The following is a 107,968-nucleotide window of genomic DNA, read 5'->3' as shown; positions in this document are numbered from 1 at the left end:
CCCCATGGAGGAAGGTCAGGGCTGCGGTGTGAAAGTGCACGCAAGGTCAGTGCCATGTTCATTTTTAGGACCCATAGTCTGTCGCCTTTCAAGGTGTCCCTAAGTCAGGAACTTGGAGATAAGAATCCCCCGAGTACAATCCAGGAACTCTACGAACTCAGAGGGAAAACATGACTTTTCCTTTTGCTGCTCTCTAACTGAACTTCAGCATCTCTACTATGAAGGTAGACAAAGACTGCTGTAGGTTTCACCACCTTCTGACTGCAGCACTCATATCTATTGGCACTGCACAACACGGCACTATAAACATCTCAAGATGCCCTCACCATGAGTATCAAAGCAATTATTAACTCCCCACTGGATCTTGGCATATAAAATGTTAATAAAAAAGCAAGCCAGGCATTTCAACAACTCCTTGGGCTCTCCGGTGTGAGCCACTGTGTATTCCATGACTGAGACTTCCTCTTGTGGATGCATCAACGGAGATGTGAGACCAGGCAAGATCATGCTGGTGGTGGCATTGTAGACCTCAACCCAGAGAGCTCCGCCCTCAGCCTGGCCCCTGGTGGCTCTGAATTTCTACATTTCGGAAAATGGCTGTAGTTTTTTTTTTCCTCTTCATTGGCAGTTTTCACTGAATGTGGAATCGTAGATTAATAATCAACTCAAAATGATTATATTGGTTGATTTTATCGTCTTGAGATTACAGGTAGTGGTGGAAGTTGAAAGAGAAGATGCTTTGTGGATTTTAATGAATTTCAGTGAAATTTAGTTACAGATTGAGGTGAAAAAGATAAATGGGTTACTGAATACATTCTACAGTCTCATCATTCTGTGTTCATTAATTAAATTGCTCATTATCAACTTTTTAATTAATTTTAGGTTAATTAAAAGTGCATCTTTTCATCATCATGGGACAAAGCTAGAGTTCTTACTGCTATTCATACATGATGGAAATGAATATCAATTCCTTGTTCAATGACTATCATTTATAATGCAAATTAAGGGTATAGTAGCTAAGTGTGTCTCTGTTAGAGGTTGGGGGGCGTTGCTTCTGTTTTTGTTTTGTTTTCTTTGACTCAACTTGATGGCTTTCTTTGTTAGAGGAGTAAGGCAAAGAGCCAAGTGAAAGTCAAGTGAATGGTTTGTCTTCAACTTCATTTCCTGAAAGGCCTTTTGGGGAGGAGCATTTTTTGTTTTTAAAAAAATTATTTATTTTCTTCTCAACAAAATGGTCAGTTCTATCTTTTTGTGTGTACACTGCCATGAATTTTGGCACCTGAGCAGATCCATGTAGCCAGCTCTGTGATCAGGACCGAAGGATCCAAGGGTGGTCCCCTGGGGCCAGGTCTGGGGTGCAGAGCCAAGTACCACTTGCATCCCACAGCAAAGGGCCAGTTGGAATCCCAGCTGCTCTGCTTCCAATCCAACATCCTCATAATGAACTTGGGGGAGTAGTGGAACACAGCTCAAACGCTTGGCTCCTTCCACTCATACGGGAACCCCAAACGGAGTTCCTGGTTTATGGTTTGGTCTGGTCTAGTCCTGGCTATTACAGGTGCCTGAGGAATGAACCAGTAGTTGATAATAGGACTTGAATCATCCGATGCTGTTTTCCCAGTCCAGAAACAGGGAGCTGGATGGGAAGTGAGGCAGCCAGGATACGAACCAGTGCCCACATGGCACACAGGTGCCACAGGAAGAGGCTTAACATGCTATACCATGGCGCCTCCCCCGCTCAGCCTTCCCCTTCACTGTGCCTTTTCAAAGTCTTAATCAAAGACAAGTGTGAGGGTCTGTGATTCTCATCCTACAGGACTGAGTCAGGGAAATAACATTTCAGGCTTGAGAGGCGGTAACTTCAGCGGCATCAGTGCAGACATCCCTTGGTGAGCACGGTGTGGTTGCGCGAATGTCTTATATGACAAGCATAGTGTTTGCCTGTAACCTAAACCGCCTTCCCATGTACTTCAAAGCATGTCCGAGTCACTCAGCACGCCTGAGAACAATGGCAGTGCCATGTAGCTGAAGGGCATTGTTAGGGAGTGATGACAAGAGGGAAAAGTCCGCCCACGTTCAGGAAAGTCCCAAAATTGTGTTTGTTTGTTTGTTTTTCTCTCTCTCTCCTGAACACCTTCCATCCAGGGTAGGCTCTACACCCAGATGTGGAACCTGCAGAGAAATCAAGGGCCGACAGCATATCCAAACTTCCGTGAGAAGTTGCGCACTAGCTGGGGGCTGGCCTGCCATCTGTTGTTACTGGCGGTCTTTGCAGAAATGCTCCTGGGCAGTTCAAACTCACGATTCTAAAGGTAAAAGATACGCTTCAGCATTTCTTGCGACTCAACAGGGCAGCAAATCTGGATTTCTTAGTCCAGTCCAACGATCAGCTCCTTCATGCTGAACATTCTATCCGGCTAATCTTCACCGAGTACCGAACCAGAATGTGGACTTGCACTGATCCACACAGAAACTATGGAGAGGTGGGTTGTGACAGCGTGCTTCACTCAGGAGAGCTTCCCAGTGTGACTCTCAGGTCAGGTCCTCGGCTGTGCAGGGAGAAAATTCCCTCTCCTAGATTTAAAGTCTGTATGAGAATTCAGAAAGGAAGGTAGAAAAGGGGTAGATTAAGCCTTTGCAATTTCACTTCTCCCTTCCCAGAAACTTCTGCCCATCGCCCCAGAATTCTCCTCTGATCAGCACGCATGTCACAACACAAATGTGGTCTCCACCACCTGGTAAACCAGCCGTTCTGCCTTCTCCACTCCATCCACTTTCATGACCTTGTTCATTTCCTCGCTTTATTTGAGAGCTTCCTTCTTCCAGTTCACTCCCTCAAAGGCTCACCAGGACGACAGAGAACATTATCCACATCTCCCATATGAGTGGCCGTGAGCCCAGTGACCAGGTCTCCCATATGAGTGGCCGTGAGCCCAGTGACCAGATCTCCCATATGCGTGGCCGTGAGCCCAGTGACCAGGTCTCCCATATGGGTGGCCGTGAGCCCAGTGACCAGGTCTCCCATATGGGTGGCCGTGAGCCCAGTGACCAGGTCTCCCATATGGGTGGCCGTGAGCCCAGTGACCAGGTCTCCCATATGGGTGGCCGTGAGCCCAGTGACCAGATCTCCCATATGGGTGGCCGTGAGCCCAGTGACCAGGTCTCCCATATGGGTGGCCGTGAGCCCAGTGACCAGGTCTCCCATATGGGTGGCCGTGAGCCCAGTGACCAGGTCTCCCATATGGGTGGCCGTGAGCCCAGTGAGATAAGCCACGTACGGTCTGGATAGCAGGAAGTTAGAGCCGGGAGCTGGAGTCCGATGCAACTCTCTGACTGCCCTGAGGAAGCTGCAGATGACCCAAGTGCCTGGGACTCTGCACCTACCTGCCAGACCCGGATGAAACTCGTGACTCCTGCCTTTGGCTCATATGACCATTCGGAGAGTGAACCAGCAGATGGGAAGATCTCTTTCTCTCTCTCTCTCTCTTTTCCTGTGTTTGTGTGTCTCCCTCTCTCCTCCATAACTCTGCCTTTCAAATAAATAAATGATTTTAAAAATAATAAGTAAAGCTGTCAGAACGGATTAACAAGTATGACCCGACTCTGTATCACTTGTGAGAAATAAAATTTTATGTCTATGTGGATTAAAAGAGTGCTAAAAATACACAAATTTTCAACAGAACAGTCTCCTACATTAAGTAAACATTATATGATTTATCTGTGTATTTGTTCATCCAATATTTATTGGAAGTGTAGTAGGCTCAAGGCATGACTTTGCACATTCTCTAATCACTCATAATCCCAGGAAGCCATGTGACGGAATTTGAATAAGCGCAGGCAGGTGGGGACAGTCACCAACAAATGAGGCGCAACAAGCCTCCAAAAAGGAACCACAAGCACAAAAACCTACACCTCCCTTTGAGATGGTTCTCAAGTATCAAAGCAAAGTTGCTACATGTTAATCAGGATGACCAGGCAAAGTAGTGCAGGGAAATGCAATGATCAGAGCAGAACCAGTTACATGGAGGATGCATTACATCTTTTATGGGCTCATGCACACTGTCTCTTAAGTAAGCATGTTTTGCAAAACTGAAGGAGGGTTTAATCCGTCCACCATCCTCCTAGGAAGAGCAGTGATACAATCACTAGCAAAGTTAAGAGAATGTTAAGAACCCTCACCGGCTGGGATATTATGTGTTTTCCTACTGCATTCTTTAATGTTTCTATTTCTTCCATATAGCCCTGATTCAGGCACAGTCTTCTGGTTCCCTGAGGAATTCATGTTTTAAAATACAAGCCAAAAATGTGAAGATCATGATAATACTCCTGAAACAATGACTTTCTTTTTAAAAAATATTTATGTATTTCTATTGGAATGACAGATTTATAGACAGAAGAAGAGACAAAGATCTTCCTTCTTTTGGTTCACACTCCAAGTGGTCGCAACAGCTGGAGCTGAGCAGGCCAAAGCCGGAGCCAGGCATTTTTTACGGGTCTCCCAAGTAGGTGCAACATCCCAAGGTATTGATCCATCTTCTGCTGTGTTCCCAGGCCATAAGCAGGGAGCTGGATGGGAAGTGGAGCAGCCAGGACATGAACCAGTGCCCACATGGGGAGCTGGCACTCAAAGATGGAAGATTAGCCAGCTGAGCCATCACACCAGCTCCCAAACATAGACTTTCAACAAACATTTGACAGATAAATGAATGAGGTGCTACTTATTTGACCTGAAATACAGGCTTGCTCTCCTAAGATTTGTAAATTCTGAAAAACATTAAGTGGGAACTGTTCAAATGTTTTGGAGCATAAATGATAGGAAAACTTGCAGAGCGCTCACTCTATGACAAATCCTGGGCTAAGTGCTTGACAAACGATCTTGAGAAACGTGTAGAAATAATCGAGTCCATGTCTCAGATGAGGAGAAATCATGGAAATGCGGTTCAAATCTTTGCAGTAGGTTCCAGACTTTCCACTTAAGGACTGCTACTGTGTTGCGCTCCAGCTCCTCTCAAGCCAAGGCCATGAGCGTGGCCGGCAAGCACCTGCGAGCCCCTGGCTGGGTCCCAGCCACAGACTCCAGCCTGCAGTGAGTGTGGCCTGAGGTGTGGGCATACGTTTGAAAGGAAACCCTTTGCATCTGGGGATATCTCTTTCTCTCTAATGCTCGCTCCTCATTGTGACAGGTCGCTGTGCAAATTTCTGCCACCAACCAAGATGTGAGAGCCTGGTGCATTGGAGGGGAGGTAAATGAATCAGAATTCTGCGTTCCCTCCCCGCGAGGCTTTGATCCTACTGTCTGCTATGGGCTGATAACAGAGTCAGGCTTACAGCCCTCACCCCCCACAGAAATGACACTGTCAGCTGACCATTCTTGTGAGTTTTCATTCACTACTTCCTGATGACTCACCTTCCAAGTCCACCTGACCAGACAGGAAGTGACAACAGTCCGACGTTCTGAACGTTATTTCATGCTGCTTGATTTGATCCATGATCAAAACATTAGAAAATACAGAGAAGCGTCATGAAATCAAGAACTATTTCTTGTGATACCACCACCAGCTGCTAACTGTGGTAAGGATTTTAAGTACTTCCTTCTAGCCATTGTTCCATTCATGACTTGGATTAGTCATACCAGAAGTGCCCAGAAAACAGTGTTTAAGATGACTCTGCAGAGCAGGGTTAGCTGGCCTGAAACTGCTTGTGCTGGACTGAAATTCCTTTACGGATTTCCTCCTGCAGGATACGCATGTATTTCCAGAAGATACTGACGGACCTTGTCTGAAAAAAGCAAAGCTGCCTCAACGTGACTTTATGAGCTTGCTGCTTGACAACAAGGTAAGAATGATGGCGATGACACTGACCAAAGCCTTCGCTACAAAGAATTCCTCCCATCCTCTGTGCTTGGATTCCGTGATTAAACTAATGAAAAAAGTAAAGCGAGGAATTTAACAGGGCCGTAAGGCTCCCGCTGAGATGTGTCTGATACTTGGGTGATTGTATTAATATACGCATGCAGACCCGGGCCTTTGATTCAGCTGTCTAGCAATTAACTTAGTCACCAACATGCAATCATGTGCAGTGACAGTAGGAAGGAAGAATTCTTCTGACTCGCTGCCCGAGGACTCCATGCTTGAAGCTTTCTCCCCGTTCTTGGTATAGTTAATAAACAGTACTCACTAGCTGTTAAAACCCGGACGGTCTCTCTAATCCCAGTTTTGTCAACTGTGCAGTGAGGACAAGAGTATTTTCACACTGAATTTCTTGAAAAGTGAATGAGTTAACATGAAAGATACCTGTCACAGTGCTTCCGCATGGTTAATATTAAAAGGTTGCGTCTCATATTCTTTATTAACAATAGGAGTTACACAATGTAATTCCAAAATAGTCTATGGTTCTACAATAAGATAGGCAATGTGAGGTGTTTTCAAAAGGTATATGGAAATGAATATCTTGGAGAAACTGGCTTGTTTACACAGAAACAAATTTATCTTTGAATTCCATCTTTTCATGAACTTTTTTTTGAAAGAGAGATGTCACCCATCAGCTGATTCACTTCTCCCCTGCTTGCACTAACAGGGGTGAAGGCAGGGGTGAAGGCAGGGGGCGTCTCCCTCATGGGTGGCTGGGACACAGCTTTTTGGGCTGTGGCTGCTGCCTCCTTGGGGACACCTTAGCAGGAAGCTGGAGTGCGAGCAGAATGGGGACTCAAACCAAAACACTGTGACATGGGATGCAGGCTTCCCAAGTCGCATCTTTACCATGGTGCCAAATGCCTGTCCCTCCAGGAACTGTTTTAAGTAATACCATTTACCTAATGGATAGCAAGAGAAGTCTCTTTTCCCTTTGGATTTCATGAATTTTAGGAAACGACTTCCCCCTTTCAAAAATAGCACCAGAGGTTCCTAACCAAGGGCCAGGAGACAATAAAGATGATGAGTAACTGAAGACACAGGAAAAAAAAAAAGGCAAAACGCACAGTAACTCCCACTCGCGGGCAATCAGAACAGTCTCCCAGCCAAGCCGCCTTACAGCGCTCTCCTTTAAATTCAGCCAAAGTCGGTTGACAAGAAGCAAAGTTGTAAAATTATAAAACATGGTATGCAGGGATCTTGTGACTTTTGGGGGGAAAATGACCTAAACCTTCGGCCCCCAAGAGAGCCAGTGCACAGGTCTTTACTCTCTGGAGCCAATCTCCTGCCTGTGGCTGTGCCCAAAGCACCAGGAGACCTTCGAGTCTTTCCTCTTAGAGCCCAGACCCCAAGGAAACATGGGTCTGCAGGACTTGGTTTAGCACTGAACTTTAGCAAAGCTTTAGCAAGAAAAGGGCGGACTAAGTTGTGAATGGGCCAGGTGCTGTGCTCCGGGAGCCTGGGCGTCAGCGGCATCAGCTCCGCCCTGCAAAGCGCAGCCTTGCTGTGGCCACAGAGGTCACAGAGCCCTCAGTCTCTCTCCTCCCCACGTGGGCTGGTAGCCAAGGGCATGGTCTCAGCAAGGTGGGGCACAGCGGGAAGGAGCCTGCAGCTCAGGGTAGCAACTGAGGGGCTGGAGTGGTACCCACCAGCTAGGGGATTTTTTTGGACTTTGGTGTTCAACTTTTACTGTCAGATAGGAACCAGTCCTCGGTCTGGCTGCTCAAGACTCTGATGCCAGAAACATGTTGGAAAGCAGAGAAAAACGTCTTCTCTGATGTCGAAATAACAATGTCAGCAAAATGTACTGGGTGTGCGTGTGTGTGCATGTGTGTGTGTGTGAGTGGACCGCTGCTGCGTGCTGGCCTAACAAAAGTCCAGTCAAGCCCTTCACTGAACAGTCTTTTCTCCTGCCAAACGCTGACTCGGCAGCCCAGCTTCTGCAACAGCTGCTGCAAAGACGCTGGGTGGCTTCCCTTCGGCTGTGCTGGCTCATGACCAGCGAGGAGAACAGAGACGACAGGAAGGAACAGAAGCGGAGTCCGAGTGTGGAAGGCTCTCGGGCTGATCTTGAGTCAGTTCAGGGCAGCAGAACTGGAATCCTGGAGCAGCTTCTTATGTGCTTTTCTCTTATGGTTAAAAATAATCATCATAATAATGCCCCATGAAATCCCTATCATTCCCATTCCAGAGTGCGTTCAGCTATTCTCCGCGAAACCTGTGATCTCCCTAATGTTCTTCTTTCTTTTTAAATGTATTTGTTCTACTTGAGAATCAGAATTAGAGAGACAGAAAGAGATTCTGTAGCAGCTGGATTACTCCCCAGATGGCCGCCACAGCTGGAGCTGGGCCAGTCTGACGCTAGAATCCAGAAGCTTTTTCTGTGTCGGCCTCATGGATTCAAGGGCCCAAGGACTTGAGCCATCCTCTGCTGCTTTCCCAAGCCATTAGCAGAGAGTTGGATTAGAATTGGAGCAGTTGGAGCTTGGGGTGATGATTTAGCAGGCTAAAGTCCTTGCCTTGCACGTGCCAGATCCCATATAGGTGCTGGTTCTAATCCCGGCTGCCCTGCCTCCCACCCAGCTCCCTGCTTGTGCCTCGTCCCCAGCTGCTGCCTCTCGCCATGCACAGGGGTAAATCAGGAGATCTGATTTGAACAGATTCTGCTCTTTCTACAGAAATGACACTAAAAAATGGAAATACTCCTTCTATAGTCTTGGATTCCTTATCTGTAAAATGCCAAGTAATAGCAGTGTCTTCCTGTCTTATGGAAATTAAATTAGATGCTGCATTAAATCCCTTAGTATGGCGCCTGGCACAAAGTAACTGCTGATCTATAGCAGGGTAGTGTGTAACACATACATTTCTTAGAAAGTCTGTCCAGAATTAATCAGACATTTGAATTAGACTGTCTTTTCCTGAGCGATGGTATGGAACTGCTTACTAACAAATTCCGCATTTCTTTTCTTGGAAGGGAATAAATAGTTAGTACTTGCCACATTTCATGTCTGTCAGAGCTGTGGCATCATGGAATTACCATGTCTGAGTTCCGCTCTGTATTATTCATCCACATTCTAGGCTTACCCATACTTTCGAGCCACTTCGGTCATTGGAAGATATTCAAATTCAGGAATCAACATTATTTTAGTCTAAGATTTGCAATATTACTGTCTCTACCTAACATGTAAATACAGAAGTATCACACTGTAGTTTTCTCATCATTAGGTTTTGCTCTGGTTTAAATGTGTCTCCCTAAATCTGATGTTGAAACCCTAACACAAGTGATGGTATTAGAACATGGGAACCTTTGGAGGTTTAGTGACTTAGCTGAGTTCTGGGCTGGCACTGTGATGCAGCCAAGCTGTGCAGCGGCTTGCTAATGCTGGCATGAATATTAGTACTGGAATTTGAACATTTACAAGGTAGTACAAAGATTACAGGAAAAAAATATGTCTCCAAGTAAATGCAAACATTTTCATAAGATTATAAATTAGGAAAAAAGTTATCTTATTTGCTACAGGTGGATTTTTGTTTATAGTACACTCTTTCCAACTCTGAAATGTTATGTGGCACAAGTATCTGTAATAGAGCTAAAGTGATTTCAATAGTTCTTGAAATTGAGTAGCATGATGATTAGTGTTTGTTTCTTATATTTTAGTAGAATTTTGGACACCTTCATTTTGGGTTGTATAGACTTTTAAAAGATTTACTTATTTTTATTTGAAAGACAGATTTGCAGAGAGCTAGAGAAGGTCTTCCCTCTGTTGGCTCACTCCCCAGATGGCTGCAGCGCTGGAGCTGAGCTGAAGCTGGAAGACTGGGCTGCTGCAAGGTTGCAAGGCCTCGGGCTCTCTTCCTCTGCTTCCCCAGGCCACAAGCAGGGAGCTGGGTGGGAAGTGCACCCACTGGGGATGCCGGTGCTTTCGGGTGGAGGATTAGCCTGTTGGGCCACACTGCCAGCTCCACGCAGACTTGAAAAAAGAAAAAACCCAAATGCATAGTCTCCTTTGAGAACCAGTAACCATGTACTGAGCTTGAAATACCGCTTCATTTAGTAGTCCTTCAGTTGCCACCTCATTTACTGATGCTCAAAAGAAAGGTACATTTGTCTTTGTACAATTTTTACATCCTCACTACATGCACAAGTCAGTAAGAATTTGCACAATCAAGTTTAATTCTCAGATGAGCATAATAATCTCGATGCTATCATCCAAGATCAGTAAATTGACATCCTTTCCTTCTGTTTAAAAATGTTTAGGTTGGGTCGGCGGCGTGGCCTAGCGGCTAAAGTCCTCGCCTTGAAAGCCCCGGGATCCCATATGGGCGCTGGTTCTAATCCCGGCAGCTCCACTTCCCATCCAGCTCCCTGCTTGTGGCCTGGGAAAGCAGTTGAGGACGGCCCAAAGCCTTGGGACCCTGCACCCGTGTGGGAGACCTGGAAGAGGTTCCTGGTCCCAGCTTCAGATCGGCGCGTACCAGCCCGTTGTGGCTCACTTGGGGAGTGAAACATCGGATGGAAGATCTTCCTGTCTCTCCTCCTCTCTCTGTATATCTGACTTTGTAATAAAAAAAAAAAATCTTAAAAAAAAAATGTTTAGGTTCAACATAATAGAGATTTCTGCTGTAGTTAACTCACTTTGATATAGACATGAATGGGCCATTGGCATACTAGGAACTGCAAGTTTATGTTCATGGTTCCAAACATCATATTGTGACAGAGTGACATGTTTGCCTTGTATTAATAATTTAATGTTCGTATACAAATTTAGCAGTTGAACTTTCTATGTTCTCTGTCAGAAACAGAAAATCATATTTTTTGAATTTTCAAGAGTATTTAGATATGGCTGTGAAGAATGAAGATTTGAATGCCTCCCTTTTGTTAACAATATACACAACAAGGGAAATGCAACTAAAAAGGATGGAGACTGTTACTATCCAGAGTGAGGGGGCTACTCAACAGGTGCTTGGTAACCACGTGTTCCACGCAAGCCCTGAGGTCCTTTTGGTGCCTCTGAAGGGATCAATAGCCCAGGTCTTACGGAAAAGGGAACACTCCATGACCCTTTTAGCATATTATATGACAAGGCTTCAACAAAACTGTGGGAAATAAGATTCTAAAATAATGTCTACTTTTCACTTTTTCCTGGAGAACTCTCATATTTCCTTCAAGTGCTGATGACTAAAAAAATCTGAATTTCATAGTAGACTGGAAATCTTGCTCATTTCAACATCCTGCATGGAGAAAACCAAGGATCTATTTCATCTCAAATCTGGTGATTACTGCAAGTGTCTGAACTAACTAGCATGATCTGAAAAATTCTCAATAACGAATACTGCAAAAGGGCAGGAGCTTCTTCCGGTCTCCCACAGACGTGCAGGGTCCCAAGGCTTTGGGTCATTCTCAATTACTTCCCCAGGCCACAGGCAGGGAGCTGTAAGCGAAGTGGAACAGCCAGGACATGAACTGGGATGCCTACATGGGATCCCAGCACATGCAAGGCAAGGATTTAGCCATTAGGCCATTGCACCAGGATTTGGAGTTAATCCTAGTAAAGGAATTACAGATCTTTCCCTTAATTAATTAACATTTTAAAAAAGATTTATTTATGTTTATTGGAAAGGCAGATGTGCGAAGAGCAGAGAGACAGAAAGATCTTCCATCCACTGTTATACTCCTCAAATGGCCGTGATAGCTGGAGCTGAGCTGATGTGCGTCCAGGAGCCAGGAGCTTCTTTCAGGTTTCCCACGTGGGTGCACTGGCACCCACATGGGATGCCGGAACTTGCAAGTGGAGAATTAGCTTGCTACATCACACCAGCCTCTTCAGTAGTGTTTAAAATAGCCAAAGCATAAAACAGGTATTTTTCCATTTTATCCAGCTCTGAAAATGCGATCAGAACTAGACAGATTCCTACAACTACATATGAATATCATCCTACTAACGGAAAAGATACTTTAATTCACATTTACAATAAAATTATAGTTCCTACAGTAGGGTTGGTGGGGGTAATCAGGCCATGATTAAAAATGAAAAAAAGTAGAAAGTTACGCATATGCAGATATGTTGAGCTATGTCACAAAATCTCTATGTCATAAGCGCAATGGTTCAAAAAGGAAGACAGAGAGAAAGACAGACTTGAATGTGCACGCTGTGAGCAGCAGTGGAAAACATTGTGGAGGTGGTTCAGGGGCGCTGATGCTCCCCGCTGTGTGACACCACTGTGGCTGAACCCTCCAGTCCCCCGTTCTCTTGGGGCCCACCGTCCACACGGCCTCACCTCTTCCTCTGGCATGGCTGCATGGCTTTGCCACATAACCCCACGCGTGTTTCCATGGGCTGCACCCAGCAGGTCCCCTCACCCAGCTCTCCCATTTTATTCTGCCTTCCCACCGTATTGCAGGTCTGCCCACACCCAATCATATCGCTGCAGTACAAAAGTCTAGTCTAAATGTGGTAAAGGTCAAGGCAAATAGCCCTTTTCTCTCTGCCCTGAAGTAGGACAGTCACTGCGGCCTTTTGTCTTTTTCTTCCTGCTGAAGAGGCACCCTCCTCCCAGTCTCCAACTCACAATTTCAGGATCACAAGCAGCTGAGAATTAAACCCCTTTAACGTTCACTTGGCTCCACATGGACTGCGGTTGTTTGTAGCTTGCAGCTGAAACCCTAATTTTTAAACACTCGCTTTTAAAAGTTATCCCTACCGTGCAGGTCTGGGAGTGGACACTGGCCTTCGTTCAATATAAATAACTGCCCACATGTCCACCTGAGCCGGCGGAATCCTGGAGTCCCAATATGCACCGCCCTTTTTTTTTTTGCACCACGTCACCCCTGCAGGACTCGGAGCCCGACAGGATTAGGGAGATGGCATCCCTGAGGGCATAGGTGCTGGACTCGAACTGCATGGGTTGTGGGGTGGGCCTCGCAGCAGGTGCAGGGCGAGGGCTCCTGCCCGTGTCCGAGCATCCCGAAGCTCTCGGCGGCATCTTCCAAGCACGTACACCAGCCAGGCTGGAGGCGCCACCTCCCAGACCACCTGCTCGGCAAGCACAGCCACCGGCGTCCAAACCAGCCAGGCCGGCTCCGAACAGACACGCGCCCCACAGCGGGGATTCCGGACCGGGAAGCAGACCGCACATCCGGGCCCCACGCCCGGGCCAGGCCGCGCGCCGAGGGGCGTGTCCTCCGCACCGCGCGCAGGAGGGGGCGTGTCCTCCTCAGCCCGGCCGCGCGGCGTGGACCACGAAGCCCACGGCCGCCTCTTCCTCCTTCTGCGCATGTGCTCCCGCCGGGGGCTCCCAGTGGGCGTGGGGAACGCTGCCATTCCGGGACAGGGAGCCAATGGGATGGGGAGGCTGGGGCGGGGTCACGGGCTACGGGGCGGGGCGGAAGGCGGAAGAGTGGACCAGCTGAGCGCTCCTCGTGACGGCCCGGGCCGCGGCGGCGCAAGCGCGTTGAGCGAGGTCGTGCCAAGCCCGGCCAAGATGGCTGCCTCCAGTGTGAGCCTCTGAGAGGCGGAGGGAGGAGGCGGAGGGGCGGGGAGGCCGCACCCGGCGGTGGCGAGAACCCGCGGCCGCGGAGCCCCTGGGCCCCCGGCGGGGAAGGGGAAGTGGTGAGAGGAGCAGGTCACAGGGCCGCCTCATCGCACTGCACGCAGAGCCGGCGGCGGGAGGAGCTCGGGCCGGAGCCTCTCCAGCCTCCCGCGAAGGTAAAGCCGACCCCGGTGCAGGACTCTGTGGGACTCTGGGCTCCACGGGTTGGTAGCTGCAGCTCCTGAGGGAGGCAGGTCCACCCCATCCCAGCCCCGGCTGCCGTTCTGGTCCGTTCCGCCAGACTCCCCAACCCCCGCTCCCCACCCTAAGTGACATTGGCTTGGGGGAGCAGGGCCCCGTCCAGTCCACCCGGCTTGCTAAGTTCTGTGGTTCGATTCCGCTCTCCCTAGCACATCCTGAGCCTGCCTTCCCCAGCGCTCTTCCCTGCGGGCTCCGCCCTGGCTGGCCCTCTCGGCCTCAGCGTCCAGCGCCGCGGAACGCTGGGCTTCGGCCACTCGGCATCCCGTGCTGTCCAAGTGTCCCGCTTGGACTTTGCTTAGTTTCGTTTTCTTGTGTTCAGGATTGAGGAGCAGCCCCGGCGTCTTACAGTGCCTCCCTTTTCCAAACACTGGAGGTTTTTTTTTTCCCCCCTCAACAAAGGTTTTGTCTTTCCACCCCCTGCCAGGGAGTTTTTTTTTTTTTTTTTTTCACTTTTTTTCTTTAGCTGTATTGATGAGTAAGTGGTGCTTAGACGCTGGGAGAAGTGCTATTTAGCACAGGTTTGAGACGTTAAGCTTAGAGTACCTGCCTTGAAAAGTGTCTCGAGATTGGTTTCTTTTATGGTTCCTAAGGGGTGGGGAGAAGCGGTTATCTCCCCTCTGGCACAGCCGGGGTCTCGCCTCCCCCCAAGGAGCAGGGCCTCTACCTGATCCTGTGGGGTCCTCTGTGCAGGGCCTTGTGCTGTAGAGCTCCCTTAAGCCTCTTGGAGCTTTTGTGTCTTGGAAGAATGGGCATATTTTGGGATGATTCTTCAGGGCCTGCCTCTGTTAAAGGCACTGACTGCAGTGTGGGGAAATGACAGGGTGGCCAGATTGTGTTCTGTGTGACTTTAGGATTAGTCAAGAGGACTTGCTTTTTAAAGACCATTTAAAAAAAGCCAGACACATGAACTGCTTGTGAGAAAGAACGGGGTATCTGTATCCTGCAAAGACTCAATTTCATAGTTCTTTGATTTCTAAAAAGCTCTTTGATTTAACTTGGTCTGTAACACAACTTTGGTGACATTAACATGTGAAATGAAGCATGCACTGCCTACATGGTTACATCTCCGTCTGGCCTGTGCTCTGACAGGATGGTGTAGTCCGGCACACGGGCCTTGTTCAGGAAGTACCACGTGATGTTCTTTATAACAGGAGGTAGGACGGAAGAAGGGAGGAAAAGAGGAGTCAGCTGACTCAAAGCTGTGGTCCTCTTGGTGGAAAATACGGGCACCTGATTTCTTCTGGTCACAGCATCTTCCAGTGTTAAGTTTTGTAGCAAACAAGGGAAAAGTTTAATGAACTTAGGGATGCCAGGGTTGGGGAAAAGTTATGGAATCAGAGAAAGCATGAGTTCTAAGAATGTAGGTTTACCCACAAGTGAAAGCAGGGTGTCCGGATGGACGAACAATAATGGCATTATTTATAAAAAGGTTGGTTAGTAAAGCCTGGTTCTCCATAGATATCCTCAGTTTCAATACCGGTATCTTCTGACTGTTTCGGTTCCGTTCATGGATCATTTTCATTTACACAGGTGAATTTGAGGTTTCTGTTCTTCTATTCTCTGTTTAAGGATACTCTCTGGCATTTCAGTTAGTCAGATGGAAGGCAAGGCTACGCAGTGAAACTGGAGTGCACGCTGGATTGCTGGTCGTAGATTTTGTACTAAATGTTCTCTGACGTTTAACAGTGGTGAAACCTGAGTTGTTTTGAGAGATCTTTGAATCTGTGGTTCTCAGCTTTGTCAGACCTAATGAAGAGTTCCTTTTTATACCAAATAAATTGTAGTGCCTCTCTTACCATCTTGAAACAGTTTAAAAGTAAGGTACCAACCTCTGGCTTTGCCCTGGCATACTGGCATAAAAAGTACCTTTGCCCTCCCCTTCACAAGAAAAGAGAACTGACTTCAGATTTCTGACTTTTTGGAAGCCTGTCGAAGAGCTGAGCTTGCAGAGTCAGCTCCTGGCCCAGGATTTGAGGGAAGACGAGGCTCACGGACAGGGAGCATTCCCAGATTGTTGGACGGCTGGCCCCTGGGAAGACGTGTCCAGCCAGAACTGCCGAGCTGATGCAAGGCGCCTGCCCTGTGTGGGTGCCCTTCATCCTGTAGCCACACTGGGAGTTTTCCTAAAGGATTGGAAGGAGCTTTGTGGAGGGTCTGTTCTGTAGACCTGGAGGAGAGGAAGGGCAGCGTGACTTGGAGGAGAGTGAAGAAGCTCTTTTTCTGCTTTTAGAACGTAAGTGTTAGTCTCGTCAGAAGGGCACCTCCGCTGGCGTGGTCGATGGACGTTCATTGACCTGGGGAAGACAAGAATAGTTTCGGCCGTCAGGGAGGGACCCCAAGTCTAATCCTGCAGCCAGAGGAGCCTGGGGACCAAGGTGTTCATACTCCTGAGAGCAGTGAGTTAGCCTGAACCCAGGTAGGAACAATAGAGTGCAAGCCCCACCCCTTGCAAGCAAGCTAAGAAACTTTGAATAACATACAATGTCAGAATACTAACAAAGGCATGCTATTATGCAAGAAGGTACTGCTCAAATAATTAAGTAGTTATCTGGTAAATCATCCCCTGCCATGGAAAAAGCTTTTTTTTTTTTTTTTAAGATTTATTTTTATTGCAAAGTCATAAAGAGAGAGGAGGAGAGACAGAGAGGAAGATCTTCCGTTGATGGTTCACTCCCCAAGTGGCCATAACAGGCGGAGCTAGACTGATCCGAAGCCAGAAGCGGGAGCCTCCTCCGGGTCTCCCACGCAGGTGCAGGGTCCCAAGGCTTTGGGCCATGATCGACTGCTTTCCCAGGCCACAGGCAGGGAGCTGGATGGGAAGCAGGGCCACCTGTATTAGAACCAGCACCCATATGGCATCCCAGCGTGTTCAAGGCAAGGACTTTTAGCCACTAGGCTACCACACTGGGCTAGTATTAAGATCTGGCAAGACTGGTACACTGACAGTAACAATAGCAACATCATAATGCCTGCCCAATCCCTCGCTAGACTTGCACAATCCCTGCACCAAAACCCTCACAAAGATGTATGTCCATGTGCAGTCATAAGAATTATTCATGTTGCCATTGTCCTGTTGAGCGTGTCCAGGCTCAGTGATGGAATGTCCGTGGAAGGACCAGACGGAAACTCCCTCGGGAAGGGCAGCTTCAGAAGGAAAGGACCATAGCATGGAGTTGCTTGGAGCAGGAGGATGGCAGTAGGAAGACCCGGTGAATAATTTCAACAAAAAAGAAAATGTTAGAAATGAAAAACAGATGCAGAGTGCATCAGTAGATTTGACACAACTGAGAAAAACTATCAGTAAACTTGTGGGTATGTCAGAAATTACCCAGCTGCAACACGGAAAGCCTGATGACCGTATCAGCTGTGTTAATACATGCATAACTAGAATCCCAGAAAGAACAGAGCAGAAGAAGTGTGGAAATATTAGAGTCTTCTAGAGAATTACTTGTCAATTTTAAAAGAACATCAGGGGCCCGGCGGCGTGGCCTAGCGGCTAAAGTCCTCGCCTTGAAAGCCCCAGGATCCCATATGGGCGCCGGTTCTAGTCCCGGCAGCTCCACTTCCCATCCAGCTCTCTGCTTGTGGCCTGGGAAAGCAGTCGAGGATGGCCCAATGCATTGGGACCCTGCACCCATGTGGGAGACCCGGAAGAGGTTCCAGGTTCCCGGCTTCGGATCGGTGCGGCCCGTTGCGGCTCACTTGGGGAGTGAATCATCGGATGGAAGATCTTCCTCTCTGTCTCTCCTCCTCTCTGTATATCTGGCTGTAATAATAAAAAAAAATGAATAAATCTTTAAAAAGATTAAAAAAAAAAGAACATCAGGCAGGATAAATGCATGACAGCACCCCTCGTGGACTGATGTGAACGGTGAGCGGAGCGAGCACTTTGAAGGTAGCTGGAGAGCAGTGTCTCAGAGGGAAGCAGTGTCGGAGAACCCAGGTGACAGCTTTCAGATCGTTGAGGGAGAAACTGACAAACCAGAAATGTATACACAGTAAAAGTCTTGCAAAGAATGAAAGTGAAAGATGCACTAAAACAAAAGCTAAGCTTGTTGCCAGATCTGCTTTGCAAAGAAATGAAGAACGCTGGAAATGAAAACAAAACTCATTCCAAAAGAATGGGGGGGGTGGCGGTAGATTGTGTATCATGTAAAGTAAGGCATTAAGTGTGAGGCGAGTATTGAGAATATACTGTTTAAGTCTTTACACACAGCAGTGATTTTTAAATAGGGTGTAGTCACTAGGGTAAAAATAAATAAAGAATATAGCTATAAAATTATTATTAGGAAATCTGACCTCTGGTTCTTAGATACGACATAAAAGGGCATAAGAAAAGAAAAATTGTTATCAATGTATGGTCATTTTATACACTAGGTTTTTCAAAAACCGTATTCAGCTTTCATATAGAATTTAAAGGAACTTATGACAAAAGACAGCTGAGGCTGCCGTAATATGCATGCACATTTCTAGAAACTGCTGTGCTATGCACAACGGAAAAGCTAAAAACTAGGACTTTCAGGAGAAATTCAGAGAATTCAAAAGATATGTCTGACAGATTTAGAAAAGTGGGAACCAAAAACGGCAGCACTGCTTTGTTCATGTTAAATGTTTAAATACTTTAATCCTGGAAGAGTTTGCTTGTGGGACACTGGAAGGAGTGACAGCATGTCAGTTCTCGTGGAGAGACAGGAGGACTAGGTGAGCTCTGATGGAAGTTGTGGCAGTGCGTGCGTGCCCAACTTCCTGAAGTGCGTGCATGTGGCTGTTTTATGGGATGCCACATTCCTGCGTAGCCCAGTACGTCGGCGTGCTGTTCGCTGGAGATGAAATCATGCATAAACAAATATGAAATTTCCTTCATGCTCCAATTGTTCAGTATTGTATCAATCCTGATGGGATGAATTCACCTAAGAACAAAGCATTACAGCAGAACTGATTGTTTCACAAAACGTGTAACTTGAGTATAATGCCAGAGTACACAGGGAAGTTGTCAGGCCTGCGCATACCACGAGTGGCACTATCATTTGCGTTGTTTTCTGACATGAATAAGATAAATCGAGGATACTCTTTCAAGTTGCATGTTAGTTGCACTTCTGGAAAATCTATACATTGAGCCCCGCAAAATGTACTTTATACTTTGTGTTTCATATTTGAAATAGAATTAAACTCTGAGATTATGGGAAGTAAAGTGTTGTTTTTGCATTAATTTATTTGAAAGTTAGAGCGGGAGAGAGCTTCAATTCACTGATTCACTCTTCAAATAGCCACAGTAGTCAGGGCTGGTCCGGGTTGAGTCCAGGAGCTTCTTCCAAGTCTCCATGTGGGTGACAGGGGCCCAAGGACTTAAGCTATCTTCTAGTGCTTTTCCTAGATCATTTGCAGGGATTTGGATTGAAGGTGGAGCAGCCAGGACATGAACCAGTGCCCGTATAGGGTGTGGGCATTGCAGGCAAGGCCTTTGTCTGCTGTGCCCCCAGTGCTGGCCCCGTGACGAGGCTTCTAGCTATGTGAATGACTGCTGGACTCTTCAGCCCAAGAAGAATGGTCTTGTACGTTTAGGGCTGTCTAGCACCATTCCCTTGTTGCTGGCGGTCCTCCCAGAGCACCTCAGCTGGGATGCTGACCTCTGGCCATCTGCTTTGTTCAAAAGTTTAATCAGTGTTTTTTAATGCGTTTCTCTGCTTCGGTAATGTTCAGTGTGTTCAGCACTTTCCAGTTACCACCTCTTATTATTTGGAATGCTTCTTTGAAAACTTGATTCGAGAGACAGAACTAGAGACAGGAATCTCTCATCGAATAATTCAGTCCTCAAATGCCCCCACATCCTGTGCGGAGAGCCCAGAGCTGAAAGGTGAGAATTAGTCCAGGTGTCTCATGAGGGCAGCAGCGGTCAGCTGGTGGAAGCATTGTGCGCCTCTCTCAGGGTGTGCCTTATTCTGAGCATTGACCTGCAGGATCTGAGCCCCACCCCCTACCCGCTTCTGCAGCACGGGGCCAAACGGCTGCACCCGGTGTGACTCCTAATGAGAACACCTGAGACAGGGAGTGTCCGCGTAGCTAGTAGCTTAAGCAGGCATGGTTCGAATCTTTGCTAACTTAAGATATAGTTACCTGTGCAAAGGTGCATTTTCAGTCAATAAAGATAAAACGTGTATAGTAATTCTTTCCAGATGTTCTTGACTGTGCTCAGCAGCCTGCATGGTTGACTTTTCTAAAACAATGAGGTTGAAACAGTGGTGGGATCTCACAGTTGTGGCCTTGGTAAACAATAGCTGTTTAATCATTGCTCCCTTAGTGGTGTGCACCTGCTGGTCCGCTTTGCTGTTGCAGTAAGAGTTGAATTTTGGATGAGCAGAAAGCAAACCGCCAAAGCAGCCTAATTGTTTTAATGCTTAGGTTGTATCACCTGTGGTTGCCAGAGGGCAGTGGCAGGATTGATGAGGTTATGAATGAGTGGGCTTTGTGTGCTAGTTAAATTGTATGTTAACTGCTGAAATTTAAACTCTTGTACATTGTATCTTGTACATCCAGATTGTATTCCTCACTCATCTGGTGCTGTGGTGTTTCTTTCCCTCTGACTTCTAGTCAAGATACTGAGTATAATTTATTTATCTGAAAGGCAGAGTTAGAGGGCGCGGAAGAGAGTGGCCTGTTAGTTCACCCTTTAAATGTCTGCAGTTGCCAAAGCTACGAGTCTGGAGCTGTCTGGAGCTGCAGGTGGAGACAGGACCCCAGCGGAGGGTCCACTTCCACTGCCTTCCCAGGCATGTGAGCAGGAACTGCGTGGGAGACGGAGCAGTGGGGCCTCAAACCCACTCCCTTAAGGGTGCTCCTCCGCTCTGGTGTTGGAATTTTCCGTTTTTTAAGGTTGGACAGTGTTGCATGAATTGTATAGCACTGTGGGACAGTTAAAAATAACAGGGATGGTTCACAGAAGTAAACTTGAAACCTGTGCTGCTGCTATTTTGTGTTTGTGCTATATAAAAGGGAAACTGTAGCTTTTGAACTTTCTGTCCTTTGTTAGTGGAGAGAGAACTGTTAGGATACTTCAACTGTAAAACTTGCTTCAAGTTGTGTTAGAGCTATAGGAGGTTAAGCCCTCATTATAGGAGTTAAGTCCCATTTCCTGTAATAGTAGTGGAAGCAACACCAAGCTGCAACAAGGCTGCTCAAAATGTGTTTTGCAGTCCTGGTAGCATGGCTCAGTGGCTACGTCCTTGCCTTGCACACACTGGGATCCCATATGGGTGCCGGTTTGTGTCCCAGCTGCTCCACTTCCCATCCAGCTCCCTGCTTGTGGCCTGGGAAAGCAGAGGATGGCACAGAGCCTTGGGACCCTGCTCCCCTGGGGGAGAACCGGAAGAGGCTCCAGGCTCCTGGCTTTGGATTGGCGCAGCTCTGACCATTGCGGCTACTTGGGGAGTGAAACAGTAGATGGAAGATCTTTCATCCTGTAAATCTGCCTTTCCAATAAAAATCTTTTTTTAAAAATCTGTTTGCCTGTTTAGGCCTTTTTACGATTGTAGAGATGGATTGTTAATTGCCTGTTTAACTTGGAAGAGTTAATGGAACTAGTACACTTTGTTCTTCTTAGGTCAAGTTAGGCTTGAAAGATAAAATGAAATATAAATTAGATTTAGAAAGTTTTAAGGATGTACGAACTGAATATGTAAATAGCCAGTGATTTTTTAAAATTTGCCTAAATGAGCACATTCTTGAATAACTGTTGACTGTTTCAAGACAGTTTGAAGATTTAGTAAAGGAAGAGTCACAAGACATCTTTTGTGGAAAAAATGCCTCTTTTTAAATTTGTTTTTAAACAAGCGTGTATCTGTTTTGTCAGAAGTAAGAACTGGCTCCTCAGATGGAATGTGTATAAATAGATAGGCCTCCATTGCTGTTTACACTGTTGAATGGAGGAGGTCACTGCTGACCACCTGCCACCCATTGGCACTCGGGGGCAGAAGGACCTGGCCTTGGACCCACCCAAGATCACAGGGTGTCCTCTAGCTGGGCCCAGAGGGGAAAGTGTGTTCCCAGAGAAGAGGTGTCCTGGATTAAGGGCGTGCATGCGTATCTTCCCCAGTGAGGAGTGGTGCTCCGGCCCTTTTTGTAGAAACTTCTCTCACACTCCAAACAGCATATGTGCCCACCACTTTTTAATTTTTAAAGATGTAATGGCAGATACTAGCAATGCACCCAGAAGGGCCTATTTCAGTAAAGGGGTGGGAGTAGGGAAGGCCACATAAAACATTAGATAGGATTTTGTTCAAGGGCACTTGTGTTTTTCTATTATATATTTGTAAACGACACCTCAACCTGTGGGTTTGTGTTTCCTAGAAGCAGAGTATCACCCTGTGTTGTTTCCTACAGGAGGCTGTGTGCCACCTGCTACAGGTTCTTCCTTTGCCTGCCGACTGGTGTTTCTTGTCTGAACCCTGAGTTTCGGCCTTCTGGTTTGATTAAATATCATGTCAAGTGCAAACCTGAGTCCTCCCCGTTTAGCTTTGTTTATTAAAGTTCTCTTAGGAAGACAGGAAGAGCCAATGAAAATAGCAACATTGGTGTGTGTGTGTTTTTTTTTCTCACCACCTTCTAGTAAGACAAAGTATTTCTTTAAACTGAAGCATTGCTTCCAACATTTCTGTTGCATGTTTATTTCATGAGTGTGCCTCTGGACAGATTTTAACTGGAAAGGAATCAGAAGATTTTAAGGATGCGAGCACCCTCGGTTGTTTCACCTACCTTAGGATAGTGGGGCGTTTAAAGTTAAGGCATCATCAGGATGCCCACATCTCCTGTTGAAATGTGGGTTCAAGTTCTGGCTGTTCGCTTCCAGGTCCAGCTCCCTCTAATGTGGATGGGAGGCGGGAGGTGGTGGCTGAGTACCCGAGTTCCTGTTGCCCGTATGAGGGACCCGCATGGAGCTCCTGGTGTTGGCCTGGTCCAGCTGGCTGTCGTGGCCGTCTGCTGGAGTGGATCAGCGGATGGAAGAGTTCCTGTTTTCCCACCACCGCCTTGGGGCCGTTACCCTGGCTTTCAAATGAGTGAATCTTCAGTGGTAACTAGAGAGGTGACAGTACAGTGTTAGAACTTACAGGCAATTGCTTGGAGATACAATTGCCAGTGGAACTTTAATAATACTGCCGACTTTCTTGTTGGGTAACAACATTTCTTTCTGTAGGAATTGGCTTCTTTGACAAGTTGAGGAGCCCAGGATGGCATGCGTTCTGTAGCTATGATCTCTTTCTGAGTGTTTCAAGATTGCTGTAGGTGTGGTTCGCAGTTCACACACTGACTTGTTCATTTGTATGTGGGACGTGCTTTTACCAAGGCTTGAGTCATGTTTTAAACCTAAAATAATAATTTAAAAAACCCTCCAGGTTAAAGTCCATTTGATAGTTTCCTTCATACACAACACATTCTAAGACTGTCTAGTAATGGGTTTTTCATCTTGGTAAAAATTAATGTTCTGTTAACCATTTATAATTTGTACCTTTATTTGAAACTGACCTAAAGATGTAATTTGCTCAGTTTGAATGCCATCATGAGCACAATGAAATGTTTTTTTTAAAAGATTTATTTATTTATTTGGAAAGTCAAATATACAGAGAGGAGGAGAGACAGAGAGGAAGATCTTCCGTCCGATGATTCACTCCCCAAGTGACTGTAATAGCTGGTGCTGAGCCGATCTGAAGCCAGGAGCCAGGAACCTCCTCCAGGTCTCCTACGCAGGTGCAGGGTCCCAAGGCTTTGCACCGTCCTCGACTGCTTTGCCAGGAAAAAAATAGAAATGGGCAAAGGACATGAGTTAATATTTTTCAGAAGATGAAATTCAAATGGTTAATAGATACATGCAAGTTTGGTTTTGTAATGTACCAGGTAAAACCTCAGTTTCACTGTAGAGTATTTTGGTCAGAAAAGAAAGGGAAACTAAAATGTTTCCACCATTATTATATAAAAACTTCCACAGCCAGATTGGAAGAATTTTGCTACCCACATACTCACTCCGTTATTTTCACATCCACATTTTATTGCACTGTTTTTTTCACATGTCTGTGCAGCTTGTCCAACCATTGAACCATCTTGTTTATTAATTCATTTCAAGATAAACTCCATGATTTCAGTGCTGGAGAAAAGCAGTGTACCTTGAATATGACCTGCTGTCTGCAAGTTGTTGTATTGGTGTGGGAATTCCTTCCAGGTGGTCACACACAGTAGACATTTTAAATAGGCAGATAGGCTTGTTTAACCACGCACCCTTCACCCTCTATTGTATTGTTTTTTTGAGTGTGCTCATTCATCCCTGGTTAAATGAGTGTGTTGTTTGGGTTTTTGCTTCACACAGGGCATGCATATGGACTTCATTTTGCATTGAGTATCAGGTCCTTAGCTTGCAGCCTGGCTGGCATCGTGGGCGCTGTGACAGCCTGTTGACCCTGCCTTGTTCTGATGGAGGCTTCTGCTCAGCAGACCGCAAATCTGATGAATTTGTGTCAAAACTGTGTATATTTCAAAAAGTCATTCTTTCATTGTCTGTAAATGATCTTAATGCATCGCCAGCATTTCCCCTGGCAATAAATTAGAGAATGCAGGAACGTTGGGTTACTCGAAAGCATGCCTCGGGGAATTCATTGAAAAAAGTGGATCTAGCCAAAATGCCTGCACTGTCCTGAATTTGACTTTATTCGTTGCTGCTGTTCTATACCAAAGAACAAGTGAATCGGCAGGAAAGCCGTGGCGGTAACGCAGGTCCAGGATGCAGAATGGAAGCACAGGAAGACCAGAAAAACCTGGAGGTACTTTCACTACAGTCTAGCTACAGAGAACATGTCAGCTTGGTTTCCATCGTCATGAATAGTGAAATTGGTTTGAAACTGAAATGGGACAGTGCAGGAATGCAGCAGATGAAATAGAAATGGTGACTGAGGCTAGTTCTTGGCGACCTGAGTAACCTTGGAACACCCGGCAGAGTGACTGGTGCTGATGATGCCTTTGAAGGATGCCCTTGTTTTTTTCAGTTGGATAAATCATTCTTGCAACATGTAAATGTGAATGATTGCTCTAATGTGCTCAGTGTTTGTGCATGTGTTCCCATGCACTGGGTAGCTTCTCAGATGGCCGTGATAGCCAAGGGCACTCAGTGCAGGCCTCCCCGGGTGTGATGGGAACCGAGGGCTTGAGATGTCCCCTACTGCCTCCTGGGGTCTGCAGGAGTGGGAAGCCGACCAAGAACTCGAATGCAGGCACTCCAGTGTGGGACACAGCAATCCTAACACATGCCTGGATTGGTGTTTTTAAGATTTATTTATTTTTATTTGAAAGTCAGATTTATAGAGAGAAAGACGGAGAGAAAGATCTTCCGTCTGCTGGTTCACTCCACAAGTGATTGGAAAGGCTGGAACTGAGCTGATCTGAAGCCAAGAGCCAGAAGCTTCTTCCAGGTCTCCCACGTGGATGCAGGGCCCCAAGGCTTTGGGCTGTCTTTGACTTATTTCCCAAGGCCACAGGCAGGGAGCTGGATGGGAAGTCGAGCAGCTGGGATACGAATCAGTACTCACTTGGGATCCCAGTGCATGCAAGGTGAAGACTTGAGCTACTAGGCTACCGCACCAGCCCTACGTGCCTTGATTGTTAGTGCTCTTTGCTGATATTTATGAATTTGACATTACTCTTTGGTTTGGTGGTTCACTCCCCAAATGGATGCAAAGAGCAAAGATTGGGCTTGGGCCTGGTCAATGTCAGGAGCCGGAACTCCCTCTGTAACTCCTGCATGGGTGACAGGAGCCCAGGTAGCATGGATTTCTCTAAATTTGGTGTTGTTTGTGGTTCTCTTTCTGTACCTTAGAGCATAAATTAGTTATGCTGTTCAAAATAGGTTGACAGAATTCTCTTGAAGTACATGTTAGAGAATCAAGTTTGAGGTAGACATCGGAATTGCGAATAGGATCCCTGCGTTTCATTTGTTCATGTCAATAGTGCTTTCTGTGAGGAACTCTCTTAGGTTCTTGAGATACATGGAAAGAGTTAAGCATACAACCTGGATTTGCTGGGATTACATAAGCTGTGTGGAATATGAAAGATGTTACTGGAACAGAAGCGGTAGTAAAGGGAAATAGGGCTGCAGGGAAAGGAGGGAGGCTGAAAACGTGAGAGTTAGGGGAGGTGTCGCTGTGAAGGTAGCCTTGGCATGGCCTCTGAAGGAGGTGACAGTGTGCGCTGGCAAATGCATGGAGGAGGAGGCTTCTGTAGGAAGGACAAGGGCTCACCGATGGGACAGAAATAGGAGGAATGCCAAAGACGACTTCAAAATCGTTTCCTTAAAATATCTGTAGCACTGAGGTGTACAGCCAAATAAATATCTCCACACAAAAACTTGTTCAAAATCGTTTCCTTAAAATATCTGTAGCACTGAGGTGTACAGCCAAATAAATATCTCCACACAAAAACTTGTATGTGCATGCTCATAGCAGTATTAACAATAGTGAAAAATTAGAAACAGCACAAATGTCCATCATTTGATGAATGGTTAAACAGAGTGTGGAGTGTCGTTTGGCACTGTGGCTGGCACAGTGCTGGCTTCCGCAGTGGCAGAGTTGGATTAGTGCTTGTGAGGTGCACGCTGGGAGTCAGAGGTGACGGAGTAGAGGAGAGACTGCCAAGAGGGTTTCAGACTGGGGTGTTGAGGTCGATCTAAAAATGGTCGTGATGTTTGCAGTGCTCTGAATATACTGAGAGCCCAGGATGGCTGTAGCCTAAGAGGAAAGCCTCAACGAATTGTATCATTTTTATTTTTTAGATTTGTTTATTTATTTATTTGAAAGGCAGAGTGACAGGGAGAGAGAGAGCTTCCATTAATTGGTTCTTCCCCAAATGCCTGGGACAGCCCAGACTGCATCCTGGGTTTCTGCATGGTGGCGCAGGCTCAAGGAGCCTTCCCAGGCCGGGGCTGGGTCAGAATCAAGCAGCCAGGACAGACTGTGTGCAAGTGATATTTATCCTGCTGCGACACTTGCCCTATGATATGTGAATCATGTCTGAAAAAAGTGTTGCAAAAAATGTTTTTGAATGAATGCAGCTTTATTCTAATTGTGAAAAGAATATTTGTTGATTTGGGAAATTCCTAGTATTAAAAGTGTATTTAGCACCGTAAGTGAACCATAATTTTACCCATTTTATTTGAATTATTGGCATTTGTATGTATCCTACATGATTTTTTTTTGAGAATTATTTCTGATACTTTTAAAAAGATTTACTTATTAGAGTTGCAGAGAGAGGATGTGATACAGAGAGGATCTTCACCTGCTGGTTCACTCCCCTGCTGGCGGCAAGGGCCAAGCCTGGGCCCAGCCCATCCAGGAGCCAGGAGCTTCACGTGGGGCCGCCACACAGGGGTTATTTATAGTTGTTGCACTTTAGAGTTAGAGTGACAGCAAAATGGTTTCAAAAAAAACTTCTTGGAATTGATTTGAAACTTGGCAAATATTTTTTAGGTTTCCATGATGTGCCAAGGCATTGATTTACAATATGAATCTTAAAGATATTTTTAATTTTATTAAATATAGAGGATGTGTCTAGAACAGTTCTTGTCCTCAAGAAATTCAATCCATTGAGGGGAGACAGTTGGGCAGACAGTCACAGTATGGAGCTAAAGCGATGGCAGAAAGCTGAGCAGGCTGTTCCTTAGAAACTACAGTCTTTAAAACTTGTGAAACAAAATGTGGAAACAATTGTAGGGCCAACATTATGGCCCAGTGGCTTATGCCTCTGCCTGTGGAGCTTGGGCACTCTCCTAAAAGCGCTGACTTGAGTCCCGGTTGCTTTACCTCCTCTCCAGCTCCTGCTGTTGGGCTGGGAAAAGCCATAGGAGACCCCAAAGTGCTTGGTCCCCTGCCAGCCGCTTGGGAGTGAGCCAGTGCATGGAGGGGTATCTCTGTCTCCACTTCCACGCGCCTCACCCACACAGTGTCTCTCTCCTCGCTGCAACTCTGCCTATCAGATAAATAAATCTAAACGTTGTGGTCTGTACAGGATGCATGGCATACCAGGAAAATGTGAGAGATCATAGCTTGACTGTGAGAAATTTAGGATATGTGACACTATACTAGGGAGATGTAACATTGTACTAAATATATGCATTTTTTCTTCTCATTTTCAGGTTTCAGCACACAATGAACATAATTAGGGAAAATAGGGATTTGGCATGCTTCTACACAACAAAACATTCATGGAGGGGAAAGTAAGTATTCCTGTTGGTTTTATCCCTCTGTGCTTCCGTGAAGGTTTGCTCTGTTGCCACAGCTTGACTAATGCAGAAGAGCTCACTGGTGCTGTTCCCCCTTCTTGTCTGCAGCTTGTGAATGTTAAGTACAAGTGCTACATTTAGAATAAACCATTGTTCTTTTTTTCTTTTGACATTTCTGGGTTTCTGTATCTGCCTTGTGAAGGAGTTTGGTAAGAGATTAAGTAACAGTTAAAAGGAAAGTTAGCCAGTTACCCGGTTGTCTTGGATGCTACCAGTATGAAGGTTATGCAGTAATGATAGTGTTAAATTTTCTTACATAATCTAGTTTGTGTGGTGGACATATTTCCTATCCATTTGTCAGAGAGAATGTGTCATCAGTTTTGGTGAAGTTTGTCACTTTTTTAGGTTTGTAGAGACATTTAAAAATTGGATTGTTTCTTTTTTATTTCGCTTGGTATGGGATGAAGTAGTTTTTTTCTGTTTCCAGGCAGCTTCCCTAGCAGATCACGGTGTGAATGCTTCTGTTTCCCTCTTTGTAAGAGGGATGATTGTGATGATTATGCAAATATGACAAAATTAATGTCTTGGCTACATTGAATATTCAGTCACTGGCACCTGTTGACCATTACAAAAAGGTCTAGCGCACTGAGTAAAATGAGTATGGTACACTTGGACGAACAGATGGCCATATGGTCTCAGTGAGCCAGATTCTTCATTCTCTAGCCGGTGCAGAGCATGATAACTTCAAGGATGTCACAGCATTTGTGCTCTGTGGTATTTCTGGTTACATTAATGAACTGTCTATAATTTTGAAGCATTTGATTGTTTTCTTTCAGCACCTCATTGTGCGAATTTCTAAATTTGCTTATTCTCCTTGTAAAATATTTGTGTCTAATTTTTTCCCCTTAGTTTCACTGAGCAAAGGTTAGAGGGAAAATTGGCATGTATACTGTCCTTTGAATCAGTCTTAAAGACAACCGGATGTTTAAAACGATTTTATTTTCTCCCTCCAGTGGTAGATTGCTCTGCTCATCATAATGTACTGTAGTTACAGCCTCGTGACCAATTCTAAAGAACAAACTCCTGTAGTACTTTTTGTTTAGTGAACTTGTCAGCAAGTGGGATGCTCTGCAAATGTTTTAATAGTGACTAAGAATTCTTTTTTCTTCCTTTTTAAAAAAGTTTGGAGCTACATTGTTTCTGTGCTCTTAGCATAGTTCTTTGCTTGCATTTATACCAAAAACCTTTTTTGTTTTCATTGTAGCTTTGTGGTATATTAAAATGTATTAAAATATATGCTAAGATACATTTTGATATGATTTTATATATCCTAAAATTCACCCTTTGAGGTACACAAAATAATGCCTTTTTTCGTATAGTCATAGGAGTGTGAGCAAACGGTACCATTTTTGGAACACATTCAGTATCCCTCCTGGAAATATTTTCTAGGTAGACTATTCTTCCTGGTGTCTGACAGGCACTAATCTGTGATGTTAGGATTTGGCTGTTTGGAATGTTGTACATGGATACAGTGCCAGAAAAGGCCGTCTCTGGTGGACTTTTCACTTACCGTAGCGTGTTCATAGTATATCCTTGTAGTGTATGTAGCAGATGCTGGTGTGTTGTATGGTTGTGTCCTGTGTTGTCAGTTGCTTCAGCAGCTCTTGGACCTTTGTGTTTTCAGTCTGAATTATGGTAATGCCAAAGCTGCTTTGTTTTAAGCACCTTAGTGTCAATATTTTTTTTTAAGGTATTTTCATATTGGTATCTTTGTGTGGTTTTGACTTTCATTTTCCTAATGAGGAATAGTTTTTCACGTGCTTGTTGGCCATTTGTCTATTTAATGAAATGTCTGTTTAGATCTCTTACCTATTTTTAAATTGAGTTATTTGTCTTTTTATTGAATTGTAAAGTTTCTTTATGTTGGAAATAAGTCCATCATCAAATACATGGTTTGTAGATATTTTTTACACTGTTGTGGGTCGTCTCTTACTTTTTGTGACGATATTCTCTGAGGCACAAAATTTCAGATTCCAATGAAAACCACTGTTTTAAAAATGCCTTATTTATTATTATTGCTGTGCTTTTGGTGCCAGGTCTAAGAATCCAGGGTCATAAAGATTTATGTACTTTTAAGTTTTCTTTCGAAGATTTTAGAACATTAGTTTTGAGTAAGTTTGTTTGTTTTATAATGTTAGGTCAAGTAGGGATGCAGTGTCATTCCTTAGTGTGGGGTTATGTGGTCATCCCATCATTATTTCTGGAAAAAGGCTTTTCTTTCCCTGTTGAATTGTTTGGAAACCCTCATCAAGAAGCGAGCAGACAGTTGTGCGAGCGTGTGTGCCTGGACTCTGCGTCACATCCTGTTGGTCTGTGCACCTGCACTCCCTCCCGAAGCACACTGGCTCATTTACTACACTCTGCAGTTTTCACGCTGAGAACCAGCTTGTCTCTCGGCTTGCTTTTTCACAGCCAGGAGTGCTTTCTGGGTTTTCTGTGCTGGTTCAGGGGTTCAGGCACCGGAGCCATCTTCTGCTGCTTCTTAGGTGTCTTAGCAGGGAGCTGGACAGAAGAGGAGCTGTGTCCCTGTGGATTGCGTCACAGGCGCCAACTGTGACACCTGCCCCTCCAAGCAAATTCCTAACACTAGGCCAAACTCACCCCCAACTCTAGGCCAAACTCACCCCCAACTCTAGGCCAAACTCACCCCCAACTCTTGCTTTGACCAACTCTTTTCATCTGTAGGAACCCATTATTTTGATTGGGTTTTGTCTTTAGTGTTAAGCCATGTTTTATCTGCTTGAAAGTTCCCGGAAGAAATGCTTCAAGATCTTGATGACACTTGTTTAAAATTGTCATCAAAAGCTCTGTCCTTTAGCTCGTCTGGACACAACCGTCTTCCCATTGACTGGGCAGGAAGTTTGTGCCACTTTAATTTTTCTTTCAGAATTGTTTAAGCTGTTTAGTTGAGATGTCTGTGGTGTTGACTATTGTTTCTGCTGTAACTTACTCAGCCTCTTCAAGGAAAGCTAGAAAAAGATGAATCCAAACGCTTGAGCCGCCACCTCCTGCTTCTCAGTGCATTAACAGGGAAATGAGCCCAGTTACATATGCAGTGCAGGTGTCAGAAGGGCCTGGGAGTGTGCCACAATGCCTGCTTCTAACATTCATGCTTTTGTTCAGAATAAGATAAGCAAGGATTGGGCCCGGCACGGTAGCTTAGTGGCTGAAGTCCTTGCTTTGCTTACTCTGGGATTCCCATAGGCGCACCAGTTCATATCCCAGCTACTCCACTTTGCTTTCAGCTTGCTGCCTTTGGCCTGGGAAAGCCGTTGGGGACGATCCAAAGCCTTGGGACCCTGCACCCCTATGGGAGACCCTGAGAAGCTCCTGGCTCCTGGCTAAGGATTGGTGCAGCTCTGGTCATTCCGGCCAGCTGGGGAGTGAACCAGAGGATGGATGATCTTTCTGTATCTCCTGTAAATCTGCCTTTCCATTAAAAATAAATTTTTTAAAAATATATAAGCAAGGGTCTGTTTTATTACAGTGGCCTGAGCTGCCACCTGAGATGACAGGATGCAATATCTGCATGCCAGTTCCGGTCCCAGCTGTCCAGGCTTCCGGCTGATGTGCTGGAGAAGAGGCAGAAGATGAGTCAGGTGTGAGCCCCAGCGTCCCTGTGGGAGACGGGCTGGAATTCCAGGCTGCTGACAGGCTGACCTCAGCTTTTGGGGAAGTAAAACGAATCTTTAAAAAAATGACATTCAAATAAAACCAATTCTCTGGTTTTACTGCAGAATTATGTAAAGATTCTTTTGTGTGACTCTCAAGTTGCTTGTGAAGGATACAGTTTGTGAACTCACACTTCTGTCGTGTTTGTCGTTGTGCAGTCTTTAAGGTCAGGTGCTGATTTGAGAAAGATGTTTTCATTTCTATCGATTGAGCCTTATCTTAATAGCTAACCCCCAACCCTCCACCTGTTTCCCAAAGAAGCAAGTGGAGGTTTTTGTATTAGGAGAAACTGTTTTCATTTTTTAGTTTGCTGCTGTGTTGTACAACATGTAAAATTGGACAAAATATTTTAGAGTATTGCAATGATTTTTGAGGGCAGAGGTAGTTAAAGGTTTATTTTTATTTGAAATGCAGATTTTACAGATAGGAGACACAGAGAGATCTTCCATTCACTGGTTCACTCCCTAAATGGCCTCAGGGGCTGGAGCTGGGCCAGTCTGGAGCCAGGAGTGTGGAGCTGCTTCTGGCTCTCCTGTGTGGATTCAGGGACCCGAGGGGTTGAGCCATCTTGCGCTGCTCTCCCAAACATGTTAATGAGCAGGAAGCTGGATTGGAAGTAGAGCATCCAGGACTGGAAAAGATGATTGTGCCAGGTGGCGGCTGAAGCTATGAAGCCACCATACCAGCCCCAGCAGTACTTTTTTATTAGTACACGTGGGAGGTGAATCCCCATATGAAAATGACTGTTGTTGTATAATGTACTGATTGGGAAGAGCATGGACAGTAGAAAAGTGAAAATATGCAAGTTGTTTCTTAATGGAGTACATCATGTGTGTACATTATGGCTCTTTAGGGTAATACATGTCTTTAGTGTCTTAGTGCTTCAAAGTAGAAAACATGATCTTTGTTATTGATGGCCAAAAGGCATTTGATTCAATCTGACAATATTTTGGATTATTAAGTATTACTAAAATGCAAATATTTAATAAATATGTCTTGTTTTAATAAACTTCCAATATTGTAGTCTCTTAAGATGAACCTCTTTTTTGTCCTGGGTTTTAAGTGGGTTTTTATGATCATATTTTTTTTTTTTTTTTTAGGATTTATTTTTATTTTTATTACAAAGTCAGATATACTGAGAGGAGGAGAGATAGAGAGGAAGTGGAGCCGCCGGGATTAGAACCAGCGGCCATATGGGATCAAGGCGAGGACCTTAGTCACTAGGCCACGCCGCCGAGCCCTATGATCATATTTTAGTATCATTTGAGCAATCAGGAAACTGTCCTTACTGTTGTTTTCTAGAACCATTTAAGAAGCATGAGAGTTTTATTTGGTCCTCCAGAGTTTGTTTGAAGCTGGTTGCTCTCTGCTTTGGGAGGTGTAGCTCTCCGCAGCTGGCCAGGTTTTGTGTGAGGGGTTGACAGTCTGTTTCGCAGTTGAACAGCACACACTTGGCATTCGTTTGTTTCTTCTGTATCTAGGAATGTGGGGTTTTTTTATTCTTAGTTTTGTGTTTGTGTTTTCTTATACTAGCTAATATTCAATCCAATTTGTATATTCAAAGAACTAGTTTTAAATGTCTTTCCAGTTGAATTTCCACTCTTAGGAATTTCTTCAAGAGATAACTGATGTTAAAATAGAAATTTTTTTTCTTTCATTTATGTTACTCTGAGTAAAGGAAGTCAAGTGAAAAGTGAAAATTGCTTGTTTGTGGTGTAGGCTTCCTACTTCGAAAAAATTGCAGCACTCAAATGTAATAGGTAGTTGCTTCAGCAGAAATTAATGTTTCCAAATATGACTGTGACTGAGTAATTGCAAGCCATAGCTTTTCCTTCCTATTACAGTTTTGTTGAAAGATTTTACTTTTTAGAATCTTTGAGCATCCTCATCCTTTGTCAGCTTACTTGAACTAACATCCCAACTTGATTGTGTAGATAATGCTGTGCTACCTAAGCGTGTCAGTGTTGCACAGTGAAGTAAGCCTTGGTAGACTTCCGCACTGATTACACGTGGGAGTCCAGCACTGGATGGGAGCAGCCCCCCACTAATGGTGCCTGGGGAAGCAGTGGGCTGCTACACCCATGTGGGAAGCCCTCAAGAAGCTCTTGGTTCTGGCTTTGGATTGGCCCAGCTCTGGCTGTTGCAGCCAGTTGGGAAATGAGCCAACACATGGGAGATTCTTGTTCTGTCCCTTTCAAATAAAAACAAACACATACATAAATAAATAAATCTTTAAGAAAAAATAGAATACTTAAAATGGAAGAATATGAAACTAAGCTGTATTTATTCACCATGAATCAATTTAACGTTTCTGCTTTCTTTTGTGTTGACATCACATATATTTTTTAATGAAATAGTTTCTTTGTTGTTAAAAATTTAACCCCTTGTTTTCTTTTGTAGGTATAAGCGTGTCTTTTCAGTTGGAACCCATGCAATTACAACATATAATCCCAATACCTTAGAAGTAACAAATCAGGTAATCATGAGAATTTCTTAGGTGTTTGTATAAACTAGCTTGAAATTTTAAAAGTCAGAATATGATCCATTATCCCCTGGCCTGACGTCAGTATTTCATGACAGAAATGTCAAATCTAGGGGAAAAAAGTTAATGTGCTTTTGTAAGTCCTGAGCTTGGATCCAGAAGTAAATGAATGGGGGGGGGAGGGGAGTGCGCTTCTCCCATGATCTACAGGGAAGCCTTTCTGTGTGTGATGCTGGGCGCACCATTTCTGTTATGTATTCTTACGTTAGTTCTTTGTAGCTTTGAATACTGTTATGAAAATACTCTTATGCATATGTTAAGCCACAGGCAGTTGATTGAAATACTTGTCATGGAAGTAAGATTGTTATGGAGGCCAGAATATTGTAAGCATAGAAAAGCAAACATGTTTAAAGCTTATTTCTGGCTTATTTTAATTCTAAATGAACCATGTTTACAAATAATTCTAAAATTATAAACTCTGTTTTTTTCTGCTACTTATTCTGGTATTCTGGTAGCTTTAACGTCACTAATGACTGAAACTGGGATGCCAGTAGGATTGTTGTGGGTTTTCTCTGATGCCTGCTAGACCTCTGTTACTCTGTGAATTTTGACCGTTTTACTTGGCGGTTGTGAGACTAAAGTAATAAAGATAGCTGTTGGCGTTCATTGGCTGAGGGCATCCGTTGCATTCTTTTCTGTTTGTTAGTGGCCTTATGGAGACATTTGCAACATCAGCCCTGTCGGAAAAGGACAAGGGACAGAGTTCAACCTCACGTTTCGTAAAGGCAGTGGGAAGAAGTCAGAAACCTTGAAGTTTTCCACAGAGCACAGAACAGAGCTGCTTACAGAGGCATTGGTAAGAAAGATCTCATGGTCACAAGTGAGATGCTTGTTTAAAATACATCAGTTGACATTTAAGTAGATATTAATGTTTTTCTGACTAACGTTGCACAGTTGCTATTTGTTAGTCTTTAAATGCAAATAAAGGAAAAAGCAATTCATGTTTCATTGTCTTCTTCATCTACAAACTTCCACAGTCTTTTTTATTGATTATGCTTGATCTGTAACTTAGATGGTATTTTTTAGTTTCAGAGTTACTAATTTGGGTAGAGGACTGAACTGTGTCTCTTTCGAACAATTGATTGACCTGAATGTGGTTTTTGTTTTCTCTTTCAGAGATTTAGAACTGATTTTTCAGAGGGGAAAATCACTGGAAGGGTAAATACTTAGCATTAATGAAAATGTATTTTATGTGTACAGCCGTTACCCTTTATTGAAGAAACCATTTGTACCCGGAACACACTGTGTGGTATAGGAAACTAAAATATGAAGAATTAGGTTTAACACTTTTAAAAGGATACAATGGTATATGGAGAAAAGTCATGGGGCAACAAATATTTTCTGTTTAGCAAGTGTTTTTAGCAGTGAGAAACACTCTGTCACCACTCGGGGAGTACTGAGTCTTCCAGACAGTAACATGGTACTCATTGCATTGCAGTGCTGGGGAGAGCACGAAATGCTTGATGCTGGAACCCCTTGTTTCAGAATCTGAGGGTTTGAAGATGCTTAGAGAACCCGGTCTTGCTGTATGTTTTTGTATTGTGCCTGGAACAGACCGAATCTCCTGATGGTGTAATTGACAGCTTTGAGGGAAAGTCATTCTTGCTTGTTAGTCTTCACTTGCCTAGGCCCTCTCCTGTACAGCCGCATGCAGACCGGATCAGGCCCTTCTGAGGACAGGAAATGGGACTGCACGCTTGTTTCATTCTTGTGTAAGAATGTATTTCTCTCCATGAGCAAACCCGTGTCTTTTGGCAAAGGGCAGGAACTGAATTCTAGTAAGCTGGCATCTTTCCCCTCTCTTCCTCAAGCCCACGTCGTTTCCGTGGGTGTTCTACGGTTTAGCTGAGCATTCCAGAGAGCTCGCCGAGTGCAGTGCTTGCCCAGAGTCCGTTTGAAGCAGTGTAATGGCGACTTGCTTGTCTCTTGTTCCTAATGAGTTGCATGGTGCACTTACTTTGCTTACATACTAGCAAGCAAGGTTTCCCTGTTAGTTTAGAAACCAGCTGCTTTCAAGAGAATACCCAAAGAGCTTGTGTATAAGCTTCCCTTTATGCCAGCTAACTTAGAACTTTTGTGATTCAGTGTTTCCAGAAGATGGCCCGAAGTGTAGTTCATCTAATGTTACGTCAGGAGTAAGGGACTGAAAGTGACACCTGAACCTCTCTTAAAAAAATGTTCAGATTCTGCTCCAAAGACTCGGCCGACTGAACCGTACCCGTACAAAAACTGAGTTTGGCCCTGAGCTACAACCTCCTGTTACCTTAAATAAGATAGCTCAGGAGGGGTTTCCCAAAGTCCTTGCCGACCCATGAAGTCCTAAGGAATGGTGATTCGTTCTCATAGGCATAGCACATAAATGACAGGTGGCTGGAACGGAGGATACCTCATGCAGTGGGCTTAGAATATGTAAATCGGCATAGTTGGGAAAGCAACAGCACGTTCTGTGGCCTCTGCTGCTCCGTCCTTGAAGGAGAGGCCCACCGTCGACCCGTCCTCTGTGTAAGAACCAAGGCTTGAAATGTGTTCTGGTTTAACTGAAGCCGCTTTTTCCACCTGCAGAAGTTCTTTATGGAACTGTTCTGTGCATGACACATCAGCACTGCTGAGGGGACTTGGCTGTGTGGTGTGCTCTTACGAATATTGGTTCAATACTGGATGTTAGTGGGAGTGTTCATGACTTAATGCCTTACTGTCTTCTGAACACGTGCCAGAATTCTTTACACTTTCCTGTTAGTATTCTCCAGCAACTGATCTATTTGTACGTGAAGAGTTGTGTAACTGACCATGTCTTCAGATTGATGACAGGAAGACATCGTGGTGTTTGGGGGAGGGAGAGACAATTATTTCACATTTGATGCTTTGTTCTCATTTGCTTTGCCTCATTTTTCTTTTTTTTTTTTTTAATTCAGTTCCATTCTGCTTAGCAGCCTAGATTAAATCTCTCTTTTTAAGAGTAGAATTAGATTACAAGTGAGCGTTGGCCGTTGTAATGATTTCTGATTGTCAGGTGCCTTAATGCTTCACCTGAGTGGGATTTCACTCACTGATGCGATCAGAACTCTAAAAGAGGACTTTCCAATAGTGTGATTAGAAAAACCTGAAGTCAGATTAGAACTCAGTGTTCTTATACAGAAAGAAAATGTACATTAATATACTGACCCGAATAGTTTAAATTGGATATTGTAAGTTAATTCTTTCAGCTATCTAACTTGGATTAAAATAATAGAAATCCTTTTCCCTGTAAGACCCTCTTAGAACATATTTTATCTAGGATTTCATTATAATTGGCTTGAGAATGGGTTAAAATTGTTTCACAAAATACTGTGACTAAACATTAATTAAGAATTTACTGTCTTATAGAGGATTAAAATTCTTAAATGTATATATACTTTGAAATAATTTGGATAGTAGCTCTAAGCCTAATGTTTAGATTTTTAGTGGTTTTAGCATTTATTGATACATTAAATGTACTTTATTTAATGGTTAAAAATCTAAAAATTCTGTTTCCTTTTTCTAGAGATATAACTGCTATAAGCATCATTGGAGTGACACGAGAAAACCTGTAATTTTGGAAGTAACTCCTGGAGGCTTTGACCAAATTAATCCTGCCACCAACAGAGTGCTCTGCTCCTATGACTACAGAAACATCGAAGGCTTTGTAGACCTCTCTGATTACCAGGGAGGGTTTTGTATTCTTTATGGAGGATTTAGCAGATTGGTAAGTAGTGTTTTTAAAAAGACATTGAAGAGGGACATGACAATTTGAAACAAAATGGGCTTTTTATTTCCTTTTAAATGTGTCATTTTAAAATATGACAGCCTTATTTCATTAGGAGTGAAGGCCTTGATATCAAAAGTGCCTAAGTTTGAATCCCAATTTTCCACTCTATCAATAAAGAGTAATATGTATAGCATAAGACTTTTTTTTTTAAAGATTTATTCATTTTATTACAGCCAGATACACACAGAGGAGGAGAGACAGAGAGGAAGATCTTCCGTCTGATGATTCACTCCCCAAGTGAGCCGCAACGGGCCGATGCGCACCGATCCGAAGCCGGGAACCTGGAACCTCTTCCGGGTCTCCCACACGGGTGCAGGGTCCCAGTGCATTGGGCCGTCCTCGACTGCCTTCCCAGGCCACAAGCAGAGAGCTGGATGGGAAGTGGAGCTGCCGGGATTAGAACCGGCGCCCATATGGGATCCCGGGGCTTTCAAGGCGAAGACTTTAGCCGCTAGGCCACGCCGCCGGGCCCAAGACTTTTTTTTTTTAAGGAAATTGGGTAGTATATCCAAAAATGCTTTGTATTATAGATACCTTAATTATAAATAAAGTGTGGGTGTAGTTGGGTATTTTTTTCTCTTCTTAAAACAAACAAGCAAACAACAACAACAACAAAAACTTCTTACTTAGTAATGTGGAGGCAGGCAGAAACAGAGCGTGTGCTCCCGGCTGCCAGTTTACTCCGCAGATACCATCAGTGGCCAGAGGCTCCTGTCACGTGGGCTGTAGGGATGCAGGCACCAGAGCCGTGAACTGCCCTCCAGGGCCTGCACTAGCAGGAAGCTGGGCTGGGAACACAGCCAGCACATGGACCCAGAGAGCCTGATCGGAGATGCCCCGGTGCCAAGCTGCGTCTTAACCGCAAGGCCAAATGCCCACCCTAGTGATTTTCATGGGTGTTAATGGCATACCTGAAAGTTTCTAAGTTTTCGTTGAAAAACAATTATAATCCGATAATCCTGACTTTGTAAGCTGGAGTATGAGTATATATTACAGCTGCAAATTTACAATCTGTTGTTTGTTTTTGTTTTCAAATTCACAACTATTTGTAGTTAAATTCTGGAATCCAGAAGTGACTTGAGTTGCTAAAAAGCTATTAGTCATTTATAGAAGCTGAACTATACAGATGATGATCTTTTTTGAACAGTATCCTGTTGTCGTTAATAAGATGTTACCGTAGATCTCAAAGGTGACCCACAGTCTGCGTGTGGAAAATGAACACAGTCTGCTGTGGCAGAGTGTGGTCTTGGGTTACTATTCCAGGAAAATGACCCACAGTCTGCTGTGGCAGAGTGTGGTCTTGGGTTACTATTCCAGGTTTTCATGGTTTGTATATGTGCTTCACATTGAGTAGTTAGCCAAGGCATCCATTTTAAAGATGGTAGGAACTAAACAGAATGACAAGATGCTGGGAAATTGGATTTATAAAAAAGCTTACTCTTAAGAGTTACAAGGTCCTTTGCATCCTGTATTTCTCTGTTTCCCAGTTAGGGGTACTCTTTGTTTTCCCTACCTGGAAACAACAGGACATTTTATTGTTCACGAGTGTAGGTCGGAGCAGTTAAGAGCCAAAGGAAAGCTGTGTTTCTGTGCCTCCTGCCGCAGCCTGCTGCTGCGGGGCTCTCCTCTAGGCAGAGGGAGTTTGAATGAGTAACCCCTTGGGGAAAGCATATCCGGTGACAGGAATGTGGCCTTGCAGGCTCTAACAGTAACTCAACCAGACTGTACAGTGCAGCAATAAAGTGAGTGTTGCAGGAGAGTTGTTTGATACCCTTCTATTGCCAGCTCTATGTTACTGCTTGAAGACAGAAAGAAGGCTGAATTTCAGAGTAAAGCCAGCCCTCTGTGATTAATGACTGAGCGATGGAGTCAGTTGATGGACAGCAAAGCATTTGGGAAAAAAATGTCTGTACTCAGCATGTACAGATTGTTTTCCTTGTCATTATTCCCTAAAGAACACAGTAAAACAATAATTTACATGTCATTTGCAGGTAAACATCTAAGAGATGAATTGGTATTAACGGGAATGTATATAAGTTGTGTGCAGATACTCTGGTGTTTGTGGAAGGGATTTGAGCAGATGTTGATGTCTGTAGGGGTGCTGGGACATTCCCCACAGGTGCAGCTGTTACCTGCCTTTTCAAAGACAGTGGTGAGGAGCAGTGCTTTCCACGTGACTCGGGCACTGCCAGGCACACATACATCCAGAGGTCACAGGTTTGTGCTGTGGCTGTGCTCTGGTTCCAGCTTCCTGCCGGTGTTCACCCTGGACGGCAACAGTGATGAATGGAAGACCCAGACGGGGTTCCAGGCTTCTTGCTGGTCCTGGGCCAGCCCTGGCTATTGCAGGCATTTGGAGAGCGAAGCAGTCATTCGATGGTCTTTGTTTGGTCCATCTTCTGTCTCTGTCTCAAGTAAAAAAAATGAAAATAGAACATTAGGAAAGAGGTACTTACATAAATAAATCTTGAGAAAAAAGTGTACTTTTGCCAGTTTACGATAACACAACAAATGTATTCAGCCAGCCTTTATCTAATACCTCTTGATCTGTGATGACTGTAACCATTTTCTAGAAGTAACATCAGTTTTATTTATTTATTTATAAACACTTACTTATGTGAAAGGCGGAGTTCCAGAGAGGGAGGGCAAAGTGTAATCTTGCATTCAGTAGCAGTTCACTTCCCAGCTATTCTCACAGCTGGGGCTGGAGCAGGACCAGGGAGCCTCATCCGGGTCTCCCGCGTGGGTGGCCAGCTCCCAGGTTCGAGGGCCATCTTCAGTTGCTTCAACAGGGTCTTGCCAAGGAAACCCACACGGTGGAATAGATGAAACCAGAGCTACCCTGACTGAAATGGGGAACTTGTGCTCACAGAGTGCCCTGCCTCCCACCCCCACTCTTTGGGGCCTCTTTGTGGCCTGAAGTTAATGAGGCAGATTCCATTTGTTTAGTTTGTTGCAGGGTTCTGTATCTCAGACTGTGTGGTTTTAATTTAGTAACTTTTCCAATTACAACCCAACGCTTGCCCACCTCTGGTAGGTTCCCCTGCATCTCTTTTCTTGAGAATTGCTACTTTAACCTCTTTGAGATGATTTAACACACTTGTATTTTAGTTGTTTCAACTCGGACTTACTGAATTTCAAAATTTGTGCAGCATTTGTTTGCATCAGAGCAAAGGGAAGAGATTATCAAAAGTGCAATAGATCACGCCGGCAACTACGTGGGTATCTCGCTGCGGATTAGGAAGGAACCTTTAGAATTTGAGCAATATTTGAATCTCCGTTTTGGAAAATACAGTACCGATGAGTCCATCACATCTTTGGCAGAGTTTGTGGTCCAAAAAATATCACCTAGACATTCGGTAAGAGCTGCATGCGGCGATAAAAATCTGTTCACCTAATTTGATATTTTTGTTTAGTAACTTTTTGATAATGTGTGGCTTTTATTGTTTGCAGGAGCCTGTGAAGAGAGTCTTAGCGCTTACGGAAACGTGCTTGGTGGAACGAGACCCGGCCACGTACAATATCGCAACGGTGAAACCCTTAGGAGAAGTGAGTCCCAGCATGATTAGCTTAAATAGACTTCCTATTGATAATTTGATGTAGTTTTCCATTTTAGGGTTCATTTATACTTAAAGAGTGGGAATCAGGAGGAATTGTTTATTAAATACTTAAGTTTATATTTGTTGGTGTTAAAGCAGTGGCTATTAACTGTTTTCTGAGTATATAAAAGAGGAACTTTTCAATAATTGAAAATTTGATGCTTGACACTTTAAGTGTCAGACTCTAATGTTGTAATCAAGGTACATTTTCGAATACCGTAACTGATGTATTTTTTTTATGAAATAGCATTAAATTAAACTTTTCTCTTAAAATTTTTGCTTTTGTTAGGTTTTTGCATTGGTTTGTGATTCAGAAAATCCACAGATTTTTACCATTGAATTTATAAAAGGGCAGATTCGAAAATACTCTTCAACAGAAAGGTACTGTAAAAAATGTTACCAAGCTTTTGAGCTCCTTGGCATGTGGAAGGTGAAGTGCTTGACCAACTTCAGAATTACTTGAGAAAAGACAATATTGTGTATTTAAAATGACTTTTTGCTAGTTGCCACAATTATGAAGACAACGAAAGAGGTAGTTTCAGTTAAATTGATATTATGAAAATAAAGTCTTTTTCTAGTTTGAGAGACAGTGCTTCCCTCTGCTGGTTTACTGCCTGGATGCGCAGAGCGGTTCCTGGGGGTCCAGGCCCGGAGCTGGAGGCTCCCACAGGCAGGAGGGACCACTCCCGTGCTCCGTCAGCACTGTATCCCAGTGTCCACTCGAGCAGGAAGCTGGGCTCGGGAGCAGAGCGGTGCTGATTCAGATGCTGCAGTGGGAGATCTGGATGTAACCTGGTCATAACCACTGCAGCAGAAACCAGTGCTTGAAGAGCGGTGCCTTTAACTGCTGCTGTTCAGGCAGTAGCAGGTTGCTTCTGTATCTACGCTTGGGGTTAGAAATGTTAAACTAGTTTTCCAGTGGAATATTCCTGTGAACTGCCATAGCTCATCAGTAGACGTGGTTATAATGCTGTTCTGTAAATGACTCGATATCCCTTTATGTGTTCGGATGAACTTGGCATTTGGAACATTCCTGGTAGTTCTTTCATGCTGGTTTGGTAGATTGAGATTGGTTGTACTTTTTAAATGATTATACACCGGGCCCAGTGCTGTAGCCTAGTGGCTGTAGTCCTTGCCTTGCATGCACAAGGATCCCATATGGGTGCTGGTTTGTGTTCTGGCTGCTCCACTTCCTTTCCCGCTCCCTGCTTGTGGCCTGGGAGAGCAGCAGAGGAGAGTCCAAGGCCTCGAGACCCTACACCTGCATGGGAGACTCGCAGGAGGCTCCTGACGCTTGGCTTTGGATTGGCTCAGCTCTGGCCATTGTGGCCACTTGGGGAGTGAATCAGCAGATGGGAGATCTTTTTCTGTCTCTCTTTCTCTCTGTAAATCTGCCTAAGAAAAATAAATGCATCTTAAAAATAATAATAATAAATTACTACAAACAATTCTGGCATGCCTTGGTACTGTGTAGCAATGTGGTCTTTGTTTTTATTCACTTGGTGTAGTATGACCCATAACTGTTTTATATTTTAGGAAGTGTTAAATCTAAGGTCATCAGGAGTGAAGTTTTAAACAATAGATTATGTATTATTTGTCCTGTCCTGGAAGAAAGGGAAGAAAGCATTGTATCCGTCCACACCGGGTGTCAGTGGAGAGGCAGGGTGCTGCCTGTCAGATTTTGGTGTCCAACAGGAAGAAGGGCTGGACTAGCCCGTGCAGTAACGTGGCGAGGAAGACACGTGACATGCCTAGTGGACAATTCCGATTTTGCAAATTTTCTTTTTAAAAAGTTAAACCGTTGAGACGGCAGATCAGCGTTTGCCGAGGGCAGGGCAGCTGTTGGGTTAAATGGGCACAAAGGGCATCAGAACTACATTTTAAAAATAATGATTGTATAAATTGAAAATCAGTATACTGTACATTATAATTTAGTTTATTTAATGATTTGTGAGTTAGACCTGAATAAAACTGAAACGCTCTTTGAAAACAGCAAGCGTTCTAGCTCTAGTGGTTCAGTAATCTCTCTGAGGTTTTCTGCCGGCAAGGGGAAGAGGTGGGGCAGGCCCTAGAGCCCCAGACCCTCCAGAAGCGCTGCTCTGTGTGTTTCCCCTTGGACCCACTGAGGGTCCCTACACAGGCTCTGGGCCCGCACTGCTTCTCATCAGATCCGTCTTCATTGCCAATCTCAAAGCCTTCTTTCTGTTAACCCTGCTTAGAGATTCCCTGCTGGCAAGTTTGCTGGACGGAGTCCGAGCATCTGGGAACCGGGACGTGTGTGTCAAGATGACGCCGACTGACAAAGGGCGGAGGTGGGGATTGCTCAGCATGCCTGTTGATGAGGAGGTCGAGAGCCTTCATCTCAGGTTCCTGGCTGCACCTCCAAGTATGTACCTCCCTACGTGTTTCACTCCATCCTTTAACAGTAATTGAAAATGAAGAATGCAAACCTCTAAGTCTTGAACATTTTTATTTTCTTACAGATGGCAACTTTGCAGATGCTGTGTTCAGGTTCAATGCTAATATTTCCTACAGTGGAGTTCTACATGCAGTAACACAGGATGTAAGATAAATTTGTCATAGTTTGCTCATTGTTGTTAACTTTGGATATGAAAACTTTTTTGAAATGTTCTTCCTTCACCTAGGGTCTCTTCTCAGAAAACAAAGAAAAACTGATTAATAATGCCATTACAGCGTTGTTGTCCCAAGAGGGAGATGTGGTTGCTTCCAACGCGGAGCTGGAGAGTCAGTTCCAGGCGGTGAGGAGGCTCGTGGCTTCCAAAGCTGGCTTTCTGGCCTTCACTCAGCTTCCAAAGTAAGTTGCCTTTGGAGACTTCTCCGAGTAGTAAATAGTGAGCAGTTTACCTCCGTGACCATCCTTGGTGCTTTAATACGGTGATAAAGTGTTGCTGTTGTCTTACGAAAAGTAGAAAGAAGATGTGTGGCGTTGAGGGAGTGTGTGCCCCACACTGCACTGCAAGTTTGGGGTATCACATACCTTCAAAAAACGTCTTCCCCTGAAATAACATTTGTGAAAACTAGTAAGTCTCAGGGTAGCATTCAGAATACTGTAACTCCTGCAGTGTTTAACGTAGAGGAACTTCGGATGAAGGCTCCAGACTGTTGTCACGCGCGTGCCTTTTGTGCCGGCAGGTTCCGGGAGCGTCTCGGGGTGAAGGTGGTGAAGGCTCTCAAGAGGGGCCACAGCGGGGTCGTCCACGCGGCCATCGATATGCTCTGTGCCCTCATGTGTGTGAGTAGGACGTGTCCGACGACAGCAGTGCATCCTCACTGCCTGGTGGCTTGATTCGCCCACAGGCTCACCCCACCTTGCCTTTTACAGTGAAGTTCTTGATCCTTAAGTGTTCTCATCATGATTTATTTAGTCAGAAAACCTTTGTTCAGCACAGGCTGCGTGCCAGGCAGTGTTTTGGTACTAGATACATACGTGGGTTGAAGCGAAGTTTTGCTTCCGTCAGCTTGCGGTGGGAAGGGAGGCCTGTGTGTGCAGTTCAGTCTGTCCCTGGGCCCTCGGGCCAGGGCTCACTCCAAGGCAGTACTTAATTTTCGCTTGGAAAGTGACAAAGGTGAAAAATTCTAAGCCAGTCATCCTGGAAGGTATTACATTTGATCAGGAAGACATCTTCCATCTCTGAGCATTCTTTCCAAGAAGAGGAAGTAGCATCCGTAAGCAGATTTGGGAAGCAGTAAACAGAGACTAAGTTCTGCATGGGGGTAACTAGAGTTTTGAAGCTGGAGTTACCTGTGCATTCAGAGGAGCTGGGCTTTTACCCTTTTAAGGCACGATTGACAAGCTGTTCCTTACGGCAGCAGTACTTGGCTCCTGGCGGAGACATTTCGGCGCTCTACTGAGCGGTGAAGCTTCAGCTCAGTGGCTTGTACAGTCACACTGTTGCTTCTGATGAGCTTCCAGTTTGTCATTCCTGTCAGTCTGTATACCATCTGGAACTTGTCCTTCAGTGAAGTATTTCAAGCAAACTTAGTGGGATAGAACAGAGAAAAGGTCCCTTGCACTCCTAAAACTTGGAGTTTATTTCCAAAAGTACACTGTAGTTTCTTTTTATTAACTCCAAAAATTCCATTAAGAGAATTAAGAGCTAGACATAAAATAATGGTGTTATACACGCATATTGAGTCTTTATTATAATAAGGTATGTTAACTGTATGTTCTATATGAGCTGTCTCATTTAAGCTTCATAATAGTTCCATAAATACTAGTACTCTTATTTTATGGCTGAAAAAGATGAGGCTCAGAGAGGTAACTTACCTGTCCTAAAACCTCTCAGACACAGTAGTTAAAGTCAGACTTTGAGTCCTATTCCTACCCATCATGGTGGAATGCACTTTTAAAAAATACGTATTTTTATTGGAAAGGCAGATCTCTAAGGAGGAGAGACAGAGAGAAAGATCTCCCATCCGCTGGTTCACTCCCCAAACGGCCGCAGTGGCTAGAGCTGAGCCAGTCTGAAGTCAGGAGCCTCTTGCTGGTCTCCATTGCAGGTGCAGAGACCCAAGGCATATGGGCCATCCTCCTGCTTTTCTAGGCCACAATCAGAAAGCTGGATGGGAAGTGGAGCAGCCAGGACACACACCAGCGTCCATTTGGGATTCCCCATATGGGATCCCAGCGCTTGAAGGAGGGTTAGCCAGTTGAGCCATTGTGTGCCAGGCCCTAGTGCTTGGTTTATTTAATGTTCAGTTTTATCATTGCTAATTTGAATTATAAAATTTACAAGGAGGTCTTGACCTTTCAGAGGATCACATTAAAGTGAAACATTGAGCTCTTTGGGGGGAAAGTGGGATCCGACTGAGGAGGAAATGTCACTTCTGCCTGCATGTCTCGTCTCGAGCTTCCTGTCTGCCTTGCGCTTTAAAGGCTGTGGTTTTCACGTTTCCAGCCTGTAGCAGATGCGCTGTGAATGACTTGTGTGTGATGCTAACACATGGGACCACTTTTGAATTGTCACTGTTTTTGATCAATAGCCCATGCATGATGACTATGACTTAAGACAAGAACAGCTAAACAAAGCTTCTCTTCTCTCTTCAAAGAAGTTTCTGGAAAACTTACTGGAGAAATTTAATTCCCATGTGGTAAGTTATATTTTAAGTTGTACTTTTGGGAAATAGTGTACCATTATTGAAAGATATCCTTAAAGTATAATGCGAACTCTTTTTTTTTTTCTTTTTTTGGTTTTAATTGCAGCTCATAAAATTTTTGTCAATGTTAATTGGTGGCAGTTCAACTTGATTGCTAACAGCAATGTTCTGTCTTAGGACTGTATCCATTTATCTAAGAAGAATACATTGAAGAGCCTTTATATAATCATTTTCTAGATTTTTTTTTTCTCGTTCTTTAAAAATTTAATTATGTGATGCAGTGCTCTCAATCAGGTAAAGGCTTATTGCTTAGTCACTGACAACATTTTGGGAGATGCACGTTCTGTAATATCTAGAAGGAGAAAGAGTGCATTGTGGGTTGTGTATTTCACCTTAGTCATACACATTCGGACCGTCCTAGTTAAACATTTGAGTGATTTAATTATGTTTCTTTGAAGCTGATGGATATTAGATTAACTGCATCTGGAAAACAGATGCTGTTTAGGAGTCGTCATGTTGAGAAACTAAAGTGGGTTTTGTGTCTCCCACACAGAACAGGAGACAGGAACGCTGTGAGGTTTTCTGGAGATCCCTGTTTGTGTTTTGAAGGCAGTTTCTGGCTTTGTTGCAGGATCATGGGACCGGCGCCCTGGTGATTAGCTCACTGCTGGACTTCCTCACCTTTGCCCTCTGCGCTCCCTACAGCGAGACAAGTGAGGGGCAGCAGTTTGATATGCTGTTAGAGATGGTGGCATCCAATGGAAGAACCCTCTTCAAACTGTTTCAGGTGAGAGCATGTTTTTATGAATAAGTACGAATTAAAACAAACCTACTTTCAAAATCAGAATGTTTTATAAAATGCTATATGCATGCTTCTATGTAATGACACGTAAAGCCAGCCTAGTGTATTATCTTAAGACATTTTAGCCCTGTGTGAGTGTCTTGTGGTATTTATTTGAACGTCAGAGAGACCCAGCTTTCAGTACTGTTCCACTCCTCAGGTGCCTGCAGCAGCCGAGGCTGGGCCGGGCCAAAGCCTGGAGCTGGGAGCTCAGCCTAGGTCTGCAGTGTTGGGAGGCTGGGCCAAGCTGAACCCAAGAGCTGCTTCCAGGTCCCACCCCTCACCTGGGTAGCTAGAGCCCAAACGTTTGGGCCATTTTCTGCTACTTTTCTCAGCTATCAGCAAAGAGCTGGATTGAACCAGTGCCCTTATGGAATGCTGTCCCAGCAGGCAGTAGCTTAACTTGCTATGCCACACACTAGCCCCTGACCACTGTTTTGAATGACTCTTTCCAATTTCAAAGTAGTGACCATCCCCCCCCCCTTTTTTAAACCTATAGTAGGTCCTTTACTAATCCCTGAATGAGGTGAGCTTGAGCAGGCTGTTAAACATTGGAAAGTATTTTATGTAGATGTAGGTATATATAAGAATATTACAAAAAGTTAATAGAAAAACAGAATTTAAATATATTGTGTATTTTCTGTGAACTTTTTCAAGCCTTATATTTGTTTTCTCTTAGTGTCATTTTTTAATATGATGCATTCAAGTAGTTAACAAGTATGTATCATACATTTATTAAATACATGCCAGCTGTTTCCTACTAATATAATTTGCTTGTGTTTACGTACCTACGTCTATCAAGTTGTATTGTAAGAATACCTAGAATATATTTTTAACCAAATTGTGTTTGACTTAGAGACTGATTTTGTGACCTGTATGAACTGTAGATTGTCCTGAAGAGCAACAGTTAAAGGTATTGGGACAAAATTGTTTTTAATCAGTGATGTCCTCCCCTTGCCCCCGCCCTTTTAAAGCATCCTTCCACGGCCATCGTGAAGGGAGCCGGATTGGTTATGAAGGCAATAATAGAGGTGAGATGATGATTTTGAAATTTTAAACTTAAACTGAATGTTGATCAGCTGTTTAATTGAAGCTAGCAAAATTGCCTTTCAATATTTCATGAAAGCGTGCAATTACCTAAATAAGAAAATTAATTTAAATTCTTTAATTAGAAGTTCATTAGTAAAGAGCTTGAAATTCTTAAGTTATAGAGCAAATAAACCTTTCTGCATTATTATTTATTTAAAAATATTTAGAGTGTGCTTCTCTCTTGCTTTTCATCAAGGGATGAGGATGATGATATTGAAATCTTGAATGACTGTTTCATACCAAAAACCCAATGAAGTTAATTCATAACAGTGATGTCACATGGTAATGGCAGCAGAGTGTTGTTCATGTTAACGTGCGTTTGTAGTTGTCGATCAGGGAGAAACTGGTTCTCTAGGGTGGATGCTTAGCCTCTGCGTGTGTTTTCTTTTCAAAGCTTCATTTGTGTATTAGAGAGGCAGAGAAGAAGTGGTTCACTCTAAATCCCTACAACAGCTAGGGCTGGGCCTGAGTGAAGCCAGGAGCCTAAGTCCTCAGGCTGTGACCTGATGCCGCCCAGGTGCATGAGGGTGCACTGGTAGGGAATGGACTGGAGGCTGCTGCGCTGCCTCCTGTGGGCTCTGCATCCCAAGTGGCGCTTCAGCCTCCTCCACCATGACACCCAGCTGCCTTTCCTGTTTCCTGAAAAGATGACGCTGTGAATTTCAGCTACGATTGAAATCTCTTTTCTAATTCTTGCATGCTGTTTTCACAGTAGCAACTTGAAGAAATTGTAAGAGTACTCCTTCTAAGAACAACAAAAACAGCAAAAAACTGTAGCTATTGTGGCACATAAAACTTAGTAATAAGCACAAAATTATCATGCTTTTAAATAACATGTAGACATTGAACTTGTAGGATCGGATTACCAGTGTTTGCATTTTGATAGATACATACATATACATGCATGCATACATACATACATATACATACATATACATACACATACATGCATGCATGCATACATACATCTAAAGGCCGATTTTCTTTGCTGTGGTTAAGGACTTCTGTATTCAATCTTAGCTTCAAAAGTAAGTACGGCTTCTTTCTACTTTTATGTAGTTGCAGTAGCCAAGGAGACCATGAGACCAAATGAAAGTGTGCATTTGACCTGATTCACCAATATTTGGCCATTTAGTAGTACATAGCACTTATACATTATATACAGAAATATTTCTTAAGTGCCAAGTAAAACCAGATTTTTTACTTTGGGCTTCAGGTAGACAGCATGCAGGTCAGAGCCATAGCCAGTTACTGGAGTTGGCATCTTTCTTGTCCTTTAAATCCTAGCAGCTACTCTAAGTACTGTCTTGGGGGCTCATGTGGAATGCCAGCAGTGCGGTGCTGGCCTCATCTGCTCCAGTTTATGGTCTGTATGCGTACCATATATTCATTTGATATAATTGTATTATACACTCTTTTTTTTTAAGATTTTACTTATTATTATTGGAAAGCCAGATATATAGAGAGGAGGAGAGACAGAGAGGAAGATCTTCAGTCCGATGATTCACTCCCCAAGTGAGCCGCAACGGCCGGTGCTGCGGCGATCCAAGCTGGGAACCAGGAACCTCTTCCGGGTCTCCCACGCGGGTGCAGGGTCCCAAGGCTTTGGGCCGTCCTCGACTGCTTTCCCAGGCCACAAGCAGGGAGCTGGATGGGAAGTGGAGCTGCCGGGATTAGAACCGGCGCCCATATGGGATCCTGGGGCTTTCAAGGCGAGGACTTGAGCCCCCAGGCCACGCCCCCCGGGCCACGCCCCAGGCCACGCCGCCGGGCCCTCTATACTCTTTCATTAACATTTTGAGCATTTTTGACAAGATTCTAAAAACCGCATTACTTTGTAATTTCTGACTAGTAATTATACTTACATCAACTTTAAAGAATAATTACGTTCACCCCGAGAATGCACGTGGATGTATCACTAATAAGGGCTAATGTCCGCGATAGGAATTACTTAAACACAGACCTCCAGATCACCTGCCACTTGGCATGTGCACATGCAGCTGTAGTATTCATCTCGCAAAGCACGATTCACAAAGGTAAACTCACTGGAAAATATTTAAGCCTCATGCCAAAGACAAATAATATTCTAAAGATTACCTATACTGTTCCATGACTGTGTTACATTTGCCTGTTGTGTTAGTTTTGACTATAACTATTTTATGTGAAGATGTAAGATTAGTTTTTTGACGTTGAGATAGCTTGCTATAGATCGATGCTTTAGGGATCATCTTGCCCTTTTTCCAAAGGAAGGTGACAAAGAAATTGCTACAAAAATGCAGGAACTTGCCCTCAGTGAAGGTGCCTTACCGCGACACTTGCATACTGCGATGTTTACAATAAGCTCAGATCAAAGGATGCTTACAAATAGGTAGGTCGCTTAATTTGCTATAAATTAACTTGCTGTTTAGAGATTTGATTCAGATTCTACATTAAACAACCTGAACAGGTGTTTGGATTACACAAATGTTCCATTTTATTACAATAAATTCAGCGCTCTCCCAGTCCTTGTAGAAGATTGTACCCAAATTCTCATCGTCTTCTCCCTTGAATAGTTTGAAGAGGGGGTGGAAACTACTTGCTTTGTCTCCCTTGTGATGCAGCTTTGAAGCCAGACTCCTGGCCTGTGAATGGGGTACAGGATCTGGAAGCTTGTGGAGTGGCAACCACATGCCAGGCCCTCTCCCTTTCCTGTGACCATCTGGCGCTCACATGACGCTGTGTCAAAGAAGAGTTGATTTTTAAATATCTTTGGTCAGTTGATATTTCTGCTTAAAAAGAAATGAAAACCTTAAACATGTATCCAGCCTAAACTGGGTTTATCCTAAATCTCTTGAACTTAAACAGTGTCCTGTTTGTGGGATCTTCTTTATCTTCTAATAAGCATTCAGATACGGGGAAACACATACATCTTGTCATTTAGTACAGACTACATGAGTTCTAGCCCTTTCGTTTTTTTTTTATTTTTATTTTTATTTTTATTTTTTATTTTTTTTAATAGATGAATTTGAGATGGTAACCCCTTTTATAAATTTTTTTTTTAAAAGATTTATTCATTTTATTACAGCCAGATATACACAGAGGAGGAGAGACAGAGAGGAAGATCTTCCGTCCGATGATTCACTCCCCAAGTGAGCCGCAACGGGCCGATGCCCGCCGATCCGATGCCGGGAACCTGGAACCTCTTCCGGGTCTCCCACGCAGGTGCAGTGTCCCAAAGCACTGGGCCGTCCTCAACTGCTTTCCCAGGCCACAAGCAGGGAGCTGGATGGGAAGTGGAGCTGCCGGGACTAGAACCGGCGCCCATATGGGATCCCGCGGCTTTCAAGGCGAGGACTTTAGCCGCTAGACCACGCCGCCGGGCCCTCGTTTTTAAAAAAAGGTTTATTTTTTTATTGGAAAGGCAGATATACAGAAAGATGTCGTGTCTGCTGATTCACTCCCCAAGTGGCCACAACGGCCGAAGCTGAGCCATCAGGAGCCAGGAGCCTCCTCCACGTCTCCCATGTGGGTGTAGAGTCCCATAGTTTTGGGCCATACTAGACTGCGTTCCCAGCCACAATCAGGAAGCTGGGATATGAACTGGCGCCCTTATGGGATCTTGGCAGATGCAGGCAAGGATTTAGGTGCTGGGCCACCGTGCCGGACGCAGCTTTTTCAGTCTTCATGGTTCCTTTCAGGTCTCCCAAGCAGCCTACTTTGACATTAGTAAAAAATGTCTGTATCATATGTATCATAAATGTGATTAACAATATTTTTTACTTTTTAAATAATTACATAAAATTGCTGAGTTATGCTACTTTGTTGTAATACTGTAAATTTCCTTTCTTTGTCATTTGTGTGCAATGACAAAATTGTTACTGTCACAATATGCTGCCCTGCCATTAATTTTCTACTGTAGAGATCTATTTTAGAAGCTCTCTGCATGCTTCACTTGTAAATGTTAGACACAAAAGTAATGTTCTGTGTTCCTGGGAGGACACTTTCCTATATAAGTTGCTATTTCCCATAGTACTCTCTCCTTAGCAATCGTTCATTAAAATAGAAACTATTTTACATTAACTCGCCTGTGTTAGATGTCCGCTTACAAGACAAGGAAACTAAAATCAATCAATTGAATTTCCAGTTAACATGTTAATTCAAGAAACATTTTAATTTGGAGAAAATTCCAAAGTGTTATGAATATTTAAATTACTGCTTCAGTTTTCCATATTAAAATACTAATTTTCATTATCGTTTTTAACATCAAAATGATTGTTTTAATTATAGCTATATATTTCTTATAATTATGATATTTTGTTCTTAACAATTCCTTTCTGTTCTAGCTGAGATAAAGCAGCAAACCTTTCTCAACGTCTGCTTTTTTCAGACAGCTAAGCAGGCACTTAGTCGGACTCTGGACCGCCGATAACACAACTGCGACAAACTTGCTGAAACGCATTTTGGTGAGTCACTGGAGAAACGGAGAAGGTCTTGATATGTGGGTTTTGCCCAGCAATAGTTGACAGAATACATTGTTTGTACTGTTAGTTTCTAAAAGCATTTTATTGAGAAGGTATTTATCGTTGGAGTTATCTCATAGTTGCTAACCCTAAGTAGCAAAATCACAACATTATTTTGTTTGGGTTTTTAAGATTAAAAATTGATTTTGTGTGTGAAAATCGATTTTGTTTTGTTTTTCATTGCCCTCGTAGCCGTCAGGCTTGCTGGCGTATCTGGACAGCTCAGACCCGGTGCCCGAGAAGGACGCCGATCGGATGCCCGTTCGAGACAATGTGAAGATAGCGATGGTAATGGGGCCGCCCTGAGTGTTTCCTCGGGATTGAGTGGGCTGCCACGTCTGATTCTTCTCTGAACCACACTGAGCATTTAAGGAAGAAACAGAAATATCCACTGCATTGAGAATTCATGTGTTATTGTGAATACCACCTTTCTCGAGATAGAATTAAATACATCATAAATTCACCTGTCTTTAGTGTAAAACACTTTTTTTAGTACATTTTGTCATGATTTTATGAATAGTACCTAAATAAATTGCTTCTGTAACTCAGCTTACTGAAACATTCAAAAATGGACTTCTAGTTTATGTATTTTGCACATAATAAGAGATTGATAAATTGGTGAGAAGACAAACACTGAAAAGTTAGTTAGAACTTTTTTCTTATAAAATTGTGTTAGTTACTAATGATTGTTAGAGTTGGGATGGCCGAGAAAGCCGAGCATCTTTCCTGATGGACAGATGTAGTAATTGCACAGATGGGATGAGGATCCTCTGCCTTCTCCTCGGTGCTTATCTCCCATTGGGGTCTTGTCACCTGTCAAGGGTTAACTGAACCCTAATATCCCACATTAATATGTCTGGTAAAATAGAATGACTCAGCTTTACATAGAATTTCTAAATAAACCTGTCAACAGCTGTGTAATGGATTTTAACTATTTTACAGGATCAATATGGAAAATTTAATAAAGTTCCAGAGTGGCAAAGACTAGCTGGGAAAGCTGCTAAAGAAGTCGAGAAATTTGCCAAAGATAAAGTGGACCTCGTGTTAATGCACTGGAGGGATCGGATGGGCATTGCACAGAAAGAGGTAAGTGTGTGATCTGCTTTCAGATGTCTGGCGCCAATTATAGAACGACTTGTGCTTGGGTTAAATTCTGAAAACGAAGTGTTGTCAAGATGAACTAAAATGAGCTGTGCTGCCTTTGGGGGGGGGGGGTGCTCATTTATTGTATTTTGAGAGGCAGATTTTGTAGAGAGGAGAAAGATCTTCCTTCTGTTGGTTTACTTCCCAAATGACCACAAAGCCAGGAACCAGGAACTGCTCCTGGGTCTTCATGTGGGTGCGGGAACTTAAGGGCTTGGGTTGTCCAGCGCTGCTTGCCCAGGCCACAAGTAGGGGGCTGGATCAGGAAGCATCCAGAACATAAACCAGTGGTCATTGGGAATGTTGACACTTGAAAGTGGCAGATTAGCCAGCTGAGCCATCTTGCCAGCCCCATGAGCTATGCTTCTTCAATAATCAGAGTGTTTGTGAAGTCATTTGTTTGTAGCTGATGTTCTGTTGGACTAGTGAGAACCTTTGACTGATACAAAAAACTTTTACTAAGAATTCATGTTACTCTTAGTTCATATTGCTCCTAGTTTAGGGATTTATCTCCTAGTTTAGGGATTTATCTACTAGTTGTGGCTTCTAATGCTGTAATTCAGTGTTTGGAGTTCCTTTTTCTATACAGCAGTTGCGTTTTCATTACTACAGGTTGCTGGCCTTTTCCTGAGGGGGTGGGACCTTAAAGTGCTTTTTAACTAGAGGCTGTAAGGAAAGTTTTCTGATTAAAACCAAATATTCACTTACTTATGTACGTTACTCAATGCACATTGCATTGGTTTATGTGATAATTCACAGAATTAAAAACTATAGAAATCATTTCCTTATACAGCTGATTTCGTATTTCAGACAGTGTTTACTTTTCAAGAATGTATTACTCATGTTACATTCTTTTGTGGTTTAGTAGTTTTGCTTGTTTGTATCATTTAACACTTTCTTAATTAAGTTGTAGACTTTTGTGTTTTAATCTCTGCCACTTTATGATTCTATGATTTATGACAAACATTTTCATAATCTGAAATAACTATGGATTTGACTTGGAGCAGAGCCGCTTAACCATTCGTTCACATCTCTTCAGTTGCAAGCTGTACATATATTCATTCCTGTCCCAAGAGCAGGAGCCTTCAATTGATTTGAATAACAAATGCCTTTAAGACTTTTGGTCATAGGGTTTGAGAAGTAGGCTCACCTTTCCTGTGTTCAAGTGAAGGGGATTTTTTTTTCTTAATTTTAAATTTTTTTCCTTTTTGAAATTAAATTCAGGATATGGGCCCGGCGGCGTGGCCTAGCGGCTAAAGTCCTCGCCTTGAAAGCCCCGGGATCCCATATGGGCGCCGGTTCTAATCCCGGCAGCTCCACTTCCCATCCAGCTCCCTGCTTGTGGCCTGGGAAAGCAGTTGAGGACGGCCCAAAGCTTTGGGACACTGCACCCGCGTGGGAGACCTGGAAGAGGTTCCTGGTTCCCGGCTTCGGATCGGCGGGCACCGGCCCGTTGCGGCTCACTTGGGGAGTGAAACATCGGATGGAAGATCTTCCTCTCTGTCTCTCCTCCTCTCTGTATATCCGGCTTTCCAATAATAATAAAATCTTTAAAAAAAAAAAAAAAGAAATTAAATTCAGGATACAAACAGTGTGGTGAGCTTAAGTCTCTGCTACAGGTGTAAAATGTGTTGAATTGCCTGCTGCGCAGTGGTGTGTTTGTAGTTTTTAAAATAGAAGTTGCACTTCACTTGTGTCTGAATGTGGATGCCTTCTTCCTTAGATGTTTGAGTCTGTAGTTGCTGGTTTGGCCTCAATAGCACTTTACTAACCCATGATCTTGTACACTTACTATATTCCCAAGAATTTTGTGTTATTGTATGTAAATGTTTGAAACAGGGCACTGTTTTTAACTGTTGAATATTTTTTTTTTTTTTTGGCAGGATGCTCATAATGGGCAACTCAGAAAAGTTGCCTTCTTTATTTATACAGAAATCATCACAATCTTTTACACAGCATCCAACTGCTTCATTTTTACTTCGTGGTTAAAAGAATGATTACAAAAACAATTCTATAAATATTATTATCACGCTAACTGTTGAATATTTTATTCATCAAAATGATGACTGAGCCTATTTGATAGTCTCAAATTGAGCACAATGAAATTTTTTTCTTTTCCAGAATATTAGTCAAAAACCAGTTGTTCTTCGTAAAAGAAGACAAAGAATAAAAATAGAAGCAAATTGGGATCTCTTCTATTACAGGTGAACGTTAGGCCTCTTCAACCTTGTTTTATATGGTACATTGCCCTTAGAGGACTTAGTGAAAGATTTGGAACTGCTCAGTGATAACTCGGGCTGCTTGCCAGGGTTCTTTCGTGGCTAGTCTGTAGGGTTCTAATATTCAGTGTTGCTCCTTCCGTGTATTTTATAGCCACAAGTTTTATGTAATCTTATTCTCAACAGGAAATTTGATTTCTGCCAGTAGGATTATTTTCTCACTGGAATTTATACTAGCAGCAATTATAGAAGTTATAATATCATTTACTATTTAAAAAATTACCCAGATTGATTTTATATATATATTCTTATATTTTCCCATATTTTTTATTATGGAAACTTTTAAACATACGGAATCCGTGAAAGAATTTTATGGCTGAATTTTACAGTGAATACCTGTATATTTAGCACCAAGATTCTACCATTACCATGTTGCTATACTTGATTTACACCAATTTTATTTTTTTTTATTCTTGCTTTGTTAATCCTAGTATCATTTTGAGGTAATAGTGAGTGATATTTGTCGATTTTTACAAATATGTTTCTTGTTTCTTACCTAGGTTTAGTCAAGACCATGCTAGGTCAAACCTTATCTGGAACTTCAAGACCCGAGAAGAGCTCAAAGACACTCTTGAGTCTGAAATGAGAACATTTAATATTGACCGAGAGCTTGGTAGTGCTAATGTCATCTCCTGGAACCACCAGGAATTTGAGGTAAAGTTCGATTTTACAAAATTTTTGTTCTAAAAAAGCAAGTATTTTCAGAATAATTTTACATTCAGTCTTACTGTGAGTCTTAAATATTTTTATACTAGAAATTTTATAACTTGATAACTTTGTCTAATTGTACAGAGAAAATACTAAAAATATGTAATCTTTGCTTGAGACAAAATGAAAAATTGATTCACTATGTTGAGTTGGCCTTGAACCTGACAGTTTTTTTTAACGAAGACTCCATGATCTTATACATTCCAGATCTGTTCTTTTCATTTCTGGAACCTTTTGATTCTTTCCGCATTGAAAGACCCTTCCTTGTTCTTGATTCTGACTGAGGCCGCAGTGTGCTCTCTGTTTGTGTATTGGTATGAGTGTGGGACAGAAACCAAGGACGATAAATGTGGTGGATTATCTTAGCTACCTGTGCATGATTTCTGTTTGATGTGGGTATGTATGTATACACACATATATGTACACATATAGATATGTACACACCCACATATTTGTACACACACATACATGCACATATTTGTAAACACAGATATGTAGACACACACATTGTGCACACGCACACACATAGACATGTACACACCCACATATTTGTACACAGATATGTAGTCACATATTTGTACACACACATAGATATGTACACACGCACATATTTGCACACACCCACATAGATATGTACACACCCACATATTTGTGCACACACACAAACAGCCTGCATGCAGTCTTGCATTGCATCATGTCTCTGTCGGTGTAACACCAAATACATGATCATGATACTATAAGATGATATCAGCAAGTAGCATTGTAGTCATCTCAGCTTATTGAAATACATCTTAACACAGTGACAGAATTGCCTAGGGATGCATTTCCCACAGGGTAATGCTGTTGGAGTGATATGGGATTGTGTATCATTTAAATTGCTATGACACCTGTGAATGTGAGCCTGCAGCTGGTGTGGTATGCTTTGGTTATTAACCAAGTGGCATTTCGAAAACGTGTAACAATTTATTGTGTTTATTTCTGCCTCCGAGCAAAGCCTGCTTTCCTTTGCTTCTTGAGTCTGCTGTGCGACTCCCACCTCTCTACTCTTTGGTTTAGTCGTTGCTTCCTGGCCACGAGATGTTGAGAACCCACAAAGTGTCAATCTTTAGGCCTCTTTTCATCTGTCTTCATTGCCTTCATGTTCTCTGGTGTCATGGGTTTAATGAAGTTTTCTGGTTTGTTGATGCCTCCCAGATTTTCATCTTACTTAGACGACCTAAGACTTGGCATCCTGTTATTGGATGATCTGTTCAGCATCAAGGCCTTTTCTGCAAAATCCTGCTCTTGGTCTTCCTCTGAACCTACTTCTCCTGCAGTCTTTCTGCTCCTGGAGAATTCTTTCCTAGTCGGAATCCTTGGTGCCACCTTTTCTGTGGGGTTGCAAATCCGGGTAGCCTGTGGATGCTGTTCGGGGTTCCTGCCCAGTGTAGCCAGAAGCCTGCTGCTCCCGCTGTTGGATGGTGCTCGTGCCGCTTCTGTCCTCCCTGTCCTCTGAGGGAGGATCATCTTGTTTGAATGAAAGCATGTTGTTGTTGGTGTGGAACTCAGACCTTGGCGCTCCTGTGGCTTCCCGTTTCACTCAAGGGGCTTGAAAACACCAATTCCTGCTTTTGTTTCATTGTCTTGCTACTTGCTGTTTCTTCTGCCTATGCTCATTTTTTCCCTGCATAGCCTTTAATTTGTTGTCCCATCTCCCTCAGATCTTCTCATTGGATGTCATCGGTTGAGTGGGCCTCTGCGCTGTCCTGTTTGCCCCTTTATACAGGCACACACAATCTGCACATTCTCCCTCCTTATACACCTCCCTGTGTTATTTTACTTCTTACTACTTATATTACCCAACTATCACACATAGTTCTTTTCTTTGCTATGCCAGTGAGGGTACAGGAGCTAGATTAGAAGTGGAACAGCTGGGATTTGAACAACGTGTTGCCCATATGGGCTGCCAGTGTCATAGGCAGTGGACTAACATTATACGACAATACTGGCCTCTGAACAGCTAGTTGTAAGAATAAGTCATGTATAATAACAAAGTAACAGTTATTTTATGGCATGGGAAGCCCTGTACCGAAAAAAAAAAGAAATGAGAATGCAGAAATTGCCAGAAGTCTTTTGTAAGCTAAAATGATGTAATTTGCTTTTATTAATAAGGTTAAATATGAGTGCCTGGCAGAGGAAATCAAAATAGGAGACTATTACCTGAGATTGTTGTTGGAGGAAGATGAAAATGAAGAAAGTGGATCAATTAAGAGATCGTGAGCTATTTTTCATATCCTACCATATTTATTTTTGACTATTTCATGTTGATTTCTGTTGTGAACTTTTTCTTTTTAAATCTAGGTATGAATTTTTTAATGAGCTCTATCATCGTTTCCTGCTCACTCCCAAAGTGAACATGAGATGCCTGTGTTTGCAGGCCCTTGCCATCGTGTACGGGAGGTGTCATGAGGAAATCGGGCCTTTTGCAGACACGAGATACGTCGTTGGGATGCTGGAGCGGGTAAGGGTGTGGCTGAAGCAACTGCTCTGTGATACTCCAAGTACATTAGGTGTTAAGGTTTTACCCTAAATTTAAATTCTGTTGGAGTACATTGTTACTGTAACTTTCTACATGATTTTTTTTTGCTATGATTTATATTCTTTTAAAAATCTGAGTAGCAAAGTGACTACCAAGTTAGTATTTTTCCATGTCTATCTATTTTTTCTTAGTTTGGAACTTGTATAGTCACGTATTTTCCAATATGGGTAAACTGGTCAGATGTTTAAAAGAAATGTGCACATTTGTGGTTTTCAATTTTGGAAAAGTAAGAAATGATGCTAGCGTACTAAATTTAAAAGTGGCGAGGTAGCAGTAAATCAACCCCAAAAAAGCGGGGGAACTTGAAGTTCGCACTTTGTATAAATCTTGGAAATGCTACTCTATGCTTATAATTTTTTTAATTGTGATTCATGCTTTGTGGATTAGATGCTGAGTCTGAATGAGATCCTAGAATGTAACTAAAAAAAAGTTAGCACAACTAGAACAAAAATCTTTATGTTTACTCTTAAAACCAGTGGGATTGTTGAATTCTGTTCCACATTTAATTCCGTTATTTCTCCGTGGACTGGCAGTGCTTTGTGTTACAAGCAGATGCACTTTCTCCCTCGTTGTGTTCAACATGATGTAATTGAAGTGGGTATTTATCTAGGATTTTTACTTAATTCAAGGTATCATTTAGACCGATTCTTTTATTTATTTCAATTTCTGCATATCTCCTTTGAGGTCTGTATTAATCTATGCAGGAGCTTTGACTATCTAACTTTCTAGGTATATTAGACAAGTTCTATAAATTACTTTCTAAGCCAATAAGTGATTGTACTGGTCAAAATGACATTTCTTGTGGCTCTTGACTGCTCTTGAAGGGGAAACATGCTGTCACCTTACATTTCTGACTGAATTCTTGTTTATTTTTATAGTGCACAGATAAACTTGAAAGAGATCGATTGATCCTCTTCCTTAACAAGTTGATCCTTAACAAGGTATAGTATTTTTTTTAATAAATGATCTATCATAGAGATTAGCATAATTTGAGTTAATAATTCAGATATAGTTCCCTTTTGCTTTTTAGGTCAGAAATTGTGTGTACTCTAAACTTCTGGAGGGAAGTGTGTGCCAGCTTTCCCGGTATCTTCTGCCTTTATCTTGCATGTGTCAAGTTAATACTAAGTTTTTAATGAAGGCCAATGAGTGGCAACTTCCTTTATTCATTTCTCTTGAAGAACAAACCAGTAGCATAGATTTTAAGTAAATCTTGAAATCTATACTTGAAATGGAAAGTTTTCACAGTATAAATCTCGATGATGGAAAGCACAAATGTAAAATAATGAGCTTTCTGTATGCTTTTTTTTTTTTTAATTATTTTGCATTATGTTACAGTTTCATAGGCTCTGGGAATCCCCCCCACGCCCCTCCCCCCTGGTGGCTTGCTCCACCTTGATGCAGTATTACAGTTCAAATTCAATCAAGATTCTTTCCTTGTAAACATATACCAAGTATAAAGTCCAGCTATTTATTGTCCAGATGGGTTGAACAGTCTCTTGGGGAGACCATTTCTGGTCCGTTGTTAGAGCTGGCAGAATATCATCCCATTCAACCAAGAGTCCCGACATAACATCAACAGCAGTTTGCAACATTATGGAATTGACATGGTTGTGAGTAACCAGTGTGTTACAAAAAAAAAAAAGAAAAAGAAAAAGAAAGCAAGTTCTTAACCACAACCTATGATTAGCCCATTGACATTTCAGTTTTAGTTTATATACAGAACCGACTGCTATATACCTTAAATTGGCTATAAGGTACCATTCAGCTGTCTCGTGTCTATTTCATTTTAGTATTTAGCCATTTGTTGTGTTGAAGTATAATTTTGCTGATCTTGGCAGATTTTAGGGTAATCTAGACTGACTTGTAACTCTAACAAGACATTTGTCGACAGTTAAGGTGCTGAACATTTTTTTGTTTGTTTGTTTTTGGGGGGGGTGTGCAGGGAAATCCCCAACACCATGGTGAGGAGTGACTAATCTTTGTGTCCCACCCAACGAGGCATGAGCCAATCCACGCCAGCTCTTTCCTGTCAGATTCCAGGCTCTACTTTTTGTTGTTTGTCTATTTATTTTAGGTTTTTTTAGTTTGTATGATTGTTTGTTTGCTATGAGGGGTTTTCGGAGCGATCCCGATGGTCATTGCGAGAGAGGGTGGGGGTCCAGAGGTGGAGCCAGGTTCAGACCAGAGAAAGCTCTCCTCCCTGGTTCCGAAGGACGTTTATCGTTCTTCTGTTTCTGCGGACCGCTCAGGGCTTCTGGTTGTCTTTTCGATGACGTTGGCCTCCGCGCGGCAGTGTTTGGACTTCTTCCATCCCCTGTGGAAGCTCTGGTTGGGGGTGGGTGACCTCAGAGTACTCGGCCTCCGAGGGCATCCAATTCCCTGTGGTCTCCTAGGCAGTTGGGATGCAGTCCTTGTTGCTTGTATTAATAGTTTGTGGTGAAGGTCTGGGAGTCTTCATGGTTGGGATCCAAGCTTCCTCCTTACCACCTGCTCCACCCTGGAGTGCCCTCCTGCTCCACGCACATGGCTTCCTGTTAAGAGGTTGTCAGGATCGCAGGCGGTTCCCCCCTCATGCATTGGTATAGTAGTTTTGCTGTTGTTTAGTGCCGCTTTGAATCTGTTGTCTATGAATTTCTGTATGCTTTTTTAAAAGATTTTTTTTTCATGATGGTTTCCAATAAGAACTTAGAGCTGTAATATATAACATTAATTTATAAATGAAAGATGCTGAAATTTCTTAGAATTTTCCAGGGCCAGCTCTGTGGTACGGTGAGTTCTGCGACTGGCTTCTACCGCAGCGGTTTCTGTTGAAGTGCGGCCTTGCTTCTAGCCCATGCTCCAATGATAGATGATGACAGTGTACCCAGCTGCTTTGGGCTGCTGCTGTCCCAATGGGGACCATGGCGGAGGGCCTGGCTCCTGGCTTTGTTCTGGTTCAGGCCTCACTGTCGTGACCGCTTGGGGAGCGGGCAGTAAAAGGAAGATCTCTCTCTGTTTTTCTGCCTTTGAATTAAATAAATGTTAAATTTTTTTTCTACTAATACCCACTTGCCTACTTTTAGTCTCAGTTTTAGTAAGTACTGAGAATATTTTAAAGTGAAGTATGACTTGTAGCCCTTCAATAGCAGTGCTTATGTCATCTAATGCAGCCCCGCCCTGTTGGTGTGTGAAGTCAAGTAATAGCAAGTAACGTCAGCTGTGTCAGTTGTTGCCAAGGAGAGTCTGAATGTGTTCTTTGAGAAGCTTTTAGATATTTGTACGTATTGGGGAGAAAAGTTTTAGATTACGTAAAAATTTCTTTTTCCAGAAAAATGTTAAGGATCTCATGGATTCCAATGGAATTAGAATCCTGGTGGACTTACTCACCCTGGCACATCTCCACGTCAGCCGAGCCACAGTACCGCTGCAAGTATGTGTGCTTTTCTCGGGGTTACAAGCTAATGTTCTTTCAGTGCAGTTTTAAAATAAAAATAATCGAAAGTCAGTTTATATAGATGTTCAAAGAAGTATTTCTATAAGCACAAGAAGCTATTTCTCTAGTGAATTAAAACAGTAATCATGGTGGGGGAGTAGTCCCAGAAAAGTGAAGCACCGTAGGGACGGTGCAAAACGGACATGATGACCCAGCTGTCCTGACGGGTCGCTTGTCTTAAACTCACTGTCCCTAAGGTGGCTTCTTTTGAGCCTGTGTGACTTTTGGGATTAAATTGAAGTCATCGAGTAGATTGCTAGGGCTTTCAGCATTTGGCAGGCGCTGAAAACACACTTTGCCTTGAGGAATTCCTGGAGGAATTGAAGAGGCCGGAGAACAATGCTGCAGTCCTCTGCAGGGCTTGCCGATCCTCCTTTGTAAGAGGGATCTGTAGCTAGTTTAAATCTCTAGGTGAGCATGTTTTGGTTTTGTTTGGTGCCATGCGGCAAGGCAGGGTGTCAGGTTAGAATTGATCTGAATTGGAGACATCAGTATTCTATAGAGACCATTTTCTATTATCAGACATGAACGGTGGTAACATAGTTTATTACATCCTATTGCACTGTGCCATGTCCTATTCTGGTATACATAAGGTGTTAGAAACTTTAAATTCCCCGAAAGACTCCTAAGATGATTACTGTTGTTATTCCTTTTTTTTCTCATTTGCATGAAGAAACTGGGACAGATTTACTGAAAACCTTGTCTGAAGTTCCCTCACTCCCACCCCAAGTAGCAGACATGCGGTTAGAATTCATATCATGTTCTTAACCACTCTACTGTTCTCTGCATACGAGTCTGCAACTGAACTATGGGGGGTTAGTAATGCTCTGTAGGGGAGGGCGTGTAGTCCATCGATTCAGATACCAGTTAAGATGTGCACGTCCTACGTTAGGCAAAACTTGGGTCTGATGATTTGGGAAGAGAACTGGTAGATGGGGACTTGCCATGTATGTGTCTCTCATAAAAAAAGGAGTTGTAATGAAATATACTCAGCATATAAAAATTCTATAGGTTTCTCATAAAACATTGATAAGAAAATGTTAAAAATTATTTACAGTAAAAAAGAAAAAATTGCAGCCAAGTTTGTAGCTATTACTTGGCTTTATTTGGGATTCTAGAAAGTGACAGTAGTCCGTACTTGAGAACGTAACGGCCTGTGCCTGGGCAGGTTATGTATTTTAGCTAGGGAAGAGGAAGTGGCGAACAGACAGGAAGTGGGAAGTAGGGAACAGTGCAGTTGGCTGCAGCTTGCCTCCTTTCAAACATGGATTGCACACTGTGCGGACAGGCTGAGCCTCAGCTGCAGTCAGCCACAAGCGAGTTAGCTCCCAGTTCTTTGTGTATGCAAGCAGCTTCAGGCCAGACTTAATTCATGTTAGCATTAGTGAAGAAAATTATTAAAACTATTTTAATATCACCAAGTCTTTCCTGTTAGCATTTTAACTATTTAATCTCAAGTGCTTATTGAACCTAAGTTGTAATAAATTGTTCTTCCTTAAAAGAACTTCTATACTGTGAGCATTGTGGTTCAAGGCCAATGATACATGTTTGTTTATATAATTATTTGCTGTATGTTTGCCACTAAAGTGCAGTGTCCTGAGAGCGTCATGATGATCACAATGAATGTAAATGTCCTTGAACTTAGCTGAAATTACTCAAAGAATTTAGGAAACTGTTTACCTCAAAGGCACAATTAAGAAGAAAATAACTTTTGACTATTGAATTAGGAATCTAATCATTAACTGTTAAGGAACTCCCAAAGGGCCATAGGGGAATGTAGGTACCCAAATTGGTACTGTCACTTTGTTTTATGACATTTGCTTCCTTAGACTTCTTCTTCTTTGGAAAAAAACTAACATCTTTTTCAACAGAGCAATGTAATTGAAGCTGCTCCAGACATGAAGAGAGAGAGTGAGAAGGAGTGGTACTTCGGCAACGCAGACAAGGAGCGCAGTGGCCCCTATGGTTTCCATGAGGTGTGTGTCGTGACGGCCTCCTCCCCGCAACCGGCCCGCTTGGTATTAGCAGGAATGCAGAAGATTTTAAAGATTTATTTATTTCATTACAAAGTCAGATATACAGAGAGGAGGAGAGACAGAGAGGAAGATCTTCCGTCCGATGATTCACTCCCCAAGTGAGCCGCAACAGGCTGGTGCGCGCCGATCCGAAGCTGGGAACCTGGAACCTCTTCCGGGTCTCTCACACGGGGGTGCAGTGTCCCAATGCATTGGGCTGTCCTCAACTGCTTTCCCAGGCCACAAGCAGGGAGCTGGATGGGAAGTGGAGCTGCCAGGACTAGAACCGGCGCCCCTGTGGGATCCCAGGGCGTTCAAGGCGAGGACTTTAGCCGCTAGGCCACGCTGCAGGCCCAGGAATGCAGAAGATTTTTTTTTTTAATTATTTATTATTTTTAATTCATTAATTACATTGTATTATGTGACACAGTTTCATAGGTACTTGGGTTCTCCCCACCCCTCCCCAAACCCTCCCACCATGGTGGATTCCTCCACCTTGTAATGCAGAAGATTTTAAAGCTGATTTTAATTACTTGCATCAAGGCCAGGTGCTCTGTTGCTTAGCTTTCCACATAAGGGATGAGAAGATTTGCATCCACAGTCATGTCGTCTATCCTTGTTAAAAATAAGTTATGGCTATTGTAGGCACACTCAGGATTGTAACAAACTTTTCTATGTAACAACAGTTGATATCTTAATGATTATTGGAAGCTTGTGGTACAAACAGGTTTTAATATGTAGTCAGAATTTTACTGGATATTACCTATTTCGTTTTGCTTTTCATCTGCTAGTGTACAACCCTGCCCCATCCCGCAGTCCTGTCGCTGTGTCAGCGTCGGTCAGGGTGCGGCCAGAGGACAGCGCGGTTGAGGGCCAGGCCTGCTCTCCCTCACTGGGTCCTGCTACACGCTGCCCTCTTTTCCTCATCTTTTCAGTGTTATGTTCTGCATTATCCACATTGGATTTCCCAAGGTCCTGTCAACAAAACCTTCTTTCCAAGAGTGAACTTGGGTGTTTATAGTTCAGTGTGTATTTACTATGACAAAAAATGGCAGTATTTAAAAATTTTCCTTTTACTCTCCTGTTTGTAATAATGATGCCTTACATCTGTTAAGATGCAAGAATTGTGGACCAAAGGAATGTTGAATGCAAAAACCAGATGCTGGGCTCAAGGCATGGACGGATGGCGGCCGCTTCAGGCGATCCCCCAGCTGAAGTGGTGCCTGTCAGCCAGTGGGCAGGCTGTGCTGAATGAGACTGACCTGGCCACCCTGATCCTGAACATGCTCATCACCATGTGTGGGTACTTTCCAAGCAGGTAGGATGGGACTCAATGTTCCCATGCCGGCATCTGTCTCATTGCTAGGAAGCTTTCCCTGTAATGCAGGATTACTCTGGTAATTTGAAACAGAAGTCATGTCTGTGACCTTGGGGGAGTTCTGCTTTGCGTTCTGGAACTTTGCAAAACATAATTTGTGAATTGTGCTGATTAAGTGACTAGAAAGCTACATTCTCTGAAACACTTTCAAGTAATATCACAAAATTGAGGCTTAGTAGTGTTCCTGCGAGGTCAGAAAACAGGTGTAGCTAAAATCCACAGTTCGTATTCAGAGGGAGCGTGACAGATTAAGGATATGCTTGGGATTTACTGAGCACAGTTAAGTTAAGGCTTATGCCCCTTGGGGGGAAATTCCCACCAATAGTGTGTTGGACAACACCAACTTCAGTAAAATAATCACTCAGTCTCTGGCTCTTCCAGGCTGCTGTTTTTCAAGGAAATCTTATGGAAGGGAATTAAGTCATAGTAAGCAGCCATATAGATTCAAACCAAAATACCTAATCATGTCCCCAGCTGTATGAGAGCTTAGTCTTCATTAACAGAGTAAGGTGACCTGCTCCACGCCTAGTGGAATGTCCTGTGTCTGACGATCTGTCTTTAAGTGTGTGCAGTGTTGACCTCGGACACTGTCTTCCAGGGACCAGGACAACGCCATCATCCGGCCTTTGCCCAGAGTGAAGAGGCTGCTGTCGGACAGCACCTGCCTTCCCCACATTATCCAGGTGAGTCACCGGCATGTTGCCCAGCTAGACCAGCATTTGGAGAATCATTTTCTCTTAAGAATTTATTTCTTAAGAATTTCTTATGAATTAGATTGTTGTTCTTAGTCACCTGTTTTCCTGGATAGCATCTGATTCAAGAGCGGTGAGTTGGAATTACGTAGGCTATATTAAAGTATCTTTTTTTCTTTTCATTAATCTGCTCTTTTAAAATGAATTGTTGGTTCCATCACGATACCTAGTGGGCTAAATCCTCACCTTGCATGCATCGGAATCCCATCTAGGCACCTGTTTGTGTCCTGGCAGCCCCGTTTCCCATCTAGCTTCCTGTTTGTGGCCTGGGAAAGCAGTCATGGACGGCCCAAAGCTTTGGGACCCTGCACCTACGTGGGAGACCCGAGGAAGTTCCTGGCTTCTGGCTTCTGGCTCCTGGCTCCTGGCTCCTGGCTTCGGACTGGCTCAGCTCCACCAATTTGGCCACTTGAGGGATGAATCAGCAGACAGAAGAATTTTTCTTCCTGTCTCCTTCTCTCTTATATCTACCTTTCTAATAAAGATATCTAAGTCAAAAAAAAAAAAAAAGTATCTAAACTATAGAATAAGGAAACCCAAATAGCCCAGACACTGAGATGTCCTGTGTTTCCCTCCTGTCTGTTGATTATTTTGTTGTCAGATCTTTTTCTTTTTTCTTTAAAGCTCCACTTATTTATTTGAAAGAATTAGAGAGAGAGAAAGGTCTTCCATTCACTGGTTCACTCCCCAGATGCCTGCAACAGCCAGGACTGGGCCAATCTAAAACAGGAACCGAGAGCAAGGAGCTGCTTCTGGGTTTCCCGTGTGGGTGCAGGTGGCCGTGTACACGGGCTGTCTTCTCCTCTCCCAGGTGTGGGTGCAGGTGGCCGTGTACACGGGCCGTCTTCTCCTCTCCCAGGTGTGGGTGCAGGTGGCCGTGTACACGGGCCGTCTCCTCTCCCAGGTGTGGGTGCAGGTGGCCGTGTACACGGGCCGTCTTCTCCTCTCCCGTGTGGGTGCAGGTGGCCGTGTACACGGGCTTTCTTTCCCAGGTGTGGGTGCAGGTGGCCGTGTACACGGGCCGTCTTCTCCTCTCCCGTGTGGGTGCAGGTGGCCGTGTACACGGGCTTTCTTTCCCAGGTGTGGGTGCAGGTGACCATGTACATCTGCCTGTTTTGAATAGAGACCACAGCATTTGGTGCTTTCTGGGAGTAGAGCTGCTACTCTGTAGATGTAACTTGTTTACCGTTTTCCTTTTATCTGCAATTTTGAATGAATTTATTCATGTATCTCACTGATACTGGCTCTCTGCCCTGTTCCTTGGAGTTCTCATGTAGCTGTCATTGTCATGTCAGTTGAGCTGAACTGAAAATAGCACAAAACATGGCTTCATCATTTTCAAGATCTGCTTATTTGAAAAGCAAAATGGCAACAAGGTGGAGGAATCCACCATGGTGGGAGGGTTTGGGGAGGGGTGAGAGAACCCAAGTATCTATGTAACTGTGTCACATAATACAATGTAATTAATGAAGTTAAATAATAAATAATTAAAAAATAAACAAACAAAAAAAAGAAAAGCAAAATGACGGAGGGAAAGACAGAAACAGTTATTGTCTGTTCACCGACTCATTCAGCTCGTCCCCCAGAAGGTCGTGATGCGCGAAGCTGGACCAACCCAGAGCCCGGCCAGCATGGCCCCCTCTCTCCCACACTGGTGGTGGAGGCCCAGACACCGAGTTGTCATCTGTTCACAGGCGTGTTAGCAGGGAGCTGGACTGGAAACAGTCAGGACTCCGACTGGCAGTCTGATGTGGATGCTGAAATACATAGCTTGACTCACAGCATCGCCCTCTCCAATAACTTCCTTATTTCGTAAATAAAGAAGTGAATTATGAAGGTTCTCATTTGACCTGCAATGTCATGCCTTTTTGTTCAGCTTCCAAGGCATTGTTTCAGTTTTTTTTTTTTTTTTAAGTAAGTATGGGTCCATTCTCAGTTCAAATTGTAACTCTTTGTATTGAAGGCTGTGAAGTGATACACAAGCTTACTGAATCCACAGATTTTCATTGGGTAACATATATAATAAACTCAAATCTCAACACATAAAATATGTAAATCTAAACGTCTTTCTCTTCTCAGCTCCTGCTGACCTTTGACCCCATTCTCGTTGAGAAAGTGGCCATCTTGTTGTGCCATATCACACAGGACAACCCCCAGTTACCTCGTCTCTACCTGAGCGGAGTGTTTTTCTTCATCATGATGTACACAGGTTCCAACGTGCTTCCCGTAGCTCGGTGAGCACTCCAAGGGTAATCTGTTTGAAATGTTTATTTGTACATTTGAACTTTTTGTGACTGCATCATTGGTTTCTAAATCTTTCATTACAAAAGCTGTTCATATGTCTGAAAATTTGGTAAGTAGAGAATGGGGGAAAAATTACTCAAAATTGACCACTTTACCATATCTAGCATAAAACCTGTAATCTTTTTTTGTAGAATGTATTTAATGAAAACATCTTACTAGTACACATTCAGTTTCACCTGTTTCTTAAAACCATTTTTTCGTCACATAGCGTATTAAAATAACCATACTTGACAAATGTTTATCGGTCATACAAGATTTTGCCATAATCAGGAATTACATAATTTAGGAATATGGATTTACAAGTTGCCTTTTGTTCTATCTGTGTTAGATCTGTTTGAAACAGCAGTGATGCTAAACTAAATGAGGCCCCATTTCTGATGATTTGTTTTTCTTGGTAGGTTCCTGAAATACACACATACCAAGCAGGCTTTCAAGTCAGAAGAGGTGAGTCGGCCGGGTCCCCTGAATACCACTGGCTACCTGTGACCCTGCAGTCTCCCGAGTTATGTATGGTTATTGCTTTGTAAGGGCTTGACGTAGGTTTATTCATGATTTTTTTTTTCCTTATGCCTTATGGTACTTTGTACTATAGAAAAATCTAAGGCTAATGTTTTAAATGAAAACAAATGTTGCCCTTTAGCTGTGTATTGAAATTGCAGCTATAAATTATTTCTTGGTACCTCTGTAAATGTAATTTGTTCTCTTTTGTGTGAAATTTAAATAAATGGAACAAGTATTTAGCCTAGTGCTTAGGATGCCTGTGTCTTCAAGGAGTTATTTTGATAAATAATTCATTAGGTGTCTGAATCTCCTGCAGTCAGCCAAGATTTAGTAAGATTTTAGCTGCCTTTTTGTTCAGCTTCCAAGGTGTGGCAGAAGTGCCACATTTGTCTTCGAAAGCTACTTTTTTGTTTGTTGTGATATCTTTGCCATTTGACCAAGGAGGAAAGCTCGGCATTCCAAAGCAAGCTGAGCCTTCCCCAGCTGGCCTCGCCGACCTCGGCCTTACCGCTGTATTCTACAGAGAGAGTTTATCAATAGAACTGAAGGGTATTTCAAGATTTGTTTGGCTTTTCAAAGAGCAGTGGTTTGGAGGTATGGCGGAGGGTGATATTTTTGAAGAGCAGAGTAAACCAGACACTGATGGGAATATAGTGTGTCAAGCCACATTCTGTAGTGTAATCAGTGCAGCGCTGGAAAAGCTGTTTCCTTAATTAAAATGATATCCACTGTAGTATAATTTCCATAGCATTCTATAACTGGAAAATGAGAGTTTGGTAGAAGCTTACAAAAGTCTCTAATGATACTACTTTACTATATAATGAGGTATTTTCAGAATTCATTTTTCTTGCTTTATTTATATAGTCTTATTTTCAAATTTTATAATAGCTTGTCCTAGCAATATTTTGAATAATTACAACAAAGCATTGTTTATAGCAGAATTCTGGATTCAGGAATTACTGAGTAGAATTCTAAAGACAGAACAGGCCGTTCTCCATCCACAAGTTTAACCAGTAGTGAATTTACTCTTATTGACACAAGTCTAAAAATAGTCATCATCTAGTTTGTGCATCAAATGGTGAAACTGTTTGGGTTTTTGCCCTCCTCTCTCTGTCCTTTCCTGGGGAAGTAAGCCATCTTATTCGCCTGGAAGGAAAAGTGTAGCTTTCAGGATTTTATTTCCATCGAGTAAGCAAATGCGTTCAATGACTTGAAATGGTGGAGCATGGCGATGGGCTCACTCAGCTGGGCATGTGAAGGACATGGACTTCGGATGTAGCTGATTATGTTGAGTAGAATTCTCCATCGGAATCTTAGCCACGATTCCTCCTTCAGATCGTTACGATTTCCTGGATCTGCTTTTGAAAAAGGAGGCACGTGTGGGGCCCGTGTGCTACAGCTGGCGGGCTAGCACGTGTCAAGGCTGTTACTTCAGGTAGCACCAGCAGCACCTGAATGCTTGGAGATGCTGTCGGCTGTGGGCTCTGGCTTCTGCCCAGTGCCGGAAGCTTCCGCTTTAGTTTTGCCATGTTATCTTGTAAGTTACCAGTGGTGCTGTTTCTTCCAATGTTTTGTAACTGGAATTCATTTACTGGAAAATGAAAAAGCAACTGTAGTGTTTCTGACTACGTTTTGTTCTGTTTGTTTTACAGACAAAGGGACAAGATATTGTTCAGAGAAGTATACTTGGGCACATCCTACCAGAAGCAATGGTTTGTTATTTAGAAAATTATGAGCCTGAAAAGTTTTCTGAGATTTTTCTTGGAGAATTTGATACTCCAGAAGCAATCTGGAGCAGTGAAATGAGGTAAAAAATCAGCTTCTTGTTTGTATTTTAAACTCGTAGTCTGCCCCTTGTCATCTGATTGACTCTGTTAGAGGTTCTCATTGGTGTCATAACGAAAACAGAATAGTCACTGGTGCTGAATCAAGTGACAGTTACAAGGCCTTTAGCGTTATTCTCTTCTGACCTGATGGAATTAATTACTGCAACCTGAATGGAGCTGTAATTCAACTAGGACCTCCTGTGTGTGTTTTATGCTTCTTGAATCCGTTTAGAGCTGGGTAGTTTTCAGACACTGACCAGCTTACATGTCTGTAGGAGGTATATAGGGATGAAGTCTAAATGCTCCTGGATATTGGGAAATAAGATTGTGTTCCATTGGTTGGGACTGCCTGAATAGGGGCTGATGTGACGTCGTTGCAAGTAAAACTGCTGCCTGCAGTGGTGGCATTCCTAAACTAAAAAAAAAAAAAAAAAAAAAAAAGACCAGATCAGAAGTATCCAAAGTTACTCGAAAATTAGGTCTTCTAGCCTGCACATTTTGAGCTTATTCTGGAGGTTAGCATTCCTAGTGAGTGTCCTCATTAGCAAAGAAATGCCCCTGGAGAGGCCTGTGGGAGACCCAGAGCATATGCCAGGAGCCTGCCGTTGTCAAGGCTGGGTCTGTTGGTGGAGAACACTCTTGGTTCACTTAATGGCTCCCAGTTGTGTTTTCTCATTAGGCCAATTTCACTCTCTGCATGCCACCTGCTGGTTATCATTTATGTCACGTATTAACTGCCAATTCAGATGTTGTCCATGGCAAGTGAAGAATATTTAGAAATTCAGATAAATTAGCAATATGGCTTTTTTTGGGTAATGTTTTAATAGTGAGATTGGCTGACCGGATTCCTTATTTAAAAGTTACCTCTCTTTGTATACTGAACTAATCAAGTTTCTGCTTAGGTGAGGGCAAGCTTGTAAGGTATAGGAAGTTAATTAAACCACTACTGTGTTGGAAGCTTGTGTGGAGGTGCTAACAGATGTCCCTTTTGCTACCCCTTCCTGCATGCACACACCATTCCATTTGCCCTTGGAAGAGCTGCTCTTTAAATATAAAGGACTGACCAAATCAGCCTTTTTCTCTAGGTTATTTTACAGAAACATTTGATGGGTAATTTTATTTCTCTTGAGTATTTTTTATATTAGAAAGTTAGTGCCCTATGTGGCATACTTACAGTCTCCATCTTAGACCAATAATTGAATTACTCTAAAAAAGACACATGTAATTAAGTTTCATGATTGCGTGTTTTCATCATGCTTGAATGAAAGTTTCTATAATTGCAGGCGCCTCATGATAGAGAAAATTGCCGCCCATCTTGCTGATTTCACACCTCGTCTTCAGAGTAACACAAGAGCACTTTATCATTATTGTCCCATCCCAGTTATCAACTATCCACAACTGGAAAATGAGCTATTTTGTAATATTTATTACCTCAAACAACTTTGTGATACACTCCGGTTTCCAGATTGGCCAATTAAAGACCCGGTGAGTGAATGATTTGATTTGTGGTTTCTTAAACCTGAAAACAACCTCTCATCACTTCTACTTATTTATTGACTTTTCTTGTGATGAGAATAATATCTTTCTCAGTTACTCTTGTTGCTCAGCACACCTGAGTGAATCTCAGACTGAGAGGTTAGCTCTTGAGGGAGGATCGAGAAGTTCTTGAGCTTCTGGGGGACGATGACCTTTCTGCAGAGAAGGTTCTGTGTTACAGTCGCTTGGGGGAAGCTTGTCTCTGCAGCCTGTGGAGCTAGCCTAAGCTGGAACTGGACAGTCTGCACTTGAGTTCCAGTTAATACCGTGTGGCTTCTTAAACCTTCAGGTCTTATCCCTAAAATGGCAGCGGAAATAGCACCTATTCCTGAGTGACTGTGAAGGTTAAGTGGGCATTCACGTACGTGTAATTGGTGGCACACATAGAGGTGGCCCCTGTGTGGCCATGTGACCCGCCCGCCTGCCCAGAGTCGCTGAGGCTCCTCCACCTTGAGCCCTGGGATGCCTGTGGGGAGCAAGGAGCGAAGGAGGTCTTGGTGCCCATGGTCAATTAGGGGAGTGGAAATTATGCCGTCATCATTGCCACCTAACTGTAGCAGTGTGTACCAGGACTCACTGCCTCCAGGCCAGGACCAAATAAAGACAGGTTAGGCCCTGGTACTTAACTCAGGATTCCACATGATGTACAGATGCTTTTAAGGTTTTAAGTCAAATCCGAGTTTGAATCCAGCTCTAACAATAATTAATTGAGAAACATGTAGTCATGTCTCAGAATCTGCATTTTCATAGGTTACTACAAATTAGAATTAAACCTTTTAGATGTTTTTGGTGATGTAGTCGAGATGCTACTTGTGGCATGCCTGGGTTGCAGTCCCAGCTGCACTTGTAGCCCAGCCTTCTGCTCACGCATCCTGGGGAGCAGCCACAAGGATCCTGAGACTCGAATTTGAGTTCTCGCTTGGCTTCATCCTGGCCTGGTTCCTGGGCTGTTGTGGGCCTTTGAAGAGTTGCCTGGCAGTAAACATGAGTGTTTTCCCACGTCCACACTTCTTCATGTTGACTGCTGTCTCATCTGAGTGTTGATATACCAGTGATGCTGTTAGCTCACCTCAGAAAACACACTACAGTCTGCCACTTGGTTCTCTCTTCAGGGAAGGCATATCATCTACTGATTTCAAAGATATTTTCTGAAATTGTCTCCAGAAATTTAGGGTGGAGGCAAATTAGAAGAACTACCACTCAAAAACATAGAGAAATATATCCTTGAGCACCCTACATAACTAACTATTCAACAATGCTATGGTTTTGATTATTTATATTATTACATGTTATAATTGGATAACCTGAATTAAATGTAGCACGAGAATTCTACTTAATTATATTTTGAAGTAAGTTTTACTTGAATTGGTACAAATTTTAATTCTCTGCCTTTAGGTTAAACTTCTCAAAGACACCCTCGATGCCTGGAAGAAAGAAGTGGAGAAGAAGCCGCCCACGATGTCGGTCGATGATGCTTATGAAGTGCTCAACCTGCCTCAGGGACAGGGGCCGTGAGTGACTCTCAGTAGTTACACTGAGGTTTATCTGCCTTACTTAGCGTGTTCTTAGCAAATGGTAAATTCTATTTAAACCAGCCGCTTTTACAAAATTTCTCTATTCTTTGATATGCAAGTTCGTAGAGAATGAAATTGAAAGATATATTTTGGGTGCAAGGAAGTTTGAAATCATCGACAACAAAGACCTTGCTGAAGTTGGTGGAAATGTGAACTGTGAGAAAATTCTGGGACTTCACATTCCCTTTGCACACAATTTTTCCTTGAAGTCCATCTCTGACCTTGAATACATTTAGGGACGAACTCTGTGGTGCTGTGTCCAAGCGACTTCTGTAGATTGTGCTTGGATGATTGAAATAATACGTGCGAGTAGCTGATGATGTAGCTGACAGGTGGTCGCAGCTTCATGTTCCTGCTTCTTGCAGTGTATAAGTTAGAGATTTGGTAAGATATGCCTAGAACACTAAATGACAGATCAGTAAAGTAAAACTGCAGCTTTGCGAAGTTATCACTGAAGTTGGTAGAAGAATGGCTTGAAAGACAGTCTGCTCTTAAATAGACTACAATCATACATTTTTCATAAAACCTATTTAGAGTTTGAATTGACAAACTGTAAATTGGGAGTTGATAATTTGAACATTTTGAGGTTTTATGAACATTTTGATAAAGGCTTTTAAAAAAAATTTAGTTCCTAATATGATTTCGAAGTTCCTATTGAATATTTAGCCTAGAATAAGGAACTGTTAGATTTTTTTCTTTCCCCTAAAAAGGTAATATCTTTAAAATGCCGTATTGAAATCTTCCTGAGCTTAATTTGTTTCTTAATATGTGATAAAATTGCTAATGGAAATAAGACATTTGAAATAGGTGATCAGACAAGTAATTTCTCCTTGGACCTCATTGTACTCAGGAAGCATTTGCTATTTCACAGGCACGATGAGAGCAAGATTAGAAAAGCTTACTTCCGACTTGCACAGAAGTACCACCCTGATAAGAACCCGGAGGGCAGGGTAGGTACCACATCGGGTGGGGGCGGGTGCTGGGGGCGGCAGGCAGGGTAGGTACCGCATCAGGCTGACTTCCCTGCTGTCTGGCTTTGCTTTTGTGAGCCAGTGTCTTCCCATAGTGAATGTTGGGAAATATCTGCTCACAGGTGCAGGTGTTGTGTGTTAGCATTCTTTTCTCAGTTTATCAGACAGGCTGCCCTGTGATTAGTAGCATATGGCAAATGCATTCTATGTCCTCATCCTGTCTGAGAATTAACTGCATTGTTTCTTGGCCTTTTGGCTAAGATCAAGTGCAGAGTTAACTAATGGACAATGACAGAAATAGTTGAAAGTTAGGCATGTTGATGAATTTAATTTTATTTATTAGTGATGCCATTTGCTTTGGGCAAATTCTGTATCTTTATAATGACGTCCAAACTCATATCATACTCTTAACTGAAGAAGTAGAAAATTTGGCTCCGATTTTATTTAAATAGTCTGCTGCCAGCATTTCTTGATCGGACCTCATCCAATGAAGATAAACCAGAAATGAAACCCGTGCAAGAACCAAGATCAGGACTGATGGCGAGTACTCAAAACTTGCTAGTGATGTACATGGGGATCCTGAATGGGAAGACTGCATATTGCAAAGATGCCATTTTGGTGTGTTTTAAGCTTTTTTGATCATAGTCTGTGCTTGATTTGATGTTTTGTTGGTTTCTTTGAAAACCAAACAAAATTTAAAGCACTTCAAATTCATGTGGGAGAATGAAGAATCAAGATAGGAAGAAAATTTTAGTCAATTTTAAATTATTGCACATAACATATTAGATATGAAAGATTCCATAAAGTCAAGTAGTAGAGTAACTCAGTCCTGTGTAAGAATCAACCTCAACGTCAGGGGAACGGAATACGGTCAGATAGTGTGGGAGTGAGCTTAGGGCTCAGACCCCGGTGTTCCAGCCTGCCGCCACTTTGCTTGTGTTCGCCACAAGCTCCTTCCTGCTTCCTACCTGTTACCATGTCAGCATGGTGTGAGCTGCGGTGGGACACTGCCCTGAGCACTCAGGAAGCAGCAGTTCTTATAATTTCTTACGTACGAATTCAAAAACTATCTGGTATATGAGAATTTATATAATTAGAGGTAGATTTTAGAAACCTATTTGAAGAATTTTTTTAGTAAATATTGCTGAGGTCATTGAATAGCTTTTTGGAAGAAAGTTAATTTTACTTTAGCAGCGTGTACCAACTAGATTGCTGTTTGATAATGTAAAAAATAAAATAATAACTAAAGCTAATATTGGTAAAATACAGATCAGTTGTGTCTGGAGATATGATTTGACTTGGTGCAAATTAAAATATCATTATCTTTGATTACATTTAGGATATGTTTGAAAAAGTAAATAAGGCATATGAGTTTTTATGTACCAAGTCAGCAAAAATAGTGGATGGACCAGATCCAGAGAATATAATTTTAATTCTGAAAACACAGAGCATTCTTTTCAACCGTCATAAAGAAGGTAAGGCATGTTTTATTTTCAGAGTCTCCATTTCTCTACCGTGTTACTTCTTTTTTTTAAAGATTTATTTTTATTGAAAAGTCAGATTTACAGGAAGGAGAGAGAAAACACCTTCCACCTGCTGATTCACTCCATGAGATACCGCAGTGCCTGGGGCTGAGCCAGTCCACAGCTACAGGCTACAGGGCCAAGCTTTGGGCCTCCTCAACTGCCAGGCCATAAGCAGGGAGCTGGATGGGAAGTGGAGCTGCCGGAACTAGAACCTGTGCCCATATGGGATCCCGGGGCGTTCAAGGCGAGGACCTTAACCCTTAACGCCATTGCGCTGGGCCCCAAATGCTTTTTTTAAGACAACTGTTGGAATAGAAAATATACAAATGTTACCCAGTGCAGTAAATATAAAATATTCACTTCTTACTAAATAAAAGAGAGCCTGGGGTTGGATTCCAGGCTCCTGGCTGCAGCTTGACCTGACCTAGTCCTGCCCCAGCTGCCACAGGCATTTGGGAAGTGAGCTAGCAAATGGAAGATTTATGTCTGTTGCTCCTCTCCCTTTCAAGTAAATCAAAATATTACTTTTTAAAATCTTTTTTATTTTTTTCTTTATAAAGAGGTAGATATGTGAGACTTAGTAGAGTTTCTAGAGGCCAGGGCTGTGTCCTGGCAACTTAGGCTGCTGCCTGTGACACTGGGCACCCTTAAGGGCACTGGTTTGAGTCCTGGCTGCTCCACCCCTGATCCAGCTCTCTTTTAATCAGCTTGGGAAAGCAGAGGACAACCCAAATACTGGGGCCTCTGCCCCATGTGGGAGACCTGGAAGAAGCTCTTGGCTCCTGGATTCGGCCTGGCCCGGCACTGGCTGGTCACTGGCTGGTCACTAGCTGTGACCAATTGAGGAACGGACCAGTGGATGAAAGAGCTTTCTCCATCTCTGCCTTTCAAATTAAAAAAAGATAAATCTTTTAAAAACCAGACATCAAAAAAGTATAATTTCTGGTGCATTTTCCAAGTTGTGTTCTCTGTGATCACGTGAAAGGTCACATAGACAGTGTAGAAAGCAGGTGTTCTCCAAAGGATCAAAGTCATCACGGGTCAAGTGCGGTTAATTTCCAGGAAATACCTGTTCTCTAGTGGAAGCGTTTTAGATAGATTAACAAAAACATTTGGTGAAAACAAAGGAGCCAAGGGATTTTTAAAAAATAGGATTAGCTTTTTTATAAGCTAGAATTAGAATACATGAAATTGAATATAATTTTGTTTTTGTAAGGTAACATGATTGAATATGGTGTCAAAGTGAACTTAACACCAAAGTATGTGGTTTTTGGTTTCCCAGCACTGACTTTCGGTCGTTTCAGATTTGCAGCCTTATAAGTATGCAGGATACCCCATGCTAATTAGGACCATAACAATGGAAACTTCAGATGACCTGCTTTTCTCGAAGGAAGCACCATTGCTGCCTGCGGCTGCAGAACTAGCTTTCCACACCGTCAACTGCTCAGCCCTCAACGCTGAAGAGCTCCGAAGGGAGAATGGCATAGAGGTGACAGGAAATGATCCCTTTGGTTGTCTCGAGGCTAGCTTAGGGCAATAGATGACACTTACAAACAAGTGCTTCACCGAGTACATGTGCATGATAGAATGTCTGCCTTTAATTTACTTCAGCAGATATGCTCTGTATTTAGCACCAAAATTAAATGTGGAAATTGAGCTTTAATTCGTAATGGAATTTGGAGAATGACAGGTACAAAATCAGTAAAGATAATATTTTCAAGGAGTTTATTGCAAATGTTTAGAAAGAAACCTTTAAGAGAATTTTTTTAAAAAGTGTTCATTGATCAAATATTTTGTGTTCGAACATTAAGAGATTGATAATATTTTATTCTTGCTGGTAGGTCTTCTCAAATATCCAGTCAGACTGGAGCATTCAGGTCTGACTTGTGTCTCTGTAGGTATTACAAGAGGCCTTCAGTCGCTGTGTGTCTGTCTTGAGTCGTTCCAGCAAACCCAGTGACATGTCTGTACAGGTAAGGCTGGGATCTGGGACAAGGACAGTGACCGAAGACATTCAGATACCGAGAATTTGCTGACGTTTGTCAGAACAAGAACTGCTAAACTCCCCTGACTCGGTGGCTCTGAGAAGCCTCAGAATGCAGTTTTTGGAAAAATGTCCAGGTGTTACTAGTAATATACTGAGCCCTCAGTCCTTCGGCTCAGACATTTGTCATGTTACCCTTGTTGTTTATATGTCTTCTGCTAGTTCTGCTAGCCTCGCCCCTCATTCTTGCTGTTTTCATTGTCTTAAGTTTTGGTAAGGAGTGCACGTGTGGCATGCCTCTCCCATCTGCTGTGTTCCTGTAGGTGTGTGGGCACATAAGTAAATGCTATAGTGTGGCAGCGCAGTTTGAAGAATGTCGTGAGAAGATCACAGAAATGCCGGGCATCATCAAGGATCTCTGTCGAGTGCTGTATTTTGGCAAGGTGGAGTTCATCTTTCATGTTTCCGGGTTATAGTTAGCAACAGGTTGAATAATAACCAGTGCCCAATTTGTAAGCAGTTTTTCACGTAAGTTATTTGCAAGTTAGTTATTTGAGTCTCTGAAAGCATTTATCAAAGGAATTTTGGTGTAAATGAGAGCTTTGTTCCTAGGCTTAGCACAGAGAGTAAGAGTGACGGGTCTAAAGGGCAGGGGCCCCAGCAGAACATTCCGAGTGAGACCCTGAGAGAGAGAAAAGCCTAGCTGACCCAGGTGCATGTGGCGAATGTAGGGGATCAGGTAAAACCTGAAGCTCATACAACTCGCTTGTGCTTGGTGGGGAAAAGCTTCCAGACCATTGGGTGTCACCGAGGAAGGTCAGTGAGTTCTTTCCTCGACTCAAGCTCAAGTGTAACAGAATTGTTCTTCAAAGCAAAGCAGTAGGAAAACATTGCACCACAGAGAAGTGTGGATGTGAAGTGTCTGGCTGGACACTGGCTTTAGGGGAAATGGTTTGGGCTTTTTAAGGTTTTTTGACAATAGGGAAGGGCACAGAGGACCCGGATGTCTGGACTGAAGGAGCGTATGTGAGCAGCTGCCTAGTCCTGTTCTTGGAGCATGGCCCACAGCCGCCACCTCCTCCTCCCTAGGTCTGGACAGAGAAGCAGAAGGGAAACGCCCTTCCCTTGGTTGTCTTGGTAACTCCAAGGTCTGACTTCGCACAGCCGGCACATGCTGTACCTACAGACTGAGATGAGATGCAGGAAGTGAGCACAGCCCTGTTCTCCAAGGCCCTGCACTCGGCCTCGAGGAGGACCTGCTGTGTCCGGCTAATATAAAACCGATGAGGGAAGCTGGCTGCAGATGGATTGTGGAGGGGAAAGGACTTGCTGCATAACCAGGGGAAATGAAAGTTACGTTGAGCATTTTTAAGCTATTGGTCTTGTTACTAGAACACTTAGAAAGAGGACATCGAATGGAAGTATTTCCTCTTCTATCTTTAGAAGCATTTAGTAGCAATACAAATTCTAGTGTTGAGTAAGTCATAGCCAATGAAAAGACATCACTGAATATTAATATTTAAGAGAAGTAACATGTGAATTGCTGTTGATGCAAGAAACGTGACACAGGGAAAACGGTATTACAAGTCTTTGAACACTGGTTTCAAGGTTAGTAACTGGTGTCTTATCACACGACGTGTTTTATTTGAATTGAGAATACAAGTGTAGCCATTAAATATTTTGTAAATGAGATGGTTAACTTGTCTATGTTTATTACTCGTATTCTTTTGGGACATTGAGAGCTCGGAATACTAATTTCATTATCCTTCTAGAGTATTCCACGCGTGGCTGCTCTTGGGGTAGAATGTGTCAGTTCTTTCGCTGTGGATTTCTGGCTGCAGACGCACCTGTTCCAGGCTGGAATTTTATGGCACCTGCTTGGTTATCTGTTTAATTATGATTACACACTGGAAGAGAGTGGCATTCAGAAAAGTGAAGAAACAAATCAGCAGGTAACTTTCACATTGTTTTGATTTGAACCTAAACCACAGGGTGTGCTAAACTAGTGCAAAGCCAGGCTTCAGCTCTTAGAACTCCCAAGGGATAACTTGTATTGATTTTTTAATATAACTAAATTTATTGCTCTTTAAGCCTCTAAAGGTTTATATCTAAACTGTGTGTGAAAGGTGCAAGGGGAAAGGAATTTCTCCTAATATTTATTAGACATGATTGACAATTTTTTAATTACTCAGGATCAGATTTATAATTGCATATCACAAGAAATACAGTGATACCATCGTGCTGTTGAGGCCAGCTGACCCCAACAGTTGTGTTCTTCTCTGATTTTTTTTCCTACACGTGATCTTAGCCAAAACTCCAAGAAGCGATAAACACTTTTTCCTATGTCTCCTTTTCGTTTGCTGTTCGTTGTTGATCATTTCGGTGTGTGCCTCCAGCGAGGTCCACCTGCGTTCCTTCTCCCAGATGTGCCGCTTCCGGGGATTTCCGAGATGCCACGTGGAGCATAAGCACATGTGGATTCTGATGGTGTTTCCATCAGATGTGTCAGCTCTGACACAGTGTTAGGGATTTATGCCCCCTTTCTTGATTTGCTTTCTGATTAAGCGTGTTCTGTACTGTGTTGATCCCGTAATAGCTCTCTGTTACCTGTGTGAGATAATCTACTTTAAGGTTTTAATATTTTAAAACAGGAAGTTGCCAACAGTCTCGCCAAGTTGAGTGTCTGTGCTCTGAGCCGCCTCGGAGGGTATTTGTCTGAAGAGCAAGCAACTCCGGAAAACCCAACCATCCGGAAGAGTTTAGCTGGCATGCTGACACCCTACATTGCAAGAAAACTTGCCGTGGTTAGTGCTACTGAGGTGCGTGCCTGAGAGGTAATCTGGGCTTTCCTGCAGAGTTCAAGTCTCTGTAAGTAGAAAGGGGAGCTCAGGAACAGCGCTTTACAAAACCTGAGCACTGACGGTGTCCGCAGGCGGCTTCTCTCGGCCAAGGAGTAGTTTACTGTGGAGCGAGTCTGTTAATGAGCTGTAGTGTAAGCTCATTCTCTAAAAGGCAACTTTGTGTTCTTTTTCCTGGACTTTGTCTTACTAATGTGACATGTTTTATTGACTAAAGCAGTGTCTCCAGGTACACAAACAAGTTGGGGGTGGCCTTTTTTATGTAAAAAAGGGGAGGTTATCTCGTGTTTCAGAATTAAGTTTTGGCATGAGTACTGTCTGAACCTAATTGTTTATTTTAAATTACCAGGTGTCAATTTACAACTTTTTTTCTTCATTTGACTTAATTTTTTTGAAAACAGTGAGTGACTGGTTTTGTGTAGGATGGAGGTCGCAGCCTTCTGCTTTCCTGTGTGTAAAATGTATATAAAAAATGACCAGGTCCTTTTTGTGAAATGTCTGTTTACAGTTTTAAGTGGAAGAGAGCTAAATGAGGACAGGTACTGGATGACTTGGCGTTGTGATCTGTGCTGTTCAACTCCTTACCAACCTTGCCACCAAAATCACTCTGTTTGAGGGGTGGGCGTTCTGGCTCAGTTCATTAAACTGAAACTTGGGGTTCTGCATCCCATAATAGTGTCTGGGGCCAAATCCCACCTCCGCCAGCAATCCAGCTTCCTGCTGATGTGTCGCCCTCTTGGGTTCCTGCCATCAGTGCAGTTCCTGGCTCCTGGGCTTGGACGCACCGGCGAGGCCAATAGAGACATTTGGACAGCATTTTTACAAAGATTAATTTTGCTCTCATTTAAGTGCAAACAGACACAGTATTTGTGGTTATTTTGAAGCCCTTGTTTGCTAAGTGTTTATTAAATGCGCGAACACAAAATACTGGGTTTTTTTGTTTTTGTTTTTGTTTTTGCCGCAGCAGAACAAGCGTTAGAAATGGTGAAGTTGCTGAAGACAGGCCCAAATTGGAATCTCAGTTTAGTTAGTTGTTGCAACATTGAGGATGAATCTTTTTTGCACCCTTTATTTTTCTCAACCTCCAAGTGGCCAATGTCAGCTGACTTGCTGAATAGCTGAGATGCTTACTCCTGAGATCCATAATACTTCAGGCACTTCCCTCACTGCACTGTTAGTGAATAACAGCTTCACGGTTTGGTTCAATGTTAAGACAATAATGTTCTGTCTCCTAGATTTTGAAAATGCTGAACAGCAACACAGAAAGCCCCTACTTGATCTGGAACAATTCAACAAGAGCAGAGCTGCTTGAATTTCTTGAATACCAACAAGAAAACATGATTAAAAAAGTATGGTATTTTACAAATTTCCCGACTAGCTTAAAAATAACATCTCTTTGTTTAGCACTACACAACTTAATTCAGCTGAAATTCCTTATGGTTGCAACCTGAGTCTTCATTGGGTCTATTTTTCCATCATTTTTTTTCCTGTTTGCCTCAAATATAAATTGTACTTAATTTTTAAAACTGTATTATACTTTTGTCTCTTTTTTGTTCATACTCAATTTTCCATCACTTTTGTTCAGCTTTTTTCTTTTCTGAAGGCCGTCCAAATACATTCGGCTCTCAGCTGTGTTACCTTGTTTCTTCCTTGGCCAGATATCTTTCAAAGGATGGGAGAAGAACTGAGTGTCGTACTTGAGTTCTGAATTCTGTTTCTCTCATGCTCTTTTTGGCTGGCCCCTGTGCTCTTTTGAAATTGTAAAATGGGTTGTCATAGTCGTTTTGGGGTTAGGAAACATGACAGCCTGTTTCAGAGTTAGTTGTGTTAGCCTGGCACTGAGTGCTGAAGGTTAGTTTTCCCTCTTTGCATAATGGGTGGAGGTCTTAAGTTCTTCATCTATTAAGTTATTAAACTGAATATGGATAGATTTATAAAACAGACTTTAACAATTTATATGTAATAGTCTCTTTTCTTTTTCTAAAAAGGGTGATTGTGATAAGACGTACGGATCGGAGTTTGTCTATAGTGACCATGCCAAAGAACTTATTGTGGGAGAGATTTTTGTTAGGGTGTACAACGAAGTCCCTACTTTCCAGCTGGAGGTAAGCTCTCCTTTTAACATTCTGTCTGGTAGCTTTGATCGGGTTTAGCCGCACTGCACGCATGGACAGATGTCTGTTCTTCACACAGTGCTTCACAGCCATCCGTGTAAATAGGTGTAGGCTCAGAACCCTGGCGGGTCATGCAGCTCTTCATCCTGCTCAGTGTGAGCACTGGGTAGGAAGTTTCTGCTTGCTGAGCTGTTCTTTACATCAGTCCTAATGCTGTGTGGCTGCACCGTGCATAACACTGTAACAGTACGAGCAGTGCACACTCACTCCATGTAGAATTCAGACCAGGCAAAAGTCATGTCCCTAACTGCTTATTGTGAGAAAATACAGGTGGAATTACCTCAGGTCGACTGTTACGAGGATTGGTAATCACTTCCAGAAGAAAAAGAGGAGTTTCTTTTTGTTCTCACTGCTTGGCATTGTGTAGGGAAATTCTTGCCTGAAGGTGTGGCAAGGATTTGGTGTCTGTTGTTTATCACAGAATAATACGTGCGCGTGACTCGATCTGAAGGAGTTCAGTCATTCGTGAAGTCCCTCCGAAAACTGTTCTTAGATTAACGTTCCAAATATATGTAATTTTTACTTAAAAATATGATCAAAGTATAGAAAGAAGTTAAATATACTGCCAGTTTTCTTTACTTGGTAAAGGTAAGAGGTACTCTGGTCACAGAATTGTTTCTAAGATAGTAACCAAAGTAGATCAGATCTCTGTAAGTTGAGAACTGGGTTTTGTTTCTGCCCAGAGCCCAGGCATGTCCTTTCCTTTCGTTCCTGGAGTTTAATCATGTTGGTTTCTTTCCCAGCTTGAAGGCTTTGTTGTTTGTTTACTGTGGAGTCTTTGTTATAGGCTTCCTCTGAGGAATTGTATGTTTTAAAAATACTTTGTGTTTGACTTAAGGTTCCAAAAGCATTTGCTGCAAGCCTGCTGGACTACATAGGCTCCCAGGCCCAGTATCTCCACACGTTCATGGCCATCACACACGCTGCCAAAGTGGAGTCAGAGCAGCATGGTGACCGCTTACCTCGAGTGGAGATGGCCCTGGAGGCTCTGAGAAATGTCATCAAATATAACCCAGGTGTGTGACTCTGCCCTTGGGCAGTGACATCTGTGCAGTGAAGAAGCCCCAAAGATTACTGTTCTCAATTCTGTCAGGAAACTCAGTATAATACAGGGGGGATTAAGAATAGGAGGCTGGGAAAAGATGTCAGAATACTATGCTTGAAAGACTCCGTATCTTTAAGATTTCATGAATTGGGCCCGGCGGCGTGGCCTAGTGGCTAAAGTCCTCACCTTGAACGCCCCGGGATCCCATATGGGCGCCGGTTCTAATCCCAGCAGCTCCACTTCCCATCCAGCTCCCTGCTTGTGGCCTGGGAAAGCAGTCGAGGACGGCCCAAAGCTTTGGGACCCTGCACCTGCGTGGGAGACCCGGAAGAGGTCCCCGGTCCCAGCATCGGATCGGCGCGCACCAGCCCGTTGCGGCTCACTTGGGGAGTGAAACATCGGATGGAGGATCTTCCTGTCTGTCTCTCCTCCTCTCTGTATATCCAGCTTTCCAATAATAATAAAAATCTTTAAAAAAAAGAAAAAAAAAGATTTAATGAATTGGAAAAGCTGAAGAGTTTGCTATAAAATTTTACAATGATGACTGAAGTTGACATACCACTTAGAAGTGCCTGAAGTAGATCTTAGATGATTGTCACTCAGTGCCATGTATTTATTGGGCATTTATATTTCTCAAAGTTTGCCAGTAGAAATCGGAATGTGTTGAATGTTTGTTGTGGCTGTGATGCTGCTCAGGACGGCCACATACAGTATTGCAGTGCGTGGCTGTTTGGGTCCCAGTTCCTCTCTCCCATCCAGTTCCTGTAATGCACACTTGGTAAGCAGCAGTTGCTGACCCTTGTGGTTGGTCCCTGGCATTTGTATGAGAGATGCAACTGAATCCTAAGCTGCTCCTGCAGCCTGGCCATCCCTGCCTGGAGGAGTCAGGTGGGCGTGCCAGGGGTGGGAGACACATCCTTCCATCTCTCCCTCTCTGTCTTTTTCCTTTCTGCTCCCTCTCTCCCTGCTTCAAATAAGTAATATAGTTTTCAGGAAATAGAGTAATATGCAAGTGTGATCCTTCTCATTAATTATCTTCTTATTTCCCAAAACAACATCACAGTAGCCTGAATCCAGGGAGATAGATGAATAACATCTAAAGATTCTTCCAATTTAGCATGTGTTTCCTAACAAACCTAAAATGTAAAATCTCCACACAAATTCATTAGTTGGAATACCCCAAATGTTTTTTAATATTCTCTTTCAGGTACTTTTTGTTCTAATTAGTATACATTAAAAGCCTGACTTTCTGGGTATTGCAAAATAGTTGAAATAAAATTGCCAGCCAGTAACTGAATATTACTAGAAAATGTTGCTCATTATTAAAGATGGTATTGTGAGATCTTTTCTTGTTTGAAGTTGGCTTAGGAGAAAGTTACTAGAGGTGTGGAAAGAAACTGTAATGAGGTAGGCTGCCGATTTGGAATTTGTAAAACTTGAGGGAGGTGATCGATTCTTGATGTCTGGGTCCTGCATCGGAGTGACTGGCTCCACACCCAGTTCTGACTCCTGATTCCTGCTAGCACAGACCCTGGGAGGCAGCAGTGACAGCCCACAAAGCTTGGTCCTGCTTCTGTGTGCTACACCACACCTGCATTGGAGTGCCCAGCTTCGGCCATCGTGGAAATCTGGGGCTCTCTCTGACTCTGCTCTCTCTGTTGTATGTGCTATATTTTGCTCTTTCTCTGGTTGTCATATAGTTTTAAAATTGAAGAAAAGGCTACCCACAAATTCTGTTTTGATAGTGTCTATAATGTTCCTGTATTAGGATTTCATGATGTTTTACAATTGAGAAACTAGGCTTGTATATCATTGATGTATTTGTAACAATTCTGGCCAATGAGAGAGAGTTTCAATGAGCTTGAAATAAATTTATAGAACATTTTCCTGTTTTAAGTTACAAGGCCTCACAAGATTGCAAATTATGATGTATGTAACTCCCAGGTAGCAAAAGAAAATATGAGCTGAATAAAATTTTATTGTGTAAATTTTTTTGTTGTTGTTAACAGAAGAATGATAGTTAATATGTAGAATAAGGGTTTCAAATGAGTAGAGATGAAAATATTCCATTTAATCCGTGGTTTTCACAAGGAGTCCATGGGATATGCATGTTGATTTATAATACTGCTTTGACAGTTTTAACCTAGTCTTAAAGGCCAGATGATGTGAAAATTTCCTAGACTGTAATTAGAGTAAGATCACCTCAAGAGCTGAAGGTCAAGAGTAAAATTATCACTGAGCATTTTCGATTTTCAAGCTGTTTGGATTGTTTGATAAAGTTTTGTTTTTAGCCTGAAGGCTAGACTTGGAAATAGAAGTGATATTCCAGTAACTTTGCCTTGTTAGATAGACCACTGCGTACAAGGTTGTCAGGGACTTACAGTTTGGTAGTAAACAATTTGAGTTATATGTTCTGAAGATCTGTGATTTAGGATGTCATTTTTAGATATTGTTTTAAAAAGTATCATTTTTTTCTTATCCCTAGGCTCTGAAAGTGAATGTATCGGGCACTTTAAGTTGATATTTTCTCTTCTCCGAGTCCACGGAGCTGGTCAAGTGCAGCAGTTGGCTCTAGAGGTACAGTGCTTCCTGATCAGCCATGCCACCTTTCCTCAGTGTGTGTCTGGTTCGCTAAGCCCTGTATAATCCCCATCTAAAGCTGAATAGAAGCACATGTGTGCTTTTCTCATGTTGACTGGTAAGCCAAGTTACCGTGTTTTTATGATTTGAGTCAGTTTGAAGGCATTCAGGGTGGTTTTCTTTGTGCCCATTGTCCTGTGTGAGGGAGTGAATAGGTTTTACTGGACAAACTCAGGGATCCACTGGTCAGCAAGAAGAGAAAGCAGGGTCTCCGAGATCTCTTGAGTTCCTACAGGCCACCTTCTTGCGTTGATGCCAGTGATCTGCTGGCTACATACACACAGTGAGTTGTATTGTACACTGACCTTGCTCCTCAGGTTCTGTGCCTTCTTACCAGGATACATCCAGACACCTGGCTGTGCTATTGTTCAGTGGAGTTGTCTAGGAAAGCCAGTGGCTCAGAACCTGGGGTCTTTAAATTGGAAGCTCTTTCTTTAGGAAAAGGAGACCACTGGTCCCATGGGACAGTGTTTAGATGCAACCTTTTCCTCAAACTCAGGAAGTCCCTGGTCACGTGGCTCATAATGAGGCAGACATGAGTGAGCTCCCAGAATCATGATTCTGCCTGCTGGAGCACAATTTTTGACAAAGAACACAAAAGTCAACCCTGCGGTAACAGGGACATATGTACTTTGTAAGATGTGTTTGTGGAAGGTTGGTGTTGGGCAGGAATGCCTGCCTCCTGTGTCAGAGTGCCTGGGTGGAATTTCTGCTCCTCCACTTGCAGTCAGCTCTCTGCTTCCATGTGCTCCAGGAGGCAGCAGGTGATGGCTCACAGCCTTGGGTCCCTGCTATATGTGAGGTCCACATTGGGTTGCAGGTTTGGATCCCTGCTACAAGTGAGGTCCACATTGGGTTCCAGGTTTGGGTCCCTGCTATATGTGAAGTCCACATTGGGTTCCAGGTTTGGGTCCCTGCTGCGTGTGAGGTCCACACTGGGTTCCAGGCTCTTTGCTTCAGCTTAGTCTTCTCTGATTGTTGTGGGCATTTGGAGAATGAACCAGCAGATCTTTCTTTCAAGTAAAATAAAAGGAACTGAATTTAAACATACACACACCTTTTTCGATTACATTTAGGCTTAATATTTTTGATAGAATATCAGAATTACACTGGACCAAAAAAAAAAAAAAAACTTAGGCATATTAATTGAATTGAAAACATGGCTTGCTCTCCTGTTTGATTTCTCAGTCTCACAGGGTTTTTGGAGGGTTGTTTCTGTAATTGCGAGACAGAGATTACCACACCTGCTGGTCCCTCCCCAAATTCTGCCAACATTTGGGGCTGTGCCAGGCTAACGCCAGAGCAGGGCACTCAGTCCAGTTCTCTCCCCTGCGTAGCAGGAACCCAGTCACCTGCTGCCTCCCAGGGTGTCTGTCAGCAGAAATCTGGAGGCAGCAGTCAGAGCTGGGGAGTCAAAGCCAAGTATTTTGTTCTAGAATACAGACATCCTAACTGATATCTTACCTGCTAGGCCAAATGTTAGTTCCATTTGTAAATTCTAAAAGAAACATTTTTAAACCTAGGATATGTTGCTCTGAGATGTTAATAAAGGTAGAAGTCATCCTCTCTGAAAGCAGAACATGCCTGTTTCTTTACAGTGGAAAGGCAGACCTCGTCTGTTAGCTGAGTCCTCTCTCCCTCTGCTAGCAAAAGCATCCCAGCAGTGAGGATGATTGTCCTCCAGACCACCAGTCTCCCAGATCTGTCCTTCGGAGGACAACAGGGAGTGGGCATTGTCACAGTGATGCTGACACAGCTTAGGACACCTACCTGCTGTGTTGGGGTACCCCGTTCTCAGCTTGGTTCCCATTCCAGCTTCCTGCCAACGCAGCCGTGGAGGTGGGACAGCCCATGTGGGGGTCTGGATTGAGTCCCCAGCTTGTGCACTGGGCAGGCCAGATGGTTCTGCAGGCTTTGGAAAGTGAACCAGGAAATGGGAACTTGCCTTTCAAGTAAATTAAAATTTAAGAAAAAATTACAATATATATCATATTTCTAGGTTATATACTTGTATAGTATTTAAAGTTTCATAAGCCTCAAGATGCTATTTCTCAAAAGATCACTCTTTAAAAATCCAAATAGATATAATAAAATTAAGCTCTTCCATACTTGCAATGAAAGAAACAAGACTGGATTTGAACTGTAATACTGCAGTAAGGTGGAGTAATCCACCATGGGAGGAGGCACGGGCAGGGGTTGAGGGAACCTCAGAGCCTGTGAAGCAATGTCATAAAATGAAATGCAATTAAAAAATGAATTATTTGTCCTTTTTTAGATGTGTATATGACTTAATTTGAATTACTTAAAAACTTCTGAATATTCCATTGATTAATTTTCAGGTTGTGAATATAGTGACATCCAATCAAGATTGTGTCAACAATATTGCAGAGTCCATGGTTTTGTCCAACTTACTGGCTCTTCTACATTCGTTGCCATCAAGTACGTATGTTCCCAGTTGTGATCTGGGAGCCTGCTACACAATCAGCCCCCGGAGGGGCTCAGTTACACACTTGTCTCAGAAATTCAGACCTGTCAGCCGTGTGTGGTTTTGGGAGTATTTAAAGTGGTATTCTTTATGCTAGATGAATCTTTGTATTGCTTACATTAAAAAAAAAATGGTCTTATATTTTCCATTTCAAATTTTCAACTTATTAATAGCAATCTGCTTCTGAGTAATTGAGAAGTAACTACTCCATGGTTTTTGGAAGAAATATATAGTTGATCTTGGATACTAGAAAACACACTTTAGGAAGATTTCCTTGCATTTGACTTGGCAAGTTTAATCCTTGATGTTTAATCCCGCGTGTGCTTTCTTTTACTGATTTAATAGAGAACTACTGCTACTGATTTAAAAACTTGACCGCTCTGAGAGCCAGTGTTGTGTGGCCAGCCAAACCACTGCCCGTAAGGGGCATTCGGCCAGTCGGAGTCCTAGCAGCTCTGCTAATGAGCCTGAGAGAGCCTGCAAGGTGGTGCAGGCCATCTGTGTGGGGAGACCCTGTCGGAGTCTCTGGCTCCAGGCTCCTGCCTGGCTCAGCCCTGACCTGTGTGGCTGTTTGGGGAGAGAAGCAGCAGATGGAAGATCCCTCTGTCACTGTTTTTCCAATAAATAAATTTTATTTTGCTTATATCTACATGTATTTATGTACACATAGAAACACCAACCTTATGTCTTAATACAGCCTGCCCTGTTACAGGTTCTTCATAAACACTTCTGTAGGATAACAGTTTAGTTCTGGTACAACTGTTCTTATGCTTTCCAAAGGCAAGACTATTTTGTACTTGTAGTATAACTATCCTTACGATTAATAGCAACAGAAAATGTCACAAATATAACTTTGCCAAACCCCTTGGATGCTCTGTTACTCTTAAAATTTATGCCTGTTTATTTTCTTGGAATAGAGGCTTTTGTCATCCATTTTACAAGGAAATTGTTTGTTTAGTTTCGTAGAATTGAGTGAAGTTGACTTTTCTGAAAAAGTGTGTTTCTAGAGTATATGACATATTTAAAATAGCTGTTTAAAAATGACAAGCCTGAAATGTCTTGTGGATTGTTTTTGTTTTACATACAGTCCTTGTATGTCTTTTTTCATCTTTATTGGTTTTAATTTGTTTCATGAGAATAAATGAGGCCACAGCTTAGAATGCCAGCATTCCATGTTGGAGTTCTAGTTGGAACCTTGGTCACTGCATTTCCCATTCAGCTTCCTGCGAATGGCCCAAGTACAGGAGTGCCTGCCACTACTGTGGACCAGCCCTCCCCTGCAGCCAGGCAGCCAGAAACACAATTTCTATCACTTTATGTGTCAAATAAATATTAAAATAATAAATAAGCTGGTTGGTAAAGGAAACAGTGTTACAGAAAGTCGTTGTTTAGAAGAATTACTTTACTGGATTTTATATAGTCTTTTCAATAATTTAATCTCACAAGAGAACTGACCAACATATACATATTTCAGCTTGTTCTGTTGTTGACATTTCTTTTAAAGATTTATTATTATTTTTTAATTGGAAAGTCAGATACACGGAGAGGAGGAGAGATAGAAAGATCTTCCCTGTAGATTCACTCCCCAAGTGGCCGCAATGGCCGGAGCTGAGCTGATCAGAAGCCAGGAGCCTCCTCAGGGTCTCCCACATGGGTGCAGGGTCCCAAGGCTTTGGGCCATCCTCGACTGCTTTCCCAGACCACAGGCAAGAAGCTGGGTGGAAAGCGAGGTGGCCGGGATTAGATCCAATGACCATATGGGATTCCAGTGTGTGCAAGGCCAGGACTTTAGATGCTAGGCTACCATGCCAGGCCCTGTTATTGATGTTTTAAAGTAAATTATCTTAACCTGTTTGCCCAGCGTCATTGTTGTTGTTGCTTCATGTTGTGGCTTACCATGTTGTAGTCTCTGTCATCTTTGCCTACTCTGTCAGTCATTCCCGTTTCATGCTAAGAATGAAGTTTGGTAGGACCGCATAGTTGCATATGATAAGGCAGTGACTTCTGAGTCAAGAAGAAGGCCATTCTTAGAAAGGAACACTATCTTGCAATTGCTACTTCTTGTTCCTACCTCAGCAGCATGAGGTAAACACCTTGGACAACTGCTTAGAGCATCTTCCGAGTGTGAGGAAGCAGGATTTGGGATGTGCAGCAGATGCTGTGATAAGGACTTTGGAGTCTGACCTCTGTACAAACCCAGCTACACTGTTCACTTGCAGTGAGACCTTGGGCTGCTCCGAGTGGCCCTCAGCTTTCTCATTCCTCACATGACAGTGATAGCACTGTCTTGTTGATTTCTATGAAGCTCAACTGTGGTTTGCTGCGCAGTGAGGTATACACTGTATATACAGTTGGGTATATGCTGTATAGCTAGTGGAGTATACGCTGTATATGCAGTGGGGTATATGCTGTATAGCTAGTGGAGTATACGCTGTATATACAGTGGGGTATATGCCATATAGCTAGTGGAGTATGCGCTGTATATACAGTATGGTATATGCCGTATAGCTAGTGGAGTATGCACTGCATATACAGTATGGTATATGCCGTATAGCTAGTGGAGTATGCACTGTATATACAGTGGATTATATGCCGTATAGCTAGTGGAGTATGCGCTGTATATACAGTGGATTATATGCCATATAGCTAGTAGAGTATGCGCTGTATATATAGTGGGGTATATGCTGTATATATAGTGGTATATGCCATATGTATAGTGGGGTATACGCTGTATATAGTGGTATATGCCGTATATATGGTCAGGTATACGCTGTATATATGGTGGGGTATACGCTATATGTATAGTAGGATATGCACTATAGTGGGGTATACGCTGTATAGTAATGTATACGCTGTATATACAGTGGGGTATACACTAGTGATGTATCCTCACAGAGTTGGAAACGGGTGAGTGAGCTAATGTCTCGACACAGTCTTGACAGTGTCTCTTATCAACAGGTCGTCAGCTTGTTCTAGAGACTCTCTATGCTTTGGCATCGAGTACAAAAATTATAAAAGAAGCAATGGCAAAGGGTAATGTATAAAGGCTTTGTTGGTTATATAATCTTGTGAGCTACTGAAGTCTAATAAACTAGAAAGATGTCTGAGGAGGTTACAGATTTTAAAAATCAGATTGCATTGAGTTGAAATATGTTTGAAAATAGATTAGCAAATGCATGCTCTTTATGTGTAACATAAGCACTGATTCTTTTTTTTCTCCCACATAGGAGCGTTGATTTATTTATTGGATATGTTCTGCAATTCAACACATCCACAGGTTCGAACCCAGACAGCGGAACTTTTTGCTAAAATGACAGCAGATAAACTGATAGGTCCAAAGGTAAGCAAGAATATGTCTCGAAGGGAAATTAGCAGAGTTCAGTGAATTTGATGCTGATCAAATGATTTCATATGAAAGTTAGGAGACTTTTAGGCCCAAAATTTGTTCAGATATACAAGGGAAATTCAAAACAGTAATGACAAAATGGAATTGATTATAGTCTGGAATTAGAAGATAACATACATTGTCCATTAACTGGTGTGTTTTTTTTTCCCTGTGGCAACTGATCTGTCTTTGCTTTCCTCTGAGAGAGAGACAGAAATACAAATGGGGGGAGGATGTGTCCGTCTATGGCAGACTCCACAAATGCCCAGGCAGGGTCACTGCTCGTCCTCTGGGTGTGAACACACAGCTGGCGGCGACGGCGCCTGGGCTAGTGAGGGTGCGTCTCCTCAGGAAAGGAGACGGGGCTGGCAGCCCCTCGCGGCTGCACTCTGCAGGGCCATGTTTTACCTGGATCTGAGCCATCGTCCAGTCTGGAGCACAAGCTGAATAGATTTATACTGAGACGTGTGTGAGCGAAGTTGCCTTACAGCTGTTAAGCAAACTTCACAAGAAGCGCTCACTGAGCCCTCTGTGCTTGTGCATCAGGTAGCACACCTCAGCAAACAGGAGCGCTTGAAATAAGAATTCACAGCCTGTGCTTCCAGAGGCTTGGACAGAGCAGGGCCTGGGAAATGCATTCTCTATTTCTTTAACATTTATTTAATTGAAAGAAAGAGAATAGGAGAGACGGAACATGATTTTACTCCAGCCTGCGGCTGAGCCATGCCAGAGCCAGGAGGAGCCAGAGGGGCCAGGAGCAGAGGGAGGGGCTGGGAGGGTCCGGAGGAGCCAGGAGAGGACGAAGGAGGCAGAAGGCCAGGAGCGGATGGAGGGGACAGAGGGGCCAGGAGGATCCAGGAGGACCCAGGAGAGGACGGAGGAGCCAGAGGGGCCAGGAGGAGCCAGAGGGGCCAGGAGGGGACAGAGGAGCCAGGAGCCAGAGGGGTCGTGTGACCAGGAGGAGCCAGGAGTTCCCTCTAGGTTTCCCACTGGGCGACAGAGACCCACGTGCTTGGGCTTTCCTCTGCTCTTCCCAGGCAGGTAGAGGAGAGTGATTGGCAGAAGCAGGATATCCAAGAACCAGTGTTCTGTGGGGATGAAGCTAGGTTGTTTTGCTAGGTAGCAGCCCAGAGCAGATGTATAACTTACACCGATGCTCTACCCTGGGAAAAATACGTAACTCAAACCAAATACTGAGATGTCGCCAAGAGGTCTCTTTCTCTCTCATACTTCCTTGTATAGGTTCGAATAACATTAATGAAATTTTTACCAAGTGTCTTCATGGATGCAATGAGAGACAACCCTGAAGCTGCTGTCCATATTTTTGAAGGAACTCATGAAAACCCTGAGCTAATTTGGAATGATAGTTCCAGAGATAAAGTATCCACTACAGTTAGAGAAATGATGCTGGAGTAAGTAACTCCCACCTTCAGATAAAATCCCTTCAAGGACACGTGTTTTCCACTCTTCACTCCTCTTGGACAGATCTGAGAGTTGCGAAGAGCCTTGTGTTGTAACTGACCTTTGTCATTCCACCCCCCTTCCTTCCCAAGGCACTTTAAGAGTCAGCAGGATAACCCTGATGCCAACTGGAAGGTAAGGACACTTTTGTTTTCCGTTTTATTCTTATTGATTTGTGTTTGTTCAGTTGCTACAGCATTCATTTATTAAAACCAATCTAGAGCTGCTTGGTTGTTACGACTGTTAAATATTCTGGAAAATTAAGATATCAAACTTACAAGTGCAAATATTCACTTTTAAAGCAGCTAACCAGAGTACCTTGTCTGAACTTCATTAAGAGGAAAATAAAACTTCTTGCCCTTGTCATTTGATTAAATCAGTGAGCTGCTTGTGGGCGGGCTTTGTGAATGTCTGTTTGGTAGAGTTGGTGTTTCTTGCCCTTGTGCCCCTGAAGAGGCCCGGCCGTGTGCTTTCTCTGTAGCTGCCCGAGGAGTTCGCCGTGGTGTTTGGAGAAGCGGAGGGCGAGCTTGCTGTTGGAGGCGTCTTCCTGAGAATCTTCATTGCACAGCCAGCTTGGGTTCTGAGGAAACCGAGAGAATTTCTTATTGCATTACTGGAGAAATTAACTGAGCTCCTGGAAAAGAACAGTCCTCACGTAAGCTTTATTCATCAGATACTTGAAAACATTGAACAGTAGGCTAGATAGATGGATGGATAGATAATATATATTGATATATATCAATATACATGTATATATAGATATACAAATATGTTAATATATATCATTGTATACATTTATATATACAAACATCTATATTTGTATGTATATATTGATGTATAATACCTATATATAAATATAATATCTATATGTGTGTGTGTATGTGTATTTCTCTTCAAAAACTCATCTTTGGTGACCATGATTTAACACGTGGCCATGTCTTTCAGCTTCGCTGCCATGTTTGAATTCAGATCTGTACATTAGGCCCATTAATCTTTTTTTGTTATTATTTTTGGATGTTCCAAACTGAAGCTGTTACTGTACTAAAGAGTATAATGGTTATCACAAACCTAGCTTAGAAATATAATATAGCTGCAATAAAAAAATCTATATTTGAGAAGATAGTATTTCTAATAATTGCAGAACTTCTGAAAGAAGTTTTTTCTACCATACATTCAATGATGAAGCAATTTTAAGGAAAACCCAAAATGTTCTGTGTTCCTCCGAAAGTGTGTCCTCCTCGGGCCTGCTTTTCACGACCCTCGTCCTTCTGGCAGAACGACATGAGTTAACTTGGCAGAAGGGCACTGTGTGGGTGCTTTCTGGACCTGTGCCCCGCTGTAGACTGCCAGGGGAGCACCAGTGGGGAGGTCGCCTTGGTGATGGCCCGGCAAGCCGGAAACCCAAGGAACAACCAGGAAGACCTCAGAGGTTAATAGATAAGTGGCCTTGTGACTAAGACGTCATTCCTCTCATAGTGGCGCTTCTGAGTTTAATACTGGCCCCGACTCAGTTTGTGCCAGTACTCTAGCTTCTCGCTGCCGTAGGCCCCGCAGGATGTCAGGATGACTCAGTGGTCTCTGGTCCCTGGAACCTACTGTGGAGATGAATTGAGTGCCTGACTTTGGTCCAGCTCACCCTGGGCTGTCTGGGCCTTCGGGGAGGGGCTCGTGGGTGGAGCAGCTCATTCCTTGCCGCAGTCAAACGATAAATCAGTCCAGCTTTCAGTGGAACCCTCAGGAGCTGGAGCTTTGGAAGCACATGCGTGTTCTCCTTTGTTTTGACTCTCATTGTGGTCCCATCTTCACTTGAGGTACATTTAGTTTGGTGCAAGACTTAAAGCCCTTTCTGGGATTCCCGTTTGCCATACCGTGCCAGAGGGCCTGGATTCAGGTCCTGGCTGTCTGTTGGGTTACACTTGCTGCCAGTGCCCACCCCGGGAGGCAGCAGACGGTGCCCACAGTGCTGAATCCCTGCTGCCCGTCTGAAACCCGCTCCATTTGTGAACTCCTGACTTCAGCCTGACCCGCATGCCCCCCTCTGTCAGTGTGGGAGTCTGGGAGTGAACCAATGAGTGCTGTTTGTGACAAATATACTCATAGGTACTTATAATGATGTAAGCTTGTAGTTTTCTTCTTGTTCTAGTCTCCACAAATTGAGTATATTATGGTATCCAAGCATGTTGCAGTAGGATTGTTTTTCTTTTTTTTTTTTTTTTTTTTTTTAAAGATTTTATTATTGGAAAGCCGGATATACAGAGAGGAGGAGAGACAGAGAGGAAGATCCTCCATCTGATCACTCCCCAAGTGAGCCGCAACGGGCTGGTGCGCACCGATCCGATGCCGGGACCGGGAACCTCTTCCGGGTCTCCCACGCAGGTGCAGGGTCCCAAAGCTTTGGGCCGTCCTCGACTGCTTTCCCAGGCCACAAGCAGGGAGCTGGATGGGAGTGGAGCTGCCGGGATTAGAACCGGCGCCCATATGGGATCCCGGTGCGTTCAAGGTGAGGACTTTAGCCGCTAGGCCACGCCGCTGGGCCCCAGGATTGTTTTTCTGTATTCTTCTGGAGCGTTGATGTTCTCAAACATTCACATATCTGTAACGTCATCCGAAATTCTCTAGTAGTGTCTTTTGGGAAATGATATTCTAAACCTGCATCAGAAATAAGGTGTGCATTGCCCAATAAAAGGCTATCTGGGTTAGGTTAAGGGCCCGGTGCAGTATCCTAGTGGCTAAAGTCCTCGCCTCGCATGTGCTGGGATCCCATATGGGCACCGGTTCATATCCCGGCAGCCGTGCTTCCCATCCAGCTCCCTCCTCTTGGCCTGGCAAAGCAGTGGAGGACGGCCCAAAGCCTTGGGACCCTGCACCCACATGGGAGACACAGAGGAAGCTCCTGGCCCCTGGCTTCAGATTGGCTCGGCTCCAGTGGTTGCAGTCACTTGGGGAGTGAATCAGCACACAAAATCTTGCTCTCTTCCTCTTGCTGTATCTGACTTTCCAATAACGATAAAAATAAATAAATCTTAAAAGAAGGCTATCTAGGTTAAAATAGAAGATTCTTAATATCCTTTAGATTTATGTCTTTTTCTGAAGAAAATTAAAGGTTCTCCTGGATTACATAAATCTGTTTGCAAGTATTGGTCCTTAGAGCTTTTGAATCCCTAGTTTTGAACACCAAGTACAGTCGCAGTAGCAGGGACATTTGAACACCAAGTACAGTCACAGTCGCAGGGACATTTAGGACTCTGTCAGTGTCTTATCTGCTTGTTCCACTTGCAGGGGGACACGCTGGAAACTGTGACCATGGCTGCAGTGTGCCTCTTCAGTGCACAGCCTCAGCTGGCCGACCAAGTGCCTCCCCTGGGCCATCTCCCCAAAGTGATCCAGGCGCTCAATCACAGGAACAGCGCCGTGCCCAAGAGTGCTGTGCGGGTCATCCACGCGCTGTCTGACAATGAGGTACCGCCCTTGCTCCAGCAGCTCGCACCTCTGCTGCTGCTCGGGGCCGCCGCTCCTGACTGATGTACATTGCAGTATGAATCCCTTTAACAGTAGCTTTTTACACAGGAACTGCATGGTACCGTGTCATTTCTTAAACTTTTTGTTTTATTGTCATTTCTTCACAAAACATTTTTTTTCTCTCTTTTATTTAGCTCTTCTATGCCACATGGGTCATGCAGTAACATTTTCTTTAAGAAGATGTTTAATTTTCCATCAGTTTAGCTACATATTGGTCTTTCGGTAACATGTTACTTCATGTTGCTGTAAATTTACTGTTCTTTCTGTTGTGGATTTTGTTTCTGGCTTTTATTTAAGGGAATGTATAGTAAAAGTGTAGCAGAGACTGTCACACCCAGATGTGAAGACACAATGTAGTATGTATCTCTACTTTGAATAGATGGACTCCCAATGAAACTGTTAAATATATTTTGACAGTGGGATGCTGGACTCTGCCATTATCCATACCTACAGTGTCAGGATACACTTAAATAGCAGAATGATGGAATTATGACTGTTTATAAAGGACTATCCTATTGTAATAATATAGGGGAAATCAGTCGGGGGAAGGGAATTTGGGGATGGAGCTATATCATAAAATAATAAAAATTTATTCTTAATAAAAAATTATCCTTAATAAAAAAAAAAAAAAGCAGAATCGCTCAGCTTGTTACTCAGTTGAGCTTGTGCAGAGCTTTGGTCGGTCACTGTGCTGTGCTGCCCTGTGAGTAACCTCTCTCTCCATTTAGCTGTGTGTTCGAGCCATGGCTTCCTTGGAGACCATCGGCCCCCTGATGAATGGGATGAAGAGGCGAGCAGACACCGTCGGGCTAGCCTGCGAAGCAATTAACCGAATGTTTCAGAAGGAGCAGAGCGAATTAGTCGCACAAGTGAGTGACTTTCTACATTCAGCACTCTTTGGAAAAAGCATACCAGGTATATCAGATCACCAGGTTGTTCACTCCCTCGGCACTGATGGGATTTCTCTGGCTCAGGTGATGAAAAGCAATTTATGAATCTGTCCATGCAGAAGTTGATGTTTTGTATAGAAAAGAGACACATGAGAATGTGTGTCTAACGTGTGTGTGTGTGAGAGAGAGAGAGAAGGGGGAGAGTGTGTGTATACGTGTGTGTGTGTGTGTGAGAAGAGGGGGAGAGTGTGTGTATACGTGTGTGTGTGTGTGTGTGTGAGAAGAGGGGGAGAGTGTGTGTATACGTGTGTGTGTGTGTGTGTGTGAGAAGAGGGGGAGAGTGTGTGTCTATACGTGTGTGTGTGTGAGAGAGAGAAGGGGGGCAGCTTCCAAAAGTCTTACCTGCTTCTGAGAGTGTCAGTGATGTTTAAATTCTAAATCTTATTAAGCATTTAGCTTTAGTTTGCTGTGTGAAATATTAGCCGCCTCTCTTTATTCCTTTGTTTCTCATATTTAAGAAACATGCCAAGATTTTTGTTGTCCTTTTTGAAGAGACTGTCCACCGAGTGAAATTGAGCTTCACTGATATTGATGTAGAGTAGGCAGGCAGAGGAAGAACAAAAAAACACACTAAACTTAAAAAAAAAAACCTTAGAAAAGTAGTCTTTGTACAGTACCGCTAAGGACGATGCTGCTGGGTGGAGTCCGACCAGCTGAGTGGGCAGGATGCACGGGTCAAAGGTTAACTGAGACAAGACCAGCAAGGTTTTGATTTCTGTTGCGCAGCGTGGCTAGAGTAAATAAATGTATGTTTCAAAACTGGTAAATTTCAAAAGTTCTCACCACACAAAAAGAACAAATAGTTGAAGTAATGAATATGCTAATCAGCTTCACTTAATCATTTTACATCGTATGTACATATCACATCAGTTTGTATCCCAGAAATACTTAGAATAAAATTTAAAAGTAAAACTATATCTCTAAAATATGGCTGGTTGACTCTCCATCTTGAAAACCCTTGCCTGGTTTCCCATAACTTGTCGGGTGACGCAGTGAAAGCTGGTGTGCTCAGCCTGAACAGCCTCCCAGCCCCGTGCTGCCTCCTTTTCCTCGCTCGGCCTCTGGTTCAGGCAGGTACAGAGAGTAGGACGTCTCAGGTGCTGGATGCTCAGAGCCTCAGGCTTGGGGTCAGCTGCAAGAGTTGGGTGAACAGAGAGCGTGAGCTGAAACGGCCACTTGATGGCGCTGTGAGCTCAGGTGTGCTGCTGAACCTCCAGGGCTGAGAGTCCTGTGGGAAGTAAAACCACGCTGGGCAGGGTTGCTCTGAGAGCAGTACCTCTTCAATATGTTAACCAGCTTTTACTAGGATGATGGGCGATGCATATGATGACTACAAGTATTAATGTTTTGAGACATGAGAGAAGACTAAAGTATTTCAGACATTGTTACGTCTTAGCATCGTTAGAGCACATAGCCCAGTATGATGTCTGAAAGTTTCACAGACGAATTCTGTTATTAATTCTGTGCTGACGAGCAGGTGATGCGCCCTCATGCATGATTGCTGTCTAGAGCGGAAAGTGCCTACCACAGGTGGTGGTAGGAAGGTCAGATGACTGACGTTTGGCACTGGATGACACAAAACAATCTCATTAACTTTTTTTTTTTTTAATTTCCCCTTCAAGTATTTTATTTTATTTTATTTACTTTTTTATTATTTATTATTTTTAATTCATTAATTACATTGTATTATGTGACACAGTTTCATAGGTACTTGGGTTCTCCCCACCCCTCCCCAAGCCCTCCCACCATGGTGGATTCCTCCACCTTGTTGCATAACCACAGTTCAAGTTCAGTTGAGAGAATCTCATTAACTTTCATTAGCACTTGTTAATCGCCTCATATCTGGCTTTGGAATTCTGTGAAGACAGACTATTCTTCCAGGTATGGTCCTGGAAATAAAATTTTTTTTTCAGTGTGTTTATATGTGCTTAATCTTCCTTCTAGGCCCTAAAAGCCGATTTGGTCCCATACCTCTTAAAATTACTTGAAGGTGTTGGCCTTGAAAGTCTGGACAGCCCCGCGGCCACTAAAGCTCAAATTGTCAAAGCTCTCAAGGCCATGACTCGAAGCCTGCAGCATGGAGAACAGGTGCGTGAGTCTTCCCGGGGGCCTCCTGCACCTGCCACTCAGCAGGAAGTGTCCTCAAGGTCGGGTCTCGGCCTTGGCCATCAGTGCCCTCCTGCCGAGGTTCCACTTAGCAGTGCGTTTCAGTTGTACGTCATGGAGCAGGTCCAAGACCAGAAATGGAGTGGGTGTTGGCCCCCCGAAATACAGAAACGGAGTGGGTGTTGTCCCCCCGAAATACAGAAACGGAGTGGGTGTTGGCCCCCCGAAATACAGAAACGGAGTGGGTGTTGGCCCCCCGAAATACAGAAACGGAGTGGGTGTTGGCCCCCTGAAATACAGAAACGGAGTGGGTGTTGGCCCCCTGAAATACAGAAACGGAGTGGGTGTTGGCCCCCCGAAATACAGAAACGGAGTGGGTGTTGACCCCCCAAAAGCACAAACTAAACCTGTATTCATTTTGCAGGGTTCTTCTGCATGTGATGGCATGTTACACATTTCAGGAAGAAAAATCCTGAAACTGCCTAGCACAGAAAAGGGCATTAATTTCCACTCTGCCCATATGCATGTTTAAAACTGCAGAATGCCATTTCAACTTTCCTCTTCTTTCTTTATTTATTTATTTGTTTTTTTGGTGCTTATATAAAGTGATGGTTTTCTTTTGTTGTTGTGACTTAGGTATGTATTAATGTTTTTCAGCATATACACATGCTGACCTTAAACCTGTTCACTTTTGATTTTTAAATTTATTTAATTTGAGAGACAGAAAGCTGCCACCTTCTGGCTCACACCCCAAATGCCCAGAACAGCCAGGTCGGGTTTTTGTTCCTAAGATTGTTGTGTATATCATAATTTGTTCATCCATCCCTCTGTTGGTGCAGTTTCCTCCTGCTATTGTGTTGGTGTAAATTGACTGAAGCCTAGTTAACTTGTAGAGAATCCAGTGTTATAAAGGAGCTTCCAGTGCTGTTGTTCATACAGTAATACTAAAGAGGAACAGAATGCATTTTAACAATATTTCTTCAAGTTTTTCTTGTGGGTGTTGAACACCCGACAGGGAATTCAGCAATTGTCTTCTCCCTTACCTGCTCAGGGTAGTAGCATTGCACCCGCATGGGAGACCTGGAAGAAGCTCCTGGCTTCTGCCTATGGATCGGCTCAGCTTCAGCTGTTGGCAGCCACTTGGGGAGTGAGCAGCAGATGGAAGGTCTTTCTGTAAATCTGATCTGCCTCTCCAATAAAAATAGATAAGTCATTAGAAAAAAAAAAGACACAGGCTGTCTAGCTCATCTTGGTGTGCACTGTGCTTCCGGTGTGGGATGTATTCAGCAAATGTCTGATCTGAACATGAGACCCAGAACTTACTTTCTTAACTTGCTATTTTATGTGATGGCAGTGTTTACCCAGTTGACCTGAACTGTTTGATACTATTTTCTTAGTAAACTGTTTCATTTCTTAAGAATGGATGCTGTTCACAGCCCTCTTCATTAACCTCCATAGAGCACTACCTGTAATTTTAAAGACTACTTTAAGCTGTAGCTTCAAATTCTCAGGTTTTTTTTTTTTTTTTTGGTGGGGGGGTGTTTTTCATAAGTCCCTTACTCATGAATAGTTCATTTGTCAGTTCAACGTGGTCAGCCGTCTGTTACTGTCACAGCACCACTTTCTGTGTGGGAATCTTCCGCCTAATACAGAGATCCACAAATCGTTGGTTCAGAGACGGAGTTCAGCCTTAGAGAAGACCGAAGGGAGGATTTGATTCGGTCTGGTTCAGTGAGACGTGCCTCCCGCAGCCCCCTGCGATGGAGGCTCCAAGGAGTGCTCACTCTTGCTCCACCTTTGAGTCTTTATTCCTTGTTGTTTTGGAAGTCAGCCGATCTCTCTCTAGTTCAGTTTTTCAGCCCAATCCTTAGTTGACTTCTGTTTGCTTTACCCCTTAGGTGAATGAAATTCTTTCTCGTTCTTCAGTCTGGAGTGCCTTCAAAGATCAGAAACATGATTTGTTCATTTCTGACTCACAAACCACAGGATACCTCACAGGTAAGCCATGTCTAATTGGTGAGCCCAGGACACCCTGTAAAAGCCCTCTAGGTTTTCTTTTTGCCTTGAATAGACTCGGAGCCTTCAGGGTGTTTGTCCAGACTGTCAGCTGACCCTCTTGGAGGTGCTGTGAGCTTGTGGGAGACCTTGGGTAGCATGTGACCTGTTGTGTTTAATGTTTGCCGGGTACTTTGCTCACTTAATTAAAGGTGTCACAGACTGCACTTAGAGCATGTGTGTATCAAAGATGTAAAAATGATGAAGAGATAGGGCTCAGGAACATCAGGAGAGAACATTCTGCTTCCATCAACAGACCCAGGTTCCATGCGTGCATATCTGTATGTACACACACATAGGAATGCATATCTCGAATATTTTCAAGGTTTCTGTTAGTCTGTAGTTTTGCTGCAAAGTTGGGGTTTGTTCTCCCACAAGGAGGAAGCATGTAGGTACAGAATAAAGTTTTAGTACTTAGGGACAAAAGTCTGTCACTCATGACATTCTTCCACTTGACATACGAGCTACATGATAATTTATAGTCATTTTCATACTGGCTTTTGTCCAAGATGCAAGTCACTGTTGTTTTCACGGAGGTGGAATGCAGTGTCTGGTTTAAAAGTGTTCACTTGGTATTGACCTTAATCTGAGGTGGTTCTCGGTGTCTGTCTGACATAGCTGTGTATATGAGGTCAGCCTCACATTCTAACCAGTGATAATGTAGGGAAAGTAGGGAAAAAATTAACTACCCGGTGTTAGAAATTACACCAGGGCTAAGAATTCAGATTGCTAGTGTAGATGTTTAAGCAATCATGAAAGCAGAGGCTCTGGTGAGTGTTTCAGGAACTGGGACTTGGAGAGCAAGGCCCTTTCTTTATGCCTAGCCTCCAGCATGGCTGCCAGTTGCATTCTGTGGGCCTCTTGTAAGAGTTGCATCTTGCTCCTCTCCATCGGGGGGCCTTACACATTGGCCATGTGCTCTGAGTGCCCCTGATGTCTCCCACCTTTCTCTAGAGGATGCAGCTGGGTGGGCCCCACCCAGGGACCAAGCACATCCTGAGAGGCCGGCAGTGAAGGGGACATTGTCTTCCTTTACAGAGTATTCAGGGATCGATGGCAGCTCTCCTGCGAAGGCAGATGACAGGGCTAGAATTTGATTTCTGCCTTCTACGGATGTTAGCATGTGGGTTGCTGAGAGGTTCCCAAGTTTTCTCAGTTCACAGTGTTCTTAAGGTCTCAGTGTATTTTTTCTCCATCCCCAGATCAAAAGAAATACCTAAAGTTCAAGCTTGCAGAGTTTCTTTTCAAACAGCTGGAATGTGCTGACTTGTGTGCTAGTCAACACGTGTTGCTATGTTTCAAATGTAAACTACCAGCAGTGCTCTGAGTGTAGGAAGTGGTGAACGCCGTGGTGCTGTGGCCTCCTGTTGTTTTGGCCTAAGCAGTGTGTGCAAGGCCTCAAACGGCAGTGGCTCTTCTGTGAGTATTTTAAGCACAAGGCTCCAAGTGCCAGGCTGCCCTGGGTCATCTTCAGCGGAAGCTTGTACAGGCCAAGTCCTGTATAACCGCGTACGTGCTGTTTGGAACAAGCCATTCCACACACACGGGACAAGTGCCTGTGTGAAGATCGAGAAGCGCCTGCATTGCCCGTCTGTCCTCGTCAGCCCCGCTGTGCCTCGGCCTCTCAGACGGCTCTGCTGTTTGCACTTCCTCACAGCGCCCTCGCTTCTCATCTTTCTTCTCTCCCCTCAGGTGTCTCTCCTTCCCTTCTAACCGGCAGCAGCCCCCTTCACCTCAGGAGCGGGTTTTAGATCTGCTCTGCCGGGCAGCTTGCTAACTTCTGTGTAGCTCTCTGCAGCAGGTAGAGAACTCTTGCTAAATGCATGCCGCTCCCACTGCTTTTCTCGTCCTTCCCCTCAATGCCCCTTAGTTGCTTGTCTTGTTCCGCACTGTGTCAGCTGCAGGTGTCGCTCAGTGTTAGCGTGGTGCTGTGCGCAGTGCTTCTGCGATGTGACTCAGCTTTCAAGCAGTGTTTGAAGGCTAAGCCTTCACTGTGCTCATAGGACACGTCATGTGTAGACAGTCAAGGAAGACAAATAACTGAAAATTGCTCCCTGTTTCCATGGCATTGTTGTTTTTACCTACGACAGAGTGGATACCCAGTGCCTTTCTTTGCTGATTGGCACAGCAGACTTATTCATGTGGTACTGCTTGTCAGAGCAGCACAGCTTGTACCAAATGGAAATAGGTGAAGTTCACTGCTGACCCGTGTGCTTGTGTCCAGAGTTTCATCACAGATGAGTTTTGGATGGGCGGTGTAGTGTGTTTTTGTCTGCCTGTACATAGCTCTTTGAGTGCTTAGGCTCTTTGGGATTGTGCTTACCTACATTTCCATAGTCATGTTACTTACTGTCTAGCATAAGTCCTGCAATTATTTTTAACTTTGCCTTATAGTAAAAACAAACCATGAGAATGATACTCTAACTCTTTATTAAGGTTAAAGGATGCTAGCAGAGTATCACGGGCTCATGGTGGGCGTTCTGATGTCTTAGGAGTCACTGCTTTGCTTTCTAGACATGCGTGTGTTTTCCGTTCTCTTGCAGGACCTGGCGTTGCTGGCTACCTTACTGCGGGTACATCCTCATCGGTCATGTCCAACCTGCCACCTCCTGTAGACCATGAGGCAGGCGACCTTGGCTATCAAACTTGAAAAGCTTTTGAGAGACGCTAGACGCGGAAAGGCCAGTGCCCAGTCCACATTCCTCCAGCTGACACGTTGAAGCAAATTCTTACTGCCTTTCTCCTGGTTTCATGACAGTGTTATTCCTTTTTCTATAAATATATTTTTATTTAGGACAAACAGTCAGTGATTCTAATTGTATCATGTTGAGGAAGCATTCTGTGGATCAACCTAAGTGGATACACAAGCATTTTTTTCTTGATGGATGTAAGCACATTTTGTTCCTTTGTATCTGTTTACAAGACTGTGAATCAGAATGACAAAACTTTCTTCCTAGTTTTTATAATGGTTTATTTTGTTTAATTAGTGTGACTGCTGGTTGAGCTGCAGTCTGCAGCCTGAACGGAGTCACTTGTCCCCAGACGAGGGCGTCTCCCTGTCCCACATCAGTTCTGCGTGGCTGTCCTCCCCGCATTGAACACTGTTAGACTTGGTCCCCACACCCGTCGGCCAGCATCCTGTCCTCAGTCACTAACCCTCTCGGAGCTCACAGTGCACACCAGACTGAATCAAAGGAGCTTGTGCAGAAGCATTGAGAGATGTTATGTAAGAGATTAGTGTAATTGTGAAATGTTCTATACATTATCAAATATATAAAGCTTTCTATATTGAATGTACATTATACAGATCATTCATATATGTACATAGAATTTTAAAAATAAAGGGAATTGACTGCTTTGTTAATGAGACATATTTGTTCTAGTTTAATTTTCTCTTGAAGGCCTCACATATCTATCTAAGAAAGGTTTAACAGCAATAAACTCAGCTTTACCGCATCATCCGAAATCCTCGTTTAGACCATGGTGTCGTCATGACTGCTCATTCCCAGTCCGGAGTTCCTGAGTCCCGGGTCCCTGAGTCCCGGGTCCCTGAGTCCTGGAGTAGTAGTTCAGACATGTCTAAGTTTC

At 43.3% G+C, this 107,968-nt stretch overlaps 1 protein-coding gene across 1 annotated transcript; it reads left to right on the top strand.

The window, feature by feature from the left end:
* The first annotated feature begins 13,344 nt into the window (after positions 1-13,344).
* DNAJC13 (DnaJ heat shock protein family (Hsp40) member C13) lies at positions 13,345-107,749 on the top strand. The gene is made up of 56 exons (XM_058657274.1): positions 13,345-13,615; positions 27,862-27,942; positions 34,081-34,156; positions 34,869-35,018; positions 35,339-35,380; positions 37,743-37,943; positions 41,159-41,365; positions 41,460-41,555; positions 41,895-41,986; positions 43,825-43,991; positions 44,089-44,168; positions 44,251-44,420; positions 44,759-44,858; positions 46,610-46,717; positions 47,355-47,510; positions 48,539-48,595; positions 50,900-51,021; positions 53,020-53,095; positions 53,345-53,440; positions 54,095-54,238; positions 56,417-56,499; positions 57,075-57,228; positions 59,434-59,537; positions 59,623-59,782; positions 60,739-60,801; positions 63,171-63,272; positions 65,207-65,311; positions 66,466-66,668; positions 67,327-67,411; positions 69,560-69,714; positions 70,183-70,228; positions 71,938-72,092; positions 73,395-73,596; positions 75,043-75,158; positions 76,093-76,171; positions 77,532-77,667; positions 79,023-79,207; positions 79,617-79,691; positions 80,026-80,145; positions 81,475-81,654; positions 82,354-82,521; positions 83,796-83,909; positions 84,549-84,665; positions 85,573-85,750; positions 88,265-88,356; positions 90,759-90,858; positions 93,863-93,937; positions 94,132-94,244; positions 95,532-95,701; positions 95,843-95,885; positions 96,232-96,405; positions 99,030-99,209; positions 99,998-100,138; positions 102,164-102,307; positions 104,224-104,323; positions 106,924-107,749. Exons 2-56 carry the CDS (start codon positions 27,875-27,877, stop codon positions 107,028-107,030), a joined length of 6,732 nt encoding a protein of 2,243 aa, XP_058513257.1. The 5' UTR covers positions 13,345-13,615; positions 27,862-27,874; the 3' UTR covers positions 107,031-107,749.
* Positions 107,750-107,968: the final 219 nt, after the last annotated feature.

Source organism: Ochotona princeps, chromosome 30 (assembly GCF_030435755.1).
Source record: "Ochotona princeps isolate mOchPri1 chromosome 30, mOchPri1.hap1, whole genome shotgun sequence".
In the NCBI taxonomy this organism is placed as follows: domain Eukaryota; kingdom Metazoa; phylum Chordata; class Mammalia; order Lagomorpha; family Ochotonidae; genus Ochotona; species Ochotona princeps.
This window is presented reverse-complemented; position numbering and strand designations above follow the sequence as displayed.

Bases quoted from the DNA above. Each gene is read 5' to 3' on its own strand.
- DNAJC13 (XM_058657274.1), top strand. From the start codon at position 27,875: ATGAACATAATTAGGGAAAATAGGGATTTGGCATGCTTCTACACAACA. The intron at 41,556-41,894 runs GTGAGTCCCAGC...TGCTTTTGTTAG, and splicing joins CGGTGAAACCCTTAGGAGAA to GTTTTTGCATTGGTTTGTGA. The intron at 82,522-83,795 runs GTGCGTGCCTGA...TCTGTCTCCTAG, and splicing joins CCGTGGTTAGTGCTACTGAG to ATTTTGAAAATGCTGAACAG.